This window comes from Anoplopoma fimbria, chromosome 17 (genome assembly GCF_027596085.1).
Source record: "Anoplopoma fimbria isolate UVic2021 breed Golden Eagle Sablefish chromosome 17, Afim_UVic_2022, whole genome shotgun sequence".
NCBI lineage: Eukaryota > Metazoa > Chordata > Actinopteri > Perciformes > Anoplopomatidae > Anoplopoma > Anoplopoma fimbria.
This window is the reverse complement of record NC_072465.1, coordinates 19,020,697-19,151,234: the sequence shown is the minus strand read 5'-3', so window position 1 is coordinate 19,151,234 and position 130,538 is coordinate 19,020,697. Positions and strand designations below refer to the sequence as shown.

The following is a 130,538-nucleotide window of genomic DNA, read 5'->3' as shown; positions in this document are numbered from 1 at the left end:
AGTGACAGCCTGTTTTTTCTTTTTTTGAAAGAATTGAGACTTGCTCAAATGAGGCCACTTGACAGTAGAAGGATGCGCTATAAGTAGTTTTTGTATTTATCGTTTTTTGATAAATCAGTCACAAACAAGCAGCCCATCTGTTACTGCATCACTGTTGCGACTTAACAAGAACCCAATGTGAAATGTAAGGCTCCTGTGGCTAAAAATACTACAATGTGATGCTTCCATTTCCCCTAACTAGAGGCATTTTTGAGAAACTCATGGTTGCTTTTTACTTTCTTATTACATGTGACCTGAGGATACTTCATGTCGACTGATAGACTCATAATCATATACGCTGCTCCGTCTAGTTTTAGGCTTAAGGGAAGAAAAGCTACCGTCTCATATGTTCTGGCTACAGCTGACCCGGTAACTAGTCGGCCATGGAAAGAGGAATTAATCATCCATAGGGTCATTCTGCAAGCTCCATTTTTGTTGAGATGCCTTAGTCCTAGTTTTCAATTCTAGCACCCAATTCTAGCGAGGGATTCACTGTAGACTTTATTTCAATTGAGTCACTTATATATTTAATACTGTCAACAAATGTTTTGACTGTAGACAAGAATACAGAGGCGTGGTAGTTCCTTGGGAGGCTTTCAAAAGGACGGTTAATAATGTCACTAGATGTCATGTTGTCATGAATATAACGTTATTCTTTAATAGCGTGGGGGACCTTGAGGTTTGACTGTTGAGAATCAAACATAGCGTTGGGTGGACTTGAATTTCCAGAGGATCTTATAGTTTATAGGGTGCTGACGTCCACAAGCATGGTGGTTATCTGTGTCTCCCACTGGTCTGCAGCCAGTATAGTGAGAAGTTGTGTGTGTGTGCAGTGTGTGTGTGCAGTGTGTGTGTGTGTGTTAATGAAGGGGTCAGGAAGGAGAGCTAAGGTACTTCTCAATTGGAGGGCTAGTGCGGTACCTTTTTTCTCCATACCTTTACTCCATACTTCTAATTTACTTCTAATTTGCATTCAAATTAAATGAATAAATACACAATTAATCTTATAATATACAAATAATATTCATAAACAATTGCTCGCTGCACCATTAGCATCAGCACAGTATGTTAAACTGTTCTCAACTTAAAAAAAAACAATAAACCATGAATGCATCAGATAAGTCACAGCTCATCTGTGGCTGTTTTATCAATGCATCCACAGTGATATTTTACCCAAAATACCAAAAGCAGATAACACACAGATTTGAAAGAAAAAGTGCTCAAGTCCTAGAGACTCCTTGACCTTAATCAATACAATACATAAAACACTCCAAGTAAAAGTTATGAGTTCAAAAATTGTTAAAAAGTATTGGCAGTAAAATGTACTCCAGAGGGGTTTTTCTAGCAGCTGGATGATTATAAAACCATCTCACAGTACACTATACGTGCTTTTATATCAAAGTTTTGTCAATTCATTGTTCAGAATAAATATTAAAGGAATACCTATTTTATCACGGTATAAACGAACAGGAAGCTCCTGTATTTGGGAAATTTGGGGGAATTATTACCTAAGTAAAGTCCTTTCACTGAAAAAATTGTGAATAAAAAGTGTAAAGTCTGTGAAGTGCCACTTCAAAATGTGGTTAATATAGAAAAGTACTTTACTTTCCACCTGTGAATTCCAGCATCTCTATAATCAGTGTCACATCACTGTGATGATTTTATTCCCCCCCCCTCTGGGCGGAGCAGCATGCTGCTTCACTGGTTAAATATTAAGCACACAGCTCTTGTCTCATCCTCCTCTCATCCGTCTCGCTCCCATCTGCTCCTGCTGTTCCATTTGTGCCTCTGCACACTTCAGCCCGGGTAAAAGAGCAGGTCAGTGACCCATCTGCTGAAAGACTTCACAGAAATACAGAATGCAGCATGGGTGAAGTGAACATGACCCCTGTCATCTCTCTCTAATAATGCACAACAAAACTAATTACTAGTGTGCTGCAGTGACAGTTGGCAAAGAACAAAAGTTTTGCCACAGTGCAGGATAAAGACAGGTGTGTTTTCAATGCAAACGCCACTAAGAACTGTTTCTAACCAAGCCTCCCTGGCAACACGTGTGTACTGCGTAATGGAAAAATCTAAATCTCTGCCAGTAAATCAATTTTCAGCGCCCTGCATGTTGCCCACTGCAGAATGACAGCAGCAAATACAACCTCAAACAAGCAAGCACAATAGGTAAGAGGGTGGGGGGAAAATAATAGGCGTGTTTGTTATTTTGGCTGTAGAAGATCTGTGATCTCAGAGGAAATAACAACCTGATACCCAATGTCAAGCAAGTATAGCCATTTGTGGCATCTTGAATTTATAAAACATTTATATTTCAATTCAAAGGAAGGATGTAGTGAAGGAAAAAACCCATAGCTAACGTTTCTCAATTCTTGATGTATAGCCATACAAACTACACTATACCCTATCCCCTTCGTCTTTTAAAGTTCAATATTGACATTTACAGTGCATTTTTCCTTTTAACAGCTTGTTTGGCCAGTATGTGAGCATTGCCCAGAATATCCGTATGAGCAGGAGCCCACATAATGTGACCTCTGTGCCACATATGTTACCATGGTTTCATGAATTGAAAAATGACTGGATGCAACAAAAAATGACAAAAATGACCAACATTGTAGCTTTTTTGCACTAGGCATTGGAGGCTGACTGATTATTTGGGCACGCCAATATTAGAAGAACAAATTGAAAAAGATACTGAATGTTTTAGGTCATTGAGACAAAGTGCTGCTGTTCCATGGTTTATCCGTAGGAAAGCAATGACAAGTTTACATTTCAACTGAAAGATGTACACATCGTGGTAACATTTTTGAAAAAAACAAAATAAAAGCATCCTTATAAAAAATATGCTTATGTTACAAAAAGAAGAGCAAAATGGCAATGCATCTAGCTATATAGATAAAATGTTCTTAACTACTGAGGTTATGAGTCATCCAATGCACAACATACAGTAAGAAGCTCTTGAATTTTTGGATATTCCATTATATATTTTTAGTTAAGTGTTTTATAATGTTTTCTGCATTTTTTCCCCAACATGAATATTCTAATTCTGCTTCAAAGCTCTCTTGAAATGCTTGTGGACAAATACAGGATAATTTAATTTTTTGTTTGCTTTACAATAAAAAAAATGTAATAAATTGAGATTAAAAATACTGAAATCCTCCTTTGAATTAAGAACATATTCTAACTATTTGTTACATTTTTTTGTAAAAGTGTATTTAATGTGAGTTACCCACCCTAGTTTGCTACATCCTCGAAAATTCCTGTAGGGCATGACATCCATCCTTTTCCAGCAGCTTTAGCCCGATTATGGCCTGAATTTCTTTTATAGCAACCACCTCAACAATCATGTTGGTTTCTTATCAGGGTCATTGATATTTATTTAAATTCTAAAGGGTTTATTTTGCATTGCCTTCTAAACAACCAGCAAGAAGATACATCTTTTCCTTTCTGATTGGTAGTTGGCGATATGTCTCTTCCATCTTTTTTTGTGTTAGAGAAACTGATTCGGAAATTGATTTTTTTTTTATTCTTCATTAAGCAGAAGACGGTATGTTTTAAATTCGACTGGAAATGACACACAACGAGGAATCTGGAATTTTTTCCAAAACTGCCTTAAGTGTAGTTTGGCTTGGAGTTTATTGTTGATAATAAACTCCAAGCCAAATAGTTTATTATCAACAATAATAAATTGTTGATAATAAAACAATAATTTGTTTTATTATCAAATAAAACAAATATTTGTTATATATATATAATATATAACACATATTTGTTATATATATATAAAGAAAGTTTCAAATGTTAAAACAAGGGCTTACATGAGACACAAACCGGGTCAAGCAGTAGTCAAGGGGGACTTTATTTGTTTATTACCATGACTGTCATTAAAAAGTATGTAAATGCTTAAAGCAAACAGTTGGAATTAAACAGACAATTTATGTCAATGCTTTGTTAGCAGGAATTCACTGTTTATATGTAAGTCAATGGTAAGTTAGTCAATATCAAAGTGGTGTTATGGTGATGTAATACAGCTCACTTTAGCTCAGATATTGTTTGACTCCATTTATAAACCACTTTATGGTTTTCCCTGCTTTTATTACACCACTGGTAAGAAGCTTTTGTAAAAAAAAAAAAAAAAAAAAAAAAAAAAAAGAGGATTCACTTGATATCATGTTGCGCAACAATTGTGCCCTTCACCTGCATGTAGGAGAAGCTGTGCGCCACCAGAGCGCAAAGTGTCCAAGACCTGCGTCGTGAACTGAACGTCCCCGGCACAGCGCGCTCCTGCTCTTCTAAATGCGGCATCTATCTTCATCCTCCTCCTCCTCCTCCTCCTCCTCATCTCTCTCCCTCCTGGAACAGCAGAAACAGGTAGGACACGCTTCCCATCTTGGGAGAATATCTCCCACGTATCCAGTTATGGGGGGGAATGGAGGTGGGAGACAGTCCTTTTTTTTTTTTCTTTTTTTTTAAGTTTGTCCATGTCATGGTTGTTAGGAGACCGCTGTCAGATGAGGAGGAGGAGGAGGATAATGGGAGATGCCCCTCTGCAGGAATGACACACTGTTGCTACCCATTCTGTCTGCGGTAGTTGCCACAGAGACGCGTATTCTGCCGCAGGTATGCAGTGGAAACAGAGGGGATGGGATGCAACCAATTACTTTCTTATTTTTCCACTTCTATTTTTGTGGATGCATGCTTCACATGCAACATGGGGCATCATCTTTCTGCATATGATACAGTTTGAAGACATAATGATTAGTTGATGACATAACAAGGCGACCTATTTTTTTAGTTTCCACTGAGAGCTGTAGGTTTCAGAGTAGCCCCAATTTATGCCTCTTGGGTTTATGAATGCATTTGAATCACAGAGCTAAGCATCAGATGCTCAATTTGTACAATATGAACCACGTAATTATATGTTATATTTTTATATATTAATGTTTCTTTCCAATGATTTATATTTTCATTAAAAACCATGTTCACATTCTGCTGTGAGCAAGGACATAATGACATTTCCAGCAAATTATGATAAACTGTACAGACATCTTCAGAAAATCTTTTTTTTTTTGTGCTGACTCCGTATTGTTAAAACAACCTTTTGGGTTTTTCAAAGATGCTTTTTTTTCTTCAGAAAATTGCATACACAGTTGTGTGACTCAAATGTAATAGTAATACATGAGCGGTACAACTGATAAAGTAATCAGGGATACAATGGATGTTTAGCTGATATTTACTTTATATACTGTAAATCATAAGTCATACATTATGTAGTGTAAACTGTAAATTTATAGTATTGTGACTGTTGTAGACCCTTTATGATAGCCAACATCACACTGCTTGGATTAAAAGAGCCTATGCCATTATTATTAATTGTATTATTTTACTGTATTTTTAATCATTGACACCAGTTGTGGCTCAGTGTTTTAGTTTTTTTGCTGTGTGCAAGGTAAATTGAGTTGTGAGCACTCCTAGTGTCCAAGGTGAACCAATGCAAATCAAGAATGCACTCCACATTAAAGACACCTACTGTAAAAGAGAAGATGAGGAAATATGTTCATCTTAAAATATACTTTAAAGCGTTTTACATTAGAAACAGACTTTTTTTTCTACTTGCACTAGATTTTACACTATGTTGAGTTAAAGGATGTTGTGGTGTTACACTTGAGGCCCCATTACAAATACACCTTTATGGTCTCTAGTATTTATTTTGCTCCCCATCTTTACAAGGAAATGGCCTTGATTTCTGCCAGTTATTCAAATCTAACAAAACTCTGCTGAGGATTTACAGGATGTAAATGTGCTTACAGAACAGTCATGAGTGCTGATCCCCTGTAACCAGGGTACTGTAGAAAAACGACTATGTCCTGTTTTCAGAATTTTGGCATGGTCTTGTTACCGAAGCATTGGTTCTTGTTACATCCCTATCATTAACAATGTAACTGTTTTAAACAAGCCACTTGTACAGTAATTAATCCACTTATTTGTAAGTGAGTAGAAAGGTGAACTAGGCTATGCATTGTTATGGATATTGTAGGACTGTAGTTACTGCACTTCCAAACATGTATTTTAGAATCTAGTCTGGATATATCGCCAAAAACACACCTCAGTCTCCTCCAGACAAGGTCCCCCAGACAGTTCCCCAAATACCGAATACAACAGGACCAGCAGTCCTTTCCCTGACATACTGGCTTTCACCGGAAGGTCTATAGCCGGGAAAATCCTTTCTTATGCTTCAGTGGAGCCTTGAGAGGGTAAATAACGATATAGGAAATAGTATTGCTGGTTTAGATGCCTGTTCCGTTTGGCTCAATTGTTAAGCTGTGGCTACCAGCGTTGCCATGTTCCCAAATTCCAGCAGGGAAACTAGTGAGTAAAATCCTGTAATACCCAGCAGGAGTTTTGGCCAAAACTATGAAAACAGGTCCCAGTGTGTGTAATATAAACAGCCTTCCTTTATGGGAGACACCCTAAGCAAAAACATTGTTTTTCATGCACCGGTCAGTTTTGAGATTGTGGGCTAGGTATTCTTTTAGACCAAATACACATTCAGGTATATACTTAGCTGCACTTTGTCTATTGGCGTCTGTAAATTTCTCCCACTCCCACAAAAAGTAAACCTTGTATAAAGCCTAATTTACATATTAAAACATAACATTTCTGAAAACTGAAAGACAAAGGGGATGTAGTGTCTTGCAAATTATATGGAATTTTACAATACACATCTTTGAAAGGCCGGTTTCTCAAAATGACTTCCGGTTTATTTATTTAAATCTTTTTTGAAAACAAGATGGTGAAAACAGACTTTTAAATGTGATAAAAAGAGATATCCAAAATTCCCTCAGTGAAAACCTTTCACCCCAATATGTCAACAAAATGAAACAAGATTTTTTAACCTGGTTTATCCGATGGTCAGGTTTCTGATCTGAAAAAGTATGCAAATCATCACATATTTGATAAGATAATGCCTCATTTGCATATTTAAACATTTATTTCCTAAACCTGTAATACAAAAGTAATGATCTTAATGTAAGTAATCAACTGGGGAAGTTTAATGGCGATATATTTTAGTTACATTTTTTTACCCTATTCGCCATGTGGTGCCCCCTAAGTAAAGTGGTCACTGTATCAAATCGTTTGAATCGAGACTGCCATCCTCGTTAATCTTTTTTACAAACAGTAGCTCAATTACTACTGCTCCTCTGACCCTGTCAATTAATAATGCATACATAATTACTTTGTTTGTTTGTGTTTGCAGCGTAATAAGAGGTGACATCTTATTGTGTGGCTACAATTAGAGTCTTGTGTAGTTCCTAAATGAAGGTTGGTTGAGCAATCGATCCAGCTGTAGAAATCTGGCCAGAAATAGACACTCCAGTCAATTCAGCATTTACGTAAATCCAAAATATTTTTTCTCATTTTTATTATGTTTACACAAGCATCCCCAAATTAAACACTTGATTAGCTAATAAAATCATGAATTCTAATGAGCCATTTAGGACGTTTAATTACTGCTGCAGATTTAGTGTTCCTTCTGTCTGTCATTTGCATATCATAACACTCTGTTAGAATCGATTTAACCATGACCAATTCTCATTGCAACAATTAAAAACATGATTGCAGGCATTATGGTCCTCGCAGAATCTCTGTGCAGACGGATGATTATGTTTCTTCTGTTTTTCTCTTCTCTGTTCTCTCTCTTTTCAGCCCCCCTTCTCTCCATCTTGCTCGGTAGCTTGAATGACTGGAAGTTTTCTGAGGTGTAACAATGATAAATGGCATCTTCGGCTGTCCAGATGTGCCAATTAATAACTTAAGATCACAGCTGTTTCATATCTGTTTCTAAACATTTGAAGTGTTCTGTTTTATACCCAACGGTTTGCAAGTTTATAACTTAATAAATTCAAAAAAATATTTTTCATAGCACTAGATATTCCACATTAACTTAAATTGAATTTATGTCAACAGTGTGGCTAGGATTTTCTCCCAGACAGTGAGGCACAGTGTTCACTGAATGAATGCAGTAATTCTCCTGTGAAGGAACACATTTTTTTGAACTAACAACACAAATAAACCAAGCAATTGTTATGTGTTTGTGTCACCATTTTGATGTTTGCAGCACTGCCTCTAGAATATTTGGATGTTTGACCTGAAAATTTACTTCTGTTATGCTGATATCCATCCAGAAAGACTCACAGCGCTGCTTGTCAACAGTGCCCTTCACTTATTATGATGCAGTTTGTTTAATTAATTGTAGTTATCCGATTGCATTACCTTTGATAAGTAACCACATTTTGAAATTAGTTTTTATTACCTAATTGAGCTTTGTGGGACTGTTTACCTAATTATAAGGAATGTCTAGTTATGCTTCTACTTGCAATGCTAGGTCAACCTGCCTGATATCTAAGTCTTGGCAAAAGTGGACTTTCAGCACTTGCAGTTAAATAACCTAGACTCACACATTAAAGAGCTTACAGTGGGCTGTTGGGTGAATTCAGGTCAAACCTTCTGCTCAACAAAGACTTCAGTGAGACCAAAGGAACTTGCAGACTTTCATTTTCCAAGAATTGCACATTACAAGAATGTAAGTGACAAACTTGTACATAACTGACTTGTAATAGAACAGATATCGCTCTATATATTACTTTCAAATGCTCTTAGTACGATATGTTTCTGGGTATGTTTTATACATGCATTGTTTTTAGGATTTTTCATACTCCTACCCACTAGGCTTAAAATTCCTGCCACGTATGAGGCACAGCAGGTACCTCTTGAGTGGTCACTTAAGTTCCTTCCTGCTGACTTGCTGTTCTTTGTTACACTCCCCCAGAATTGAATGTGCATGTCTGATTTTTATTTTACATGGTGGGAGCACACATTTTTTGTGTCAAAGTGACAGCTAATTGCTCATTGGCAGGTACAAATTAAATCACTTAAAATAGAACATGTGTACCAGAATGTGGGCTGGGCACTCTTTGATGTCTGGCTCTGAGATATACTGTAAGTATTGAATCATCCATGACTTATACGTTTCTGATGAAGGAGTTAAAAGTTGGAGATACGTTGTGCCTCGCAAATTTGAGCTAAATTCAACAAATTAGCTAGGGTTGATCATCTTGAGAAACTAACAGGAGCGCGCTAGATTAAAAGCAAATATCTAACCGAAAAACCAGCCAAGTGCTGCCAACTCTTTTCCAGGGAAATTAGCTAGCAGCACTAGCTCCAAAAGTCGCTTAGTCTAGCAAGAAGTCACAAAGTTGGCAACACTGACAGACTGTGTCAATAAATAAAAAGTTTAGGATTGATTCAAAATGAATTAACTTTCTCGTACTAACGTGTTTTGGAGAACGTCTTCAACAACCTGAGTAGACCTTAGTCGTGTATGGCACGCTGAAAAACAAAAGCCTCTGGTGTTGGACGTCGCCCCAGCTGTGAAAAGTAAATATACAGGAAGTTATTGGTCGCTGAACACATATTATATCTGGAGTTTTGAATTGGGATGGGCGTAAGAGATTTTATATGGCATTGACAATATCACGTTGGTAGTAAAGCTGTATATGAAATGGTTTTGGGTCAGTGTTGTCCTGCAGGTCATGGGGTTGACATATTAAAGACTGGTTAGTGGGATTGGAGGTGTGAAGAACCTTGATCTCTATCAAAAACATCAGCAGGATGAAATAACATTGTTTGTACTCTGGGGGTGTGCATGATGTTCGGAGTAATATATTGTACAACCGTAAGGTCATACAGGAGTCGCCATCATTTTTCATCGTGTGGAATTGTTGTGGCATTGAAGTTGTCCTTGAGTTGTACATGTTGTCACTATTCTTCCAGGACAAGCTGTTCTTACACACATATTGTAGCCATCATGGCAGTACCACTTCAAAGTTGTTTTGCATTGCCATTGTGTTGTTGCTTTTTTAATGAGATGTACTGTAGTAGCACAATAAATCACATTAAGTGGTGATGCTAATTTAGATTTTTATTTTCTAAATTAGCATCACCACTTCTGATTGATAGCCGACCCTTGTTAACCAGATTTTTAGAAAATATATTGAAAGGTTAGTCCCTTGCATGCAGAGGGCTGTGGTTAGCGTGCCGAACAAACAGCCCAGCTACAAAGATAACCTGATCCACATGTAAAATCCGTCATTTATCACCAACTGCAGTGTTTGCGCAAAACAGGCAACTGTCCCTGGTTCAACCGTCACACTGCAAACAGCTAGCATCAACTTCTGGTGCACATACTGTGATATAGTTATATTTGTGATTAAGTTTGTGAGCCACATGCTCAGAATTGAATTAGTTTAAAACTTACTTTGTAGCTTATTTTTTATTTTGTGCTCTTCTTCCAGTATATTGGATTTCAAATGAAACAATTGTCTCATTTACATTCCTTTTTATTGTCTTATATTCCGATAAAATACAGAAGCTGTTTAATGCACTTTTGTGTACACATAGCCATTTCCCTGTCCCATCTACAACTGGTCAAAACTCAGCAGCAAGGCTCCTGTCAGGTAAGGGGAAGAGGGGCCATATTTACCCTGGTCTGGCCTCTCTGCTTGCTGCCAGTTGGGTTCAAAATAGTTTTTTAAGGTTCTCCTGTTTCTCTGGAAAGCCCTAAATGGGCTGGGCACTCCTGTATCACATGACTCCTAACCCATTAATAGGGCTGCACATTAAAACAAACTAGAAAACTTTCAATATAAAGTCTTCCATTATATGAATGATAAGTTTCGGAGATTTATTTTTGATCAAGTTATTTAAAAGCCTAAGTTGTAGCCTCCTCCATAGCCTACTCCGTCGCTACTGTTGTGGCTGTAAAACGCTGGATAAATAGTTTTGGGCATCACTATAAGCTATGTCAGGTGCTCTCTGAATATAACTTTTTTTGCAGACAACACACAAAAATATAGCCAAATACTCAATTCAGACAGTAATTATTTTCATTCAACACAAAAACTGTGTTCATGGAGCAAAACCTAACAGGCAATTGTACAAAGTATATCAATGTGCTGTCATGGTTCTATAAAGGTGGTTCACTAGTGGTTGATCATCATTGTATCCAACAGATGCAGAATCAGTTGTTAGATTCTTTTTGGCTTTGCAAGTTTCTTCCCCACTAGTACACACTACTAAAGTTCCCTTGATAAGTAATTGGCTGCAGTGGCTGCTGCGGGCCTACCAGTAGATAGATGCATGATGATGGGTACCACCGGAAGCAGTTCACTGTAACAGCCATTCCCCAACTTCGAACAGACAAATGATTTTCTTCACTGCCTCTTCTCCCAAGGCAAAATGTTACTTTACTTCTGCTTCAGATTCTCTGACGTTCTGTCCTAATAAACTAATTAACAAAACATTTTTGGAGAGCTTTTTGTCAGCAGGGATCTGGTCATATGTCAAGACATCTCAGTGTCCGTGTGAGTTAGTGTGCTTGCATGTGTATACATCTCCCCACTGTACCTAGTCTACGACCAGCAACAACAACACTCCACTGAAAGAGCAATAACTCCCAGACAACATTCTTTTACTGCTCCTTACTGTAGGTTGGCTACCACAGTGTTTAAGGACAGTAAATTTACTGTGCAATCTTTGAAGTGGCTGGATCCTGAAAAATAGCTCAATAAAACACGGCTTCTGTTCTGTGGCATTGCTATTAGACCCATCCTGACATTTCATAAACTAAAACCGTGATCTGTTTATTCATTCAACCGTTACGGATGTTCCTTGAGCTTGCCAGAAGGCTAGAAGCAGCTCTGCATGGTGTGAGATCCTCTGTACTACTGTACTTTATCAAACCTAAGCAAGCCAGTGTTTTACTGTTTAAGTAAAGTTATGTAAGTTTAATTGTTTCACATACATTTCAAATGCAATCTTTCTGTAGTGGGAAGGAGGATTTTGCTTTGTCTCTGTTTGAAGAGTCATGCTGATGTGCCCCTTCTCACTGTGGGGAGAGGCAGTTTGAGTATATGGTGGCAGGCCAGAATGGGGCGTCTAAGTATAGTTCTGTGTGTGTGCACACATGTGTTTTGTGAAAGTGTGTGTGTGTGTGTGTGTGTGTGTGTGTGTGTGTGTGAAGTTTTTGGGGTTCTGTCTATTTACAGCTCAGCCTGTGGAAGATTTTCAACAGAAAGGGCAGGGGGGCATGGGAAGACCTCCACTCTGCCTCATGTGTCATCCCTTTCTGCTAGACTTTAAGCACTGTGTGTGTGTGTGTGTGTGTGTGTGTGTGTGTGTGTGTGTGTGTGTGTGTGTGTGTGTGTGTGTGTGTGTGTGTGTGTGTGTGTGTGTGTGTGTGTGTGTGTGTGTGGATCGTGTACATTGTGTGTTGTGTCAAGGTTGCTGAAAATAGTCTCAGTGCATAAGTAAAAGAATACGACACTCCTGCTCGTGCACACACACAATTGTTCAGGGGGTTATTGTCTAACAAGATTATCGTTGTGTCTCCCCCACAACTGGTTGTTTATGAGGCCAAATACTAACTTTTCCACTCATATTGATTCATTATTTTTAGTGAGGGAGAGAGAGAGAGAGAGAGCTGGAGAAACAAACTTTTATTTAACTTTGATGTGGTCACTTTTCACGGCAACAAAAACAAAACAGATTCATTATTTATTTCCGTATTTGCCTCTTACAAACAAAGTCATACGGTGGCTGGTGGCGTTCACAGACGTGCTCCAAGGCTTCCAGTCCGTCAACATTACAAACAGCCCTCTTCCTAAAATTAAAAAAAAAGAAAATCAGTCAATGAGGGCAAATATTTGGTTAACGTGACCTCTCTGCTCTCCATTGCTTTCACCCCCAGTTTCCTCTGATCCCCTAGACCCTTTGGCCCAACCCCTGAAAATATCCTGTGCAAAGGACGAGCCTACAGGAGGGGGTCTTAGATCACTGTGAGCTTTTGACGACACCCAACTGAACATGACAGCATTGCAGGAAATGCAGACTAAATCCATCTTAGGTGTATGAAATGGAACTGAATTTGTGATTTCTTTCCGAGGTGTCCAGGCTTTTCTGAAGTTTCTATCCTTCTTTCTGGTTCTGTCTGATCTTTTCCATTGCAGACTTATCATACGGCGTTGGCCTGAAAATAGTCTGAATGTGGTCTGAAATGAATGAATCACCAGGGCCACATGTTGGTTGTGGGCAGTGTTAGGCTAATGGTTACTGCTAATGCTGAACTAAGATATTATTAATAATAATGATGATGATAATAATGATAATAATAAGTTTTTGAAAAAAATATGATGTGATGGTTGGATACAGTGATTGCTGAATCCTTTCATGCATGAATTGTTAGAAATGGACTGAGGTGTATTGCTTCATGTTTTTAGAAAAATTTGAAGACATATAGTGGAGTATTTTCTTCCATCTCATTCTGAAGGAGATATGCATTAACAGAGTCAATGCATTAAAAAACGGGATTTGGGAAAAAGTTTCATAAATGATGCATTACTAAATTGTAATATAAGATAAGATAAGATAATCATTTATTAGTCCCACAGCGGGAAAATGTGCAGGATTTGCAGGATTATATATGCCTGTAGTGGATAGGGGTGTATGTTTAATTAATGACCTGTTCCAATAACCTGGTCAGTCTTATTCTCTGGCAAATCTCTTGCATTTGGTGACACAACTTGCAGACAATGATGTGTGCCTTTTTTTTAGGCATGATGCACGCGTTACTAACTGTAACTGTTTTTTGTTACGGTTATTTTTTCTGCTACTTGTGTTATTAGATTCTCCTGCTTCTTCTTTAGATTCAGGTAAAGTAGCTGCTTTGTGTGGGGAAAAAAAGTTCCAGGAGACACAAGTTCCGCTGGGAGTAATTATTTTTATAACATTGAACATTTTAAATTACATGATAGAAAACACTGATAGCAAACAATGCAAAGGTCGGCCCCCTGATTTTTTATTTGGGGCGAGTTTGAGGATGATTGGTTGAATAGGATAGAAGGAGATGTGGGGGGAGATGTGGGGACATAAACACAAAACGTTCTCCAACCATAGTAGTGTGATAATCCCTCTCCAAATGATACCCTGCCCACATATTCCTTTTCTTTGGGCCTTTAAATGCCTGAAGTTTCACATGAGGACCTGCTTGAGGCTCTTTGAGTGTCTGAGCATCTTCAGCTGATCAGCAAAACAATGCTCTTCTACTGCTGGCCACTAGGCTTCCTCATGAGAGCAGCAGGTTTACCTGCTATGTACAAGGGAGCTTAAACAGCTGTAGTGATACATGTGTGAGTGTAGAGTAGCTCACTTTCATATCCCTTGTAGTTAGCTGTGGTCTATAGTATCTGAATAGATCAAGGTGCATCAGATATATCAGAGGACCTGCCATCTTAAAGCTACAGTTGATAACGTTGATAAAAAATACTTTTTGTCCTGACAGTAAAACATGAGAGGGATAGGCTGTGACAAAACAGGTCAAAGAGAAACAAAATGTTGCATCTAGTTTCTTTCATTTAAGCTGATTTACATGTTGTTACCAGAATTACTGTTTGGTTTCTGACGTTCATTCCCAAACATAAAGAGAAGGCTTGCTGGCTGGCAGTAGTTGTGTGGGCATATCTCCAGTCAGCACTAGCGGCTAGCTGAGAGCTCCCTACGAGCGTCCAGCCCGTCAGTAGATGGTTCTTGTTATAGTTTTCTGGTTATTGGTGGTTGGTTCCAACGAAAACAACAGAGCTTAAGGTGATAAGAGTTCAGTTATCAGAGCAAACTCTCCCAGGGGCTCTGGTGTCTTGTCTCTATCTCTTAGAGCCAAAATCCACCCTGGTTGTTGCTACCCAGAAGCCTTATCACACTTGAGACATTGGGTTAATTGACAAGCCCCGCCCACTACACTCCAAACTACTAATATGATTACTAGAGATCATTGTGCTCAACTTTTATTTTGTATCCTTATCCTAAAACCACTGAAACTACAGAGATTGCAAACCATGCATATATACTCACCTTCTGGCTATGAGTGTGTCAGTTTGTGCTCTCATTACAAGAGGTCTAGCAAGGAGGTCCTTTATTTACACCACACCAGCTCTGTCCCTCCCTGCCTTCCTCTCTCTTCCTCCCTCCCTCTTACTCCCTCCCTCCCTCCCTCCCTCCAATTATTTGTTCTAGGGATAGAGCCCTATTAGTGTGAAGCTTCTTGTTGGTCTACTTTCACGGGCCATACAGCTTTCCAGCCGTTTAGAATGAGTTGGCTTATTGCAAATACATTGTCTGTGCGCCGTGGAAAAGAACAATTCAGCCTGCTGTCTGCTCCTGCTACAAGCTCTCTAGGTTATATTTAGTCTTGGACAGGCCATCCTGCTGCTCCCGCTATCATCAGCACCAAAAGGGATATCCGGGGAAACTGTACCTAGCAGCGTCACCACATTTTGCTCTCTCTGCTGTTTCACTGTAAGTAAATCCTTATCCTTATAACAATGGCATTTTTTGTTGAATTTGAGAGTCCGGATTTGCCACTATGGAGAAGGCACAACAGGATTAGTTGGAAGCAGTTACACTACACTTGACATGTAGTGAAGTAAATAAGTTTTCGCAATCCTTTAATGTGGTTCCATTTGATATTCCCTGTAACTACTTTGGTAACTCACTGTATGCCTCAATGTAACAGACTGCCTTGGAAATAACCAGGCTTGCTCTTCTGTTTGGAAAAAAAAACGTGAGGTTCAATAAGATAAGATAAGATAAGATAAGATAAGATAAGATAAGATAAGATAAGATAATCCTAAAATAAGATAATCCTTTAGCGGGGAAATGTGCAGGCTTACAGCAGCATAGAGTAAAGTGCACACAAGAGACATAGTAAAAGAAAGACAAGATAAAAATAAAAAATGAAAATAAAAAAAACAAGTATTATAAATAAGCAATAAGAAACAGTAGAAAAACAACAATAACTGAAATATTATATTTACAGACAGAAAAACTATTATAACTATTATTGCACAGTGTATTGTATTGCACAGGTTTTTATTGTCATGTTTTTATTGTCATGTGTCATGTGGTCTGCTGGGAGCAGAGTTCTTATTTGTTATTCTGCTTATTAACAGTTTTTAAGTGGCTTTGTGGAATACAGAGCAATACTATTCAGACTATTATGATATGTATGGAAGTAAATAAATCAAGTTTACCCTTGGTAGCCTTTTCTTAAAACATGACTTATTACCAACGAGCTTTATTAAGACTGTGATGAGAGACCGTTTCTCTTACTCATCACTTGCACATACATCGGGGGTGGGGGGATGCTTGCATTTGACAAAGGAGGCAGATAGCAAGACATGGAAAATGTAAAAGTTAATTTCTCATCCCTGAAAATGGAAGAGAAGTCAGAGAGAAGGCAGACATGAAAAAGAAGAGGCAGGATGGTGGGAACATCTGGAGAAACAAGACCAGTGCCAAACCCTGTGACAACATGACGGGACTGGAAAGTCTCCTGAGAGAGGCTTGATGACCACACACTCTTACAAAGTCACACACATGAGCACGCCAGAATTAGATGATGGCGATGAGCTGAGTCAATGGCAAATGGACTTCATTTTTTGCCAGTTTTAAATTACCAAAAGACGGGCCTTTTTAATTTATGTCTCATCAGTATTCAAGATGTTAAATGTGGCACAAAATTTGTGCACAAGTCTCATATTGCACCCATATTTGCAGTTGCAATGTGAATGTTAATATGCGGCTGCATTCATTGCCTGCACCTGCCCAATGTTCTACACAGCTCACCTGCTGTGCTCTTCTGTGGCCTTTAAGGAGGCCTCATGTGGCTATATGTTCTGTTTAAAGGCTTTGCAATCCAAAGGCATACTGCAGTTTATACTGTAATCCAGTGCTATACTGCAGATGAGATCCTGAACGGCAACAGGGAGTTACCTTTAATCAAAATGTAATTAATTGCATCTGTTATAAACATGTTTTTTTTTCTGAGAGTATTAAGCATTGACTTGCAGTTTTCAAGTTTTGTCAAGGATGGCATTTTACATACTTTTAATTCTCTACCAGTAGACAGGCAGGTTTCTTTTTCAGTAATCTCAATCTTTCTTATTGATTGCCATGAAGAGTCATTGGTTAAGGACAGTATAAAGATTGAGGATGCTCAAAAAGTGCAGGACCGGATGCACCCTAGGGATGGGGTTGGAGGGCAGGAGGATGATGGGGTGAGGTGTGCGGTTGAGGTGTAAGAAAGCACTACTACCTTCTGGTGGACTGACTGCTAGCTTTCATGACACCTATTACTTGCCGTGGATAGTGTGTGTTTGTGTGTGTGAATGTGTGTAGAATTACCCCAAGCTAGTCGTCCTTAATTGCAGGGGAAAAGCTGCTTGATGGAGCACTCCCACTTGGATTTTCCCTCATCATCCATCTCTCCCTGTTTCTCTATTCTCACTTACCCTAACTCCCAAAATTATCCTCAGCTTCAAGTTTCTTTTTTTAATTGTTCTTCTCTCTCTGCATAGGGGATTCAGTAATCCCACAAAATGAATGTTGATGTTTTGTAGATACCTCTCTCTCATGGTCCAGTTCAAAATAGAGTCTGCTGACCTTATTTATCTACATTTCACCCAAACAAGAAACTGGAGATTTATTTTGACTGATTGGACAACACCCACTCTCTGGACATTTTCCAGAGCTTTTAACTTTATCTCATGGCCTTAATTATAAAAAAATGTTTTTATTCATAAATGCTCTAAAAAGTGTCTGAAAGCTCTTGAAAATGTACAGTTAGTGGACCTTCCTTTTCTGTGATATGATAAAGGTCTCAAGGAGAATTTACAGTACAAATCAAATAGCAAATACCAATCTGCTTGAATGTGTATGCACCACTGCTCACTGCAGTTTTTGGATTAAACTCGCAGATATATGCAATCCACAGAAAATTGGTTCATAATTCAGGCATTTGGGAGAAACTTGACTTATGGTTATCTTAACTGAATTCATTCTTGGGAATATATACTGTAAGTCAGAAACAATACAAACATATTTTGTGTGTGTGTAGGTTACCAAGTAGAGGGTTAACTGATAGCTACTTTTTCAGTATAAACACACCCAGGCACAGTCACTTCTTGCTCCCTGTATCACCAGGCAGCGTATAGGAAATGATGGAAAAACACAGCTTGCCGTTTTCTTACACAAGTTTGAAGGAGTGAACGGAAAAATCCTGTTCGGTCAGTGGAAATAGCCCCTGAGAGGAAATAACTTGACCATGCTAATGCTGGGTCCAGAGACGAGTGTACCACGGCCATTAAAGTGCCAAGAGAGAGATACAATCAATGAACCCACGCACTCAGTGCAGCAAAGAACAGTGCAGGACGGAGCAGAGTGAGGAGCTACCTGCATGCCGGCGCTCACACAGAGTTCCTGCTTCACAGAAATACAGGGACACAGATATTACTCTCTGCCGGCTGTCTTTGTTTCTGCTAGGGTTGGGGGCATTGTGTCCATTCTATGCATTGTATCTCTATGCTGCCTTAACAGCAAACTTTTCCTAAAATAGCCTGCTGCCCCAGTCTGCTCATGGGGTTACTCAGTTCACCATTGGTCTTACTTAATTAGCTTCTTATAATGGTTGCAGCTAGAGGGAGAAAAGGGAGATATGTAGAAAGAATGGAAGAATTGTATGATGGTTAGGAAAGAGATGACGTTATGGAGGTGCAGGCGAGGAGGAGGGAGAAAAGCTTTGGAAATGCTTCTGTGCACAAACAGGGAATTTCATAACATTTCCTGCCATAAACATGCTTTGACTCTCCCTTGACTAAAGTAAACGACTGTCTTTCTCTTTTTGATTATTTACATAGATGTAATTAAACTGACATGGCCCTTTAATAATGGTTATGGAGTAAGTGGTTTTGTACTTATACGGACCAGTTGTAGCCACTATTCAAGTCCCTGCATTGTATGTGTGTATTTGTTGTGCAGTTGCTCTCAGCAGTGGTTGTGTGTGTGAAACTGACTTTTAAAGCTTTAAAAACAACGTGTCAAAGCAGGTAAGGGAAAGTGGCTTGGTGCACCTGCCATATGTGATTAACGAAAAATGGAGAAGGCGCTCGCTCCCTCACTCACTACCTCGCTAGCTGTAGCCTACATGAAACTTACACAACATATATATATATTCCTTTATTGATCCCCCTGGGGGAAATTCGAGTGTTGCAGCAGCTCAACTACACAGACACAGATAATAAATACACATACTATACAACAAAATAAACATGAGTGAGTGTTGGCGCTGAAAAGTTGAAAATATTTTAACTTTTGTTTGCGTCTTAAACGTGAATAAAAGAGGAGCGCAAGCCAAGTGAGCCGTCCCATAGGAAAACAAGGGTTTTGCTGGCGATGTCTCCTGGTGTGATCGGGGCCTATGAGCCCTGTTTGTGTCTACTTTTGAAGTCTAAACTCTTCATATCCTCTCGGGACTCCCTGTTCTCAAAGAAACCACACTTATCAGTTCATCACAATGCCCATTGGCTCTAACCTTTTAACATTGAGATTGTTAACTCCGATGTGAGAGTCAGTTTCTCCAGAGTAATATGTGGCTGTCTCTCTAGAGATCAGATATATTTTGAGCATTCAAGTCGTGTTGCCAAGTTTTTTATATATTTTTTGATTTGACACAAATGTAATTTTCATCATGTATTTATTCTTAAAGAGAAATTGTTTTTTGATGATCAGATTCTTTGAGAGTTCCTTCAAGAAGCATATATGTCTGCCAGTCGTTATTATATAACCACTTGCTTAATGGTTTGAGTCCAGTATCTGCTGTAATACCAAACCTTCTGAGAATTAACAGACAACTTTGCAGATTTGCCCAACTTGTAGCCTGTTTTAGCCAGTTGTTTTGGCTTTCTGTCCTTTACATATACATAGTCCAGTCAGATAAGCATTAATAACAGCGAAATGTCTGAATGAAATTAGGCAATTTTAATGGAAATCTGCTATCAGTGGATTTGCTTGCAGAGGTGAAGTAAATTTTTAAGCAATTTTCACTCTGTGTTGAAAACTTGAACATGCAAAGTTACACTGTTTAACAGTTTTTATGTGTCTTGACAGATTTGGCCTTCCAGAACCATTTCTTTTGCCAAGAAGTGCAAATTAATTTGGCTGTGCCACTTTATCATGTGACTAGACACTAAGACCGGACCACCAATTTAAGCTAGTAGAGTGTGCGCTATGTGCCAAGTACAAAGCAACACTTATCTCTTCATGAAGTGACTATTAATTAACTTAGTTAAAAAGCAAAAGTTTTAGTGTAGCAGTAAAGAAGACACCCTAACGTTCGTGGTAGAAGCCAAGTGGTGAAGTCATTTTGGAGGTGGGGAGTCTTTCATAGATACTGCAGGTCCATATTCCCAAATGCACCCTGCAATTAATTGGGACCTAACATAATTTGAATATTGAGTGAGTATGAATTGGGCCATGCCCCTGAGGAAAATTCTGCTTCACAAAAATAAATTCTAATGTGAAAAATAAAAAAAGTCTATACATGAAATTAATTGGTTTACATGTTTCTAGATACATTGGCTTTATTCATTTTATTCACTTATTAATGCAATTATATCTAAATATAATTCGTTTTTGTTGACGTGATCAAGACCAACTCCGGTCCAACCACAGACAGTAGTCACTTAAATGATAACGCCATGTGATTCTTAACAGTGGCTACAATTTTTTTAAAAGTGGAATACGACACACAATGGAGACCTCGCACATTTATTTCATATTTATATTTATTTTGATTTAACATAGATCATGTGGATAATTAGGGTTAGTTGTGGCACAGTGTCAGGATGCATGCCTATGTATATAGTCTCGTGACATCATGGCCGTGTCACAGGAACTCCCTGGTGTTCCCGTGGGGCTCGTCCAATGAGGCACCAAAGCTGTGGTTTAAACCAAATCTTACACTTAAGTGATATTTTCACGCTCGGTGGGGCTTGGAACGGTTTATACCGGTTCAGTTTTCTTTTCAGGTGTAGGCCTCTCTCTTTGTTTCCCCCACACACTGAAGTCCCAACAGATCTATCCATACCTCCCATCAATCATGCATCTTATCCTATCTATCCTTTCAAACATATCTGTTCCTACATTCTTTGAATTCTTTACTCCTGTGACCTCTCATTCATCCGTCCATCCTCTCGACCAACTTTTTCTCTCTTTTCTGTCACGCTACGTATCCTAACTTGTTGTTTCCTTTCCTCACTTGTGTATATGTAGGTAATAGGATATAATGTCGTACACATAGCCTCTACCCACCTGCCCCTTTATTTTCCTTCCTCCAGTTCTGTTTTGCCAGCCTTCGTTCTGTGGTCCTATCTAGGACCTGTTCTCACTCATTTCTCCGTCCCTCCTTTTTAGCATATTTCTTTACGTCTCTCCCTCTCCGCCTTACACCATTAGCTCCCTCCGTGTTTATTACTCTATTCCTTTTTGTCTTTGAACCTTTTCTCTCTTATGAATCACATGGCGCATGTCACATGTCTGTATGATATGGTGTTGACGATCAAACATAAGACATACACACAAAGATGAAATGCATTTTATTGAAATCAGACAAAAGGTGCTGCCAGTTCTAATGTGATATTACATTTGCAATATCATATATCGCAGTGCCTCCGTTCCAAATGATATAAAGTGTTAACTAAATGCTTGTTTTTTATGCAGCTAGGTGCCAAGGGAATCGATAAAAATCCTCTTAAAGGGGAAATTTAACTATCTTGTACTTTCTTGAAATATGCTTATTTGCCTTGTTACTCACAATCAAATAAGACATTTGATACCAATTGAATCTTTATTTGTACAGAGATGGTGCCGGATGTATGTGCTTTAGCTCAGGTTAACAACTAGAACATTATCAGCCTATTATCTCTGCCAGGAGGATACTGTGATCTCATCTGTCTGTAAATGAGTGTGCACATCGTTGTCTGTCCATGGGAAAACTCACATTAAGCTGCAGCAAACTGCATAATATTTTGGGTAGCAAGTTATGGCTGCATGCTCAATGACCTCTTATAGTTGAGGTGACTCACACTTTCTCAAAACACTTTTTAGTGCCTTTATTAAAGTGCTACAACAACATACATCAGGCTATAAAATACACATATTTACATATCCGGCCCCCATCCAGTAGTAGCCGCTAGTGTTAACACAGCTGAGTGTGCTCACTTTTATTGTTTTGGACGGTGTGGTTGGCGATCAGCTAACAGCTAATGGAATGCTGAGTACCTCTCACTGCTGCTCTTGCCCAGTAACACAGTGGGGAAAAACTGTTTGCACACTTGTTTTGGATGATTTGTTTGGCCAGCTATCAGCTAACGGTCCTATCAGTACACATACTGCTGTATCCTTTCACCACTCAGCTGCTGCTACTTTAGTCTTATATCATTATTAACTGAATAATTGTTGATCTGTGATCAGTAAGGATCCCCCCTTATCACAGTGTGAAATAACATTTTACCGCCAATATTCAGTAAAATATGCGATCAGGACATCAGAATTCATGCTTTTCTAGTTGCTGATCTCTGATAATGTAACATTGTAAACAACCACCCGTGTTTAAATTGACAGGAGGAGAGCTAACGAGCGAAAGGTTCCGTTTGGTTACATTATGATGCGTTCAGGCACTTTTCAGTGAAAATTTGTATCTGGCGAAGGTAAATTATTATGATGTGTTCAAATATAATCTCGTAAAGAGTAGTGTTGTTGTTAAGAAACTTCAATAAATAAAGTTGTTTGAAGTTTTCACAGCAACATAAATATATATTAGCGATGAATTATGAACTGTTTAACTTCCTAACACTAGCTCTAAGCAGCGTATAATACATCATTAAAACTACTAATGACAAGATTTGTTTTAATCAATAAAAAAAATAAATGTATTATGTGAAGAAAATAAACACTATAAACTATTAAAACTAAGTAAAAGGTTAACATTTAGAATATTTGATGGTTCACACTGACTTAACGGCGGTTGAATTGATTTTTGGGATTGTGGCAAAAAAAGATATGGTCTGGAGCCTTGTAAACCAGCTTCTATAATCAAACAATAAAGGGGTCTGTATCTGCCAATATGGATCATTGATCGGCAAGTAGTATAGGCAGCAAAAAACATGATCAGAGATCTCTAAAAGTTTGCTCCTTTTTTCTTTTGCGCTGATCCGATCAGTGACTCAAAACGGACTCTGATCTGAGATACGATCCGAACCGTGAGTTTTGTGATTGGTTGCGCCACTATTACTGAATGTCTTGAGGTTTTGGACTTAACAAAACTAAACATTTGAAGACCACACTTTCAGCTCTGGAAACGTGTGAGGGGTAATTTTCTCACAGTCTTTTTTTTTTTGCAATTAAATACACTTTTTTTTGTTTACACATTCCATTTGTCTTTCACCTAAACTCACCCGGTGTAAGAGTAACATATAAAGAAAACCTTCTAGCTAAAGGCTTCTAAGATGTAAGATTTCTTGTTTTATGTGAAACGTCCAAAGTACAAAGACTTTAACGTCTAATGTCATACTCACACAAAAAGCTGTGAATGAAGAGCCTTTCTTGCCTTGGGCCAGACATGCGTCATATCCGCCGCATATCTACTACACTGTACTTACTTGTACTGCTAAAGATAAATATAGCCATGATGTCAAATTCATACTGGTGTTATGAGGGAGCTGCTCGTTCGGGTGTGAGATGATGTTTTAGTAATTTTGTTTTAACTTTTGATAGTGGAATCTTCATTATGCTGTACTTTAACACTTTTGAGCTTTGGCGAGCACCTTTTGAAACCAAGCAATAGAGCATTTGCACTTGCAGAAACAAATTTAAATCTTAAAAAAATCCTTTGAAAACTGTGTTTCGCAACCTTGAAAACTCAATCTTTACAGATGTTTTTGTAGGAAACCATCTGAACTATCTTGCCCTTATATAATAGACAGTTTACCTCTGATATTTGTGGTGACTTCATTCTTTCAGTTTCTATCTATAGTGTGTGTTTTGGTCTCTGTGTGTTGTAGTTTAGCTGTGTCTAAAGAGGTGCTTTGCTCGTGGCAATGGCTATGTTTCATTTTCTCCCTGTTCTGCATTTTCTCTCTTTGATGAAATTGCTCTGTCATTTTTTTTCTCTCTCTTTTTGTCAGTCTTTGGGGAACAACCACATGTGAGAGGATTTGTTGCTCTGCAGGTTCAGTTGTAGTTCAACCTTAACATCAAAGATGCCTTTATATAGGTAGCTCTGTGTCAAGTTGTTTTGGAAGATTGTTTGAGCAATTTTGTGTAATTGGACAGCGAGCCCTCGTGATGCGAGATGGAACATAGTCTACTAGCTGCACTTGTGCTGAGTACATGGCATGTGGCTTGGATCCATTTGATTCATACTTCATGCATTTATTATGAAGAAGAGCACAATTTCCAGTATGTGTGTGTGTTTGGGGTTTTCATTAATTATGGAAATGATTAAACTGATAGATATGTGAATGTGATAATATTGGAGCCTTTGCAAACAGTCAAAGTACAGCTAGAAGATGCATGCAATTGATGGTGTTTATTCAAGCATCATCTTGCTGCATCAGCTCCATTAAAGTTAAGCCTAGATCGCAACATCGTCCTCTTTCTTTCTTTCTGTTCCCTTCTTTTTCTAATGCATATCTCCACATCGTCTGTCTTTCTATCTTTTCCTCCCCCTCTTCTTCCTCTTTTCTTTTTCAAGCCCCTCTTCCTCTGATCCGTCTGTCCTCTACCGCGTCCTATTCCTTCTTCTTCTACTTCTTCTTCCCTGAGTTTGCTGCAGTGCATCACTAGCGGGCACATTAACATCTCATCTCCATTACCTGGCGGCATCCTGCCCTCTCTCTCTGATTTTTACCACCTTCCGTTATCTCCTCTTCTTCCTTCCATCACCTGCAACATTTCCACCGCTCCTTTATTGTCCCTAATATTTTCAATCTACATTGTTTGTGTATTTCCTTTTACACAGGTGGGTAAACAATCGGCACCATCATTTCATCCCTCTGTCTTCTTTTAGTACTTTGTCTTTTCCTTATGCATGTGTTCATCGTCATTAAAGGGACAACCTCCTCTCCTCTCCTCTCCTCTCCTCTCCTCTCCTCTCCTCTCTCTCTCCTCTCCTCTCTCCTCTCCTCTCCTCTCCTCTCCCTCTCTCCTCGTCTATCCTGTCCTCTCCTTTCCCTCTTTTCTTCTCTTCTCCTCTCTTCTACTCTCCTCTCCTTTCCTTTCCTTTCCTTTCCTTTCCTTTCCTTTCCTTTCCTTTCCTTTCCTTTCCTTTCCTGTCCTGTCTTCTCTTCTCTTCTCTCCTCTCGTCTCCCTCCTCTCCTGTGTCGAGCTGTGCGGTTCTGTTTCAAGGGAGTGGATGCCCTTGGTGTGACCGTGAGAAGGATGGGCTAAAGCTCTGCAGTGGCAAGCCAGTGAGTGAGCAAGTTGCTCTCACTTTGTGTGTGTATGTTTGTGTGTGTTTGTGTGTGTGTGTGTACATTCGGATAATAAGAGATGGAGTGTGAAAGAAGCACAGCCTGTGTGTGTGTGTGTGTGTGTGTGTGTGTGTGTGTGTGTGTGTGTGTGTGTGTGTGTGTGTGTGTGTGTGTGTGTGTGTGTGTGTGTGTGTGTGTGTGTGTGTGTGTGTGTGTGTGTCCCTGGCAGCACCAGTCGGTGTTTTTTGCGTAATGCATCCCAACCAGGCATGTGTGGTTAACATGCAGCCCAGTCTGTCTCTCCTCTGAAGCTCATCCTTCCTTAAACCAGCCTAGTCTCTCCTCTTTCTTCCATCACTCTTCATCACGTGCTTCCTGGTCACCTAATCTGACACTCTTCTTCACCCTTGAGGGGAGTTAGAAGCTAATCTTGGTTGTTTTTTTTACACATTTACTTTTTTTCTGTTGCTCCAAGCACAGCTTCGCCTGATACATTTCCACTGTTATGGATTTAAGGCCAGTTTTGACTCATAAAGTAATGCAGTATCAAGATGGCAGAATGCAGATAGCAAAGGATATTTCAAGGACCTTTTAAAACTGGCAGCTGGCACTGAAAGGGGAAAGTATCAAGACGAAGGGACGAGGTCCTAGGGCAGAATGATGAGGCGTGTCTAACTGTGGACTTCCATTTGAATAGAAATGGCTAATGAGAGAATAATACATTTAATTACTTAAAAGGATTAGGTCTTTTGTCTGATTACTTCCTTGAAGTTGGAAGTGACCACGAGGAGCCATGAGTTTATGTAGATGGATTAGCAGTTGCAAACTTGTTATGGTCTGATTCTCATGTTATGAAATATACCTGTATTTTGGTGGAGTTTGAACACTCTAATTTATTAATTAGAGTGTTCATTTTTTAATTTTTGTACATGATTACAAATTGTAATTGTGACATGAAATATTTCCACTTTTTAGGCTTTAGGCAAGAAATGTGTGTTTTATTATTTGTAACAATACAGATATTATAGTCCTCCATCAGAGATCAAAGTATACTTACAACAAAGTAGCAGATTTATTTGGGAAAATTAGTCATCTGTATTTCTTTCAGAAATATAGTTTTGTTAAATAAAAGCACGCTGACACTCTCAGGGGTGATAATAAGGTTTGTTTTTATCCACCATAAAAGCACTTTTCTCTGTTTCTCAAATGCCTAAATGTGCCAATATAAAATGTCTTATTATTATTGTATTATCTTTTACAACAACGACAGGAAAGTCAGAGAAATTATATAATGTGACAGTTTGTATCTATGTAATAGATTTAGTTCTGGCCTGTTTAATGTTAAAGCGTTTAGCAGGAGACAAAAATCTCTTTGATGCAAAAGGCTTATTTAGTAAAAAACAAAGCAGATTAAAGATGTTTTGTTCTGACTAGCTTAATAGCCCAATCTTTTTTAACAAGCACAGGATGTACGCTAAGAGCTGCTTGGTTTGTGTATGTGTGTGAATGTGTGTTTGAAGGGTTGTACTCTGTGTAGCCTATGTGAGCTAGCATTATTCTCAGTGCCAGGCAGATCAGTTGCATAGCAACAAGAACTTTTTGAGGGCAGGAATTCTTTCACCAGTGGAATGTGTCAGAACAGTAAAAATGGAAAGAGGGAGAGATACTCACTGTAGCCTACGAACCCACAACTTCTAATATTAAAGCCTAAAAAATGACACAAACAGATTGTAGTAGAAGAAATCATAAACTAACTATAACTTTGAAAATCAGAACATACCAAGACAACCATTGTTTAAAGGTCGACTTCATTTGCGTTCTTTTCAGGGGTTTTCTAACGTCAACCAAATCATTTTTTTCTTGAGATCAGTGCAACTCCTTGCAATGGCAGCGCAGCATATTTTCTTTATGCTAAAAACAGAACGTGACGAGGTGCTGAACGGCTATTTTTAACGCGGCACACATTTTCTGTTCTCTTCTGGCCGACGACAATGAAAAATGTTCAACTACAGGGAAAACGCCATGCTCCTCATGATCCCTTTTTTACCCAGCCGTCCAATTGACCCAATTAAAATGCATAAAACAGTGTGGTAACAGCATGATTCTAGACTGGTAAGTAGTGATGTGCAGGTCAAAAATATGTGTTAACCCACTTAAAGGAACAGTGTGTAAGTTTTAATGGCATCTCGTGGTTTGTGGCAGGTGGCAACAAACTAAATACCCCTCAGCTCAGCCCTCTCTTTCCAAGTGTGTTGGAGAGCTACGGTGGCCTACAGGTATGGATAAGTATCTTTATGATTTAAGTACAACTAGGAGCTTAGAGACACCATCCACTGTCTATTCAGTCCCTGCCTCCAAAGTCTCAAAAGTCAACCTGAGGAGTGAGCGATGAACATTCGTGCGTATAGAAAAAGTTGAGCTCCCGATCGTCACATCCCTGTGGTCACAAGATTTAATTTGGATCCTGTTCTGTGTGCTTGAAGTGGACCCGCCTGATTTTTATTTATGTAGGCTTTTTTAATTACACATCATTCCACGTGCGTATGTTTAGTTATTATAGTGTTCCAGACATGAAGCTGACTACTTCAAGGCTGGTGAGGAGAATGAGACAACAAGAGGTGATGACTTGGCTAGTCTGAGAAAAGTTAGTAGCACCGAGGCTATAAGTGGAAAAGTTAGTCCAGAGCCCTGGCAAATATTCTACCATTGTCCAAATAATTGATATAATATCGTATCATGATGAAATTTGTGGTTTACACCCATAGTGTTAATTTCTGTGTGTGATCAAACGCAAGGGATGTTTTGTCCTGCAAAGCTGTAGAAGTTGCTGCAATAAGGATTGGCCTTAAATACTTTGTAGAGTGTGCATGTGTGCATACAGGATATGCCTGAGGTCAAATCAGAATCCAGTTAAACAAGCTTGTTTCTTGCTGGAGTTTCCCTCCTGCCTCCATACTGTCTACCCTTTTCCATTTCTGTAAGGTGTTGTTAGTAAGTGTTGCTTGTTCTTGTTAATGTTAATATTATCTGGCGGTTTTGTATTTATGTTTCGGTTCACGGGCAAATTCTAAGCACATTTTTCAACTAATTTAAGACTGAATTATTCATTAGCTGATTGTTTTCTTATCACTGAATTTTCCAAACATGTTTGCTTGTTAGGGTCCAATAATTATGTAAAAATATCTGAAACTCAAGACTTTAAAGTAAATACTTTTTATTTGAATATCTTTTCCACCTTTCAAACCAGTATTCTCACTCTCTCTTAGTCCGTGTTATGTACGTCTACTTTACTGTGGTGTTTAATCTAAATTCAAATGTCCCAAACAATTCAGAGTGCTTGGTGAGGGATGTTGCAACATTGTCAGCAAATCTCTTATGTCAGCGGCTGGATGCAGCAGAGCATCCAAAATAGATTTGTCTCCTCTTTTGCTCTGCTACTTCTGCACCAGAGCTGTTGTTAAAGCTATGAGTCATAACATTTATATTTCAAATAAAACTCTGTTTATGGATATATATTATGAGTAATGATCTCATCTTGGGGGAATATTGGCTTTTTCTTGGTTGGAGGAAAAAAGAGACAGGATGCATTACTATACTTTGATAACAGACACTGAAAAAAAGTATTTTCCTTACTTCTTGATCTTTCCTCATTTACACAATTTTTCCATTTTCTTTTGAAAAGAAAATATCATTGAACTGAAACTGCTGTAGTCATTGTCATTGAAGCATGTAGCTGAAGATACCCAGTGCAATAACTGTGTGCATTGATGGCATTAGAGTTTCAAACTGTAGGTAATGTAGCGTGGTTGTAATCTTCACTGGTATAGCTTAACACATCAGTTGTATAAGAGTTGCTGTTTGCTGTTGGTCTTTTGCATCTGTGAATTTTACGAGTCATAAGTTTCAAATCTCTTTGATATTTGTTTACAGTTTTACTGAAAGTTTTCAACCATTTCCCCACCATAACACATGAGTGATCTAGCAGTAGAACTTAGTTGACCCCACTTAAAAATTGGGGGAGGGACTATAGATCGATTTGTCTGCCCATCAATCTGTCGCACACAAAGGTGACTAGCCAGTAATCAAATTTTAAGACTCCTCTAGGAACTAATGCATGTCATTCATCATTTCTGGCATTCTCTAAATAACACTGATTGGCCTCAGGGTGCACTGCAATGTTTCTTTAATTGTCTATATGCTGTGCTCAATATATTGGATGCTGCAGATCCATAGGCAATGTTTGAAATGGGGGAAAGCGTACCATAGCATTGTCTCTCTTTCGTGTTGCATATCTCACTGGATATTTGATCACATATCAATTAGATTTTGACAAAATATAGTGAAATTGTTTGGACATTTCAGAATCACACTCGGAATAATTACCACGGTTTATGTATTATTGTCAGTACAGTTAATCCCATAAACGTTGGACACCAGTAAATGGGAACTCCTCATTGCCGCACTATACCCAAGTTAGCATATTTTGTATTTGCTGTCTCTTTAAACCTCTGCATTATATGTATGTTAAAATGTTAACCAATCTTTACATTTGTCATGTGCTTGACTATTTGGAAGGAGTAAATTGACGAACATGCAGACGTTCTCTGACTGTATGGTTATACTGGTTCAGGCACTAAGATGGACAGCAAGCAATAGACGTTACTGTAAGCAGCATAGACAGACATTGGTGTAGGTGTTGGACTTGTATTCTTTATGCACTCAGATAATCTGTCTCCAGTTTTTTTTCCACTCAAGGTCAGAAAGGATCAGTAAAGGAGAGCATTGCCTCTCTGTCAGCACTCTTCTTTTCTCTCCTCTTATTTCCCTCTTCATCTCTGTCTCTGCTGTCCTGTCCTGTCCTACGGTGGAGAGAGCTGGCAATATTTCAGTTCAACTACTTGGCTCTGATTAATTGGCTGTTTAAAACATGGTCCTTGAAAAGTTCCCCCTCACTTCAAAACAACTAATTTTAGATGGAGTTTGAAGTGTGAAAGTGCATTAGTGTTTATTCGTATTCATGGTTAGAGTACACACTAAGTTCTGCTGTTGATTGTATTGGACAGGTTGTATTGGTGAGGTTGAGACATTTCCAAAGTGTTGTGCTCTGTCTGTACAGAACAAACTCTTTTAAACCTCCTCAGTGTCAGCTGTGAGTAGCATTAGGAAACTCAAGAGATGAGTTAGAAAATGCTCCTCTCTATTTAAACAAACCCAAACCACTCTGGTGTCAGTTAAATACGGGCAACTGACTAAAATGCATTCAGGACCAAGTCCCATCACCTCATAAATAAGGCATGTGTTTACCCAAAGCAAAGGTCTAACATTGGCTGGTTCACAACACAGTGAGGACAAGGTTGTCTTTTTTTACAGATGACATAATTAATCCAAAGTATATCTCAGTAGTTGAAACTAAATAATAAGTACACCCATTACTGTTCACGTTTCTGTATTCCAATGGCAGTATTCCCAACTCGAGAAGTTATTGTTAGCTGGTGAAAGCTCATAGTTAAAGGTCCAAAGTGAAATTCCATCCACGATTTGCCGAGTCATTACAATCAATTAATCATATAATAGAACCTTGAAGGTTTTTGCAAGCAATGCAGTCAGTTATGGTGTGAATATTTAATTTCAAATATCTAAACATAAAAAGTCTGTTTAAAAGCAATGTGTCCTCTATTTAAACAACGGTTCTCCTTTAAAAGTCTGTACGTGTGCTTGGTGTGACCATATCACAGCATCGTGTTCTGTTTAACATCAGGGTATTATCCTATCTTTAATCTCACAATCCAAATATGCATTGCTAGGGCTGTACTGAATAGTGAGAAGCTTAATTCATAACATTAACATTTTAGTTAATATTATTAAAAACGTAGACCACCTTCTCTTCCCCTCTCTCTGTCACTCTCTCTCTCTCTCTCAAACACACACTGACAGAGCGAAGCGGTGCTCCTCATCTTTGTAATAGTCTGTCCTCAGTCCAAAAGTCAAAAAATATTGAAAAAAATATAGCAGTAATCATGGCAAAACTTAAAACATGTTTTTAGGCTATCATAAATATTCTGCTTTAATCCATTTTTGTTGGCATTTAGCCTGTACATTTTTTTTTTTTAGCTGCAGTTGAAGAACTATCTCCTGCTTGTAGCAGCGAGGCACACACATGTTTTAACAGTGCGGTCTGGCAGCAATCTAACAGCACTAACTACTAACTAACTTTTAAGTGAATTTGGTTCTTTTATGTTTTTCCTCCAGAAAAACAGCTTGATAGTTTTTCCAAGAACCCTGAAGTCATAATCATCCTTACTTAGCAGATAGAGATGTGAGATTCTCAAAACCCTTGTCTGACAATGTGTTTTAATGTTAATTTAACAAGGACATTATGCCATTTTTCCTTATAAGGAAATTAATGTACAAGAGCACTGCAACAAAAGAGGAAATTAATGTACAAAAGCATTGCAACAAAAGCGTATTCAAAACATAATACAAGTTGTCCTTTCCTGCTGGGAAGACTATTGTATTCAACTGAGAATGAACCATATTCAATCACATTGGCTGTATCTATTCATAAGCGTGTTCCAGTCTTTTTATAAACTATGTGGAATTGTCCAGCTTACAGACATGCAAGACTGATTAATCCTCTGCCACAGCTTAATCCTCACACCTCACCTCAGCCAGGCATTAATTTCCCCTGGAAATGGGGGAATAAGAGCTGAATCTATGGCTATTTAGGAGGGAGTGTATGTGTCGAGAGGGAGAGGAGATAAATGAAAAAGAGAAAAACGAGGAAGCCAGTGTAGATTAATGGGTTTGGACACCTAGCTTTTCTCGTCTGTACTTCACTGAATACCCTACCAGCGGAACAGATTTCAGAAGTAGGCAGCTTTGTTATACTATCAGTACACCATTGTATGTGTGTTTTTTTTTTTTTTTAAATTAGCTCTGCTCCCAGGGGTCAGCCAATCAGGAACAAAGACCACCTTCAGAAAGGTGATGGTTTTCCCCTGCAGGAATTGGGGTACTGAAATAAGACTTCATTTTAACCTACTGTACATGTAGTGATGTTTTGGAAAAATGTGATTAAAACCTTGTGGATATCCACATTACTACATTATTAAGAGCTCTATGTTGTTAATTAATTATGTTGTATTATTGTTAATTGATTGTTTTAACATGTAAACAATCAAAGCACTTTGTTTTTATCTATATTTGTGTTAGTGATGGAAAATAGAAGAGAAAGCAAAGGAATAAGCATTTTAATTTGAATGCTAGGTGTAAGTAGAGGGCTAGTTAATTCAATCAGACCGTCCATGTGCAACCTTAAATGTGTTCTTTGTAGAAAGTCAATTACCGACATGTGGAGGAGGAAAAGTAAAAGGCTCTGTTTGACCTGGATGACTCGACAGTGAGTCTTAGTTCTCCACCCCCACATACAATTACCTCTCACCAGACTCTTTACAACCCTCCAAAACCCCTGTGTTTGCACTTGTTGTTAGGTGTTAAGAATGGACCATGTGGTCATTCATTAATATTTCAGCACCACCATTGGCCTCTCTGCACAGTTTCTTCACTGCCATTCAGCCTGTGAACATTTTGTTCAGATTTATCGTGTAACCTAATTTGAAAGGCCAGTTGATTCCTGTTAATTTGCCATGGTAGTCTCCAGTTATCGTCCTTTAATACCCCTAAGTGAATAAAGCATATTTTCTTAATCATATCATCAATGCACGTACATGCCATCTTCAAGGTTTCATCAACATGTCTGTCTGTTTGTAAAGACACAAATTGTTTGAATACTTAATGTAAAACTCCTTAACCCGTGTATATATTTCGTAGCAACTTGCTGCATTAATTTGCATATTAATGTCGAAAGGAATCCCAAAGCTACTGGGACTACCTATGCTTTTTTAATACTGAGTTTCTGTCCACACTAATTCTGTTATTAATACAACTGTTGATATAAATATCTCTACTAAATATTGCATTTTTTGGACAACAAGGTGGAGCTGTAGAGGAATAAGCATTGCTACCTCTCTATCCTGATTTACAGACTGACTGACTTTTCAATCATAAGGTAACCATGCCCTAAAGCATACCCTTATTTTTATAATCTATTTAACTCCAAATCGGATCATCATTTACAAAATGAACATCGTAATGTATTGAAGACTTGGAACTAGTGATAGACCATAATCTCATTAGGATAATGTTTACTGAGGTAAAAGGTAACGTCAGAAGTGTCAATTTATAATAGACTTCTAAACAATAAGACTTTGTAACCAGATGGCTATTAGAAAATAATGCAGGTTTAAGGCACTTCTTGACTTCACTTTTCAGACCCTGAACCTACATTTACCTTTTTTACACAGTACAGTCTATGACTCGTACCAGGGATGTTGAGCTATGTGCAGACAAATTCTAACTGTATCTCTCGGACAAAACTCTATATTTGATACCGAGGGGTATAGCCTCTATAATTTGGTTTAAAACCAAAGAATTTTGCATACTAATGAGAGTGGACACCTTTTCCTGCTGGAGTCAGGGCTACACAGGTAATAACTTGGACTGTACCGAATAGTTCAAAGAGTCATTCATATCAATGGCATTAAAGTTATTATTATTAACTGTATAAAACCGAGAGGGTTGAAGACTTAGCAAAACACAGTGTGAAACAATGCACTAATCACGAAAGAATATAGTGATGTTGCACATCGAATTAAATAGCAGAACCTGGGCTACAAGAATATATAAGCCATTTTTACATGCTCCAAACACAACTCAAACACCAACTAAATGAATTACCAAATATCAAAATCCATATAGCGCCACTTAGTCAACCCACTTGCCACATTTCTGCCTCTACCGCTATGGCACTTTATGCAGTACACACAAACAATATCTCAAAAGAAAGCAGACAGTCCACAGATTCCGGACATATACATCAAATCCCTCTACATCAAAGCATCAGCGAGATGTGAGCCAAAGAACACCAACAACAGAAATCGCTTCAACAAACGATAGTTGTAAATTTTCTCTTATCTTAGCTGTTTTGCCGTGAAAGGTTTATTTTACCGGTAAATATGCAATTTTCGAGCAGAGGACTAAAAAATAGGTGTGTTTTTAAAAGGTTAATAACAGAAACATTTTTTGCAATAGACCATCAGCTTCCACCTTCTCTACCCCACTCTCTATCAAACACCCTCACAACTGCTGACGTAGGGAGCAGGGGATAGACCCAAACGAAGACCGGAAAGGCAGAAGCAAAGAAAATACAATATTAATGAAATTTGCTTACAAGCCTGGAATTTAAAAAAAGCAGACAATTGAATGTTAAGTGCCCTGGTGGTTGGAAAGGGGCGGAGCAAGAGATCTCAGGCTGGCGGCCTGATTTCTAAAATGTACTGAACCCAGGATAAGATGCATACAGCAGTATCCTGGTTTCTATTTGAGTATGCAAGGTAGCATAAACACGATTCTAGGTTTCTGAAATAAGGATACTCCATAAACTGGATTATAACCAGGATATTAGTGCGCATTAAAATATACAAATTTGAAACTCTCTTAAACAGTTTTTGTCAGGGGGTGCTTTTGCAAATTGCAGATACATTTATTTGTTCTGCAGGACTCTTCCCAATGTGAATGTGACTACTAATTTGTCTTGAGTTGTGAAACAAGTCAAAATTTTACATGAATCAAAATGATCTGATGTTCCAAATTGCAGCTTACATGTTGCACGTCAGATTAAACGGGCCCCAGACTCTTAGCACACAGTTGAAGAATTGTCAGTGGGCTTTCACTATTCATAACTGTCAGAGATTATTGCTTCAAGGAAGTACAGACATGCAACTCGTGAGTAATATATTAGATAAGAAGGAGTGTGCGTGTTGGTGACCTCTCACAGAGAAGGGTTAGAGACCTTTGGGAGTCATCGCATGCTTGGGGTGTTTTATTACAGCACTCAGGAGATGGTCTAAGGCTTCCACAATTAATAAGGCTAATGGTTATTGGCTGGTGGCTTGTGACTAAGATATAAAATGCCTGATTGGCCCAAGGTAAACATGACATTTTATGGGTTAACAGATCCCTCGGAGGAAATGGAGCTTTTATGGGAAGAAGTCATTCATAGAGTGAGGGACAAAGAGGATGAGGAGCCTTACACCAATGTGTCTAAAAGGCTTCTTCAATGACATTCAAGTCATTTAAATAAGATGAATGGAATACATTTAGCTTAAGCAAAATGTGTATATAGTGCGTAGGTGTGCCTGCAGCATCTACTTAGAATAGCCTGACCTGCAGGATTTTGGGTGGGTAGAAGCCGACTTTCATAGTACTGAGACAAGTGCTGAAGTTTATTCCCACTAGAAATGAAGTGTGGCATTGTACTTATTTAGAAAGAAGGCTGTACAACAGTGTCTCTCAAAACCTCTTAGTTCACAAAATGTCTTTTTTATTTAAACCTAGAATTACAAATGACAAGGACAATTTTACAAGTGACGTCAAAAAGGAAGTCCCAATAAGGGCAATGTGGTGATGTGTTATGATTCATGACATGTCAGTAGAGCAAGATGGTGATTTTTCTTTTATGGGTGGTCTTGGCTGTGAAGGACAGGTACCCCCGTCTCTGGCTGCCTGTGATGTTACTGTCCTCTCATGCTCTTTCTCCAAGGTTTTGGTGCACTGCAGCCCTGAATTCTCTCAGACGCGCTGCATTGATATTCAGGGCCTGTTTCTGATCCCCATCACTGCTCTCTCTCTCTCTCTCTCTCTCTCTCTCTCTCTCTCTCTCTCTCTCTCTCTCTCTCTCTCTCTCTCTCTCTCTCTCTGTATGGCTCCCTGAAAATCTCTCTGTTTTCATTCACCATTAAAGATCAATGAACCTAAAAGATATTCTATAAAAGTTGTATTTTCCACTCCCCACCACATGCTTCCTCACAAAACAACATTAATATATATGAACTTGGTACAAAGTCATCCTGTCAACACAATTGTATGAAGGGCTATATAGGCATGACAACTACTTCTATTCCATTTTATTCTATTCCACCTGTCTTCACCTGCATTGCTGCAGCCACTGTGGCAACTCAAAGGTGTTGCTATGATGAATCATTTTCTTTTTGTCCATCTTCCCTAAATTGACCGTGAGTCAAATGAGTATCTCAGTTTAGAAGAAAAATGTGTGCAGTGTCCTTTATAAGACAAAATCACCTGCACTTTTTATTTACAGTATTTTTCTGCACACATACAAAAGCGCAAAATCAACAGCGGGTAAGCTAGTGAGCTGATTCAAATTTGAGCTTCTTTAAAGTTATCCTTTGCAGTAAAGTCCAGTGCACAACATGTTGTCTCAGATAAATCCTTGCCACAATGGGATGTTTACAGTAGTTGAGACTTGTAAAGCAAGCAAGTAAGTCTCAGCTTGACATTAACCCCGACATAATCTAATCTTTCTTTGAAAAGCCACACAAGTTCCCCCTTTTTTCTCCTTTTTCTTCAAACTTTGTGCTGAACACTTCAATTTTGTAACTCAAAACAGATAACCGAGGATGTTCTCCTTCTCAAGTGGAACAATTGTGCAGCAGTAAATCTACTGTACAGCATGCAAAAACATAGATCTCTACAATACTGTAGGTATGTCAGCACATGCTGGATGTGCACAGCTCAGCTCTCTTTAACCTGTATTCATTCTAGTGGGAATAACCTAAAGTGTGTGCAAGTGATGCTGCAAGTGATGCTGATGCTGTCTGATATTTACATAATACACCTGTGACACAACAGGGGGTAGAGCGAGTGTTACACACAGAGAGAGAGAGAGAGAGAGACAGAAAAATAGACCCTGACAGAGACAGAAAAAAACGGAAGACAAATAAGGGGGGGGGGTTTGCAGCGAGGCTCTGGCTTCCCGCCTCCTCCCCTTCTCCAAGCTGTGACAGGATGAGATGTGGGGTAGTGAAATGACGGCAACATGACACAAAGCTGTTATCCTCTCCTGTCAAGGCTGGCTTGCGGGTTAGCCAGATGACTGGCTGGGGGAGAACAGGTGTGTTTGTGTGTGTGTGTGTGTGTGTGTGTGTGTGTGTGTGTGTGTGTGTGTGTGTGTGTGTGTGTGTGTGTGTGTGTGTGTGTGTGTGTGTGTGTGTGTGTGTGTGTGTGTGTGTGTGTGTGTGTGTGTGTGTGGATGAGCCAGACGCATACACATGCACAGGCACACAAAAGCATTATGTCCAGCAGCAATCATGTCCACTTGGATGATCTGCATGCAAGTTTGCATGTGTGGTACGGGTATCCCGAATCTGCAGAAGACAAGAACGAGCCTGACAACGATCCATGTCCTTGAAAGTTCCCCTCCCCTCCTCCTCGTCCCTCTTCTATATAGCTCATTTTTTTTGCAATCTTGTTTCCACCTTTAATGCCTCCCCAGTTTTCTCCCTTCACTCTTTTTTGACATTTTGGACCTCTCTTTCTGTGCCTCCTTTCTCGTGCTGCTTTCACCTTTCTTGCTATAGTGCGTATTCTTCTACATCCTTCATCTATTCTTTCTATTTCCCCTCTGTCCTTTGTTTCTTTTTTTTCTCCATCTCTCTTCTTTCTCCAGTCATTTCTAAAATGAGGTTGTGTGCATGTCTACAGTGGACCTCCTGCTCTGCTCTGAGGGCAAAATGTCACAGAGAGGCAGGAAGAGAGAAACACAGAAAAAGAGAGATGTCTAGAATATCCGTCGTATCTGCTCCCTTCTTTCTTTTCCTTCTCCATGCTTTCATCTCTCTCTATCTACATTACCCCATCCATTAATTTGTCTCTCCATCTATCTATGTCGATCCCTCTATCCAGTCAGGGGAAAGCTTTGTCAAGTGAAGAGCAGCCTCTCTGCTATGCAGCACTGTTCACACACACACACACACACACACACACACACACACACACACACACACACACACACACACACACACACACACACACACACACACACACACACACAGGCCCACCCCTGCCGCCTGCCGACATGGTACAGGCTGTGCATTGAGACAGCCCCAGCTGAGGCAGTAGCAGTGAGTGTGCAGCTTAGCAAGTGTCCGCACACACACGCACACCTACACTCACTCACACACACATACACACACACACACATACTGCACACCGCTGTAGTGGTTAGTCCACCGCTGCATGTGCCATTGCAATATCGTTTTAAGGTGGGAGGATTTTCACGTCACGGTGATGGTGCTGATAACCTTGCTGCCTTGTAAGTATGCACTGTGCTTGTGTGAATAAATTAACTGCTTATCTGTTTGCCGGGTTTGGTTAGTGGCTTCTGATTCAGTTGGTGTAAATTATCTGCATGGCGAGAGGCTGTGATGTGTGATTATTAATCTGTACACGTTGTTCCATGCATGTCTGCGGTTTGTGGGTGTGCAGAAAATGGATAATATTTGAGCCCTGAATCAGTCAGCAAGGCAGTTAAGGTGCAGGTGATCTGTTGGAGAGAAAAGATGAGGATGATCTGCTGTAGAAATATTTCTCCTGCAGAATGGATTCATTTTTGGAGATCTCTTTGATATTTATATATCTGTTTATTTATATACACATATATATATATCATGCATGTTGTCCATTCTCTATGTCAAACTCAATTTTTTGTAGAGAAATCAAATCCCCTTGTCCTTGTAGTGTCTCTAAATGGATACGTTTCATCACACACCTCCTCATTCAGTCAGGCCATCTGTTGGCTGCATGCACTCTGCAGTCTCTTCTCTGTCACACTTACTGACTGGTTGTGTCATAGCAGCAGGCTTCGCTGCCGTAACTGATAATGTGTGTTTGCTGGCTAGCTGTCTTCACTGCATTAGCTAACTGACTGTTTGGCATGGTGAATTGATAGGGAACATTATCACCTCTCCTACTTGATCTATTGGCTGTCTGGTGTTCTGGATGGCTGACTCTGTGGCTGATTACAGTCAGTGGCCAATGAATTGGTAATTTCACTGGCTTGTTAGTTGAATATTTTCTTGCCTGTCTGATCAACTGACTGATCATCACACCAACTGACAGACAGGGTCACTTGCTTTCGGTCTGATTGGCTGACTTGTCAGTCAATTCAGTAGACAGTTAGTTAGTCAGTGTGCACCAACACTGTAAAATACAAGGAAAACCATTCAGAGAACGGCAGTACAGCTAGGCAGTCAGTCAAACAACCAGTCAGCCATTTGCCTAGCCATCAAGTGGTGCAGTCATTCATTCATTTATTCAGTCATTTAGTCAGTCAGCCACACTGTCAGAATGGGACTGGGATGACTGTGTGACCTCGACCATCAGCTCCGCTTGCACCAAAACAGCCAGATAGCTCAGAAGCAGAGTGTCAGTCCTCTTTCTGTCCCCTTCTCCCTTATTTTCACTCCGTCTCTATTTGTCCCGTTGGACAAACATACATGTGATGAGACATTAATGAATAAAAGTAGGCACAAAGACGCACAAAGACTGAAAATGGAGGGAAGAGATGAATGCACCGGCTGTCTCATTGTCCTCTGAAACTTCATGCCCTTAACCCCAATTTTAGATATTTGAAGTACATATTTGATGACGATGTAGGATAGACGTAGCACAGCAAACTACTCTTTTTAACTTAGATAATACAGGCTTACAAATATATAAAGTAAAGTCAGCATTTGAACTTAGATCAGTCCTTTACCTGCAGTTTGGAAAAAACGAGGTTACGTCTTCCATGCAAATGCAAACACCAAAAAAATCTACGTCGTATATAGTATTTGTTTTTATGATTTAACTGTTGTTCAAAAGAACAACAGATGTGTACAAGAAAAAAAAAAAACAGCCTGCAGAGAAAATCCATACCTTGCTCCACTCTGTCATATCTCATAGAGTCAAGCGAGAATCTGTTAGCGTCGCAGTGCATTCAATTTTGCTGTGTCATCATCACCTCTGTGTAGCATAGCGACAAACTTGACATTTATCTTTTCCACAATTTTTTTTTTACATTTTAATAGGACACTTGACGCAAGTACAGGTACAGTAGGTATTTATTTATTCTTGTACTGTTGGTAATAAGGATTATCAGAAAATTATGATAAAGAGACATTAAAAATAGCTCATTTTGATTTCTGAGCTTGTCTACCAGTGGAAGAATTCTTAGGAAAAAGCGAGGAGATGAAAGAAAAAGAAAGGTGAGGAGGGTGAGAGGGGGGAATATAGGACACAACTGACAGGGAGAAGGCTGTCATGCTGTTTGAAGGACCATTTAAATTCAGGTCCTATTCCTAACAACAATGCAATGAGGTGGATCTCAATTCTTCAGGAAAGAACTTATGGTGCAAGGATATAGTGGTCACATTCTGTACAGTTTATAAAGCTCTTTTAGTTTCACTTAGAATGTCTACCTTCATAGATTTTATTTTTATTTTCTTGCTTGCTTTCCAAAGTTTTGTCAAAAATCTCCCAAAATGTGGTTAATTTTGGATTTGAGACTATCTTGGGAAGTGTACCTTGAATAAACATGAGATGGGTTTGAAAGGCAGCGTTGAAGCTACTGCAGGCAGTCATTTGACACTGACACCCACTTGCTTTGAGTGTAATGACAAATTGCCCGGTCCAGCAACAATCATCTGTGTTTTTCCAATTCATCTTATCCAGATAAAAGGACTTTGAGTTTCAGTCACCCATTATGTGAGAATCTGATAGAATTTAGTGTATTTGTTCACATGAGGGTGTATGTGTATCGGTAAGTTTATATGACCTGTCAGTCATTATATTCTTGGTCTGCTGCCTGCTGATTGGTTCAGTAGATTTTGTGGATTTGTTTAACACACTGCTCGGTTTCATATGTTTGAGTCGCTGCTTGCTACATTGAAGCTATATAACTAAATGGTAAATTGACTTGTACAGCGCTTTTCTAGTCCTACGACTACTCAAAGCCCTTCATCACTACACCATTCACCCATTCATACACTGATGGCAGGGACTACCATGCAAGGTGCCTCCTGCCCATAAGGACTTTAACTAACCAGTACCATACAACATTCACACACCTAGAGGTTACAGCCGATCCTCTGATTGAAGGACGACCTGCTTTAACACTAATATACACACACATAAACTTTCGGGCCGTCCTCTCCCAAAGTTATTCTTAATAGCTGACTAATAAATTAGTTGATATAATTGACAGGTCTGTAAAACTGAGTTTTCCCATGAAGAATCAAACAAATGCACCACTTTAAATATTGTTTTTACCAGAGACATGCTCATAGGTTTCTTGGAAATAAGTCATTCAGTATGAAAAACATAAAACCAAACCAAAACAACTGATTAGTCCACTAAGAGATGACACCCTAATATATATATATATATATATATAAGATAAACATGAATACATATGCCCTGTATGACCATAAAAGAGGTAGTTGAAGTTGATGAAAATTCATTTTTTTTCGCATTCATTTTTTAAACAATTAATGGAGGGCTTACTGTTTGTCCATATGCATTTATGTATATGATATCTACCCATGATAAAATTGTATTTACTGCATCTGACACCCTCTTTGAGAGACCATCCATGTAAATAAAAAACCCCCAGAATAAATCATATGAAGGAATAATCATTTTGGAGCTTTAAATACACTCACTTGCACTGTTTATTTTGATACGTGCTTAGACCACATCTCATTTCAAATTTATCTTCTAAAAGCGTTTTTTTTTAGTGGTGATGCCCACATATGTATCACTTTGATGTGCATTTTCCATGTGTTAACACTTTTATGGATATGAAATTGTTAATGAGATTAAAGGGGGTTGGGGTTGTGGATTTAGCCTGCATTGCTGTCAGCCACACTGTCTTTTTTGATTCTACCACTGGGGGCACCAAAGTCAGGAATTTTCAAATCTGAGTTGTTGATTTGTTTTTACACAATACAGGTTGCAGTGTAATTGTTTGCATTTGGCTCTGCTCTCTACTTTCTTCACTTTTCAATTGATCAAATAAAGGAGCAGGGAGCAATAGCTAAGCAGTAAATCCAATAAAAGTGATGACGACATTTCATAGCCACATTCCTTCTGCCATAGTAACGCAGGTGTGGTATACTGTGCACATCTCAGGACTCAAAATAAAATGTCATTCTGTAAATTGTCAGTTCAAAAACACACATTTCTGTTTCAAGTTTGCACTCGTTAGGTATTTGTTAGAATTTAGTGGTAGAGATTTTTGCACTTGGGATGAAATTGGCAAACGCAAGTCTATTTTTTAGGCGCACCAAGGCTAGATTAAAAGAACTATTGTTACTCATTCACTCTTCTTAATTTGTTTCTCTCCTCTCCTCCTCATTCTGTCTTTGGTACCCTTCTAGCACACTTAGCCTGCATGTGCTGAATTTAATTAGACCAATAACTCCCTCATGATTTCTACCGGCTCATCTGGAGCAATCAGAGGGCCACCGCAGTATTTCTTTCTTTCTGTCTTCCAGTGACCTTGCAGCAGGAAGTTAATATGTGTGTTTGTGTGTGTGTGTGTGTGTGTGTGTGTGTGTGTGTGTGTGTGTGTGTGAGCATACATAGGATGCAAATGTGTATTAGAAAGCAAGAGGTCTGTGATCCTGCTTATACATAGCCTTTATCTGTATCTATACATCCTCTTAAAAGACAAGTACGCTTTGCCGTCTTTCAGTCTTCAGAGTGCCTTACTTATGATTTTTATGATACTTAATTAACACATACAAATTGTATGTCACATTGCTTATTCAGTTCTGTGTTGGTGAGTACAGCTGGTGCTAATTCAGGTTAAAATGGGACAAATCAGTTCTGGTGGACTAAAACGGCCACCGTGAAATCTTTTGTAAACCCTGTTTTGTTTTATTAACAGTTAGAGAGGCATGCTCTACTGCGCACATACTGCGGCCAATATTACACCATTTATGTTCCTTCTTATCTCCCGGTAGACAGCTGAATTCAAAGCGAGAAGAACGTTGTTAACATTATTAACAAAACTCTTTCTATTTCTAGTCTATCTTTCTGGGCCGTATGCCTTTTGGCCTATTTTTAAGTTAAACCTGGAACACCAGTGTCAGTTTCTTTCTTCATTTGCTTAAACCAAAGGTGTAACAATGGCACAGATGCATCATCAGTGACAGATTTTTCTGCTAGCTATTGTTGTAGAGGTTAGTCCTGCATGCTCAGTGGTATAATCAGACAGATAATACCAATTATTAACATGCACATGTAAACTCCCAGCCAGTTTAAGATCCTAACAACCTGCATATGTCCCCCTGTAGGCTGGTAATGAGGCAGACAAAACAAAGCAGAAAGATGTTTCACCTCCATGTTTGTTTGTGTTTATACGTTGTAGCTGCACCACAGGAAGGAATTCTCTAAGAAGCTGTATCAGGCCTTTATGAGTTCTGGACACAGATTAAGCAGCTTGTCATGCTGGAGGCAACAGAGTGTGTCCATGAAAAGGCTTACAAATCTGTGAACAGATGAGTAATTAGAGGTCAGGATCCTGGCCCACTGGGAAACCAATGGAAGTAGACAGAGGTCAAACTCATTAAGTTTTAAACAACTGGGTTTTATTTTAGTTGACACGGACAATTGTCCTTACCATCATGAGCAATCTTGCCATACCTATTTTTCTAACTAATGCCTCCTAAGCAACACATTTTATTACAATTACAATAAATAATCCTCAGCCTCTTGACATTACTCATTTCTGAATGTGTCCTGAAAACACGCATTTTATTTTGTATGCAAAATGTGTGGACTCTCATGAATGACTGCAGATTTCTTTACAGAGGTGAGAGCATTGCTGAAGTCCTCCCCTCTTCTTTCCTTGAAATGTACTTTAGATAATTTATTTACCAGCTGCACAACACACCGTATGCAGCATGAACTTTGCTTGGCATAAACTACTTTCCATGTAAACCCCTCAGTACGTGCTATAGGGCTAGTCCAAGCCTTGGTGGCATTACTGATAAAGAAATGCAGAATTTAACACTTTATCTGTCTTTGCACATGCTCATATGAGTTTTCAGTGCCTTTATATATCATTACCATTATGATATGGGTTTAACCCAACACCAGAATTTACAAAGTTAAATTCACAGTCTCTGCCTCACTACACACAAGCATTCAGCCTCTAATGCGATGATGACTCAGTATGTTTTTCGGGACCTTTTGAGGTTAAAAACCTTCTTAAGCGAGTGTCACACTGAGTGCCATGTGGACTGCACCATGTGTCATACTGAGTGTGTGAATTAGTAAAATCCCCACAAGCACAGGTGTCATCCTCTTGTTTGATGCACTATTCTGTGAAGGTAGTGACTCTGGTGGTGAAACAGATTAAAACAGACTTATTCTGGGTTTGGCTGTGTTCAGATGGGTGAGGTTATGATACAGAAGCTGGTTGGGAGAAAGGAGCATGGAAGGTGTGAAGGTTGTAATCTCTCCAAAGGGGACAAGTTAAAAGGGAGACCTTCCGCAATTTCCCTATGTTCAGTGTAAACAGTGTTTCAGTCTACCAGGCACTGTGTTAATATTTTCTGGGAATGTTTACAAAGGCTGTTTGATATTAAAATATATACCACAGGCATATAACCTGTACTGTAACTAGGACTGGGAAATAACTCAATATGATTATTTATCATTTTTCATTGGAATTATATTTTAATGAAAACATTTAGATATTGAGACATTGTGATACACAATTACATTGTCTAAATTGATTATAACAAGTACATACTTTTTTCCTCAAAAAATACATGTAACATTTTAGGCTTTTTTACACTTTTGATTATACATCACACATTACATTAACACTAAGCTCAATGCGATTTACAAACTGGAATCCAACTGGCAACCTTCCAGTTACAGTTAATACAACTACTTCAATATATATGGGACTAAATCAGACATTATTGTGATGTTCTGGACCTTTGCATGAGGAAATTCTTTAAAACTGGACCTCGTTGAATTTATTTAAATACCCCTACAATAGTACATACAGCTCAGAACATGGTTCTGTCTGCATCAAAATAGTGGAGAATAATGTGTAAAGGTCTACTTGAAACACAAATGTTGGTTTGAAGAAATTGTGAGTGAATAGTGATTTCTTTATTGATTCATTGTCAGCATAACATGCTTATTAGCATGTAATATTTATGTTCAACATCTTAGTTTAGTATGTTAGCATGCTCACTAAATATTTGTCAATACGAGACAATACCACACATGAAATATCTGACCAGGGTTTTAATGGCCATCTATCAAAAAAAATACAGTAGCTGCAGATTCACCAGATTCACCGGATTGTCATATTTTCATGTTTCATCACACTGTTTTCTGTTACAGCAGACAGGATCGAGTCTTATTTCCCTCTACCTGTCATAAGCGTGTAGCCTTGGCTCTAGTTACAGGAGTTCCATTAAAATCATCTTTTCACTGTTTTTTATTCATGACATTTTATTACAACATACACTAGTATCTCTTAATAAGAAAAAAAAAGTTTCTTATAAAACTAGAAAATAGCAAAGCTGTAGAGGAAAACACTGAAAAAAGGAAAACATGTTTCACTTCATTCCACTCCCCCATATTTTATCAATTACCACAGTTCACCTCCCCTGAGTTCCTGTACAAGGTGATTGACAACTAGAGGCTATGCTCCAGGGGTTGTTGGGCTCAGATTGGTTTGATTGGATAATTCATCAGCTGATAGCAAAACTCCTCATTTACTGTATAGGATGATCTCCCACAGAGGCGAAACCTCAGCCCGTAAAAGCACCAGAGCATCCACTATTAAGCACGGAATCACTACTTATTATTAGATCATTATATTCAAACAGCATTTGGTTTATCTAGTTTTTCAATAATAATGACTTTCATGCTACATTTGTTTGTTACATTTCAATATGCTTGGCAATAAAATGCCAGTATTTATTTGGTTACAGTTGTTAATGTGCATCCACAGAGCTGCTCCAGGCAGGATTACACTCTACTCTATCCATATCTCCCTCCACAGCCCGAGCATGTTGCTTACGTTGTATAATGCCATTTACTCAGTAGGAACACCCATGGCAAGATATTCAGGTGACTGTGAATACAGCAGAACTCCTCACAACAGCAACAAGGACAGGACAAAAAACACAGTTGTTGAAAGAATGAAGCAATGTTGATGAAAAATTGCACCAAGGCCAGAGGAAAGGTGACATCTGGACACCGCAGAAACAGAGAGGCAAGGAGGCAGGTGGAGCTGGAAAGGAGAGTGAGGGAATGATGGAGCCACCCACTGTGGCACACCTTGACATATTTCTGTGGCACAGAGGATATTTCGTAGATGTGAAAGATGGGGTCCATTAGGGCTTCTCAGTTTGGACAAAAGACTTATAACGCTCATCCTCTCACAGCTTTAGCATATCCTCACCTGTTCTCACTTTCTTGCCTCTCAATATCGGTCAGCAGTGACACACAGCAACCCCGAGGCTGTCTGAGTTGCCTGGCCAACTGCTTTTCCTCAAAACCCCCTCACTTTCTAGAAGCCGACATAGACTCAGCTCACACACACATGGACGAATGTATTCGTACATGCCGTGCTCTCTTTCCTCTTCTCTCTGACTCATCCCTCTCTCTAATTTTTCTGCTCCCAGCTTTGTCTTCTCCTCAGCCTGATATGTATTGGAGCTGCAGTCCTTTTTGGATCTCCTGCATTGGTTTCCAAAATAACCTTATTTCTTCGTCAGGCTCTGTCTGCTGTGCTTAGTTAGCACGGCAGCTGCTTTCAACCCAATTAGAGAGCACTGATAGTGGCTGAAAGAAGGCTCTCCGTGCGGTTGTTATGTAACACTTCACCTCAGAGACAATGTCAGTAAACGTGGCTTTCTCTCTTTCTAGGTGAGTGCGCTTTGATATTGCGGTACGGTATTGCAGTGCAGCTGCTGTCCAATGTGTGTGTGCGTGTGTTTGGGGATTCCCAGGCATTGTGTAACTGCCTCTGCTGTGTAGCTGATATCCTTTTTTTCCTAACATTTTTTATTTTTTTATTAGGTTTTATAAATGGTCATTGCAGTGTAATGCAGGTTACATGCAATGTATGTAAAGCTCTTAAAAACAGTAAATGTTTTTTTGGGTTCACTGGGTTTATTTGACTTCTCAAGCAGCACTGAAACATATATAGCATGTGCTTGAACACACTGTTATCAAGTCAAAGTAAGCCTTGATTTGTCTGATCTCTGCCTTCTGCATTGTGACACCAGCAGCGTAACTAACATACTGAATTCAGCATGTCCCTTCCTTTGTATATGTTGTCTCATACAAGGAGTGGGCACACATTTATTAGAGCACTCCCGACCTAATATATCCCCATCCAAGGGTATCGCTCTAATTGCTACCATTGTGAAGCTTTAAATTGTTTATTGTCGGTGAGCTGTTGATTGTCATTTCTGCAGAGGTACTTTGTAGTGGTGTATCAATTGCATCACATTGTAAGGTGTTAATTTTAATTGTTCCCTCTCACAAAAAAAAACACCTTAATAAAATAATCTGATGCTTTTGACAATGTTTGGAAATGAATCTATTCATGTCATGATACAAACACATGCGCATTTGTAAGCCTGTCATCTTATAATGTGATATTTACGGGGGTGCAGGTGTGCAGACCAGAGCAGCTCTATTATCAGTGAAGTCTCCTGCAGTCATTTTTGTCACAGGCAGGGGGAGCTGTATGCCAGTGTTGCTGCTGCTGGTGGTGCAGTGAGGCACAGCTTCTACCTCAGCTCTGCCTCACTGTGCTCAAGGACATTTTGAGACAGACACATGGAGAATGCGCATGGCTTCTCTGTGGAGGACGGCAAACTACCCACTGCTTGTCAGACCAGAAACTTCTCATCAAAGAGAAAGCAGCAATTATTGTAGAGCACCGTTTCATCATTAACATTTGTTCTTTATAATCAAGGAGCAGAACAGAGAGACCCAGCAGACGTCTCACTAGGCACAAAGAGACAATATAATAAAAGGTCAAATCCATGCTAAGATAGGATGCACAGTATTACATTGCACATTATGTGTTAATTTCAACAGGCCTCTCCTGGAGCTGAATAGAGACCAAGTTACAAAAAAATAAACATGTTAGTAGCCCTATATTGTATCTCAGCTGCTGTAGATTCCTCTTTGTATTGTCAGTAGAATCGTCATACGGCAAATACTGTACAGTATGGTGGTCAGATGGTCTTGGCATCTGGCTGTGGAGCTTCCTGTTTTAATGTGGTTTCCATATGGTGTTCGAGTTCATAAAGTCCAATTAAGTGTTCTCGCACTTTAGGTAAAAATCTACACTTTCTCCTTCAGTCTTTGATCATATGTTACTCATTACTCACTGTCAACCCATGGGGAGCATGCCAACAATTATACAGACCGACTGGCACGTAGGCAGGGAGGTAGACGGAAGAATAGCACAGCAGGGAAGTGTTTTAGTCAGCTACAGATAGACGGGTTAGCAGGATGAAAGAATAGATATTGTTGGGACAGACACACAGGTCCAAAGACGACAATGGAAATATTGGAGATAGGAGGATTTTGAAAGACGATAAGAAAATCATGAAGTGCTCCATATCCCCAGCACTTAAGCATCAGGAAGTTGCTCACCCTTTGATGTTCAAACTATTTAATGTTGATGAGGATCCATTTTGACACATTGCCTTTATCATGGTTTTATCTGTGATTGCATGCGAACAATAGTTCTACTCACAGCTGCCCTGCTTTTCCTAGAAAAGAGAAAATCAATTCTGTGTGTACATTTATGCATGTTAGTCTATTTGTGTGTGCATGCATGTTTACATTATATAATAAAGAAAGAAATGAGATTACTCAGCTCAGGCTTCAGCAGGGCATTTCACCTCTATCTTACCTTTCCGCTTGCTCTTTCTATTCTTACCACTCTTTATTCCATCTTTCTGTTTTCTTTTAAAACCTTCATTTGGTCTCCAGCTTCCTCCACAAGCTGCAACTGCTGTCTTTTGCCATCTACATTCTTCCTCCTCCCCCTTCCAATGTCTTCTCCTCCTTTCCTTCCCTACCAAATCTCTATCTTTCCACTCCTGGCCATGTCATTGTAATTTAAAGGCAGCAGCAGGACAGCAGAATATAACACAACCACCACCTTCACCACCACCAGTCACCAGTCAACATGATCATTTGAAACAGGAAACACACCGCTTTACATGGTCGGAAAATGGACGGATGTTGTGAAGGGAGATGCTCCGATATTCTGCGTTAAATTATACATGAAATCGTTGTGTCACTTAATGTAACCCCCAGTTCTTTGATACAGAATAAGGGGTTTCACTATGGGGAATCACCTTGGCATGACCAACTATGGAAGCTCAAATGACACCATGTCTGTCAGTCAAACTGTGCTAGGGCCATGCCCCCTCATATTGCCATAGTCAACCACCCGCTTACAATTCCTTGAGACCGATTTCTTTCTGTGTCAATGAAAGGAGGGATGTGACCTCACTCTGTTATCAAAGTAAGTAGCCCAAAGTTCTTCTCAAACGTCTTCTGGTGTTTCACTATGGGAAATATAAACCACTCCGGGATTGCATGAAATCTCCCAAAGCCAAATATTGTTTAGCTGTGTAGCGTTTATCACAGGAACTCTGGTGCGTTTGCCTCTAGCACAGCATGTGCCAATGATGGCCATAAGACATCGAGCCTTCAAAACCTTACAAAAGTGTGAAGCGTAGCCCAGATCATTGCAGCACAAATATCCTGCACTGAAATACCCTTGAAAAGGGCCCATGGTGTGGCCATACTCCTTGAGGAATGAGCCCTCAAACCCCTGGGGGGCTGCAGGCTGCAAATCGCTACAGCTGTAGACCAGAGATTTGGCTTCCACAATCCAGTCAGCCTCTGGCGGGACAATTGTCTGCCTTTGTGGGGAGCGGCCCAGGACAAAAACAGTTGATCTCCTTTACCGAAACCTGCCGATCTCCTCACATACACATGCAGTGCTGGCACGGGGCAAAATGTGTCAATGGAGGTGGTGAAAAGCTGCATGCTCCACTGTGGGACATCTGTAGGCTGCAGACAGACCTTGGTGAGCCCTGGAGCAAACTGCAAGCAGGAAGGACGAATGGTAAAAGGGTGCAAGTCACTCAAATGCTTTGCTATGGTTAAAGGTAAGAGTAACACTGTTTTAAGTGAAATAAACTTCATCCCCACCGGCTCTATAGGGTGAAATGGGTGATAAGAGAGAGCCTCCAACACAACCAACAGATCCCACAGAGGAACCCGGGGCCTGGAAATGTGGAGTTTACGGCATGCACATTTCATGAATCGACATACTAAAGGATGCTGCCCTACAGGCTTCTCCCTAAAGCCTAAATGACAGGTTGAGATAGCAGCTAAATATACTTTAATTGTAGAAAGGCCTTGCCACGCACGCCAGTGATATTATCACTCTGCGACTGAGGTGACGGCGTGGGCAGGGGCACAATGCCACGGACCAGCGCTGAAAATCCCTCATCAGGTGCCCCAAATGGACAAACAGATATCACTGAAGCCATTAGGGCGAGAAGGCGAAGACATAGTCTGAACAACAGGGCTTTCCCCAGCCCGAAGAGGGAGGGACACTCTGTGAGATGCGCTACTCTCGCTTCCAACAGCGTGACCTTATAAGAGAGGTACACCCAAGTATTCTGTACATTGCGCAGGTTCTACTCAACTCTTTGTCCAGTTTATATTGAACCCGAGATCTGTGAGAGGATTTATCACCTTAGTGAAATCCCTGACTGCCTGCTCCCATGAGTGGGAGCAAATCAGAGAGATGGATCGTTACAAACAAATCTCCCGGACGAATAAAACAACACAGCATTTTGTGTGTTAGCATCCTGAACGTGTATTTGTGTAGGTGTCTGTTTAACACACGGATATCTCAAAAGGGGCAGAGGGATGAACTCCCCTTCTTCAAGATGAGGTAGTAACAGGAGTAAAAGCCTCGCTGAGCCTCCTCGCTCTGGGGGAACAGCGTTGGATCCACTAGGGTGTCTGGACTGTTGAACAGGAAAGTCTGAGTCATCCTCCTCATCCTCCATTTTGTCCATGTCGAGGAGGTCAGAGTTGGCATCACCCTCTGTGTTCTCACAACCAGGCTCCACTTCAAGGAACTCCTTCGAAAAGTCCATCATGTCCGTCCAGCTCCGTGAGGCTCGGGCGGATGGGTCGGGTGGCTCCTGACAGGCAAGGGTCCTGACTATTCTCAGCCTCCTTTCCATGGTCTTTTCTGGCATTGAAGCACATTGCAAACATGACTGGGGGGGGTCAGCCAGCAATGCCTGAGCGTGTTTAGCGCCCATGCAAGCTATGCACATTGGATAAAGGTCTCTGCCCAAGAAAGACGCACAGCATGACGCAGGGCACAGCCAGAATGCAGCCTCTTTGGCCTTCGGTTCAATCCCTTTGGCAGGGGTGGTGGCCGAAGGCATGGCGACCGGAAAGGAAGGGAAATATATCAACAATTAGACGCACCAGGGGCGACGTAATGCGTTAACCTGTTGGTAAATTGCTCTAGCAAACGGGGATTAGGCCGGCCTAACAGCGTACCTTAAGAGTTCACTCGCCGTGAAATGTTAGCTGTACTCCGCTTGTCTAACAAACTTATGCTAACCGAAACCTTGTTGGAATCAAGCAGCGTAGCTTGCTGATGTCTGGTAGATTTGTTTTGAAAGGTTGGAGAAAAACAGAGTGGAAGATGCAATGTCCTTTTTTGTTTAATAACTGGAGAAACTATCCAAAACCTAACTAAGCCAGAATATGTAATGTCTTTAATTTAGACTTGTGACTTGTTTGGGAAAAAAAACATTTTCCTTTGTTGGAAATGTTTTGCAGAAATGTATAGCAGGTTTATTAGGTCCCACTAGTCCAGGTGACATTGCCAGTGCTGTCTAACTTTGTCACTTCAGCAAGGGCTGAAGCTCATTAACAGACAGGACTGGTTCCTGTGGAGTTACAGATGTGTATTCACGTGTTGGCAGGCTCTCTTACTACCCTGCTGTGACAAGGTTGTTGCCCAGGCGGTTCCAGACGCACTATTGTTTCTGGAACTTGTCCCCTCCGTATCGCTGTGCTTGATAATTGCGACTGGACACCTAGCTGATTGTTTCAGTCTGGTCTAATTAAGCAGTGCATGCCAGCAGTACCAAGAATCTGAGCATGCTTACTACTTTAGTGTAAAGTTTTATCTGATGCTAAGTGACTTGTCTGGGGATTTCCATTGGTACTTCTAAACAGACAACAGATGGCTAGACAAACTCTGTATCTTGCATCATGCTACCTTGTATTATTAACTTATACACCATTGGCCAACATGTTCTCTAGGTTCGGGTAATGGTTTTACAAGGAAACGTCTCTTAGCAGTGACATAAATAATGTATTCATGTTCATGTTACCTCGGCGTTCTATGGCATTTTTACTGCATACCAACAAGGTTAGACAACTTCAAAAACTCCATTGTCTTTTGTGTAGTTTGAATGTGTAGAAAGTAACAGATTGCACTACCAGTCTCCAGGAACATGTTTTTACTTAACAAAAGGAATTCACAACAATGGAGCTGCCTGTTCTTGGCTGCTTTAACTTCCTCATACTATACATGTAAAGATTGTATTCTGTAGATTTTATTTCTTGGTAAAGCAGGATTCAATTGTTAACATGGGCCTTTTACTTTTAGGATTTTGGTGTGTGATATAAAGCACTGTAAACTTAAACCCTTATGACCTTCAAAGAATGAATGACCAAAAAACTCATTGTTATTGAATTATTATGTCGTTTTTTTAATGATTCGACCAGCCAGCCATGCTGCTGCTGTAGTCTTGGCCTATTTTAATTGAATATATCAAGGGTTTAGTGCATTGTATTGCTTGTGCTGATAATTCTTCAGTGCCGTAGACCTCTATTGTTGTCTAAGCACTAGAGGTGTCTATTAAAAATACAATGAGCTACACACTTGCACTGGGTGACTTGTTACTTTATTACAATGAACCTGGGCACTATGAGTGCTGGTGCTAAAAATACTCACTAAGCATCACTGCTTCCCTAAAAAAGGACACTAATGGTGTCCAGCGTTTGCAGGAAATAATCTAAGGTTTCATAAAATTAGACTGTATATATAACCTTTTTTTCTTTTGAACATTTACATCTTCATGCTTGTGGGTACCACAGACAGAGTAGGGAAGAGGGGAGGTAATAAAAAGTAGACTAGTCAACTGTTGATATTGGTCTTTTCATGGGATTTGTCAAGAATAAAATAATTACACCAACCACATCTTTTGACACCTAAAAATGTGTTGACTTGCAGTTAATATCAACCGGTCACAGACTCTGAATTATCTTAATCCAGTAAATTGCAATGTAACACCTTCCCACTGTAGAAATCTTCCCCCCTGAGCTGATTATAGCCCTAAGGCGAGAGGTTGGGAGACATAGAGGGAAGTCATTAATGCAGGGCATCACAGGGACACAGGCAGAGAGGAAGGGATGGCTGAGATAGAGTGACTGCATAGGAGAGGTCAGTTACTGTAGAAAGAGAGAGAACTAGAGGTGAGATGTCAGCAGCAGCTCTCCAGCTCGGCCCATCCTCCCTGTGACAGCGCAGCGTTACGTGCTTCCTCTCCGCTTTGTCGTCAGAGCAGCCCCAGCCTCCCGCCCGCACACAACTCCTCTCCGCTCTGCACCAGAAAGGAGCATCCTCCTCTCTCCGCCCTCCCTCTCTTTTGCATCCCCTTTCTCTCTCCCCCCTCTCTCTCTCTCTCTCTCTCTCTCTTTCTCCCTGGCAGTCGGTGTGTCCTCACGATGAGGTTAGCAGCACCAGTAGCAACAGCAGCAGCAGCAGTAGATAGAGACAGCATAGCCATAGTTACTGCAGCAGCCAGGAGAGGCTGTCCTTCAGCCGTGCACCATCTACCGCTGCATTCACCCCTGTCTTGAGAACGCAACGCTCACTCCTTGTGCTCTCTTTCTGTGTCTCTCTCCCTCCTCCTCCCTCACCTTCTGTCCTCTTTGAATTCATCTCTCGGATTTCTCTCTCTCTCTCTCTCTCTCTCTCTCTCTCTCTCTCTCTCTCTCTCTCTCTCTGTCTCTCTCTCTCTGTAGCAGTGATGGGGAGGACCACCATGTAGAGACAGAGAGGCAGCGGAGGCAACATCAGAATAGCAGCAATGGGAAGCCACACATGGAGCGGGTCTGGACTGCAGCCGTGGTGAGCCTGAGACCTACAGGACTTGGATCCACCATCATCGCCCTTCTCAGGACCTGACCACTGGGGCTGTCCAACGCTCACCTGGATGCTCCCCACTAGTGTTTCGTCATCCCCTCCTCTCCTTGTTCTCTGCCACTCTTTCTCTTCTTCTTCTGTTTCTTCTCTCTAACGTTTTTTGATCTGCCGATATCTGACTGTCACTCCTGAAACCAAGCTCATCGATTGGTCCACTCGGATTCCCCCCCCCTTTTTTAATCTCTCTATCTGCCTGCTTTACCTGCAAGTGGCACTCTTTTTTTTTTGTCTTTTTGGTTGTCTTTGCCTGCGTGATACCTATTTTGGATTTTTTTTGGATGAGACTGAGCTCATCTCCCTGTTGTGCAAGCTTTTTGATTGATCTATAAGCAATAACAAACACTTATCTAACTGACTTGACTAGCTGACATCATGGGGGACATGTCGAACAGCGATTTTTATGCCAAGAACCAAAGAGACGAGGAGAACCATGCGGCCGGCTTCGGCTGCTCCGTCATGGAGCTCCGCTCGTTGATGGAGCTGCGTGGCCCGGAGGCGGTGGTCAAACTCCAGGAGGACTACACGGGCGTAGAGGGACTCTGCAAACGACTGAAAACCTCACCCACAGAAGGTGAGTTCCAGTCCTTGTCTGTGTATGCGCTTAGGTGTGTGTGAATATGTGTGCGCTACTCTGTATTGTATGAGGGATCTCATCAGATTGATAGTTTTCTCATTGTATGTACTGTTGGTTTTAATATGCATCATTATTTGCTCTGCCCACCTGCTTTATTCATGTAAAAATCATTTGTAAAAGCACGTTACCCTGTCAAGCCCCTGGAGAAATGCCTAAGCACGCCATAAGAGCAGCAGACACGGGAGGGAGTCCTGTTCAAAGGGACTAATGAAAATTCTTCTCAACCAGCTAGTGTTAGACCTGTTTAGTATGCATAGAAATCTCTCTGGACAGTTTAGGCCCCCCTCACTCACCCTCCTCCATACAAGCCCCCTCATCCACACCCTTCCTTCTCCCAGCCCGTCAGCCAATCAGCGGTACCACGTGGGATCTGCTGTGGCGTCCGCAAGTATGGACTGGGCAGAATGAAAAAGAGTGAATGAGAAAGCAAAAAGCACAATAATAATAATTCATATTTATTCATTTTCTTTGAAACATTTCATAAATATACTGACTATTATATATCCGCGATTCAAATGCCAGATATATAATTTTAAATATTTATACAGATATCTACTGTTAAATGGCCCATCCTAGACTTTTTCTACATATTGCATTAAGGTAGGTTTATTTGTAACTTCGCCTACAGCTGCAGTACAGAGAGCATACAAAAAAACGACCTATCAAATAGCTTTGTCTGTGTATTGAATATTTATAACAGTATTAAAATCCTCCACCTCCCCTGATGTAGGGATCATTGATAAGTATTCATGCAGTGTCACCTGTGTGACATCAGAGGTAACCTGTAACCTTATAGGCTGATAGCCACAGAAGATTGTGTTCCCTGGTCGAGTCATCCAATAGCACCACTTTTAGGCCAGCTGGTGGTAATACCTGGCAGAGTTAAGTAGGTAAATTCACGGAATCTTCCGAGTCACAAGAACAAAACAACGAGTGCATAAAGAGCAAATCAAAATGGGATTGAATAGATAAAACATTGATAGACGCCGCTTCAGTTAAGGGATGCGGTGCCTATTGCTCAGCACCATATTTACAACACAAGTGTGAAAGAATGCCTGCAGTGTTACAGCGATACAGAAAATGAAACTGAATTTGAACTAGCAATAAAAATTATCATAACAATCATAAAATTATAATTTTATTTTTCCATTCTCATGAGCATCCTGATTAGATCCACACACATTACATTTTTTTAAGTGTATTAAACACTTCCAGGATTGCAGCCTTCAGACTTGCATTCGATTTAAAATTAGTGTAATTAAACTCATGATGAAACAGGAATATTGTTATAATTAACATTCTTTCTGATCCGGGTAATCTGATTTCAAACACTTTCACTAGTTCCACTGTTTTGCAACACTACCTCTTAAATTGAGGGGCTAGCTCATTTAAAACATTCAAAATGTTCATATTAAATGTTTGCAGTGCATTTCATATTCCAATTAGAGACTTCCACACTGACATTATTCAGGATCACAATGCAAATAGTTGTTCTTTCTTCTTTTTATTTTGAATGGCTAAAATAATAACGATAAAAAGATAAGAGACATGAAAAAAAATATGTGGCTCTAAGGAGCATTTCAAAATGTATGTGAATGCAAATTCACTGCCAGGCCGGATTATTCAAAACACTACACTCTCACCGCAATCTCATTGTGTCTGTGGCATTAATTCTTTTTGAATTTATTGGATTTAAGAATTGTTAGAATATAAGAATGCATTGTGTATCTTGTTTGCATAAATAAGGTGCTTCCATATTATTGTTTGTCACCATTTTCAATGGGTAAAACCATTTAAGTTTGCCACATTTTGCTTGGGATCTTGCCCACCTGCTAACAAGCAGGATGCTCCTCTCATCATATGATTATTAATTGTTATGATTAAGTGCATTATCTCTCACTGGAACGTTCACTAATTGGAAACAGAGTGATGTAGTATCTAGTGCTATTTGTATTAGCGATCCCAAGTATTTCTATGTTTATGTTGTGCGGGTCCCCTTGTGTGTTGCATGGTTGCTCCACAGAGCATATGTTACCTCCGAAATATGATCACGGTAATTATCATTGAAGGTATTCTGCATTGCTTGCTGTCATCATGTGTGCTGTGTGTAATGTGTATGTGTCCCAGGGGACTGTGTTTGATGGTAAGAGGCCTTGAGCACGCTTGACCTATTAGCCCTGTATACTGTAGCCTGTGCCAGCCCTTTTACATGACAGGAACGGTTCATGAATGGCTCGCCCATTATTCATCTTACATTCATTGTGGCTCTCTAAGTATAGAAATGCAACCCGTCAAAGGTTTGCATTCTCAACCACATGCGTTTAGATGAATCGGGCACCAGGTTCCTGCTGCATTGTTGCCACAGTACATGAAACTGTACAATATAGAAAGCAGCAGACATTTAAGAGGCTGTTTCAAAATGCATTTAATTAGAAATATAAGTTAAGTATGACTTACGGTTAGAGTATATTTTTTCAATGTTTCCAAGCAGAGTAGTTGGAGAATATGTGAAAGATTGAGGACTGCATCAATAGCTTCCACACAATGCACATTATGCACATGATGGCTATAAAGAAAAGAGAATAGCGCCACAGATTTGAGGGAAATATATCTTGTTTGTTGAAATTCTAAATGTTTCAGGGAGCTTGACATTTCTTCAGGCATTATTATGTTCATACTTTTTTTATTATGTTTCTTGACCCCATTGGATGGACAATTTCCAAACCCACAGTGATTAACTGCACTCAGGATGCAGCTACCTGTGCGTTGCCTTGTAGGTGACTGTGGGGTGAAGGAGCTAGCGTTTCCCTCAGGCAGCCAGCAGGGTGAATGGTATGAGTCATTCAGGGGGCAGATGGGATGTCACGCTACAGCTTAGTTTCCGAAAACAGACCTGCTTCTCTTGAGACAGGGGAAAAGGACGGTTGGTAGGTGCTCACAGTGTAACTATTCTGTACTATATCTGTACTGCAGACTGTCGAGAGCTGCGGCACATCGGTGGCTCCTCCTGGGTAGGGAGTAAGGAATTGTAGGAGAGTGCTCAGGGCAGAGCCACTCCTTGAGAGTTGAGAGGATGAAGAGGTGCTTAGGATATCAATGTTCTTTGATGTTGTGAGAGTGGGAAAGCAGGAGGGTAGTTGGAGAGACCGTGCGGAAAAGGATGAGTAAATATAGATACAAGTACATGTAGAAACCACATTATATACTAGGACTCTGTCCACTTAACAAACGTATCATGGTAAGCTTTTTAAGCAGATATGACTGCTAATTTTAAAATAACCAAAAACTGGAAAAGAACGGTGAATGTTTTAAAACATGCATCACTACAAGCTTCCTCTAAATTTATACTAATCAATTATTAATTTTTTGAACAGTATACAGTACATCTAATAGTACCATATTATTGTCCAAAGCAGAACACCCACAAGGAAAAAGATCAGCCTTCTTTCTTTTTATTTCAGGTCACTGTCTGCAGTGTTGCCCATCATGACTTATCACACCAAGGTGATGGAATGAAGTGCTCCAATATGCATGCTGAAGAGTGATAGAACTAAATACTAATTAATATAGCAGGGACTTAAAATAGAAAATAGAAATTCAATTCCAAGATAACACAATATCATATATTCACGCTCACGTTTTTTTGCCTCTATGATATCCCCACTTCCCATTTCAGTCTTCTTACTACCTCCATCTTCTCTTCATCCCCCCCTTGGACGCCAGTTCTACTGATTTGACTCCCACTGCACACACACACACACACACACACACACACACACACACACACACACACACACACACACACACACACACACACACACACACACACACACACACACACACACACACACACACACACACACACTTTACATCCACCACCTACAAATCTCCCTTGACATCCCCTTCCCCCAACCTCCAGACAGTTTTACACCAGCAGCTTTTGATTAAGTCCATATCTCAATCTCACCAAAACTATATTTCAAATGTAGTGGTCTCCAACCTAATATGAGAAAATGTATTCCTTAAATGTATACATCTAATCTGTATCCTTTGATAAAATGGCAATGGTTATCCAGTCCAGGTTAATGATATTGACACCAACACCTCCTGTCTCCCACCAGCCTTTTTTTCTCCTCTTCTTATTACAGGCTTGCAAAGCTGTGAAAGTGAAAGTGTCATAAATTTTCTATGTAGACAATTGCAGGCTTTGTTCAGGCTTCGATGGGCAGAAAACTGTCACAGTTAAATAATCGGTACAAAAGATGAACAACTGTGTTAGAAAATAGCTGGATCTTTGTAAACATAAAATGTATGGACATAAGATAACTAAGACTCTTATGGTGCATTTTTGGTACAAAACACACTGCCATAAGTCTCATGCTGCTAATAGCAAATGAGATGGACATTTTGCATAAATCTGTTCACTTTCAGATTCTGGGTCAGTTTGATGTTTTGCTCCTGATAGAAACACCAAAGCATTCTGAATTTGCTACATGTGCTATTCATGACAGACTGACTTCTTCTCCATAGCAACAGCAGTTGAGGCTAATGGTAGTTACAGTATTTGGACAGTAGAAAATAATGATTTCTTAGAAAAGTTCATAATGGCCATAACCTCATGGTTAAATTATTACACTTATTCTGTTTCTTTGTGAAAGTATGATGATTAAGATATCTTATCTTAAACCTATCTAAGAAATACATGAACCCCAATTAAAATGGCAAATTATCCTTTTCACACTTTGGTTTTTGTCTGGATTTAGAGATGTTAGAAGGAAGATTTTGTTACTGGCGGCTGGCTCCAGCTTCTGTACATATTTACAGTACAGTCTTCAAAGTGGCATTGATCGGCTAATCGAAGTCGTTAAAAAAAGTGTATTTGATTTGCAAACCATTCCTTTTTAAAGAAAAACTTCAAAACGGAAAATAGAAAATATATGTTCCCACTTTCCCCTAAATCATCTTACTTTCTCCCTCCCTCTCATTCTTGTCCCCTTCAGACCTCCTCCTCACCAACCCCTCCACCTGCCCTTCCTCTCTCCTTTTCTGTCTACCCCCCATTCCTCTTTATCACCACACCTTACTTCTCCTCCATTCTCTCTCTCTTCTGCTCCCATTTCTATTTTTGTGTGTTGGTCGGTCGCTGGTATCCCAGTGGGCCAGTGTACAGCGTAGCCTTATTAGACCTGCTCTACATCTATAACCTTCATCATCTGTCTCTTCTACACTCACTTAAGTTACTAACAATGTAACAGTGCTAGAAAAGTAGCACACCATTTCTAAACTTCCTTTTGACCCATAAATTATTAAAACATATAGTACCAGAATGGAGATTTTTTTGTTGTATTATGTTTTTCCTTGTTGAAACAATTATTTTGGCATAAAATGATTCCCCCCTGGGAAAATAGAGCTCAGTACACTTTGACAAGTAGGTACAAATATCTTCGGGAAATGCAGGTGACCATCAGTTGATTGAAGACAGTTGTGTTTATAGCAGATTTTTGTGGGGAATGCCCATGCATTGCTGTTTGTGGCAGTAATGAGAAATGACAGAATCGGATGGTGGCCAGATGATACGTCAGACCAATGCTGGTATTTCTTATGGAAGGAGGTTGTTGATGGTTCTTGTGTTAACCGTCTTTTTGTCGAGGGTGAACACATGACTAGTCTATCCGAATGTAACTAGATACCACAAGCAAATACACACCAACACCACACCCTAAATGTCTACACACACACACACACACACACACACACACACACACACACACACACACACACACACACACACACACACACACACACACACACACACACACACACACACACACACACACACACACACACACACACACACACACACACACACACACACACACATCATAGTATCTCACATACTGTACTTTATAAATCTATTGATCTTTAACCAGTGATTTATGTGACATTGCGTTGATGTCAAGGACACAGATGAGAGGGATGTGTACAGTATGTGTATGGTGTGCAGAAAATGTAAGACGGAGAAAAGAAAGAAAATAATAGAGGTGTAGCAGGTGAATGCAAGAAGATGGGATAATGGTTAGATGTATAAAAAATTGTTTTATTTTTCCCTTTATGTTTTGTATCCTTCCCCTTGCAGATACCATTGTCCATCTAGTATCATGCATATCATTGTATAGCATTGTCATAGCATAAAACCCGGTAAATGAGCCGGCATATTTGCACTTCCGACTCAATTGGCTCAAGGTCATTGTGTTTTTTTTAAATGGGGTTTTGGTTAGATGCCTGAAATAAAGTCTGTGGTTAACACAGGCTTAGGAGATTTCAGTTTTGAACCTTTAACGTGTCTCATAAAAGGCGGTTGCTAACAAGTGGCTAAAGGAGACGACAAAACGGCATCATGCTGAACACTAGTCTCAATTAACTTGGTGGTGGTGACGTAAAGTCATTCAACCGTGTTGTAGTCAATTTGCTTTTAGCTGTTTTGCTCCTGGCGTTTGCATTACATAAATCACAAAACGTGTCAGTATCGTAAACGCTTGTTTGCTACAGAGCCTATTTTCGATAATTGTTATCTAATAATCCAAAATCCAATGGAAAAATCCCATTGGCCTAGAAAAATACGTCATCCTTGCAGCACTCTATTCCTCCCACATCTCACGCGCTTTGGTTTGTGCTGCTCCCATGATGAGGCCTTTAATGATTCTAAACATAACTTGAGAAAACTGTTTGCCCCACTCATCTGTCATCCACCTTTTCTCACCTTCTCTCCATCCCCTTCTCTCCATCTCTCTCTATCATCTCTGCAGAGTTTGGTTGAAACACCTCTCCCATTTCATCTCCTTTCTGTGTCATGTTCCTTCATTCACACCCACCTCCTCCCTGTTTTCCTTCTAATCTTTTTTTATCCCTTCCATGCAATAAAGTCCACATTTCAGTCTGTGTGCCGCTACATTTCTGCACATTCTCCTCTTCTAATCTTAACCCTGTTGTCTCTTTCCTCTTCTTCATTCTTCACGTCTGTTTGTTTCTCATCCCAGCTCTCCTCCTTGCTCCCTTTCTTCTCCTCCCTCCCTCCTTCCCAGTCACAGCACCACGAGCGTGTTCCCCTCTGACGCAGTCTATTTAATCTCTGTCCCACAAGGGATCTCTCACATGGAGCAGACGTCTCTTTAATAAGGACAATTTCTCCTGCTCTGCAGCTCCTTCTGCTCCTCCTCTCCTTCTCTCCTCTCCTTCTCTCCTCTCCTCCTCTCCTTCTCTCCTCTCTGCCCTCACCACTCCTCCCCTCCCCTAGTGACTCTGTAAAAGAGATAGAAGGAAATAGGAGTCAGTGAAGAGAAAGCGCTAGCTCTCAGAGGACAGATTATAAATGATATACAGCCATTTTGCTCTGTGAGGGAGCAAAAGCACATCATGGGCAGATGCAAACACACACACACACACACACACACACACACACACACACACACACACACACACACACACACACACACACACACACACACACACACACACACACAAATACACACCACTACTCACACAGGTGTTCTGCTGCAGTGTAGTAGCAGTGACCTTGAGGCAGTGCTTAAGACTTCTGCACATTCCCTTCCCAAGTAAATCTTCTTAAAATTGAATTTAAAGTGCTATTATAGAGTGATGGACCACCGTGCCACAATACTGCTTAAGGAGCGGTTCAGCTGATAAATGTCTTTGGTATATCTTTCTTTTTAAATCCTGATTTTATTAATGGTAATAAATGTTTTATTGTTGCTTTAAGATCAACAATAAGCTCTAATCAGACACAAATAACTTACAATTTGCGTTGCCATGATGCACACATAAATTTAAAGAATGGATCTCTAGTGAAAGTATTTCTTCTGCCACAAATATCTATATCTTTAAATAAGCAATATATAGCAAGATAACTAAGTATCTAGCATTGTGTATGTGTAGTTGACAAAAGCGACCCAACAACATTTTATCTAAATGGTTGTCTTTTCTTTCATTACAGTCGAACACAGAGATGGTGAATAACTTTACAGTATTTTGGTTAAAAATGCAGATTTTGTCTTTAATTAGTCATAAAGGACCAATCCCTCAGGCTGTGACGAATAACCCTATACTGTAGGAGTGATTTACTGTACTAACATTTGAATCTGAGAGCTTGATAGCTTACTGTAAACTCAAAAGCCCTCCTCCACCCTCCATCAAGGACTTAGTAACTTATAAAACTGCAGATCTGATGTTTTGATAGAAATAAGAAAGCCTAAGCCATGAAAGCTTGTCCACCCTAGCACACCAAAAAATATGTTTCCCGCTCATCTATTAAGCATAAAAAAAAATCTATTAACCATGGATAAAGTTGTTAGTGACAACTGATAAATTGAATGTACAATATATCTTGAAACTGTATCTCTTTTCATCAATAGTGGAGCATATCTGCTGAAGCCAGTATAACATATTGATTTCCCTTATGACAAATATACCAGTTACAGAAGTTATAGGAGAATCAGATGAGCTAGAATAGGAGACCCAGAGTCGCACAATCCCAGCAGTACATGCACACACACACACACACACACACACACACACACACACACACACACACACACACACACACACACACACACACACACACACACACACACACACACACACACACACACACACACACACACACACACACTAGTGTGCGGATGCTGGACATGGCTGGCAGTGAAGTCAGCTGTCCCAAGAGATGCCTGACTGAATTAAGAGGACAGATGCCAAAAACCAGACTCTATTGGCCTGCTCCCATGGAGCCTGGAGCTGACTCACAACAGTATACAGTATGTCTTGGTGTGAGTTTAGTATAATACAAGTGTAAAGATTGGCACTCAGTATGTATGACTGAAAATGTAAAAAAAATAGATGTGGTTTGCTTGGTAGATTCCAGATCTGAAACGGACTGTAAAGCAATTCAGTGCTGAATAAACAGCATATGTGCTCAGTCAACTTTGAAAGTATACATTTACATGTATTGCAATGTACAGTGCGTGTACAGGTGGGAGAGCTGTGTCTTGTTCCAAGCCCCGACCCCCCTCCATTCTACAATCAGACCAAAAGGCCACCTCATTAGTTCCCACCTGTCTGGAATATCTGTCCTCAGTTGAGCGAATCACTCAAAAATACAGTGCCAGAAATTGACATCTCCAAATGGTTCTCTGTCCCAGGTCACTGTCTTATTATTCAGCTCTTGTCCTCTGAAATGTCCTGAATCTGAACTGGCTGCTTGAAGCCCGGAGTATGGATAGCGAGTTGACAGGCGTTGCGATGCTTTTAGCTGAATATGCAGAGTCCCGGGCTATAACCGGCTTCTTTCTCTCCATGTCAGCTCTTTTCCTGACTTGACCTCTCTGCCCTCTCTTCTCCCGCTGTGGGGCAGAACAAGGGTGGTACCACGGCTGCCAACACAGACAGACAGCATTTCTCTCTCAAGGGCACATAAACAGATACTGTCTTGGACAAGATCCAGCCCTGCCTTGCTTGAGGGCACAGAGCAGCTTTCTTTCAACTTTGAGTTTACACATGCTGTAGAGAGAATGATCCATAACATCCCAGTAGCAGCAGAAAAGAGAAACAGCAACACAGATGCTGTCTTGTTCTGACTTAGAATTGTACCTTTAAAATACCATTCCTTGCCCATGGGCATAGAGGAAGCAGCAACTTACCAGTCTTGTATACTGCCACAGAGATAGTCACACTTACCCAAGGGATCAGGATCAAAGCACCAAAATCTGACACTGCCTTATGTGCAAACATATTATTTCAGCTTCTACAGTCTCTTGTGACAGTGTTAGTCAGTTATTGCAATTTTATCCAGAGAATACATAAAGTACAGCAATTTCAAATTTCTTCATTGGGGAATTGTTTACATAACCGTTGATCAAACCCTCAGTGGTGAAAGACATATTCAGATCTGCTTTAGTTTAGTAAAAGTACTCATACAGAAATGTAGCAATACTTATTAGTAAAAGTCATACACTCAAAATCGTAATGGCTACCACTAGTAGTAGTATTTTTGTATTTTACAGTACAGAAATATGACCCTGTCAGTTCTTACATTAGTGGCATGTGGAAAAATCGATTGTGTTGAATACCGTGTAAGTACATCTGTTTCATGTCAGGAATATTAAAGGAGATGCATCCATTTGTGCAGCATGAGGTTTCATGGACTCAGTCACATTGCAGTGCAATCAAAGTGCTACTGCATAGCACAGGCACAGATCAATACTCTTTCAACTCTCCACTGTAATTTCCCTACAGCGTTAGAGTTTGTAAACTCCTATTGCAAGGGCTTGTTGTATGATTAAATCCATTAATAATATCTTTCATAGTGAAGTACAAATATGTTTCGAAGAATATTTTGAATAATGCTAAATTATTACAGTTATTAGTATAGTAGTAGTTTCTGTTTATTTATTTGGCATTATCCCCACACAACCATTGGCACCTCTCTTGCTGTGCCCCTTGACATCGTATTTTACCTGCAGTTCCAAGCAGACAGACAATAAAGGGGCGCACAAGTGTGTGTAGATTTCCCTTACCTGTCATGACTATTTCATGACTCTCTCTGGTAGTTTGAATTTTAATAGCTGTCCCTATTGTGTCCGGAGCTTATCTGAGCCCTGGGCGAAACCAGAGACTGACACCCAGATGGGAGACAGCAGATAGACCACTGTCACTCTCCCTTTCAGCCTCTTGGCCTGGGCGCTCTCCCTTTTCAGTCCAGAGGGAGGGAGAGGGGGGAGAGGGGGGGTTGCTGATTCATGTGAATGTGCTTCCACTGCATTTGTGTGCGGTCTGTGTAAGTGTGTGGGCATGAGGGGAAAATACAACAACTCCTAATCATCATGGTTGGCTAAAGCCACTGAGCCAAAATTACTGTGTAAGGGGTTATTTAGAAACATTATTTAATCTTTTTTTTTTCCAATGCAATACAAAACAAAACCATAACCGTCTACATAGTTCACTGGGGAATTGTTTAAAATGTACCACTGACTTGTGTTTCAGATTCAGTGAATGGGAATGTATTATCAAAATCTATAGTAGTATTGAAGCACCTGTAATGATGCATACAACAGTCCCTATATGAATATACTAACACAGTCACACATGAGAGGCGTAGGGCACAGGTGGCTTACTCCTATTTATACATGTGTGTATAAAAGAGAAAGTGAGAGACAGTAGATAAAATAAAATAAGGGTCAGTTGTTACAGCTACTGGATGGCAAATGCTCTCTCTATTAAGCATCGCTGTTACTATAAGGTAAATAACAATTCAATACCAATGGCATTTCATCAACGGATAAGAAAAGCCATACGTATACCCAGAGAGGAAATTCAGGGGTTGCAGTTGCACATGGACAGAAATCAGTACAGCTACACAGAGAAAAAAAGCAAAATACATAATAAGTATATAAAATATATATAACATAAAAAGGAAAAGTGGGGCTGTTAAAACAAAAATAAAAACAGGAATTGACAATTATCTGAACATAGATGGATGGATGAATAAAAGACAGTGATGGGGAACAGGTGGACAGAAGAATGGAGGGGTGTTTGGGTAGATTGATTGATTGAATGAATGGTTGAACAGTCTGGAATTACTGGATGAAGTTACTGACCCCATTACACTTTGCCCTAATAACTAAGTAATGTTTAAACAAGCTTGCACACTCTTACTATCTCTTTCACTTCCACACTAACACACACACACACACACACACACACACACACACACACACACACACACACACACACACACACACACACACACACACACACACACACACACACACACACACACACACACAGAGGCTGTAAACAGATGTCTCATTAATGTTGTGACCACATCTAGGGCAGTCGAGCCAGCTAACATTACAGTGTTTGAGACGGATACATCAAATGACTACGGAATTCAGAAAGAGACTCATATTTGTTCCACTGTTTTTCACTTTGATCTCCTGCAGCAGGTTGAATAAGCACATCTGTACTGTCGGTGCTTTTAGCTCCCATCATTGTCTGTGACTTCGGTCCCACACAGCAGTCTGAACAACCTTTTTTTTTTACGGTACAAGCACAGCGTTAACTCAAATCTGACACAGTTTTGTTCTTCCTTAGAAAGCTATTTATTTAACCACATTTTACTTTTATATCTCTCATGTTAGATTTATGTATATTAATGTCCTGCTCCACACAGATTGTCACGTTGAGAAGGAGCGTTTGGTTTGATGCGATGGATCATACCATCAATGCAAACATGGCACAATCGTCATCTGACAGTACTATGATTAGTTGTGCTGCCCTAATGCACATACACATGATTTTGCACACATGCACCTGTGCTCCATAATCTGAACTAGATCTGACCCATGCACGCTATTTTTACACAATAATAAACATTTCATGAATTTTTATTAGGACCGCATGCGCTGATGAAGCCTTCATCTTACATTAGTCACTGTCAGCTTGTTTCTGTTTTTTTACCCCTCTGTGCTGCTCTTGATACACTACTTGCCAGGCTTCCAAAAATTATTTCTAAGAGGTGTAAATTAAACCTTTGGGTATTCAAATTCTGTGATATGAGCAGCATACACCAACCACATCTATGAGTTTTCACAGCTTGTTTGCCTTGCATAAGATTACATAATCAGCCTTTTTTCACATCATTTTAAGATATAAAAGTGCAAGAATTATCGTCATAGAAACAAAAGAGCATGTGTTCTGTGGGTCAGAACATTATTGCTTATGAAATGAATGTGGGATGTATTATTCAGTCTTTTAGACTTGAACATTTATACATAATTATCCAGCTGTCTCTGTATAAGATCCCTGCAACATTTATGCCCATATACACTACGAAGTACGAATAGCAAGTAATAATCAGTTATCACTGTGGTGTGAGTGCTGTGTGTGTGTTTGTATGTGTGTGTGAGAAAGAGAGCTGTGAGCTGTGTTCTCTCACTCCACTCCACCATCTCTTGCATGAGTCAGACTCATAGAGCACAGTGCGTGACAGCAGAACTCACCCACTTGTACAGCTGCCCCCACACACACACACACACACACACACACACACACACACACACACACACACACACACACACACACACACACACACACACACACACACACACACACACACACACACACACACACACACTAGCACCCACAAGTGCATATTTTATTTTCAGCATTGCAACATACATTTAATTTGGATTGTTGGGAGAGCGTTGAAAACTGTGCTGGTATTTGAGCCTTTTTATAGAAGGCACAAATTATGTGGCGTCAGAGAACATGTTCAGACGCAGTGGCTTCTTTGTCTCAATAATGTAAGACCTATAATAACTACCAAGACCAAAACGTGTTTAAGTGGTCCGCTTGTAGCATTGTCAAAATTGAGCAATAATCTTTGGAGATGTGAACCACACGGTGAAAAAGCATTTAGCCCAAAATGTTGATCATTCCTTTAAGTAATCATGATGTAAAAGCAGCAGCTGTGGGCAGAGCTCCTCTGAGCTCTGTAGCCTGATGAACATGAAAATCTGTCACTGATCCTGTCCCTGGAGATTTCTTTTCTCTTAGGTGTAGCACAGTACAGCTGCAATATGAGACTGAACATACCATAATAGGTTGCAGTATGGTGTCACACGCATATGAACGTGCACACACTGTACACTTGTGTTGGGAAAGACATTGTGTCAGAAATTGCTCAGTGTCCCTTTCCAGTCCATTACCTTGCAGATGGGGTTGTCTGTAGGGAAATGAACGATAGATTTGTGTGTATTAGTGTGACCCTGTGAGAATGTGTTTGTTTACATACAGTACAGCAAATCTGCCTGCCTGTTTTCCATCAAGTCCCACAGAGAGCTGGCCTCCTGCCGTGGCCTCTTGTACTGATCAAGTGTGGAGATTACAGAGAATAAGAGCATGCAAACTGTGACCTGAGCAAAGAGACCAATGTTTAAACCAAAGACTACACCGAACAGTTTCTCACTGTGATTCTGATTCTGAAACTTTTTCAAACTAGAAAAAACCTTCCTGAGCACTAAACACCCCTTTACTGATGTTATAAATGCTGCACTAACATCAATTATCTGATGTCCCCCCCCCTAAACATCCAGCAAAACCATGTTAAGGGGGGAATAAAAGGACTTCCTGTCTTTAATTACGTCTTGATTTAATAGTGGATGGACGACAATGCTTCTGGGTGTGGCCTCCCTCACAGGAATTATTGGTTTGCAGTTTATAAGATTTGTCATGAATCTTTTTTTTGTCTCAGGTGTGATGAATCCACTCACATTCTTTTTGCTCTCTAGTTAGTTAGGATGTATCTCTTTTTCTAAGAAGCCTTCAAAGTATGTATTCTGTGGAAAAGGGAAATCTTGGAAACAGAATTTTAAGTAAATATTTATTAAACATTGTCAGTCAGCCATGAACCATTTTACAGAACTGTACACATATTTATTTTTAAGCATGTGAGGCTTTAACTCTGGTTTTCTGAATCTCTTGATGTACTTGCGTTGAGAGCCGAGAACTAATGTACAGGAAGTTGCACTTAGTCATAAAACTAAAACAAGGACAACAGGACGGCTTATGAGAAAGCATCCTGTTCTTTCCTCCCCTTAACTAGCACCATCATGATAATGCTGCTGTTTTGTCTTACATCTTGTTCTACATGACAGAAACAAGCACACCGCCTTCGTAGCAAGACCCAAAAAGCACAAAAAGTGTTTTTGCAGTTGATTTCCTTTTTCTTGTAACTGTCAGAATATTTTTGTACTCCTCTCCTTTCAACTCCCTCCTCCTACCTATATCATTAACGTAACACATACCATTCAGCATTATTTGTTTAATATCCTCATTAAGAAGCTATTTGTACTATGTTCTGCCTCTGTATGCATGGTAACATACCTCTCTAAATGGCATAAAATGGTATCATTATTATGGAGGTCATTTTCAAGGACGCTGTGACACATTTCTCCATCACTCCATCTTCTAATAGGAGCATGATAATTATCCACCTTTTAGCAGCTGATGGGTTATTATTCATAGTTACTCTACATCCAGCCTACTCTTATTCTCTCTCTCCTTCTCTCTTTCTCACTCTCTTGTCCTCTCTGAGTCACACTTCAACCACTCTCTGTCTTTCCTCTTCATCCCCCTCTCTCTTTTTAAAATGGTGAAAGCTGAGAATACATGTTGAAGCCGCCTATTCGCTGCAGAAAAATAGCACCATATATTTGCGTCATTATGATGCTAGTCATCATAAATAAATTTAAATTTTGTGCTGCTCCGCTGTGACACGCATAAGTTACAAGGACATTTGGAGGTCATCACTTCATTTCATTCTTTACAGTCTTTTTTTTGTAGAACCATTCAGCATGCACCTGTGCACACACATACACATGCATCCCTGCTCTTGAACACACACATTCACACACACAAACACACACACACTTACATATTCACAATTTCTCCAAGGTTCAGAGTCGCGGGTATTTCCACTCATCGAGTGGGATGCATAGTGTTTCCATGGAGATCTATTTTTAGCCACCGACAAAAAAAGGGCCAACTGTTAAAATATGCCATCATGTTCACTCTGACTGAAAAGAAATATCCCATTTTGTCCTCTGCAGATATGATGGTATAAAGAAATTTTTGTTCTTTTTTTTAATGTCCCTGTCTTGTGTATTTGGTAAGAGGATGTTAGGAAGGTGTCATTTGTCAAAGCAGATTTGAATCTCAGATCCTGCTGTGTTTGATAGATCAGCGCATTACCAGCCATAAATTATAGAGTTTGAACAGTGAAGAAGAGGAGAGAAGTTCAAGGTTACACCCTCATGATTTAAAGACAGTAACATTTTGGTTTTTAATAACATTCATTCTGTAATCTAATCAAACAATTTGTCAGTTGACAAAGTTAATTGACAGCAGTTATGATAATCAGTTAAGTTAAGTAGTAAGAAAAAAACAAATTATTAGCTGGCCCGTAAAACAACCTTTCTTTTTTTACCTTTTATAGACTAAACAATACATGATCGAAAGAAAAGTAATGAAGATAATATTTTGATTGAGAAAACAGTCCTAAGTTGAAGCTTGGGTCTAATTGTAGTATTCTAAATGTCATAGAATCTTATTATCATTACATTAGTATTGTCCCTATGCCAAACTTCCTGGTCAGGTTTCTAAAATGATCTATGAGTAGAGAGGCTCATTGGTCATTCAAGAGTCACAGACTTTTCTTGGCAATGAACCCAGACCTCCAAAGAAGCCCATACTGGTTATTTATGGAACAGTCCTTTTCACGATTAATAACATACGCATAAGTTTTCTTATTGGCATTGACTTTTTTAACTGTAGCCATCTAACGACCACAGGCAAGTATAGCCAAATATGGTTTATTATTAAGCATGCCTGCTTAATTAGCTGGTCTTTAATGCAAAGGGACTAATACTGAGTGATTTGATGACACAAAACCAAATTCATCAATAAGATTATACTGCAGTTTGCATTTCTGGTACAGTAAATGGCTTTTACTTAATCCGCTGAGTCACCAACATGCCCACAGTTTGTTTTAAGTCATAAGCTGCCGAGCTAAAATGGAAGTCGATCTAACGTTAATAGTGCATCATCTCCCATCCCATTTTCTGAAGGTGGACTCAAATTTCCTTGCCACAAGGCTTTCACTGTTGGAATCTCGATTAGAACAATTACAAGGAGCTTTGATAAATAAGTTACCCAGCCATTATACAGCACCAGGAATCCCTTATCCCTTACTCAATTCTCTACATTTGGTAGATGGCCTGTTCTGGCTTCACTACTTGGCGATGGACTTCTCGCACAAAGACTCCTTTGCAATCACCCTTAATCCTCTGTGAGATGGTTGTGACTCATCTGTGTATCTCCAGTTTTTCTGCCCTCTCACTGCCTCCTCAAAATCCACTGCCAGAGTAGTTAGGTGGGCTGACAGTATTTAGCCTACAATATTTCATAATCTGGCAAATGAATCTTAAGCAGCATTGCAATCAGCTATCCAGGAAGGAATCATAATATATCAGAGGGTTTTCCAGGAAGCAAAGGGTTTTTAATGATTGAAGAGATTGATTACAGCATAGCTCACATCTCAAGGGCGTTTAAGGAGTTGAAACATTTAACAAGGTTAGATGTCATGCTTTACCGATGAACCATCTCATACATACAGAGCTACCCATCACATGGCAGACACAGCTAAGAATATGCAGTTTGTTGTATTTTACTCTTAAATGATTGCTGCCCTTATGCAGAAAGCTGCATTTGCATGCTATGACTAACTTCTCATGCCTCTGGACGGATTCTAGAAATGTAGTGGAGGCTAAGCTTATGTATTTGTTGTTTGTAAAAAGTCTTCAATTGCAGTATTGGTTAGAAATATGAGTGAATGTCATGTTTGATGTGCACCTGACCTATAAAGATGGGGGGGTTCTACACAATGTGGATATTATAGATATGTGCGCATCTCTGCTTGGGCGTGCATATTGGTGTGTCTGTGTATCTAACCAACTGGAACTGGCTAAAGCCTGATTATATATGAGCTCTAGTTTTACTGTGTGATGGTGCCGGCATGCTAAGCCAGCCTTCTTACACACACCCAAAGCACGTGCAGGCAGTCACGACTCACAGACACACACACACACACACACACACACACACACACACACACACACACACACACACACACACACACACACACACACACACACACACACACACACACACACACACACACACACACAACATGCATGGACACACAGACATGTTTGTGTGTGATTTGAGGCATGGTGCTGTGGAGATCAATGGGAGAGCATGCTAGGTCCTCTCACAGATACAATTAAAAGAGAATGGATAATGAGGCTATTTATAGACTGATCTATTTGTAACCAGGGCATTCTCCTATGTAGGATCTGGGAATTGTTCTCTTTCAGCCTACCCTCCTTATGTCCTCTCTGTCTCCTTCTTTGTTACTCCATCTCGATTTATTCAAGGAGCAAAATGGATATAGTTTCTTTATTTTCTCTCATTTTTTTGCAGTATCTAATCATTAGGTTTTTACACGACAACTCTGTCGTTCTGTTTTTCTTTGTTCCTCTTTCTCTGACATCCGATTCAAATGGATCATCAGTTATTCACCGCAGATGTTAATAAGTCATCCCAGAGTAATTTGCATTCACATGTGAAACAGTGTCATGCAGCAGAGATGTTATCAGGTGCAATCCAGGGCCACTCCTGGGAGACCCAGTGACACACCATGCATGACATAATGCTGTGGTAATGTCTTTGGTTGTGAGGGCGAGAGACACAGAGACAGAGAGACGGTGAACACGCACTGGGTGTGAGCTCAGCAACCAGATAATGATACTACACTGAAAAGCAGCCAGATAGAAACTTATAATGTAGCTTGATATAAATATTTTATGAATCATTTTAACTGAAGATACAGAGCATACATATGCATTGCCACAGCTTTGTGAAGGTTGGATTTAGATATCGATTAAAGTTCACAGTAGTTTCTTTGACACCAATAATGCAGATATAAAAAACATTTATTAACATAAAGTACAATAGTTTGGGCAAGTTAAAATATAAAGACATATATGTAGAAGATCATATATATATATATATATATATATATATATATATGATTTTATATATGAAAATGACTTAAAATGAAGAACAATTGTTTAGGCAAGGCTGATAAAAGATACAGGATCAATCCTGGTTTGTCAGACTTCCAGACTGAAACCTAAATTATGTCCATATGTAACATAATATTGAATATTATGCAGCAAATGCACAAAATATATTGTTATATGACTCTAAATAATCTACATTGAAAACTTTATAAAACTAAAATGCAAACTTAAAATACAATTTGTAAAAGAGCAATTGGACAAAAACGCTACTCATTTTTGTTAATGCTATTTGGATTTCGAAGTTCAACCATTGCTCTTTCCAAAGCACTACATCTGATGTATTAAACTCACGCCACATTGTTTTAGCTACTGCATGAGAATTGTTTTCTGGACAGTATTCTAAAAGTAAATAGTCCCTCGAGCCAGTATAAAGTTCCTCAGATAAAGGAGCCAAAGATATTAATATACAGTAGTTCATGGTGTGTGAGGAGGTGGATGAGGGCAAAGCACAAGGCCCTCGTCTCTTAGCAGAATTATATAAGGAACACAGAACCGTGGCACACCGTGACTCCAACTGATAATTAGAACGATTGTTTTTGTGCAGTGTTAGAGTGGAAAAGAGAGAAGACAAAGAGCAAAAAGATAAAGAAAGCAAAGAAAAAAACGATCCATTAAAAAGCTGGCTGGAGATCACAATAATAAACAATAAAAAAATGTGTTTAAATCTGAAAAAGACGGCAATTGCATCCACAGTTTCTAGCTGTGCATTTAAATACTTTTTGTGTGTGTGGATAAAAATTATGACTTTTTTGGATCACATTTAGAAATAAAGCAGATATGTGTTTGTTGCTGTAATTTTAACCTTATATACAATATACAATTTACTGCAATACTCCACGAAGATTATCCTTCACAGATTGATAATAAATCTACAGTGATGTATTGTATTATCTAACTGTTTTTCTCTTTCTCTCTGTCTCTCTTTCTCGTTCTGTCTTACACTCTCAGGTCTCGCAGGTGCCCTAACTGACCTGGACAAGAGAAAAGAAATATTTGGTAAAAACCTGATACCTCCAAAGAAGCCAAAAACCTTCCTGCAGCTGGTATGGGAGGCCCTGCAGGACGTCACCCTCATCATTCTGGAGCTCGCTGCCCTGATCTCCCTGGGACTCTCCTTCTACCACCCTCCCGGAGAGAGCAACGGAGAGTGTAAGCGAAGCAGCTCTTGTGACATCACTTCCTTTAAAAATCTCTCTTGTCGTTCGTTTTGAAGTCTTGAGACATACACACAAGCACAAACACTCACACACAAAACACACACACACACACACTACAATAGTTATCTCACAAGTATCTTCACTATTGCAGAGGACAGCAAATGGCTATAATTGCATTGGCCCACTGATATCACTTCCTCTGACATTACTGGCACTGGCTGACACACTTACAGCTACCGTACTGTATTGCAAACACTTTTTAATTGGTGAGGCAGGTCACACTTTGTTTGTGACCTGCCTCAAGAGATCAAGCGACTCATCGAGCACAGGGGTAATTTGTGTGTGTGTGTGTGAGCGCGTGTGTGCTTACACGTTATGAAAGTGTTAAAAGTGCGCATGAAAGGTACCGGTAAGGTTAATGAAGTGTTGAGCAGAGAAATAACCTTAAGCTCCCAGTGCCCATACATCAGCCCTGTGAGCTGTGAAACAGGAAATGAAGACAGAGACCATAACGAGGTGCTGAGTCAGCAACATCAGTCATTACTCCCAGCACTCACAGTAATGGAATTCAGTTACTGCGCTAAAGGGACTGGTCATCAATTCTAAGGTGTTTAAAAAGTCTCATGAAAGTAGAAATACCAGAGAAAAAAGAAAAGGTTACCACCTGTAATTTCTTCACTTAATGCCTTTTTTTAGTTGGTTGGTGAAGATTAAAAGAGACTTAATGAGTGAGTAAATTCATGATTTAGTTAGTCAGCCAAATACTTAGGTTGTAAAATGATTGGTTAATTGTAAATGTATCTTACTTCATACTTTTTTTCTTCTACTGCATTGCTTTATGATTAAACTTGTCAAATTAAGCAGAGAATGGCCAGAGGAATCATTATGCTAATAACTGTGTCCATCTGCAGATACATAAGCAAGCTTCTCTTTAACTTGCGGCAAAAACGGTGCCAACATGCAAGTCTCTTCTCAGATTTGAATGATATGAATATATATGAATCTAAATCAGCACGTAAACTCATGAGGATATGAAAAGATGTGAATAGCAGAGCGATTCAGAAAGAAATGAATGCATACCACTTTGAATCACCCAATTTATAAAAACACCAAATGAGTACAGTCGGACATAAGGCCATAGGGATGTATGGATGTTTTGACATGCAGAGTTTTTATACCTGCACTTTAACAAGATTACAACTAACTCTTTTTTCACACAAATATTTTATATAGCCTAATCAAGCATTTCTGGAAATGTCCCTCAAATTTAGCTATTAAGAGTTGTGACATAGGTGTGTAGTATGGCAAGATATTTAACAGCTGGCTTTACTGTCCAGGGGCCTTCGAAAGTAAACCTAAAATTTTATAATTTAGGGTAATGACTTTAAATATAACCAACAATAATAGGGAAAACATATTTAAACTTAATTAAGGAGAGAAATATAAATCACAAATCCATCAAATTTGAGCCCATAAAACAGTTATGTACTGACATTTCTATACTCATATATGTGAAAAGCAAATATCACACCCTTATGTATTCACAAGTATACATCTCGTACTGCTGGTTTACTGTTTTGTTTATTAATAGGTCAAAAAAAGCTCAACGGTCCTGAAATAGAAGGTGGTGGGATGACTTAAATGCTCATCTACATATGAAACAGCCTGGCTGCAGTTGAATAAGGATGCTCTTAATTGCGGCTGTATCAAACACATAACGTGAAACAATACAAATATCTGAAAAATAGTAAGAAACAACTGTAAGTAGACATACAAACCAACATGGTTTTGTAAAGTGCATTTGAAGCTGATTGACATTTTTTATTTACATCTCAGCCACAAGCCGTAAAAGTTTCTCAATCAGCTCCATTAGTCATTTTATTTTATGCTTTGGGATGAGGTAATGCCCGGTTTTGGTACTTAACCAGCACCATGGACAGCTACAGATGTGCTACATGATTGTGTATCTTTTTATGTAAGAGACAAGAGCACATTTTACGTGTCTTAATTCAAAGAGCTGTGCAATCAGGACCATGGACAGCTACTACATTCACTGTATTTCTGTCAATGCACTCCAGTCACCAAGCCGGACAATCTGAACTCATCCAATTACATTGTTAAAAAAATATACTGCACTAATTTACTAGTATTTGGTTCTTTCATTTGTTCTACATGGATCTTTTGCTTCTTAGAAAGAGGCATTATGACCTATTGTTTTTTGGGGATAATGAAATGGCCTCATTTGTCACACCCATGCCAGTGTTGCATAAACCTTTAGGAGATGGATCAGTTCCAGATCTATAAATACTGCGCCAATGCTTGTCAAAGTCAGGAACTCATTTTCTGTGATAAAACCTCCAAACTGAATAAAAAAACAAACAAACAACAGTTAAATACTTACAAGGAGCCATATTTAGAACATTATATTAGACGTTAAGAATTTTTAGATAAAAATAGAATTCTTTAATGTCTTCAATATGTCTCTGTTTTTGCTAAAACCCAAATGAATGTATGAGCACATACCGTATGTGATCATTGGTAATGATAGGTATACACATAAAGAAGGGTATGTTCTGGGAGTGTATGAAATATATCCACTAAATGAACATCCTATTGATTGTAACCCCTCTGTAGTGCAACAATACGTCCAAAATGCTTCTTGGAGTCTAGTTCTTGTTTGAGTCCGACCCTGCATTTATAATGTCTATAATTTGGGGTCTGCTCTAGTTCCCTTGGAGCTGAACATTTTTATAGACCAAATCAAATCACTCCACTGGGTGCTTTTGAAGTAATTTAGCCAGAAGTTTAGGGCACAATGGCTCCCAGAGTATAATGTGAAGCAGCATGAGGAGGACTGGGAATAGGCCTCGTTTCATTTCCAAATATACCCCAGTCTGTCAGTTCACAGCCAGTAGACATCAGGGAATTAGATAAAGAGAGATAGAGATAGATGGGAAAGAGAGGTTTTAATTTGAACATGTCACAAATAATAAGAATATATAGCAAATTCAAAATAAACCAAATTAATATATATTACATGTCTGAAAAGGAGTAGGCTGAAGTATACAATTATATGGTTCTTCCCCTTTGATTTTATTTTGTTTTAGAGTGTTGTTTGTATTATATACATTGTACATAGGCAGATAAATTGCACACACTCCTCCCAGTGTAAGTTTTTAACATTCCATGGTGTATCTTTTATTATAAAGTGTTTATACTCTTTCCATATAAAAGCATATAAACCTGTGTATACAAATTGTCACTTGCTATCCTTTGTGTTAGTGTGTGTCGTCAGAACACTTAAAGTCTATATAAAAACACATTGTGCTTGCAAATGTATGATAGCTCTATAACTTTCCTCTTCCCTTCTTGTCACCGTTACCAAACTCTAGCTTGTGGCGCGGCCGGAGGTGGGGTGGAGGACGAGGGAGAGGCGGATGCCGGCTGGATCGAGGGCGCAGCTATCCTGTTGTCTGTGGTGTGTGTGGTGCTGGTGACGGCCTTCAACGACTGGTCGAAGGAGAAGCAGTTCCGCGGGCTGCAGAGCCGCATCGAGCAGGAGCAGAAATTCCAGGTGGTCCGCGGTAGCACGGTCATACAGCTGCCAGTGTCGGACATAGTGGTGGGGGATATCGCACAGATCAAATACGGTAGGTTTGGAGGAGATTGTCTAACTGTGTGTGTGTGTGTGTGTGTGTGTGTGTGTGTAGAGTTTACTCAGTTAATGACATACAGGAAGTGGAAATTCATGGTTCACAAAGCTTTGAAAACCGAATTGATGAATTGTTGGAAGTTGAAGTATATCAAACTTGAGCTGCAAGAGGCTTCTGTTATTCTGTGCTGTTAACACACACCGACACCCCAAAGAAACACAGGCAATCATTAAGTCATCAATGAAGGAGTAGATCTTCTGGCTTTATCCAGTTAGTTCCATGACACCACTGATGTTTTTTTACATCTTTGCTACATTTTTCTAGAGACATAGAGGTGGAACTGGCACCTTTAGTTTTCTGTGTGCCATCTGTCTTGCACTTTATAGATTGCTCATTATTTTTGTAGCAGTGTGCAAGGTATTAAGTGATGCTAAATCTCTGTTATAACTATTTATACTGTTGATTGTTATTTGACATATTTTACATTTATCCAGTCTGCCCTTAGTTACTACTATAAACCTTTTTTTTATTCAACCATGACTTTAATTGAAACATTGTTGAGTTAACTAAAATTGACTGAACTTTCTAGAACATTTATATAACTTTAGCGTTGCTGGATGTGCCCGCTGACTTCCTTAATTGACTCGTCCATTGTTCTGTTTAAAAGTAATTTTCATGGTTCAGTGGCTGAAAATAGTCTTCCACCTCGTTTCCAGAGGGGGATTAAAATTATGAAGTCCACTTTGAGCCATTAAATATCTTTAAGCAACAGTATCGTAATGTGGAGAAATGAATTAGCCACAGACAGACCTGTACACAGAGAGATATGCACACATCCTCTCTACTACAGTGGCCACAATCTATCCTGCCTTCAATCAGCTCAAACCCAACTCTAATGAATCTTTGGAGTGATCTGATGTTTTTAATTGTGTAAGGCACTATCAATCAGTTCCAGAAAATGTAAATAAATCCTCTGCAGATAGCAACTCTACCATCGTATTGTTGCAGGTGATCTGCTTCCCGCTGATGGAGTGTTGATCCAGGGCAATGATTTGAAGATTGATGAGTCATCACTGACCGGCGAGTCCGACCACGTCAAGAAGTGTGTGGAAAAGGACCCCATGCTGTTGTCTGGTATGTTACCAGTCAATGGATGGTTGGAACTGCATGTCACTGTCATGTCTTCTGCATGCAATGTTGTTGTGAAAGGGACTTTGATACTAAGGACTATAATTCACATTACATGGTCTTCTCCTATATTGCCTTACTGCTAAGTTTTCGAAGTTAGTTCCAACTTGGAATGAACACTCTGCATTTTTTTATTACATGTAAATGTAAAATTATTTATGAATTAGAGAGCATTTTGTAATTAATGAATCTCTCAAACAAGCCCAGGGTTAAATTTTTAGCATTTCTTTTTACACAGTGGGCTTGTGCAAATTTCTCATCCTGCACCAGAACCTAACATGAGAAAATAAAGTGGGCTGCTTTGTTACACCTACTAGCCTAATGTCACAACCTTTTATTTCCATCCACTGCCTTCAAATAAATTACAGTAGCAGAAATAGTCAATGTTTATATAATAATCAGGACTTTTTACGATTACTTCAGAGGCAACCATGTAATGTTGATGGCCAACGATAAAAGCCTCAGACAAATGTTTAAAATGTTTTATGTATTGACGTTTGCCTGCCATTACTTATTGGGATTAGGTTTGGTCTACCTGGCTCCTTTTTGCAGAATCTATTATGAAAACAAAATGAATTTGCATTAGTAATCATAGTCATAGTCATTGTAATTGCGTGAACAGGAGATGAAGTTGGTTAATTATAATCTAAATATCAAAGCAGAATGATTCTTTTTAAAAATCTACTTTCACTCTTTATGGGTTTGCTGCAGCAGAGACGCTAAAATTTTCAGTTTGAAGAACAGAAACGTGGGTTAATCTGATCTCACATTTTAGTATTTTTTTCATGTGCATAATTAGCTGTGGGCCTTTTTGCTGTCTTCTTTAATTAGCCACATAGTCGCCCACATCTTCTTATTCTCCCAAAGGTGAATAATGTTCTGCGTGTGTATGATGTGCACATACACACGCACAAAAGTGTAGTGCAGTCGGAACACATTTGCACAGTAAGACATTTTTACTGCATTTGGCTTTCCACTGCAGCGCCTTGGATTTAAATAAAAGAGTGAATGAGAATAAAGCGCTAACTTACTGATGTAATGATATTTGAACACTCTGTATGCCAGTGAATACTTTACACAAAAACTAATCAAGGAAACATAGCCCAAATAGGGAATTAACCATCTCCTTTTGCTGTAATTTCACCATTGTACGTAGAGATAGAGATGAGTGTAGATCGTTTGGTTTAGAAACGGGAGATTTATTGATTAATCTCAATCTGTATTTTTTTTTAACTTTAGTGCGAAGAAATGCACAGGATCATGGCAGGAAAGCAAACACAAAATTTGTATCTAATCTAATGTGACACCTTTTAACACCCTGCTGCGCTCTTACCAGGCACCCATGTGATGGAGGGGTCAGGGCGCATGGTGGTGACTGCTGTTGGTGTCAACTCTCAGACTGGAATCATCTTCACCCTGCTGGGGGCCGGCACAGAGGAAGAGGAGAAGAAAGAAAAGAAAGGTAAGAAAGATCACTATATTGTGAAATAACCTCTATATTTTCTGCAGCTTCTTCAGGAGTACTGAGGTAATTTGTTTTCAGCGACGTACACTTGAAAAAACTTTTGTCATACCACTACCTTATGTCCTGTAAGTCTAACTGTGTGCTCTCATTGCATCATATCAGTGTTTTTAACTGTCCGTGTTATCAGAAGGGTTATAAACATTAAAGTCACAAATGAACAAATGTCCACCTGTTAAACTCATGCGAACTGTATGAACCTTTTGTAGGTATTCGTAGACAGTGAGCCTCTTTGCTGAATGTGTATAAATACTGTATTAAATGAGTATTGGTGGCACACAGTATCCAGGTTCTGTAGGTTCAAGTGCATTACTGTCCTTACTCTCTATCCATCCAAATTCTCTTCGAAGGAGGGGCAGTGGAAGACGGACACCAGAATACAGGTAGAGTATCACCTTTCTCTGACCCCTGGGAGTGGTGCTTGATCCTTTTGACCTTTAACCCCTAATGACCACCAATACACCACCGCTCCTCTACACCCCCTCTCCTGTAACCGAGCACCCTTCCCCCAGTTTAATTCCTCACTTAAAAAGAGAAGCCTCATCCTCACAACACTGCATCTTTTTAAGTGTTGACAGATGACACATTTCACAATGCATAATCCTCTTACCATATAACAGGCTCTGCACTCATCAAACTAACTAGCTAGCATTCAACATCAGTCCTGTTTCAAAGCCGTATTGAATGCCACGAGTAAACAAAGGCTGTTAGACTCGTCTCATTTCTGTATTACAGCACAATGACAGGAGAACAACAGTATTGCAGGTGCACAGCACATGTACCAGCAGTAGAGAGTAAAGTTGACAGCTGACAGCTTTTGTAAGATGTTGTTTTTTCATCTTACATATTTAAATATACATATTTTATCATCAGCTGTGCTACTAGTGCCTCTTCGGTCAGCTCTGTAGTTTCACTGAGCAGGTACTTTAGTATCGTGCATGGATAGCATACTATATGTTTTGAAGCATTTCTCTTAGGTGCTTACATTGTGCTTGAATTCTTACATTAAACAAGGTGACAGTAAAACATTTCTTCCCCTGTGGATAAAAATGTCTAACAAATACTATACATGTTCATCTTTTTAACTGTATTTATAGTGCATCAACAACACATCCATTATTTTCCCAAATTGAATCAATCTGATCAGATTGATCAAACAAGGAGAAATACCTAATACCGAAAAATACCCCATTCACTGACTTATACTGTCATTCAATGTAAGGTCCTCTATTATAATACTTCCTTGATCTTCATCGATCTTTGGTTTAAAATTGCAGATTTTATTAAATAAATATTTTCACAGTTTCACTGCTAGAGAGTTCCTTTAAATTGTACCATACATTTTGCACTTAATACTTCAATTATGACTGGACTAATTTCTAAAACTTGAAAAACTTGATTTAAAATTTTATTAAGACTACATTATTATATCTTGATTAACCTTGGCAACTGAGACTCTTTTTAATATAATTTTAACCCCCCCAAAAAATGGGATGCTGTGTCATTAAAAAAATCCAAGCCGGCGTAAGTCATTTTGTTGTCGTTAACAATGAACTCTAGGCACAGAAACCAAAAGGACACAGGGAAACAATTATTGACCTTCAATTGAATTTCCTTTTTCCAGTAATCATAGTTTATGAGACTGCTGTCAAATGACATTAACAAATCTTTACAAGATCTATTCCAGATTTTAAAACTCTAACTACGGGGATTGCTAAGGCAAATATTCGGCACCTTCTCATATTTACACTAATACATTTCATCAGCCCCATCACCTAACTGGTTGGCACATGTGTATTTCCCTGGCTGATAAATTAACCCATTTAATTTGCACTTTCAGATTGGCTATGCAACACTTTTTTAGCTTATTTGTTTCAGATTTTCTGCTCAAATTTTGATTTTGTGATGCTAAAAGATATTACATGAATAACATGGTTTAAATGAACTTAACAGTGCAACAAATAGACAAAAACAAAAAGGATGAATTCAGAATAACACTAGTGTTTACTTTACATATTATTACACAAAGTACATTCAGTATATTGATACAAATATTTATGAAATCAACTTACAATAGGTTTTTCTTTTTTGTAGCTTTGGTTTCACATTTTATGACATTGTTTTTTTTCATATATGTTCAGATTTCATCATGTATGTCTAATGTTACAATCGTTTGTTTATTTGGCATTACATTTATTAAATTACAAAACATACATATGATTATGTAAATAATAGGTACATTAATAATGTTTTAACCACACTAATCACAACAATAGACTTTAGTATTCACATGCAGTCTACATATGCTGAAACTCTTAAATGTGCTATAACCATGTTATTTCTGTTCATTGTCTTGTGTGTGCACATGCGTGTGTTTGCGTGTGGGCGTGTGTGTGTGTTTATGTTCATTTGTGTTCGGCCTTCATTGTTACTGGCTAGACTGCTCCCATCCCCCTATCCACCCCATCGCAACTATAGCCACGGATGGGGCTGCAGGCATTAATGCCCCTGGCAGTGCCAGCCTAATTAATGGTAGGTTGAAAAAAAAATCTCTGACCTCTGTCTGTCGTGACTTTTGACTCCTCCTACCTTCTCCATACTCAACATGCCTCCTATCATGGGTGTTCACCTTCTGCTCTGCTCTATCTACTCTTTCAGTTGTGTTGAACCGTTTGAATCCATGCTCTCAATGCAAGTTCCATTGTAGTTGTAAAAATATGTCTAGTTGTCTCTTTCTCTTTGTCTTGTAATGCTGTACATTTTTATATTACCTAGTTTTGGAAAAACCTGAGTTTTTTGTCCATCTTTAACTGAAATCTAAAACAAATAAAACTCATTAGGTCTCTGTGATGCTTAGACGAAGTGAAAACGTTGTTATCGTAGGACAGAACTGAGCTAACTCGTTCCCTTTAATCTTTAATCAAGACCAACCGACTGCTGGTGGTTATTTTATCTGTCTTCTAGAGATTGATCGTTATATCAATTCATATTTCTGACAGTTGACAAAGACGCTAGCTTAGGACTGGCGGCGAAATCCTACTGTAGGGCCATCTCATGTAGTTGGGTGTCCTCTGAGATCACTTAGTGCAAATCCTCCACTTCTGTGTTAGCTGGACAAGATGCAAAATATTAACTTCAGTCTTTGTTGCACCGGGTTCCCTTTTATCTTTGTCTCCATGGAGAGCAGCCTGAAAATGTTTGTACTCAAGGCAGGGGGACATTATTTGCACTGCAATGATGACCTTGTGTTATCCTGGGCTGGAACAGAGCGATTTGTCATCTTCAGCTTTATTGTCACACTAGGGAACTGGCTAATGTGGAAGTGGAGGTGAAGTGAACCATTTATTCTCCAAAATCTGTTCCTCTCGCTCTACCTGAGCAATGTTCTGGGTGAAATTTGAGGACAAAAGCACTGAAAGACGGATTTTGTGCAATTTGTAGCCTGCATACCACTTAGAGAAACAGTACATATCTCCATAGCTATAGCCTGGGTAGATAATGGGATCAACACTGCTTCATATAATAAATGCTTTCTTAATTATTATGTCTTATTTTGTAAACATTGTGTATACGTTTAGTGAGAAAGCACAAGACTCTAACTCGTAGTTTTATGCTTCATCAGCATGCAACTGGATTCAGTGTGTTTACTCTTAGCAGCTCTGTTAGACAACCAGCAAGTTGATTTAAAACAATATCAATGTGTCTTTGAAACACACATTTAAATTGAGTTCACTTTAAGTTCGCTCCTTGTGTAAGCAGAATCCAACAGCATAATACATTCACTGTCCCTGAACTTAGTTTTCGATTTTCTTTCAGTTGTTCTTATGTAACTTTGCCATGTGGGAGGCTTTTCCTTCTCTCTCTCTCTCTCTCTCTCTCTCTCTCTCTCTCTCTCTCTCTCTCTCTCTCTCTCTCTCTCTCTCTCTCTCTCTCTCTCTCCATGTGTATTGCTCACATCTCCAGTCTGCTTCCCTCTTATCGTGTGATCTTGCATGTGCCTCTGAATTTTCCTCTTATGCATGCTATTCCTTGTTTGCGTGTGCAATACGTGTATGTGCTGTGTGTGTGTGTGTGTTGTGGTGTACTCTTCCCCACTTACTTTTTACATGTACTGTTGATAATGTGTGTAAAGTTACCTGTGCTCAAACTGTGAGTATGTTACAATATTTGAAAATTCAGCAGAAATTGTGCATTTTTTTAAATGTTCAGCACAATATTTTGTTATACGCTATATATTTTGATGTCAAAATATTTTTGTTTCAGAAAGGTCTTGTAAGCTTTTTTTGATTACCTGACTATTTCCTTATGCATTAATATATTCATCTATTAAAATCTAATTTCCACCCACTTAATACAAGAAAATCTGCGTTTGTCTGTAGCCTCTTGTCAGTAGCTGTAGCTTCCGCTTACATTACATCATTTACATATCACAAGCCTTTCTATGTGACTGTCACAGAGACGTTGTATTAAAAGTCATTTTCCTGTCTCCCTGTTTGTGGATTTTGGTTCTCACTGTGTGTGCTGTCTCTGTGCTGATACTTTGTTGACTTGTCTGCCTTGGTTATTTTTGTTGTTATTGTCTTGTATGTCTCCATCATAGGTAAAATGCAAGATGGCAATATGGAGAGCAACCAGATTAAAGGTAACCAAACCATATCTTTCACTCTCTCCTCCCCTGCTTTCTCTGTTCCTCCTTCTCCTTCTCCTCATTGTTTCCCTTCTATGGAGTGTGGTGTAAGCTCTGGGTCAAATGCAGGAGGGAAATACTACATTGCTTTTTTTGACTCAGCCTTCATTATATTCTACACTCTTAATACCTCGCTGTCTCAAGTTATTGTAGTGATAATTTAGATTCCAAGGGTTTTTAAGAAAGTTTACCACTGATTAAGTAAATCCTAGAGAATGTCGGTGTTTGACCCAGGTTTTACCTTCGTTCAAATTAGAGTAGAAAATCCCTCCTCTTCACTCTGTCTGTCACTGATGTGTTGTCCTTGTCTGTTGTTCTGTTGTTGTTCTGGTTGTGTTGTTGACTTGTCCTGATCTCTACGAGAGAACAGAAACCTGTCCCTCAACTGCTGTGTCTTCCTCACATAGTTTTTCCCTTTCCACCAAAAACCTCAAAACTTTCCTCTGAGAATTGAAGTTATACTTTTCAATGTTTTGTGAAATGTTCTTTACACAATATGACGTAAATTGTCTTTGATTAAAGGGATTCGGTCACGTTGATAATCACTTCAATGACTCTACTTTTTATTGTTGTTAATCTAGCAATATAGTCAGTGAAAAAGGATTTTAAATAAAATAATGAAAAATGCTCATCATAGGTTACCAAATTAGTGCCTTCAATTGTGTGTCTAATACAAAAAAAACAACCAAAAAAAAAAAAAAGATGAATTATTCAATGTATTAAAGATACATTTCATTTGATTGAAAACTGGGTGTCTGTTTTCCTGGAAAAAAAAAAATTCTATGAAACTATGCACAAAATTTCTAAAACTTGAAGCTCATCATGGTCAACAGAAAGACCCCAAACTGATATACTCTAAGCACAATTCCAACATTTTCACTCAAATAGAAATTCTAAACCAACCAGGACTGCAAAAGCATTGTGAGTTGGACTAAGAGGAACAAGCTGAACAAGTCAGTGTCCCCAAAGGAAAGGGGCCAAAGGGTAAATGAAGACTCTTGACATCTCCATATGATGATTACAGTGTACGATACATCAACATCAGAAGATGAATCTTTAGCTTGTATTTACATCAAGTGTTTGATCTTGCTCTTCTGCTGCATACAGTTGAATAGAGACACTTTATGTCTTATGTCATGGGGATGGAAAAAACGAAATACGCAACCGAAGAGACATATGACAAATGTTAAACATTACAAGGGATTTCTGTAAGTAGCAAACACAACACATGCCTCATTGTGATTGAAAAACTGGGCTGCAATGATTCTTGATAACGGACTACATTAACAGAGAAGCAATGTACTGTGTTTTGTTAGAAGCAGAGAGATGGAGACAGAGTGAAGTAATTGAGGATAGGTTTTACAGCCTGGACGGATCTTTCTTCTTTTTTTTTTCAATTTTATTTTGTGTGCCAGATAAGGACATTCATTTCAAAAACATGTCTACGCAGTCTGCAACATTTGTGTTTTGGTTGTTTTGGCCTCCTGTTTGGTTTCAGTGAAATGTATGATCACATTCACATACAAAGTTCTACTATTGGGGATTTCCAATCATTCTTATAGTTTCATGTCATTATAATTATAAGAGATTAGCTTTCAGTATTGTCTGTTTACAATTTCTCTTGCAGTTCTGTGATAATATTATTGCCAGTATAGCTTTCTTCCCCTAGAGCTCTGCGCTGTCTTCCAGTATGGTATAAGGTTGCTTTTAAAGAACTGCTACTATCTATATACCATGGTCTAAGCTGTACATCACTAAACAGATAAAGGCTAGAATATGTTTTTGTCTTGCTTTTAGAATTTGAGTCCTGTCATTTGAAAATCTTCTGTGAAGTGTTTCCAGAGTAAAAGGAAATCAGCTAAACAACAAAAAACTGATGTTTTGTTATTATGCTTATAATAATACTCAAACCTCCAGAAGGCTTGAGAGTATATTTTAGACAGAAAATGGATTTATTCTCTATTTCAGTTTATTTAAATGTCTGTTTAAAATTGTAATTGTTTTGAATCATGCTTTTTTAGACTTCATTCCTTTGTGAATTTTTAATATTTTCTTTTCTGGTTGTAATTAGCTTTTTTTTTTATGTGAAGCACAGTGAATTTTCCTTGTGTGTGAAATATGCTACACTGTTTATAAGATTTTTCCTATATAGGCATCAAAATAATCTGTCAACATGGCTTGGGCCTTGGATGTAGGACCACTGAATTATTCATGATTTACTGTAAATATGTGTTTCTGATGAAAAATATATATATATTATTGAATAATAAGAAACCCTTCAGCAAAAGAAGACCTACATTCTATTATCTACACAGAAACAAGGTTCACAGCATAGACTGTGATTTTAATACCAAGACAATTGAGGGACAAACATTAACAAATAATGTTATGGTATGTAAAAAGCTAAATACATACCCATGTCATATGATCTCTTCTTGGTTTTAACTTAAACTGAATTTCTGTGCTAGTGTAACACCTGGCTGTTGAAGCCTGCCTTCCTGTTCCTTTTCGCTCCGTTGGTCTAGTCTACATTTCTAATGCTACTGCTATCTTTGTTTTGTGGTGTTTACAGTAAAGAAGCAGGATGGAGCCGCTGCCATGGAGATGCAGCCTCTAAAGAGTGCTGAAGGTGGAGAGTCCGATGAGAAAGAGAAGAAGAAGGTGTCTTCTTCTAAGAAAGAGAAGTCTGTGCTCCAAGGGAAGCTGACCAAACTGGCAGTCCAGATTGGCAAAGCAGGTACAGAAAATTGCACACGAACAAGTCCATCACTCAGTAATGCAGTTAAATCAGGGACAACAAGGCACTGAGCATTAATCCTGTTCAACAAAGCAAGATGTTGCACTGATAAGACGCACTTCTTGGTAGCTTAAAGCAATCATAGCGGTCTAGAAGAATGCTGAAGTTACTGTTATGGAACTGCAGAAGAGCCTGTTTACTTTACTTTTATAAATGACCTTCCCTCTAGGGAATTGCTGAGTCATTGTAGTTGCAACAACTGAGAGTGCATTATGCTTGTCATTATCTCTTTCAATTTTACAATCTATACCAAAATCAATAGCTTATAATGCAGTTTAAAGCAATTTATGGCACCAAGGAGTTGATGTCTAAAACAAGTGCAGTAGGACTGCACCAGCAAGCATTTTTAGTAACAGATGCCCACATGCCATTTCATGCCCACTCTGTGGGTGTCCTCGCAACAGCAACATAGTAGGAATACCGTTGAACAAATGATTGCCACGAATTATACATACCTAAAATACGTAATGAAACAAAGGAAGGGGTTTGTGGACCAGTATGGGAGAATTGGAATTCTTCTACATATTCTTTAATAGGTTTTTGCCAATGCTTTCTTTGAAGAGCTGTTTTCACATGTTCTAAGAATCCCGTAAAGAAGTCCTTGTTTTTTCAGTGGGCTTTGACATCACACTCTTGTTGTGAGTGATGGAATAAGGAGGTGGTGTCAGAACAATTTAATACCGTGGACCTGTTTTTTTGTAACTGCAGCTTCTCTGCTCTCTACAGTATACACTCCTTGTCTGTATTTACCTGACACCAGGTGTGTAAATTCGCTTTCAGAGAAGAAATAAAGAGCCCAGATCTACTTAAATCATGTAATTTGTATAGCTTACTTGACTGCATTGTATTTACACTATGCAAGTTGATGCATCAGCCTCTACCAAGGCAGAAAGTTTCACATGGTCTAGTATATGTATGGGTGCACAAACAGAGCCTCTGTAGAATCAGTCCTCACCATCTGACTATTTTTCCAACCCATGATGGCAGCCTATTATTAGGAATGACATAGAAACAGTGATAAGTGGTTATGGTTAGGGTCTGCCCAATCTTGTCCCTTGTAGAAATGACCAAAACCACTAATGGAGTTTACACCAACTTGCCAAATTATTTGTTCCACCTAGCTAACACTAATCCGGTATAGTACCACTGCCTGCACTACCTTTTGACTTGACAAACTTCTTACTATTGTTCTTTGATAAAACTTACTCCTGAATTAATATGTTTTTATTATTTTTGTTATTGGAGAATTTAGACATGGCATCCTACCATAAACACTAGTGTAACTAATATCGTGTCAGTATGCTTTTCAAGTGAAACAGTGTTCACAAAACGCTGATTCTGGCACACAAACATATAAAGCAGCCATAATAAACGTTATTAATGCTTGACAAGTCAAATCTTAAGATCAATTAAGGCAACATGGTGGCTCAGTGGTTAGCACTGTTGCCTCACAGCAACAAGGCTCTGAGTTTTAATCTCTCTAGGGCCATCTGGAAACCGTTAAAGGTTCTCCCCATGTTTTTCATAGGTTTCCTTTTATTTGTTCTGTTTTTTGTCCCATACCAAAACACATGTACGTTACAGGAGGAATAAGGAATCTCCTTTCAGACAAATGTCCACACTTGGATCACATACAGTGTTACTCCACTCACACTCTTACCTTTTGACATCATGTTGCTTTGCCAATAACATTTAGTATCTTTTTTCAGGTTTGCTCATGTCAGCCGTCACAGTCATCATCCTTGTCCTGTACTTTGCCATTGACAACTTTGTGATGCAAAAGAACCCTTGGATGCCAGAGTGCACTCCCATCTACATCCAGTACTTTGTCAAGTTCTTCATCATCGGTGTGACTGTGTTGGTGGTGGCTGTGCCAGAAGGGCTGCCGCTGGCAGTCACCATCTCCCTGGCCTATTCTGTCAAGGTGAGGAAGAATAGTGAAAGACACACAGTGAATACTGTACAAACTGCACATTATCACTTCCAACTCGTCAAATACAGACACTTGTCAGTGGCCCTTAGGCATCAAACTATGACGCTCTAGGTACCCCTCTAGCGTCCGTTGTGGACGTGTCAGGGACGGCTCGTCAGTTTCTACTCGTTACATGCATAGTGTATTTCTAAATAAACTTCCAACTCTACAGGATGTAAGGGTTCATGCAACAAACCCACTTAGTTAGGGCAAGAAAACGCTTGGCTGACGTTAATTGGACTAACGACTCACGTGACTAACAATACTAATGAGTCACGTGACCAATGTCTGCCGTGACAAAATAGGTCTGTTGACTTTTAGTTTGACACGGGATACGGACAGCAGTCTTCTAGGTAAAATTCCTTTCTATTTGTTTGAACCATGCACCACAACGGATAGAATTGTTGTTTCTTTGACTGTTGCTCTGAATTAAATAAGCATTTTAACATACAATATGGGCATAAGCGTGACGTTTAAGCAGTGCCTGATAAGCCAATTCAGTCATCCATATAATAATCTTATCTAATATTTTAAAGTATTTTTCAAATATGCATTGCAACACATCATGATCATCATGTTGTTTCCCACAAACAGAAAATGATGAAAGACAACAACCTGGTGCGTCACCTGGATGCATGTGAAACCATGGGCAATGCTACAGCCATCTGCTCTGACAAGACAGGCACGCTGACCACCAACCGCATGACAGCTGTGCAGTGTTACATTGGAGATGTGCACTACAAAGAAATCCCAGAACCTGGAGCTTTGCCACCAAAATCACTGGACTTACTGGTCAATTCCATCTCCATCAACAGCGCCTACACCACCAAGATACTGGTAAGCCACTTGTAGTGGTCGCCATTGTAGAAGACACTTAAGAGCCTTTCCTTTAGGGAGTTGAACATGAATGTTGCTGCATTTGAACACACACACCTGAACATGTGAATTTATTTATATTTTAGTAAATTTCATATGAAATTTGGAACACCATACATACATACCCCTTCCATTTTTACACTGCACATCATATGTGGCATTCTCTATGAACTCTTATCACAATATTTAAGATATTCTATTATACAAGCCTATCGAGTTAAGTCTTAAATATCGTGGGTTAGCTGAATAGATTTCAGCTCCTTCTGTGTGAGCAGTGAAACCCCATGATGAGAGCAGCCCTGGAACAGTGGGACAGTTCTGTGGTGCTTTCGTCTTGGCGAAGCAGGCAGTCTGTGTCCTTGGCAGCTGCTTTAGATTCATCAGGCATTCACTCAACTTGTCACCTTGAGAACGGTTGTGTAATTTTGTCTTATCTGATATTCAGAGCATAGCAGACTGTAATTGAATCCAATCTGTCTAAGTGCTGGAGATTGTCTCTTATTTACAGTGAATGCCGTGAAGAGAATATCTCTCTAAGCCAATAAGACCTGTATGCAATAAGACATAGACGGACAGATTGTTACATGTTGTAATCTCAGAATCTGAAACCTGTTATTAGATATTCCTTCAGGCCACAGGTCTGAAAAAGTATTTTCATAATAAAGCATTTGGCATAAATATCCTAAAAGCAAAGTTTGCCAAGATCAGGAAGTCTTCAGACTGTTAGAGCTTCACGCCTCAGTAATAATTTGGCATGGCAATGATTTCTCACCTGCACACAAACGCACACACAAGCACACACACACACACACACACACACACACACACACACACACACACACACACACACACACACAACACACATTTGGGCCTGTCTGTGTCACTATCCTTGTAAACCCCTTGAGTCTATGGCCAACCAACTGGAAAATACCCTTATGGAACTTGCATGGGGAATGAGCTGAAGGATCCCACAGATTTCACTTCCTACCCCTCGAGGCGCAATCACAGTCTTGGTGAAGTGTGTTGGTCACTGGGTTTGAACATGGAGAGCTACACATTTGTGTGGTTTCTTTAAAGCACAGTAGAAAAGCAATGCAGTTACTGCAGGTTTACAAGAACCATAATGTCTCCCAGGCTTTATGCCAGCTTGCAGAGTGATTTTTAAAATAGTTTTATTATTTTTTATCTTTTTTATCTTTTATTATTTATTATCTAAATATATGAAACAGAGACAAATGGTATTTCATTGTTCAACAATGTATATGGAGTATTTTTCCAATTGAGCTCTACTTTGCCCTGATTTGAAAAAGCAGGACTTTTAACATGGACATTTCATTTATTGTCAAAAACTGTTCAAATTTGGCATCACACCACAGATGCTGCAGTTCTAAAGACTAAAGAGTCCTTTGATTTGTTCAGTGTATCTTACAGTTCCATCTTTCCTCCACTTGCCAAAAACCAAAAGGGACTCTGTATTCGACCTGGACCTAGAGCCTGGGTTGTAGTCAGGACCCCTTAAGTTCAGACAAAAGTCTCGAGTTGAAGTTAGGTTGATGTCCAGAATGGGGTTGAGTTCAAGTCGAGGCTTTGAATAAATGGGCTTTAGACTGAGGTCTAATAAACCAAATAATTCCCATTCAATATCAGTGATGTGACTTAATTTTACTCAGTACAGTCCTTTTGAAGTTAGAAAAGTTAGAAATATGATAGAAAAAAGTGGTGCAGTCATTTTTGCATCATATACTGTACTAGTCTGGACTATTGGACTTTAAAACTGTTGCTATGGTTTATTTCTTGTCTTGGCTACCACTCCCAGTCGTCTTGTTGGATTAAATGGAACATTAAGTCTGTTCTATAATCTTTTCATTCATAAAATAGGTTACCTTATGCACTAAAGTAGGAGTTAAACTTAGGGTGAACTTAAAATGATATCAGCTTACATACTTGCACTGCTTGCTACCTTCCATCAGTAGTAATTACTGTACAGCTTAGCTACCCATATACATACATCCAAACCTGTTAATACATGTTTATATCCACAGAATATGCTAATATAGTGAACACAAAATCTAACACATTAATAGGGTAATGTAGAGAATACAGCACATGTCGGAATGAATGCATTTTTTTTATAGCTCTTATTAGAATAAAGGAAAGTTACAAAGGGAAAGCAAGACAGAGAAAGACGGTCATAATGAAGTAAACTCAGAAAGCATGATGCAAAAGGGACATTTCTGAGGAATATTTAGTACGTCCCCTTCTCCCTCCCCCAGCCGCCCCCACTCCCTCAGCGCCACTCCAGCCTTGCAGTATGCTGGCTGGTGTGTTCTTATATAAGAGGCCAATCCTGCGGGATGCCATGATGGCTATGGAAGTCTTTGATGGCCACCACACAAAGGCACAAAGGCAAAGAGGCAGTCTTTGATGCCCATATCAGTACCCTTTCTGCCTCTCTGGCTTCATAATACAGCCAGTGTTATGCCTCTGCTGCATGAAGAAGAAGAAGTGAAGAAGCCTCATCCTTGGGGCAGAAATTCACACACGTTTACACAATAATCCGTACACACATACAGTATAAGCACACCCATACTGTACATGTTCATGCTCGTGGATACTGTATCCACGTGCACATGTACACTCATTCATATATTCTGAAAGGGATGCGTGCATACAAATAAGCACACCAGTTTGCCTTGCACGTTTCTTGCAAACAAGTCACGCATACTACAGAGTCATTTGTGAACGGCATTCAGTTATGTTGAAATACTGACATAATCATTTTAAAGGAACTGTCAGTGGCTACTGTATCGTAGTAAATCGGTTGCCCAATAGACTTAACGTTACTTTTAAACTTTCTTTTTCTCTCAACTTTTACTTCCAGTCTTAGTTTTTTCATTATATATGAGATGTGTTACATGCTTCAATTAGAAGAATTTGTTTAAGTAAAGCTAGTAAATTGCAGATGCACACACATCTGTCATATCCGGGATATTTACACTGTAGGAGGTATTCAGATCACAGGTGTATGTTCTGGCAACACAGTGGCATGTGTTTAGCATGGCTGTGTGAGTGTCCTACGAGCTTATACTCCTGTTGCTTCAACCACCTGCTCAGGTCATTATTCTGGTCAGAAGAGGAAGATAACAGACATACACAAACACACCCCTATACTCACAAATATGGCTTCAATTGTGAGGGATAGGCATTTGGGGAAAATAACAGAAGCTCAGTATGCTGTTCAGAAAATCAACTTGACAGAATGTTTGTGATATTGAAACGTAGATGATAGTAAAACAAGATTCAGTTAAGGTAAAAAAAAAATCCATCTGTCGCTCTACAATGAGCATCTTATTATTTATTATTACAACAAACTGCTTTGTTGTTGTTCTGCAGTGAGTAGTGAGGTCCTGCTATAATTGGCTTTGGCTCACAGTGCTTTTGTCATCTGGACGTTGCATGCTTGCGTGCCCAACATTGAGGAGAGATGAGAGTGTCTTGGATGTCTTTGGCTTGAAGCTCCCAGTTTCCCCATGGAGTAGTTTTGGACACTGAGAAGGAGAAAGAGAACCAGTCGAGGAAGCAGAGAAAGAGACATCTTCAGAAGAATGATGTCCTTTGTGTGTTCAGCACTTGCTCACAGATTTGACAGTGTTGCTGAGATTGCAGTGAAAGAGAAGTCGTCATCACATTAGAATCACAATGCTTTGATCTTTCAGAGGCACAAAGCTTAATGGACTCCCTGCATTTCCCTCGCTTTCAGATACTGTGTTTCTAGTTTTTGTCTAGTCAGTGTAAAAAAAAATGCATAAATGTTTTATTGAGAGTGTTAGGTCAGTGGTAATTAATCTGATAAATCACTAAGTCTTTATTTAAATCAAATTTATAGAATATTATATAAATGTAAATACATGTTTCTGTTGCCTTTGAGGGAACCCCATGGTCTGTTTCACAACAACCAGTTAAACCTACAGTATAGTGATCAGACCTCAGAAAATTACCATAACGTCATAAGTTCTTCATTCAAAAGATAATTCAAACTAATATTTGTTAAATGATTAATTGAGGCAGAATGAAAGCTAAAGACACCTTAATCTAAATTTGTGTTATTTCTATATCAATAGATAGGTACACAAGTGATGTAACTTTTCTCACTGAAGCCAAGATGTCAGGATGGCGTGCGAGTATATATTAGATATAAAAACAAATAAAGAAGCTGAGAGACCAGACAACGCCGAGGTATCGTACTGTCAATCACAAGTTAGCCACGCCCTAAAGCATACCCCTGTTTATCATCTGTTTCACTCTAAATGGGACCATGATTTAGTTAATGAACGTCATCCAGGATTTAAAATGACTTGAAACAAGGACAGGTTAGATCCCTGTCATAATTACTGTATTTGGTAAAGATTTTTATAAATTGAATAATGTATTGGTATTAATGTGTAGGTAAAATAATGGAAATCACGTAAGGCTATATCAGTTTGCACTGTTAAACGATATTATGGAAAAGGCATTCACACAGATTTGATGGTACACATTTTGTACTCTCCTATTTGATCGATCAAATCTCTGAAGCAGAAGAGCAAATAAAAGTAATAACAATACATTAGTTGTAAATAAAGTAAACCAATGAACTCAAAAAGAAGGGGAGGGGTAAATACGTTGTGAAGGGGTAAAGGGAAGCAAGGATAAGTGCGAAAACTGGAAGAAGGTTGATTGGAAAATTTGACAAGAGGACGAGCGAGAAACCACACTGGCGTGACAAGTGTCCTCATCATGGACTGGAAGACTGTATTACTGCCCTGCAGCATTCCTGCAGGCCTTGGCCCAGTTGGCTGGTACAGTCATGTGGAGTGCAAGAATATCGTCCACTCCTACATGAATACAGGGAGCGAAATCGAAGGTTGGAGGCAGTTGGAGTGGGCCACATTAACTGATAGTGAGAAAAAGGAGGGAGTCATCCAGAGGGGAGAGAGGATGATAGGGATAGAAGGGAATGAGAGAGGGAATGACAGCAAGTATGAAAAACAGGGACAGAAATAGAAAGACAGAGGAATAGAAGGGTGGGGTGAGTGTGAAGAGAAGAGGAAGAAAAATGGAAGACAAAGGGAAGGAACAGGAGGGATGGATTAAGGAGAGCCCCGGGTGGAAGAGGAAGTAAAGTTGCCAGCTCTCCCTCTGGCATATGTCCTTGCCTGCGGGAGCACCTAAGGACCAGGGTGAGGGCAGCTGGTCCTTAGCCACGTCCAGGTCAGGACGTGCCAACCATAGCATCGTCATGCCAACGTTGGGCATCCCATGCCAGCAACTGTCCTTGTGCGTAGAAACTCACGTCAAACAGAACATCTTCGGAATCTCTGAGAATGAAAGGCGGCGGTATTGCTGTTTGTGTTTTATTTATTTTCTCCCTCTCTAAATGGATTTCATCTGTTCCATTTCCTCCCATTACTACTGCTTTTATCCTTTACAACAACTGAGGAAAGAGTTGGCAGAGAAAAATAGATTCAAAATGTTGAATATGTCTTTAATGTGAGATGGAATTTCCAGGAAACAAATGTTGTCTTAGAGTATATTAAAATAAAGTTTGAATTACATATGACAGCAGATTGAGATGGTTTTGGAATTCATGACCAAGAAATCTTTCTTGCAGGGAATAAGTGTAATAAGTGAAAAAGTTATATATATTTTTTTAATGTTTATTCTATGTCTATCCTCCTTAAATGTTAAGCACTTTGTGCTGCATTTCTTGCATGGAAGATGATTTAATAATTAAGTTTCATATAATCATTAATAGGCAAATATAAAATCAAAAAGCAGTTTTCCAAAATTTGGGTATGAATCAGAAAAATGCATTCCCAACGCAAAATTCAAATGTAGAACAGAAAAAAATTTGTACAAACACCATGAAGCGAATGGAACCGCATAGTAAACAAGTGGAATAACTGATACACCTTGGCCAGATAATACTCATCTTTTAGGAAAAAAATATGGCTTAAAGAGTGTTTTGCACCTAGGTGAGATTGATATCTGAAATTACATTTGTCAATCAATAGATTGTGGAACTGCTGATTTACTGCTTTAGAAATAGCTGGTAGGATAACTCTAGCATAGCAAAAATAATGCCTAGCAAATATGAATGTGTTTTCATAAAGCAAACGACTTTAATTTACTAAAGCGTTATGTATGAATGATTGTTTAAAACTATAATACATCCTGTATGGTTTTCAGCCGGTCATTTATTTGTTTGTTTCCTGTTGCTGGGAGCTTATTCCCCTAAACATTCAGCAGACAGTGCAGATGACACCATTTGTTTCATCCTCTCATTAGCCAATGACAGGCAGTGTCTTCCTGATGTAATCATTGGTCATTAGGGAAAAGGCATTAATTATGTTATTTACCACAAACTCATAATAAAGTATTTATACTCCTGTCTGAGTCTGTGAGACACACAGCTGAACATTAACCAGATATGTCCAATTACGAGGTGAACATGGGCCAGTGCTCTGATTGGGTTTAAATGGTTAATGAGATTTTAGAAGAATTTCTCTCCAACCCTCTCCGCTGGAACCGCCACCTCGTGGCAGCTGCAGCAAAACGGACATATAAAATGCGTCCAAGCCTGAAGGAATCAATAATCCATAATAATCAAAAAAATGTGGTTTTAAAATATTGAGCTGCTTAAGCAAACATTGAAAGCAGATATAAATCTCTTACTAGACAGATGAATTAAGCTTTGCAATATTAAGCCAAATTAAACACAGATTGCTTAGAATCCTTCTTTCATATTTGTTTTATTTGACGTTGATCTCAACCAAGTTAGGTCTTTTTTAGATATAAAACCCCAAATCACAAATTCCAATTTTCCCTCAAAGGGTTTTACAGCAAACAAGTACGACACCTTTCTTAGACCCTCGGTTCAGATAATAGATGGCATTTCAGTATTTTCTTCTTATTTACTGCATGGAAATATATTAAAGGCTTTGTCAGGCACATTAACACATTATTAGCATTCTCTATCAAATCCTCGTTAGCAGGTGGACAAGAGTGGCCATTAGATGGAGAGGGCGAGTGCACCAATTCCAACAAGCCATTAAAGTGATTAACTACACTGTCGATACAGAATCTTTTCTCAACACATTTCGCCAAGTGCTGATCGAAGAAAACAACAAATAGAAAGTAAAATTCAAAGCGTCGAAAATGTCAAGCTATCCTTTTAAATCTAATCTTGGTTGGAGGCTTGTTGAGAAACAGAACAGAAAGCCTGCAGTAAATCTATTTTGGGGCAAAGAGCACAGACTGAAGGTGTCTGCTTAACAGCAAGTCAAATGCATTATGTTCAGTGTGCTTTTGACATGCTGTGCTGTTGTGTGTGCACGCGTAGGTGTGTGTGTGTGTGTGTGTGTGTGTTAGTGTATGTGTGTTATAGAAAGAGAGTGTACCTGACATGCTGTTCCATAGATGTAAGTGTAGTTGTCAAGCATACTGAAGGTACTATATAGCAAGACCCCAGGGAGACTAGGTTTCAGCTCAGTGCCAGCTAATAGGACTCCGAATGAACAAAAAGGACAGATTTCGACAGTACTGATTATCAACACTTTCTTGCTTTTGTTCATTTTAACAACAAATTCGATAAATGTTGTCCAAGTTGTGCTTATTTCCTTAAGAGCTTAAACAATAACTTCATAAAATGCTTAGTCAAACAAATGAAAATTAAATATATTAACTATTATGATAAAAAGATTAATCGTTTCAGTGTTTTTGAAGCAGAAGTGCAAAATATCTCAGCTCCCTAAATTTAGGGATTTGCTGCTTATCTTTTTTTTATTTATATATATATATATATATGTGAAGAGGCATGTTATGAATAATGACAGTAAGGATTGCACACTCTTATTTGTGTCCCGACTGTCACTTCAGTGGTTAGTGTGTGTGTGTGTGTGTGTGTGTGTGTGTGTGTGTGTGTGTGTGTGTGTGTGTGTGTGTGTGTGTGTGTGTGTGTGTGTGTGTGTGTGTGTGTGTGTGTGTGTGTGTGTGTGTAGGATAAAGACGATAATGAGATTTGTTCTATCACAGTGGCTGAAATAAAACATTTAGGAATACATATGGAGAGTACCACATGCTATACGCTTTATTGGTCGTATTTCGAGTGAGTCAGTAAATGGAGTGAGGGGGAAATACTAATAAATAAGGACTGGGTAAAGATGAAAAGGGAGACACAGAAAGATTCGAGCACATGTGTGAAGTGAGATGAGTGAAAATCCTGTCAGGGAATCTGAGCCAAAGAGTAACAATCCCCAAGTGGTGGAGAGAGAGAGCACCCACTCCTCTCCCAAGTCTCTCCTTCCAAGTATGCTTTGCCCAGTGTTACCGTGGCAACGCTTATTCTTCCACAAGCTGACCGCACTCACACACGTGCACATACAGTGGGTGTGTATGCAAATTGCACAAATATACTGAAGCACTGGGACAGCCACGTGCACAGAATTGAACAGATATCATACACATAATCTGAACGGCTCTACGGCTTGCTGATAATAAACACACTCCAGCTTTGAGAGGAAGAGAAATTGTACCACTTGCATAACATACGGTATATAATTTGCCTTTTACTCTTAAGTCAACACACTGATCGATCATCAGCAATAATTATAAAAATGTAGTGATTCTTTTTTTTTTTTTATGAGAAATTTGGAATATGTGTAACTTAAACAAAACAAGCAGTTTGAGGATGTTTCTTTTGGGCTCTGGGATATTGTTATTGCCATTTATTTTCCAAATAGTTAATGTACTAAACGATTGATCATTTAAACAAAAAAACATCATATCAAAACAATATTTTAAATGATTTATGTAAAAATAAAGACACAAAAAACATGTCACCCAGTGCCAGATTTTTACTGAACCTGAGAAAAACAAGGTTTTTAATTAACAAGTACAGTTTGTAATAGATTGAGCTGTATGCCTCAAATAAGAACAGCCAAATTTGATTCCATCTAACTCATCTCCCACCCTCCCACACAGAGGAACCCTTTCACCTGCTAGCTGGTTAATTATCACTAGCAGCTATTTCGAGCGCTGAAGAAAAGAATATCTCAGTGATTGAATAGATCACAGAAGAATCAGTATAGAGTGTTGGTTCCTAAAGTCTTTTAATCTAAAGACTTGAGTCTCCATACTAGCATTTTTTTTATTTGCCATTCCAGAAAACACAACAATAAATGGAATAAAAACATAAATGCATGAAAGTATCTAAAATGAAGGTTAAAAAAATACACTTAAAGATGACCAAATCCTATATTAAAAAGTAAAGTGAAAAACACCCACAGATAGAAAGTACAACTATATAGCAGCAAATATTTGACTGAAAAAAGAACTAAACATCTGAAAATCTATTCCCTTCTCCAGGTCTCAGATAAGGAAGGCGGTCTGCCGAAGCAGGTTGGCAACAAGACAGAGTGCGGCCTTCTGGGATTGGTCCTGGACCTGAAGCGGGATTATCAGCCAATAAGAAACCAGATCCCAGAGGACAAGCTTTACAAAGTCTACACCTTCAACTCTTCCAGGAAGTCCATGAGCACAGTCATCAAATTGTCCGATGGGAGCTTTCGCATGTACAGCAAGGGAGCCTCTGAGATCGTCCTCAAAAAGTGAGTCTGATTTTGTGATTAAAATGAGAGTATGACCTCGTTGTACGGTAATATGATATAATCAAGAGCTGAACTTTTCCTTTTTATAAACACGTGTATACCTCATCTATTTTGAGTGTATAATGTACTTGAGGGTATAACCTATTGTACTTCCCCCAGGCAGTGAGAGAGGGCTGAATTTCCACTAAAAGGTCACACACGACAGAACATTACAATAACAGTACAGTAACAAATGAGTAACTCTGAGAGAAAAAATGAGACACAGTTAAAAAGCTTCCAGTACTCACTAAAGGAAAGAGCAGAAATTCTCTTTTGACAATAAATGTTATTAAAATGAAACATGAAGTTGTAATAAATGGCTGTTACACTGGGGATTTAATTCATTCAACATAAACAATTTACAAATATAGCTACTAAAAGCTTAATTTCAAGGTATATTTAGTACAATTGTTTCACCTTTTGGCTTACAGCAGGTAAATCTGAGCTCTGTGTTTTGCACTTCACGCCAGTACACCTGTTTATTTTCAATTTTTTATATTCAATTATTTAGCTCATGATAAATCGATTTATTGTGGATTCTAATGTATTCTGGCTACGTTTGTATTTTAGGCAGTGCTCTAGTGACCCAGACGTTGTCAAGTACTCTTGAGCTATTTGATGTTAATTTTATAGCAATAGTTCAACACTTTCGGAAATACGCTTCTTTGCCAAGAGTTACATGAGAAGATCATCACCACTCTCATATCTGTTTAGTCAATATAGATATACCATGTAAGATACAGCCAGCGGTCAGCTTATTTTTGGAACAGATTAAACAAGATAGATATAATGTTTTAATTGGTGATCTTTAGAGGTGCTGGTAGGTGGATTTTTTTAACCTTTGGAAAGAGCCAGGATAACTGTTTCCTCCTGTTTCCAGTCGTTATGCTAAGCTAAGCTAACCAGGTGCTGCCTGAAGATTCATATTGTATGCATTAATAAGAAAATTGCAAAGATATTCTCGTCTTATTCACGGCATGAAAGAAAAAAATGTGTATTTCCGTGCTATTCCTTTAAGTGTTCATACTTGTCTACACTGATGAAGCACAAATGGTGATTATTATGTTTTCTGTTCATTTAAAGTCTCTACACTGTCTGAAGTAGGTCCATAGGCTGGGATACTCCTAAGTATATTTGGTTTTCGATGTTGGGTAATTTTGACAATATCAAAATTACAGTTCACAATTTAATTCCCACCGCTCCCCGCTTAATAACAGATGCAGCCATATCCTGAACGAGGTGGGCGAGCAAAGGGTTTTCCGTCCACGGGACAAGGACGAGATGGTCAAGAAGGTGATCGAGCCCATGGCATGCGAAGGCCTGAGGACCATCTGTGTGGCGTACCGTGACTTCTCCGGTGATCCCGAGCCCTCCTGGGATGATGAGTCAAACATCCTCAATGACCTCACAGCCATCTGTGTCGTCGGGATAGAGGACCCCGTCAGGCCAGAGGTAGGAGAGTGGGAGATATTTTAGCAACATACTGAGAGGAGTGGATGTTGGGTAAATGGGCTTTACTGCTACAGTATCAGCGTAAATATACATATTTTAGGAAATCTGTTTTGCCTTTTCAACACCTTTCATTGTTCACTAGTATCTCTAGTGAACAATGAGTGCTACTTGTATATGCTGCTCCAGATCGTAATAAGTAGCATATTACCACTTTCCACTGTCAACCTACTGTATTAACCATCTATACTATGCTTACAATTTTCATACCTACATTTAAAAGGTGTTTTCTACGTACAGTTCTGTAATATGAGTATCTAGTTTTTAAAAAATATATAACTTGCTGTAACAAGAGCGGATATACTGTACCACTGTTTGAAATGATATATATACATTGTGTGGCATAAAAAGGATTACACATAGATTGATATTGATATTTCAAAAATAGTGTGTTATAAGTGATGATTGAGAGGGACTACTTTTTATGAGTCTATACATTGTTTTTCAGGAAATTCCTGGAGCTGAAAAAAGGTTGATGCATTTTAGTCATTGAGATGGCATCTCCCCTCACCCCGCCCCCCCAACTGGCTGTACTGGCTGACATTTATTAATGTATTCTCAATCTTGAGTCGTGGGTGATAATGTCACATCTAAACAAGTTAAATTGTGGGGACAAAGATTTAACAAGCAGCAACACTCTTGTGATAGTAGCAGCCTGCACAGTGAGCTATTAGAGAAGGATCATGTGTCATTTGAAAGACTTGACATTAGGCTGTGTGTGTGTGTGTGTGTTAGTGTGTGTGTGTGTGTGTGTGTGTGTGTGTGTGTGTGTGTGTGTGTGTGTGTGTGTGTGTGTGTGTGTGTGTGTGTGTGTGTGTGTGTTTGTTTGTTTGTTTGTGTGACAAATCAATTGCTTCACTAATTGATTGCTTCACTAAATGATCATTGATTCATCAAATGCACACTTCAGACTGACCGATCAGCTTGATTTATTACCAAATGTGCGCAGCTCAGTTTTCGTACTTTGCTATTATTTTTATATGTGTTGCGGTTACAATGTTAAGTATTGTGAATATACACTTTATTATATCGATGATATGTTAATTAATTGACATTACATTGGGTCTTCAAATGTTTAATTTCTGGTTGGGACACGGCTCTAGGACATTACTGTTGCATAGTGAGTTACTTTACTAGATATTAACGTGTGGATGATTCTTGATAAAAAGCCTTGTGACTCAGCACAGTAACTACACTAAAGTACAGATGAGTTTTATACTTTAACTTTACTTTATTGTTTAATAAGACCTCATTTTAAATAGTGTTTACTTTTAAGTTTCTGCAGATGAAAATTTTATATTAAAGATAAAATAAGATCACAAAATATTCCTGTATTTGGGTAAAAAAACCTCCAAAATGTCATGTTTAAGGAAATATGAAAGAGGAGTACATCATGTAAAAACCACCTGGAGACATCAAGGTTTTGCAACCAACAGTGACAATGTATGCATTGCTGGAGTTTACATACCCAAACTGCAATTAAATTGGCCATTGACAACATTAAAAAGTCACAATAATTTACACTTGATACCTACATTTCTTACTTCTAATACTTGTAATACTTATTCTCTTACTTATTGATTTTTATTTAAAATAATGTACTGCAATTTGAGTGAAGGACTTTTACTTGTAATTCAGTAGTTTTCCCTTTGTCTGAATGCTTTTTTTACTTTGAGTACTTCTTTCAGCTCTGTTGAAGGTAAACTAAACAAACAATTGATAGAAATAAGTGATGCATCAATAAATTATTTCATGATGAGTTTCACTTAAAGAAAATGAGGAGTATAATTGGGACAAAGAAGGTCTGGTGGAAAGAGGTATCTATGTGTACAGCAGGAAACTGACCTCTTGACAGCTCCTGTGCAGGTACTGTGCAGGAAGCTAACTGACTACTGCATTATTCAACTTCCTCCTTTCATCTTTTTTTTCCATACCCCTCCTCACTCTCTCATAAGGGCTCTCATTCAACCTCTCCCTAACCGTGTTTCCCCGTTTTCCGCCTCTCTCCGTATCCTAGGGTTTGACTTTCACCTTTCTCTGGTTGCTCTCTTTTTCTTTTGACTTTCTCTGCACATACATTTCTCCCTCTCTACGCCTTTCTCTCTCTTTCTGTCTGAAGCAGATTATGTAAGCATCTAAACAGACCCAGATAAAATAAATAGGTACAGAGAGAAGAGAATAGGGACAAAAGAGAAACCGTCGTGCTCAAATTTAATTAGTTAACTAGATAAGCTAACATGAAACCCTTTTTGTATCACAGTGTTATTTAAAGTTGTATATTTGAGCAAACCATAGAGTCGTCCTGAAAAGAAAAATAATAAAAAATGAAAACTTACAGAAATTACAAGAAATATGCAGGACAAATAGCTGAATATTGCACAGTGAACATGCAATAATGTAGATTTCTGCGACATATGTAGTCTATTAAATATATAACCCCTTGCATTACCCTAAGCATGACAATTTGCAGCATTTCTCTTTTCTCCCAAGACAGAGGTCACTTAACATTTAATATTTTCATTAACTGATATGGAAAAGCGCTACACTGCTGCATCCACTAACATCTTTCCAAGTCTCTGAGTAAGCATGGCTAATATAGGGAATCAGATGACTTTCCCCTCTGCTAAAAAGGTCACACAAAGTGGTAAACATGTTTTTGGTTTGTTGATTAGTCTCAAGTTTCTTCCCTCAGAATCTTTTAATGACTAGCTGCTCTTTGGTGTTGCTTCCAGAAAGAGGAGAGGAAAAGGAGAAGAGGAGAGAGAAAAATAAACAGATTCTAAATCAAATTCATGTCAGAGGAACGTCTGACAGCAGAAGAAGGAGGATGGGTAAGGGGAGAAACCGAGGAAAACGAGCGTAACCAGATCGGTATTAGAGACACGAGAGGCTTGTTTTTCAGTTTCACCTACTAGCCTCTTACCCTCGTCCTCAGTCAGCCCAGATTGTATTTTAAATAAGTATCCACTCTTCTTCTCTCCTCCTCTCTCCACTTCCTCTTTTGGATGACCAGTCAACCAGAGCAGTGCTTTTTGTATTTTAACAGATTAATAATTCAGCAAATGTAAATATTGATGTTAATGAACTTGATATTGCATATTTATTACATTTTTATAATGTAGTCACTTTCGGGTAAATTGCTTGACTTTTTTAACCACAATTCATGATTTTTATTAATTATTTAAATTTTTGTAAGTGATGAGGTGAAAAGCTAATTTGGCTTCATTGTTTTTTTTCAACACTTCCAAAAGGAAATTTAAAGAATATCTGGTTGTTTTTTCTTAATTTGATACTTCCAAGCAATACATTTAGCGTACTTTTTAAAGCATTGCAATTCTAATCTTTAAAGTATTACTATGTTTCTTTTGAAAGGAGAAATAACCCATTATGTCCCTTACAAATGAATTGAACTCAGAAGCCTCAAAACACATTGTTGCTCACCTCAATACACTCAAGAGTTTTGCAGCCACAGCCTTATTTATTCTGGTATAACCAGTAACCTATCGTGGCTAATGTTATCAAACATGAGGGAAATATTGCAGTGTAAAGGACATTACTGAGTCAGCTTACTGACTCTACATTTTTCTTTAAGTATGTCACATGTCATGTACAAATTGCATTGTTTTGCTTTAAAGCTTTCTATAACGAGCTATACATTATAATTGTGAGCTGCCCTCCTCTGCATAGATTTACTTTGCAATCCGCTCCCTGTAAATAAGTTAAATCTTTTGTCTTTTACAAGCATGAGCAGCTTGATTTGGCAGTATGATATATTTACACACTGCGGTGGTGGATCCATTTGGTTTTCCATCATATTTTGAACTTTGCATGTGTGAGTAAAAGCATGCTCACATGTGTTTGTGCCAAATGCCCAAGTGTTCGGTGTGAAGTGGAGAGTATGCATAAGAGACGCAGTCCAGTGTGTATGTGCAGAAGAAGGAGTTGCTGCTACTGTATGTGCACATGTTTGTTTGTGTGTGGGTTTGGAGTGTAGTTCTCGCCCACACTGACCTTTGTCAGGAAGAAGATGTGTTTCTGAATTAATACTCAGCTTTTGCTAGCTGGTTCAACCACAGATCAATCTCCATGCAGTAACTTCTCCCAGTTATTCTACTTATGTCTCCCAGAGACATGAGAGATAAAGATACAATGCCTCATTATATATCTTGTTAAAACAAAAAGGCACAGAGGCAGCATACTGTTCAGAAAAAATAAAGGTATGATTAAGTTGGATTAGTTTTGTGCGTGTGTTTTGTCTGTCAAAGATAACTGTATTGATTCTACTGATATATGTTCTTTAATGGGCTATAATACATATATTTATAGTGACAATGGATTACATGACTTCTTGTTTGTGAAAAGAGTTGATTAAAGTGCGCAAAAGAATTAGCTTTACTGTTCAGCCTCACAGCTCTCATCCTGTACGATCTTTTTGGCTGCAGCAGGCAGTTGTTTTCAGCAATTAAGCTCTAAAGAAACGTACTGTATGTTACCTACACAGCAGCAAATGGACTGTCAAAGTTAATAACTAGCTGTTGAACATAGAGGAGCATTTAGCAGCAGAGAGCAAGACATTTGTCTCGGGAGTTAGTGGTGACCAAAAAAGAACTAAAAGGAGAGTGAATATCAGACTTGTATTCATAAGGTGGCCAGAAACATGAGTACAGATTAATGCTAATAAATGTGTTTTATGTATCACTCTTTAGGTGCCCGATGCAATTCTGAAGTGCCAGCGTGCCGGCATCACAGTGCGCATGGTGACAGGAGACAACATTAACACAGCCAGGGCCATAGCCATCAAGTGTGGAATCATCCACCCCGGAGAGGACTTCATCTGTATCGATGGAAAAGAGTTCAACAGGAGGATCCGCAATGAGAAAGGAGAGGTACAGCAACTCTGTCAGAGTGAGAGAGGCCGAGCTCAGAAGAAAGAAAGATACCTCTCTAAAACTTAATCATAAACTGACTTATTTTTTGTCTGTGTGTGCATTCCCAGGTGGAGCAGGAGCGTATGGACAAGGTTTGGCCTAAACTCCGAGTTCTGGCCAGGTCTTCCCCAACCGACAAACACACACTCGTCAAAGGTAAACTTTCATATTCATTGCGCCTGATCGACATTAAATTTACATTGTTCTAACATTATTCGTCTGCTTTACTGTTTATATTATTTGTCAGAGTTTCGCAAAGGCCGTAAATAGCTGAAGTTATTTGTTCAAGATTATTGTCTTTCAGATGCTGTGTTCAATGTATTTGCACTCGGTGTTTTTCAGGCATTATTGACAGTACTACTGCAGAACAGAGGCAGGTGGTGGCTGTGACAGGAGATGGGACCAATGATGGACCTGCATTAAAGAAAGCTGATGTCGGTTTTGCCATGGTGAGCAAACCCTATTTAAATTTTTTTGAACTGTTATCATTTTCTGCCTTGCTTGCTTACTCAACATCTGCAGATATCTTCTTCACCTCTGCAGTATATTGGGTTTCTTCTCAGGCTCTCTGCCTCTGGCTGTGTAGATAAGGAGCTCCCCCTAGTGGATGTCTGAACTCCCATGGTTCCTCTGCAGTACATATTGCTTTTTAGACTAATGAAAACAAAAATACAATTTTTGTTATTCAGTTGTTTCTTCTACTTCTGCTCTCCTCACAAATTACATCATTTGGCTTATCCACAGCACCATTTTCCTGCTTTGTTCAATACCGTAAGGTTCCCAACCTCATTTCATGGAGGCTGTCCTGCACACACACTGACTCTTTATTAGTCTACATCATCATTAGGGATGTCCCGGTTATCGAGGCATTTTTAACTGATCGATAACGGCAATATGTTGAGCCCGACTCGATTCTTGTTTTACATCAGATATCACACAGGTGCTGTTATTCGCAAAGCAAAACATTTTGTTTTCTTTTACAAATAAAACCATCAAGTAACAGCTTGGATGCAAGTGTTTTTTTTCTTAATGCAATGCAGAGCTATTCAATTGTCAAACTTATAAGTTTAATGTACTTTAAGTGTGCACTGTGCAGCTTTGTTATCTATGAAATTAGAAGTAGGCCTATCAGATAGGGACTCGGTATCGGCATATACTCGATATCAAAAGACTCAGATCAAAAAATGTAATTGGGACATCCCGAATGATCATTAGCCATCATAATAGCTGACTCGTGCCCAGAGTCAAAATTTTTTTTCCAGTGGCTGAGGAGGTGATTTTGACAAATGAAGTTGAGGAATAGTGCAATGTGATGCAATAGTGTGTAATAATGTGACTGCACCTTTTCTGCTCTCCTCCAGGGTATTGCTGGTACAGATGTGGCCAAGGAGGCGTCAGATATCATTCTGACTGATGATAACTTCAGCAGCATCGTTAAAGCAGTTATGTGGGGCAGGAACGTCTACGACAGCATCTCCAAATTTCTTCAGTTCCAGCTGACTGTCAACGTTGTGGCCGTCATAGTGGCTTTTACCGGCGCCTGCATCACACAGGTCAGAGCGTGTGTTTGTGTAAATATGGGCATGCGATTGGGTTGTATAAGCATAACTGTATTCTGTTCTGTAATCCAAAAGACATTCAGTAAAATAATTCAAGCATTTTTTTTTAGTTTCAGTAGAAGTAATTGCTATTATCATCTTTTCACCCATCCTCGTACTGACGTTAATGTTTTTTTGTGATTTCCCTTACATTTCTGCAGGATTCTCCCCTTAAGGCCGTGCAGATGTTGTGGGTGAACCTGATCATGGATACGTTTGCATCTCTGGCGCTGGCCACAGAGCCCCCAACAGAGTCTCTGCTTAGGAGGAAGCCATACGGTCGCAACAAGCCTCTAATCTCCAGCACCATGACCAAGAACATCCTGGGACACGGAATCTATCAGCTCATCATCATCTTCACACTGCTCTTTGTTGGTATGGACTTGGTTTACACCACGGGATCTGCCCCTTAATGATGTGTCATGAAATGGGTTCACAGTTAATGACATCATACTAATTGTTTATTATTTCCCCCCTCCTGTAGGTGAGAAGATCTTTGACATTGACAGCGGCCGTAACGCTCCTCTCCACTCCCCTCCATCTGAGCACTACACCATCATCTTCAACACCTTCGTCATGATGCAGCTCTTTAACGAGATAAATGCCCGCAAAATCCACGGAGAGAGGAACGTCTTCGATGGTATCTTCAGGAACCCCATCTTCTGCTCTATTGTTTTTGGCACCTTTGCTATGCAGGTAAGCAGATTTATTTTGGTCGGTTATTATCATACTTTAGATATGATATATTTTCATGACTTGTTTATGCTTCTTGTAGATTGTGATTGTGCAGTTAGGAGGTAAGCCATTCAGCTGTCAACCTCTGGACCTGGAAAAGTGGATGTGGTGCGTTTTCCTCGGGCTGGGAGAGCTTGTCTGGGGACAGGTAATATGCAAACTTATCTGTCTCTGTCTCTATTATAGTTTACCATGTTTGACTCTTCCTCTTTGTATCTCTGCTGTACTGGGTGCTTGTCACATTTCCTTTTGACACGGTGCTCTGTCTTCTTCATGGGTTAGGTGATAGCCAGCATACCTAATAGCAGGTTGCGTTTCCTGCGGAGGGCGGGCCAGTTAACTCAGAAAGATGAGTCACCAGAGGAGGACTTGAATGAAGATAATGAGGAGATTGACCATGCAGAGAGGGAGCTGAGGAGAGGACAGATCCTCTGGTTTAGAGGACTGAACCGCATTCAGACTCAGGTGAGAACACAAGTCTAATTCTCAAGTTGCGATTTGTTGTTTCATTTTACAGAGAGATTTTGCTGGATTGATTCTGCCTGAATGAAAGATACATTTTAAATAAACAGGGTCACTCTTATCACTTGTATCTTTAGTTGATAATGTGTTTGTGTAGTTGCTTAAGCAGCAATAAATGCCAACCAGATGAAATTTCACCAGGGTGTTTTCTGACATGGCTTTTTGTTTCACTTTTTGTCTGTCCTTGTCATTTAATCCATTTTAATAAGAAGTAGCACAACCTCAGCTAAAACCTGAGAAGCTTACCTCTTAGAATACGTGCTAATTATATGTTGTTCATGTGAGTCAGTAACAGCCTTAAAGTACTTTTATCTCAAGATGGTATTTAGGTACATGAAGATGCAGCTTTCTCTCGCTGGCCTGAGGGATCCCGTGTGTGGACCTGTGGAGGCTCGACAATCAATCCTCGGGGTTAAAATACATCTGGACATGGTCACTAAATTGTTCTTACTGTGATCAACTCTGCACACCGTTATCACTGTGATATTCAAGAAAGATTTGCTTCTGTGTTAGACTTGATTTCATTTCACTAATGGTCCAGGGTGAAGCTATCCCGAGACATGTTACCATCGTCGTACCGAGGCAGCCAAACATGGTTAAGTTATAGAAGAAATATGGGTTTTCAGTATTAAAGGAGAACTAAGGTTTATTTCAACTGAAAAAGCAGATGACAACAATAAATATTGGTCCAACAAGGCAACAGGCAAGAGTGGTCAGATGATCAGAAAGGTTTTACACAAACCCTCAGATTCTTAAGATTTATTTGGAAGAGAAAAAAGAAAACAAACTATAAAATGACAACACAAATGATTTGTTTTACACATTAATCTCAAATTACAGACCAACTTCCTGGATCAGCTTTGACCAGCTATACTTGCTGTAGTTCTGCACACTTAAAGGTTACCTTTTTAATGGTGGATCATAATCAACAATATACAATAGGTTCACTCAGTTTCATACTTACAGAATAAGGTGGATAAACAAATCTGGCAACCTGTTTTATCGTCTGACCATTTGTTGCCCTGTTGCCACCTTCCAGAATTTCAGTAATTATTTAGTGAGAACAATTTTATCCTAATCAATAGAACCAATCGCCAAAGCTGCAAAACTAAGACGTACAAAAGCTGCAATAAACCAGTGTTTCACTTATTCCTGAAGAAGAATTAGTGTAGATGCCACAAAATACCTTGAATAATGTAAATGGCTGCATCTGTATGCTTTACATCTGCTTGCCGGTCTTTGAGAAGGTCGGATCAGGCAAAGTAGCAAACTAATTCTCTGCCTTCCTTCCTATAGAAGAGGGCCCCTAAATACAAAAGGAGGAGAAGGGCATTTAGTTCTGTGGTGCTGACATTGAAAAATGACTCTTGAAATATTCAGAAGTAACACTTCTTTCCAGGAATAATGGCACCATTACTCTGGATAATCCACCCAGTATACTGTCAGTAGTCTTCTACTTCTTAGTAAAAGTAGGCCCAGTAAAAACTGTTCTCAGTGAGATCTATGGATTATTTGTAGAACAGAGTGGGGCATTGTTTCTGGAAAGACAAGTTGCCCTTGAATTTTTTAAAGTGCTGTGCGCACCACAATTAACACTCATTCACCTCCGTTGTTTTGTTTTGGTTGGGGGCCAGAAATCTTGCAGCGAGGTCAGAGAGATGTTTTTTGTAATTTGGGTGAATTTACCCTTTGAGTCAAGTTGAACTTTTTTTTTAAGGGGATACTTCACCCTGACCTTTAGCTGTCTCCCCCCTCCCCCATTGTGTCATGATTGAGACACTTTGTCAAAGTCACCCAACAAGTCAACCTGTGTTGCCATTTGGTCTCTGTCACTCTGAGCAGCCATTTGTCCTCTCCTGTTCCGCTCTCCTCCCACAGATTGACGTAGTCAACACCTTCAAGAGTGGCACCTCCTTTCAGGGGGCGGGGGCTCTGAGACGCCAATCATCCACCACCAGCCAGACCCAGGATGTAACCAATGTTTCTAGTCCTAGTCACGTGTCCTTGTCCAATGCCCTTTCCTCTCCTACAAGCACTACTGCTGCTACTGCTCCTCCCACTACTGGCCGTGAGTCAGAACTCTGTCAGTCTGCTTCTCTGCTCTCTTTGCTTCAGAGGTGCCATCATGTCATGAAGTTTTTTTTCTTCTGCAAATTGTCTGGCTTGTAATTCTAAAAACAAATTACCGTGACAGTCTCCATTTTGGGCTTGGCATCTCTGAAGATTCGTCTTTCTTTGTTTTTTTCTTTCTTGCTATCTGCTTTTTTTCATTTCCTCTCTTTCTCTTCTGTATTTGTTGTTCATACTGGATTTCAAATTCATCTTGATATCTCCTCCCATGCTTGGGTGTCGTCTCATTGGTGAATGTGTGTTTGTTTCCTCAGAGTGCTAGGAGCGCAGGACTAAGGGTGATACCCACGGCGTGACATTTCAGGTTGTGAGTTTGTCTCCCTCTGCTCATCCCCCATCCAGCATCCCATTCTCCAATTTGTCCATTTTTATGTCTTGACGGACATCAATGTGAACTAATTCCAATCAACTCACCAAGGGACTGGGTAAACATTCAAGTATACGTTGCAATGCATCTGTGAGTTTGCTACTGATGAGGCAAATCACACTGAATTGAGCGGAAGTAAATTTTCACCTGCTATTCTCCAGCTGACACATCATCTGCAATGACAAGGAATCATAAATGACGCTACAGTTTGTCTGCCAGACTTCATAAAAAAACCCACTGAAATAGCTACTTTCAAAATGTACTTTCAAATGGGAATCCCAAATGGTGCACAACAATCTAGCCAGAAAGGGTCACTGTCAATATAAGGGATTATCTCCGCTAAATTATTTTGTCCACTTCCCTCTTGTCTTTCTTCCTCACTCTTTTGCAAACACACAGTTTGTCTCTAATCTTTATCTACGGATGACAATCAGATGCAAAGGTTGTGTGGACAGGAATGGAGAATCACCATAAAGCAGCAATACACCAATAATTCATCCCGTCTTGTCGCTTCATACTGTCAGTGTAGTTGACTGTCATGTTGCCATAGTTACGGACATAGATCCTCTGCAGCAACACCCCCACTCACCCACCCACCCTTTTCTAACACCCCATCAGTGTTACTTGTCAGACATCCTGTCACATGCACTCATCCCGACAGGCTCCTCTTATCATTTGTTTTATCTGTTTTGTCTCCTTATACCCTACTCTACCACGGTTATTTGACTAGCAGTACTACAATATTTACAGTATACACAGTATTCCCATCTATTAGAAAACCCAATATCTATTTTGCTTTTAATGCACATGTCTTTTTACGCATCTTCCCATGGACAAGTTAAAAACGATTGTGCATCGTAACATAATTGTACCAATATACAAATCAATATTTTGCGTGTAAATATATATATATATATATATATATATATATATATATTCCTGTATTTTTCACCGACATTTCAATATATGTTAGAGGATGGATTTCAGTAGCAGCGGGATTCAATATTCCTGTAACAAACACTATATTTATTGCTTTAAAAAAGTCCTTTAAATCCTTTAAAAAGGGTTAAGGTTAGATGATATTTACACATTATAATTCTGCAAAAGTAATTTTAGGTGTCATTAGGAACATTATTGATGCAAACATGAGGCGTTATACCCCTTTTGTAACTTTTGGTAACACCCCAATGTTCTTACATGAGTCTTGTGTAAAAAACATCCAATAATGTCCTTGTAGCTATCAGATTGTGTGTAAATCCGTTGATAATGATATTGTACATACAGATAGGGTTGTTATTAAAACGCTTTCCTAAAATCCATAAATAAGATTCACACAGTTGTTTGGGGCCTATACTTGAGTGTTTACTTAGATGTGCATGGAGTTGAAAGCTGTCAGACCTCTGACAGTGAACTTATTATTTTTATTATTCACTTCCATTTGTTTTGTGTCAGCAGTCTGTGTGCCGGTGTTCACTTCCTCACAGTCCTGTTGTCGTTTTGCATGTATTTTGTGTTTATCTCCTATTTACCACCTGTGTTCATAATATCTTAACCTGCTGTGTTTGTTCTAAATGCCACTGATTTTCTTTTTTTTGGGGGGGGTTTGTTGTTTTGTTGTGAGTTTTACACTGTAATGCTTGTGTTGACCATCCTCATGCAGAGTTTGACTCTCTCCATTGCTCTGTTTGGGACCATGCTTCACCACCACCCTGTGCTATATTTGTTTGTCCCATTCAGAGTCTGTGTGGATATTGTCCCAGACGGTGTTCTGGTACCTCCAGAAGTTTTTAAACCACCTGATTTGGATCTCTCAGATCTAACCTCCTTCCTTCTTACTGACCTCGTCCACCAGATTTCTTCAAACTTGCATGTGATATTCTCCTTTCATTTTTTCTGTGAGCATTCCATTTATTAACGTGGCTTGTTTCTAGGTATACAGCACATTGGACTAAAGCGTATACTTACAACGAGCGTTTGTGTTGCTTTAGTATTTGTTTTTTCTTGAAATGTATGATTTTGTTTTGTTTTTACGATTGTGTTCCTTCACGGCTTTACTTAGTGCACGCCAAAATCGAGTGACTTGTAAACTGTAGTCATCTTGTGAAAGCAGAACACAGACTGCAGTTGCCTTTCCTCCTTTACCTTCTCCTCCCCCACCTCTTTATCCTCAATTGAGAGGTTTCTCTCCTTCCCCCCTGTCCTTTCTCTCCTCCTCTTCCCTCTTTTATCTCATCCCGAGGGTCCTTCCCACCCTTCCATTTTGTCTGTGGCATCACCTCTCATCGTTTTTCTTCTCTTTCCTCCCTTTTTTTTTGCAACAGATCCGCGTTGTGAATGCATTCCGTAGCTCTCTCTATGAAGGCCTGGAAAAACCAGACTCCAGATCATCCATCCATAACTTCATGACACACCCCGAGTTTAGGATAGAAGACTCCACACCCAACATCCCGCTCATCGACGACACAGACGATGATTCTGCTCGGAGGAGGAAGTACTCCAGCCAGCCCTCATCCCCCAACAAGAATAACAACGCCATCGACAGTGGCATCAATCTCACCATCGACACCAGTAAATCAGCCGCCTCCTCCAGCCCCGCCAGCCCTCTTCACAGCTTGGAGACCAGCCTCTAACCCTAATCTTAACCTCAGCTCTAACCTCTAATGTCGTTTCCTTGCAGTCTGGGGGCACCCTATCCAATTCCTCCAGATATTTAACTGCAACCTGACACCTTGTCTCCCCCAAAATCCCACCAAATCCAGCTATATTCTCAATTTCCAGCCCTGCCTACCCGCAATTCCCCGCAAAATCCTCATCTTTCCTCCTTTAAACCTTGAGCTCTTAGAGCTCTCTGTTCCTCTCGAAATAGAGAAAATCTAAAGTAATATGGCAAGGTGAAAAGAAAAACAAACTTATCATACAATCAAAAAAGCGCAACAAAGCCACAAAAACCTACACAGCCATCCTGCTTTTGTGGTTGTATGTGTACGGTGACGGCGGTGGATGTGTGTATGACGATATGCGTGTTAGCATGTACTGTATAAGCGTGCCGCTGACTGCACATATGTATGACTGTGTCTTTAGTGGCACCGGGAGGAGGACGATGGAGGAGGGAGACACTGCTGAGGAGTAAAATCACAAAACAGGACCGACTCGAAAACTCCCCTTACACTCCCTCTCCTCAACAATAACATTGTCAATACTGATAATAGTTTAAATTAAATTGAAGAACATTGTTATTATTATGATTCTGATTCTGATTATTATTGTTATTATTATTGTTGCTCCTGCATGAATGTACATTGCCCAAGTTTTATTTTAAATGGGTTTTAATTTTATGGGAGTTCTTTCGTTCAGATGGGCTAGGCCTTGCGGCGGACTACTATTTTAATGACGGCTTCTCTGCGATCCCGGCCTGCAAAGTTCCCTATTCTGTGTGGCATGAACATGTACCCGACTGTAAAAATTTATTTCATCCATAAACAGAAATGTGTAACGAGGTGGTGGGGCTCAACTTGCACACTAGTTTTGCACCTGTCGGAAAAGAGGAACGCAAAATAATAATGAAGATGATAGCATTTATGGTATATAATCTATAAATATAAATACATATAAATATATTTAGAGAGAGTTTATCTTTGTTTGTCGGCATGTTGCCTTGATCCTGCTTCAATGGCTCAAAATACTTTGACTTATTTATGTCTTAAAGAGAATGTAATTTGTTTACAACCTCGTAGAGATAAACTTCCTGGTTTCTAGAAGGAAAGAGACAAAACTGAAGCTCAGAAGGACCAGAGCTGCGTTGGTGTGTTATTACTGAAAAAACGTGCTGGAATTTGCCTGCTATCTTTTCAAATATTGTAGATATTTTTAGAGGATTAACAAACAAAAAGAAACCAAAATATAATGGGATACATAGTAAATGTGGAATCTTAGTATTACTCTTTATGATTGTTGGGATCAAGTTGGAGTGGCTTGCCTTTTCTAAACGGAGGCCTCCTTTTTGTGACAGAGGGGGAATATTTAAATCTTTTTTTTCACTTCTCTTTTTTTGTAGTTTTTTTTTCTGTGCTTCAGCACTGACCTGGGGTCAGGGCTCGAGTCAAAGGCTGATATCAGGACCTTTACAGTGTACCTACTTCTAGATAAACCTGCTTGTTCAGAGGACTTGATGTTTTAAAATATGTGTGACCACCAAAAAGGCTGCAATCAAGTCATATTAGAAATCTACAGTAATATTTGGCTTATCTGTGCAGCATGGAAATCAGACCTTTTTTTGGTTTTGTTTATGTTCAAAATTTGAAATATTGTGTTTATTTTTTTTATTTCATTTGATTTATTATTTCTTTAAAGGATTTCAGTTTCTTTTATCAGAGTGACATACGCAGCCCCACAAAACTGTTGGCATTTTTAACATCAAAAAAACTAAAACTGAAAAAAAAAAAAGACAAATTACAACAAACATGGAATGTTGCTTTGACTCTTTTTCTATATCTGGTTATGAATGAAAACTTCTGTGGTGTAATTCTCGATGTGCTTTTGTGTGTTTTAACCAAGCTTGTCTTCCTGCCGTCACAGAATATACAGTACTCTAGCATCTCAACTGTACTCACTAGTCGTAAACTATTTATTGTGCTTTGACCAATCAGACATTACCAGAGATAAGTTACTTACAGAAGGCACATTTACCCAGTCTTATTGCACTCAGAAGGACAAGGCCACTTAACTAGTCTTTACTATTGTTATTTCTATTACTAACCGAAGTCATTGGCAAGCATGACGTGAGAGGCTCATTATGCAACTTGAAAAAATTAACGATTTTTCTACTTAAAGAATCCTATACACTACTTCAGTATAATCAACATTTATCCAAGCTGTTGTTTTCTTTTTTCTTTTTTCTATCCTCCTCTGTCCATTCCCAGTCGATCTGTCCATCTGGAAGGGTGCACAAGCTTTACCAGTCAGCTCAGGCGTGTTGAAAAAGTAATATGGACCATTTGAATAATATCTGTCTTATTTAAGTTGGAAAAAAAAAACAGTCTGGATTCTGATATTCTGCTTAGAAGCTGTTGATTTATTTTGTTTTCTTTCCAATGTTTTAACTTGACAATTTATTTGTTTATTTGTCTGTAAAAAATTAAAAACAATAAACAAAAACAACAGCAACAACAGCATTTTCAATAAAAAAATAAAAAAAAGACTTAAACCAACATTTTCCAACCACTTTTACATCCAGGAGGACATTCAGCTTTAAGAGGATGCAAACACAAGTTTAAAAATAATCTTTGTAAATACAGCAATGAGTCCACTGAGGACAGAAACTCCATGCGGACTGGTGTGAAAACAGGAACTCTTCCTGACTACGTCTACCATCATGCACCACGAGTCATACTGCCGACACAGCTGTTCCGCTGTACTTAATAAATCACTGCTCCTGTCAGAAACACTCCAAAACATCATGATTACATCCAAATGATAACTCGTGTTGTAACAACCAATAATTATGTTGATGATGACACCGACGATGATGATGATGATGATGATATCAATGATACTTCTTGCAATATACTCTCACCTGCCTCGATGTACTGTATTTAGCAGCATGCAGTTTGTGGAACAAAGAAAAAGAGAAATGCCAACAGATAACTTTTTGGCATACTTAGCCATTTATGGGTAAGTGATTTAAGTGTTCATCTTGTTTTTATGATATTTTTTTTATCTATACAATAATTGTAAATAAAGAACTCAATGTCTTTGTTCATTTAATACTATGCAAAAAGTCATGCTTTTCTGATTGTTACCCACCCTTAATCCTAGAGTGTGTTGCTGGAATGTTTGTGGTCTCAAAAGTCAGTAAAAAAAACTATGTGATGTAAATTATTTTTTAGCTTGAGGAAAGTAAAATGAGAGTGATGAGATTATTATTATGATACCATGAGGAGAATGATAATAACGGTGGTGACAGTGATGATGATGATGATGATAATGATGATGATGATGATGATGAACTGTGACTCTTGCTGCTGGACTGTCCCATCTACCACACTCCTGACAGGAGCGCAAGTGAAAAACATAATAAAAGCTAAACAAAAAAAAAAAAAATTGAAAAATCACTAAATAAATCTCCCAGAGCAGCATGACCCAGCATGGTGTGTCCTGGCCCCGTGTGACATGTCCTGTTCTGATTCAATGTGCTTCACCTTTCTGTGTCAACTTTGATTGTTTTTCCATGTTCATTGGTTTGTTTCAAAAAGGTTCTGCTTTTGGAACTTGTGTGGGGGTTTCAGTGTGATGGTCAGAAGAAGCTCTTGTTGTTATGCACCGTAAACCAGTGGGTCCCAACCTTTACATGACCCCTTCAAAAGAGGAAATATTAGGGAATCCTGAAGTCCAAGGGGTTTAAAACAATGACCATGTGCTGTCAAATTTGCAACATCACTGGTTCAAGATCACATGAGGCCTTTAGTCGCATATCATTCCCACCTTTTAACCCTTTCCTTTTTGTACTGTCTCTCCAATACAGGCATAAAACGTTTTTGAAAAAGTGATCCAGCAAAGTGTGAATCCGAGATTGTTAGAGTAGAGGCCTGATGATGTAACACTATCCATTATTTCATAAGAACTCAACAGTGAGCCTTTACTTAGGCACTGTGGTGCTTTGAGCTAAATGCAATGACAATGCAAACCTGCTGATGTTTAGTTGGTACTATGCTTACCATGTTCTTCTTAGTACAGTATATTAGCATGCTCACATTTACTAATCAGCACTAAACACGGTACAGCTGAGGCTTATGGGAATTTGAACTGGTTTGAAGTTATTATGACATAAACCAAAGTGTTGAGCAAATTGAAATTTCGTCAGTAGATTGACGGTCAGGGGATCATCATTGTCTTTAGGATTTATCCTCAGGGGACCCAGCCCGTCCTCAAACCCAGGGTGTCAAATACAGACGCACAAGGCACTCTTTATGTCTGTATGAGACGCAATGGGCTTTCAAGTGACAACAATGTAAACTCATGCACATCATTAATATACACTGAGAATGCTGAAGGAATGTAATGACAGAATGACTGAAAAAGAGAGAAGAAAAAGCATGCAGAGTATCTTTAAGTTCTGTTAGTGATGTTTGTGAAGTGTTTTCTGCCCTTATGTCACATTGTTTACATTTTACCTGGTTCACATACCTATTTAAAGCCCAACCATGATGTTTTTCCTCAACTTAACTAAGTTTTGTTGCTAAGTATTCGTCATTCATAGCCTAAACATAAGCAAGTGTTTTTTTTATTCACAGTGATAACTATGTGTTTACTGCAACTATAGTGGAGTGTCATAGTTTGACAAAGGGGTCCTGACCAAGTCTCATATGTGACGAGTTGGGAATGAGAACAAGTTTGGGGACCATGAAGGTCAACATTTTATGGTAATCCATCTGATGGTTGTAGTTAAACCAAAGTGGCGGACTGACTGATATTCAGAGCCATTATATTGACACATGACAAAAAAATTGCTAATTAGAAGGAAAAAATCTGACGATTGACTTAAACAACTCGTTTGTTTAATTTGTTATGCTGCACATCTCACTAAGGTGGTTTTATTTCAAGTGTTGTGGTCATTGACTTTAAATTCATCGACGTAACAAATTTCTTCCCATGACTTAGAATTTCTGATGCCTGCAGCGTGTAAAAGTAGGTTTGCACAAGATTGATCCCATTCACTTTTAATGTTGAGGAGATGATGGTGTGTGAAGAACATTACAGCACGACTTTATCTTCTTTCAATTAAGTCTAAAATGATACTATATCTGCTAGTATCAGTTTGATTTTAGACTCAGACACTCCTAAAGACCAAATTGATTGCCTATGAGAGAGAGATAGATGGATGGCAACCATGACTACCCAACAGTCCTCTTGCATTAACGAATGGATTGTTCTCTGAAGACATGACTAATATCTAGGTGAAATATGGGGCTTGTTGGATAAAAGAAAGGTCATAGAAGGTGTTTATCTAAATCTCTACATCCACTGGAGGGCAGTATTTCACTAGAGATAACTGAAGATGCCATTAGATCCCTGATCATCCATGAGATGATCTCTGTAAAGTCTCTCTTAAGCATTGAGTAAGTGATGCTAAGTAAACAGGGATAAGAAATCCTTTGCATCATTTCAGTCTCCAGATCTTGATCAAGTTGAACATCACTGTTGTTCAAGACAATAAAAGGGAAGACTTTGAAAAAAAGTGTCATAGTGCTCATGCTTTTCCCTTTAGTGTTTGTCTGAGGGACTTCTGACAAGTTTGAAACTAAAATTGAAGAACTTAAAGGGAATTGTGTCTTGAATTTTTGTGTCACTTTAGTCTGAAAAACAACTGAATGTAGTAATAGTGAAATTCAAAGCCTTACATACCATTTGAAATGATAAAACCTGCATTAATTGGGTTTTTTTTATAACTTGGGGCAAAAGCTATAAACTCAACCTAAACATATGATCATTTTCTAAAGATGACATGGTGAATGTGTTAACAAGCAGCTGTTATTTATAAGCAGTTAATTGAAATGAATAGATAAATGTAACGTCCTCTTTACCTACTCCTCAGCAGCTTGTTGTTGGAAAGGTCATGTACAGTGAGTTTATCTGAACTTTTTAGCTTGAAAACAGACGCCTGCTGCAGCTGAAAACATCATAGCTGAGAGTGAGTAAACCAAACTTCAAAGTTGAAAACCAATACAGGGGGAAATTAAAATGCTCCTTTGAGTTTAGGGAAACTAGCGGTTGGTAAATCATCTTGTTTATATGAGGCTAAAAAATGACACATAGTAATTTAATAATAATTAAAAAAAAAAATGTAAAACAGGTTTAAATAAGAATTCAGATGTAAAAATTCAGTTTTCAGTGTCTAACTAATCCCCCCCATTAAGAATTATCTGTCATAAGTAATAGTATTCAACAAGGAGGCAATGAGGAATCCACAAAAGAGCATAGCTCAAATCCACAAAACTGTGAAGCTCAAATCAATCCTTTCTGTTTAGACTTGAGTCTGTATGCATCAGACAGTGATATATAAAAAGGTTATCACAAAGAATCATAGTATCTACCTGGACATAGTCTTCCAATGCAAAATAAGATGTGGATTATTAACCGCCACATGCTGAGCAGAAATAGATCCAGGCTCACAACATAATGAATGAGGTGGAGGAAAGAGGGTCAGTCTGGACGTAATGAATCGTGTTTGTATGCAGGTCGATAAATGACAATTACTATCACTCTTCACTTGATTGAGCCTCATCAACAAAATGAAGTATAAATTGGACCTGTGTGTGTGTGTGTGTGTGTGTGTGTGTGTGTGTGTGTATGTGTGTGTTTGTATGTGTTAGTTTCCTGTGGTAAAAGCATCTTAAAATGATTGTGATGGCCCAAGTTTTTGTTTGCAGACAAATGATGATGTGCATCGCTGTTAGCAAAGAGTGATAGTTTGCAAAAAATAAATGGATTAAACGATGCATTTGTCTGCTCTTACTTCACTCTTGTGTGTCCGTGCATGCATCTGTGAGTGACTGTACAGCTCTGTGTCTGTCCACAGCTAATCTTGCATTTTGCTGCAACAAACTGCAGCTTGGTGAATTTTATTTTGTTTTGGGCAAGATGATAAGTGAAGTGCGTTTTAGAAAACACCTTACAGCCAAGTGGGCTGTAAGGCTAGATGGCTGGGTTAGCCAATTGTGATTCGTATTCATTCAATCACACAAAACTGAACTTTCCAGAACCCTTGTCCCTCTATTAGACCTAAACACTTTCACTACAACCATCTTCTACTTGAACATTCTTTACAAAACATCTTATTTCAAAATATAGGCAATTGAATATGAGACTAATCATCTTGCTTGATACCACTTCACAAAAGTAGGAAAATATTTGAGTGTGCTTCATTTTAAAGGTCCGTTGTTTATATATTATTTCTTAGGAACCTTCTTGGAAAAATAAAATAAAGTGTTAACATGTTTTTGTAATTTGGATGACCTGCCGTTTAAACCACTTATATAAGAGAAGTTGAAGCAGAAATATCTACAGATATCATTAAGTGAAATTCTTCTTACCAGAGGTGCTTTATGTGTATGATGTATACTGTCTCAAACATTTGATGTGAGAAGAACGAGAGAGAACCATTAAAAAAACAGAGATTTCAGTGCATTTGCATTAACCCTGTGTTAGCTTTAGCATTAGCGTGGTAGTGTGTAATAGCATCAGCATGCACTGTTGTGCCTGCTGGGGTGGCACAGCCTGTGAATATAGAGTGGGCTCCCACAGCTCGGAAGATTAGCACCCGAGTGCATTCAAGTCCATGTGCGAGGGCTGATTTCCAGGAAGAATAGCCCTTTATTGGGCCCCAAGTTGAATCCTGCTGCTTCCCTTTTGCCCAATAGAAAGCTGCAGTAACTGACAGTCCTTTACAATCAGCCAACACTGGTGGAGGTTTTGGGGCTCTCATTCTTTTTTTTTTTGTGCTGTTTTCTCCTAAAGGATTGATTTTTAAATTACTCTTTCTCTGCCCAGTGTGTGATTGGGTTGGTATATTTGTGTGCATTCGTCCGTATATGTGGGTTTGTGTGTGTGTTTGTGCGCATACACACATACACAAACATAGAGACTTGCATACAGAGAGAGACAAGCACAGAGAGAGAGAGAGAGACACGCACACATGCACATGTTTGAATGCCAGTCTTGGCAATTGTCTTAATAGGATAAGGGGAGACTATGGTTCCTGTTGGGGGGATGGGACTGTGGGAAATGACATGGGAAAACACACGTTGCATTCATGGCACTAACAGCTACGTTGTTGGTTGATTCAAAGCAAAAGAGATATGTGGTGACTTGTTATCTCACAGATTCACCTCAAGGCTTTACATACTCTGCACATTAGCCAAAACAGATATGACTCACCTTTGGGTAGGAATGAAACTTTTTTTGCAAAACAAAACACAACCACAATACAAAAAGATAATGACTCATGTGCTCAAAGTGCATTCATAGTTTTGAAATTTTAAATCTTTTTGTTCATGTTGGTTATTTCACATAATGCAAGACTATGGGTCACTTAAGGAGAATGAATGAAGTGACATTGTAGATTACTGAAGAAGGGGTTTTGGGGGGTGTTGCAATGAAGAGTTCTGACCAGTAGGGGTCATTTGTGGCATAAGATTCATTAAGGCCTTCATGCTAATGAGTATCTCAGTTTTTTCCCAACCTTTTTGGCTCCGGACCAATTTAAATGAATCAGTATGTACTTGTTACCTCTTGTCACAAGTGATAGCCTTACTGTGCTTATAGATTATCGGCAATTCTAATTCTTCTTTTTTTTCAGACTGATTTTCTTGAAGGTCTTTAAGGGGCCAGAAGAGAGGAAAGTATTTCGTTTTTACACAAAAGAAATAAAAAAAAACATGAGTTTACGCTAGTGAATATATATATATATATTTTTTTTTTCCTTCTCATTTACCTTTAATTATATTGTGACCCCCCTCAGATCTGTCTTGGTACCACTTGGGGTCTCGAACCCCAGGTTGGGAATCCCTATCCCATTAACTCAAATCATCCTGAAATCCTGAGGAGACATTAATGACGGAATTACCATTGAAAGACATGTCAGACTTTCATTGCAGGGGTTTAATCTGCTGTCTTTTAAGGCTTCCCGCTGATTTACAAATCATAATCTTGTCATATCAGATGAGGACAACAGTATTTAAACTGTCAATCATTAAAACTTCATTTTTTGATTGCCTTGCCTTTAATTCATGTCATGCCCCCCCCAAAAAAAATAATGGTGATGCCGTTAAATATAAATATATATTATTGACCATGGAAATAGCTACTAAAAAAGTTGACGGTTTAGTTGTAATATGACATGACCTCAGCGTGACATTAAGTTAGCCAGAGACCATCATTGATTAGAGACAGAGGTTACAGTCTCCCTTCATATAAGGCAAACATACGTCCATACAACTGAGCAACTCCATCTGCTGATGAAGGCCATGAAAAAGTTTCTTAAAGCCTCCACTAAACCTTATAATGCATGAATATACAGAAATGAAGTTGGTTTTGAGACTCCCTTTAAAAGTGAGAGTGAAACAGATTTAGATTTCTGTTGGAAATCTTTTTTTTATTATGGAATCATCCATTATGGATTAATTTGTTTACTTTATAAATGTTCTATATATAATCTATGTTAGAAAACTATGAAAACTGACCATAAACTCAATTCACTTACTATGAAATTAAACACATATGTCATAAGGAACCAGCATAATAATTGTACATTTTGCTTGATAAATTAATTATTTGCAATTATTTTCTATCTATAGGCTCAGTAATATATCGACTGATCATTTGAGTCCTCTCAAGTAAAAAAAACAGCATCAGTCATTTCAACAAATTCACACTTCTGACCAGACTGGGAGGAATTAATAAGAGAAAGACCACTGAACTCATGGATTGCTATGAAAACCTCCGGGGCTTGGATGACACTTGATTTAAACAGCGGTGGTGTAAAAGATTTATTCAGAGTGATAAGATGAAATGAGATGCCTAGCCTGGGAACACACACATACACAAAGTAAAACACCACATACTCATGCCTTCAAGCCCAAAGACGCAATCACCCTCAATCCTCTGGTGACAGCAGACGGACAGGTATGTGATTACCGTCCAGCCTCTAAACCTCACAGGTATAATAGCTGCCATTCCTCTGCTCATTGTGTCGATACCCAGATGTCAGCCAGCGATAAGTGAAATGACAAATTCAGAGGAAGACGTGGGGGGTGTCATATATCCCAGACATTTCGACGAGGAGGAGGTGGATGAATGATAGTGAGATAGAGAGAAAAAGAGACCAACAGCAGCCATTATTTGTGTATCTCCAGTTTGTCTTCATCACCCATGATCCATTACACTCCAGGATGCACTAATAGCTCGTGCATCAAAAGGCTGTCTGGCAGGTGAGCAGAGAGACGGATAGAGCTAAGAATAGCTATATGTATAATTGCGCATCAGGTTTAATATTATCAGTCTCCCATGAGACGTCTGTAAGATGAAGGGCTTGATGAAATTATTACCTTGGTGCTCACCAAGCCAGTGACTGTGTGAGTGAAAATGACAGTAATCAGTACTGACACTTTTCTCTGCATTTGGGATTCCTGGGAGGGAAATCACAAAATCTTTTCACCAAAGCAGTGAGATATTAACTTTTTGTCACTGAATGTCAATTTGCAGGGGACACCTAAGAGCTCCATCCATTCTTCTCCCTTCAACCTACATCACGAGTCCATGTATTTTAACTTTGTTATTTTTCCATTCCCTCAATGCTCTGTGTCTGTTTGTTATTCGCCTTTGTTGAGGTTAAAGTAACTTAACGTTGTTTGTCATCGTCTCTCAAAAACAACCCATATTAGCATTTCTGACCTGGTGTACCTTTATGGGAGAATCTTTTGTCTGTTCCTTCCAAAATGCATATAAACCTTGACAAAATGGTTCATATGACTGTTTTTCATCTCTCCCCACTATGGTTAAGATATGGTTTATTGGTGCTTGTTCAGAACTGCTCTCTATTCCTTTATTAGATATAGGGGTGATGATTGGGAATGATGGAAAGAAAGACACAAGCAGCAGGATTCTGACCAAGAATCTTACAGTCAGGGTTCATTGTTTAAACAGCCACAGGTATGGATAGTTTGACATTTCAAAAATACATTGTCAACTGTGGGACGAAGTTGGATGACCCAGAGAAAACCCACGATGTCACGGGGGCGAACATGCAAAATGCGTTTACAACTCAATCATAAAGTTTATGTCAGTTCTTTTCATTCACACATTTGCAATGCTTCACACGAATAAATATAAATGCCTTCATAATTAAAAATATAACTGCTTTATGATAATCACAAAAATGGGAAATAAGAAAGACCCTTAATGATGTTTTAAATATACTAATATAAAACTAAATCCTCATTATATGAAAATATGTCCATGCATAAAACCTTTGCGGAAGATCCATTTGATTTTTTCTATGGTAAAAATATATTTGTCTAATATAATGTTGTGTAGAGCAGAAATTCAACTCATATGGTGCTGTGCCTGTCTATGTTGCTGCTTTGCATGGTGGTACAATAGCACTAGTCTCTAATAGTATTAATATTCAGCATACCAATATCAGCCTCTCAGCTCTATTGGTATGTTTGCGTGGGTGTTGCTGGCAGGTCTCACTCACTACTGGGTGGCCTGGTTGGTAGCTACTCAACACTCCCCTCTCTTGCCAAGCAGAGAAAGCTGTTGGACTCAGTAAGGTGTGTGTACCGGTGTGTGTGTGTCTGTGTATATGCATGCCCATGTGTATATTTGTGATTCAAGCTTAACGATCACGCCCTCATACCATGATCTGATACAGTCACACTATTGTTGTGAATGTAAATACTACCTTTTGTTGGACACCAGACTAATTGTCGCATTGGGATAAAAGAAACGTTGAATTAAAGTGGTATGAATGGATGCAGTAGGTTGGCTGCAGCTAGTGTGTTGAACCTGGGTTTGGGATCTGTTGTGCTGGGCTCTTTGTTTTGCATTTCCCCTAGCTTCTTTTTTCTCCACTTTCCCTCACAGTTTCTTTTTGTTGTTGGTTAAAATTGTGCATCAATGCAGTCTAAGGCTCTCTCAGCGAAATGACCCGTGTTTAAATGTTCTGAGGGCGTTTTGTTGAATTGCTCAAGCAAATTGCTGTTGATATGAAGATGTGGGGTGGTGTCTCCATTGAGCTGCAGGTTCATACACTCTGGAAAGCATTAGCATAGCAAGACATTGAATGGCAGAGCTGGCTGAAGTTATGACTTTGCCTTTTGTCAATCAGTTGAGGTTCTTCCCTTGAATGGGCTCAGTTCCAAACATGTCAAACATATCAAAAGAAGATGAGAGGAATTCATTCCATTCAAAAATCCTCCTATAGAATGAAGCTTAGAGAAAGTTCATTCAAGAATATATCTATTATAAAATCCTGGCTCTGTGTCCAGATTGTGGCTTGTGTTCATTAAATCACACCATATAGCATACTGAGTTTACCTTTAGAGTGTTAAGTCTGTTTCCTGTTTTATTTTGTAGTTTCACTCCTCACATGTAATGTTTTACTTCCTGCCTTTGTGATTGTCTGCTCTGCCCTGATTTGTTTCACCTGTGTCTAATCACCCTGCTCTCCTTGTGTATGTGGTTTGTGTGTTTCTCCTTGTTTATTGTCAGTTTGTTGTCTCTTCTTGTTAGAAGAAGTCCTGCCTGTTACTAGTGTTAGTTGACCAGTGTTTGTGTTTGTGTTCCCAGTTTGTTTGTTTTTTGGATTTGTCTCTTTTGCCTGCCTGCTCTTGGACTGTATCCTGTAAGTTTATTTTGTCATCATTAAATCTTTTAACATCGCTTGCTGCCTCCTCATCATTGTTTTCTGCGTTTGGGTCCAAACCTGATATTACATGTCACACAACTCTAATTTTATATAATATATTCTTTTACTTTTTTGTTTCCAAATCAAGCAGCAAACTTAAAAAAACTTTTTTTCCAAGTTCTCCTTAACCAATCATCTTGTTGCTGTCAAGTTTTAAATCTGTTCCTTTCTTCCCATCAGCTTTCAATTCAGTGTTAGAGTGAGACAACCCACAATTCCCCAACTCGAAGATCAGATTTCATCATAAGGCATGCACTGTAACCTCTCTTACCAAGATGCTCCTGTTTCTTAATAGCTATATTAAGCCTCTTCCTTTAGTTGTATAGTTCTTAAGTGTGTATATATATATATATATATATATATATATATATATATATATATATATATATATATATATATATGTATATATATATAAACCAAAACCTTGTGCTGTAATAAAAGAGAACATAACTGCAACACTGGCAAGCTTTGGATAAAACACACAGTACAGTGAAGAAAGGAGTGTCATTCTACTACTTCCACTTTTTCAGCATACTGTAAACCATTACCTTTATATGATTTTCTTATGACTTTATACTATGGCTTTTTTCGGCATACTATATTAATTTTTTTTACGACTTTTTTCAACATACTATACTATAATTTTTTTCACCATACTAAAATGTATTTTTCAAAATACTGTACAATTATTTTTTTACAACATACTAATATATGACTTTTTATTACTTTTCTCGACAATCTATACTAGGACCTTTTCTGTCATACAAATGACATACTTTACCTTAACTTTTGATGACTTTTTTACACATAGCCTACTATACACAACTTTTTTCGACAAACTAAGCTATGACTTTTTTCATGACTTATATATGACTTTTTATGAATTTCTTCGACATACTATGACTATTTGCCACCTACAAAACTTAAATTATTTTAAAGACTTTTTATGAATTTTTCGCCATACTATGATATGACTTTTTTTTTACGTTCTATACAAGACTTTTTTCAAAATACTAAACTTGGACTTTTTTGACATATTATACCATAATTTTTTTGTCACATACAATACTACTGCCTTTTTATGACTTTTTAAAAAATACTATACTATAACTTTTTCAACATGCTAATATATATGATTTTTAATGAATTTTTTGAAATACTATGGTATAAAAAATGTTGACATACTAAACCGACTTTTTAAAATTTCTTTATGACATTTTGTGCACAATATTCTAAGCCTTTCAACATACTATACTTTGACTTTTTTAACCACGTGTTTTGACATACTAATAAATTACTTTTTAATTCCTTTTTTAGACGTACTTTTTCATCTATGACTTTTTCATGACCTTTTCTATTTTTTTTTTACATACTATGCTCCGACATTTTTTACCACAATAAACCCTAACTTTTTAATGTTTTTTATACATACTGTACTATGACTTTAATCAACAAACTAATATATTACTTTTTTTTTTACTTTTTAAGAAATACTATACCATGACTTTTTCGACATACTATACTATAACCTTTCTTGTCATACTTTTAATTGACTTTTTAACTTTTTAATTAACAAACTATTCTA

At 39.0% G+C, this 130,538-nt stretch overlaps 1 protein-coding gene across 9 annotated transcripts; it reads left to right on the top strand.

Annotated features, from left to right (window-relative positions):
• The first annotated feature begins 55,128 nt into the window (after positions 1-55,128).
• Positions 55,129-116,120, top strand: atp2b2 (ATPase plasma membrane Ca2+ transporting 2). Of its 9 annotated transcripts, XM_054616168.1 has the most exons (22): positions 55,129-55,327; positions 75,112-75,312; positions 78,713-78,970; positions 79,982-80,107; positions 81,498-81,623; positions 82,034-82,066; positions 84,123-84,215; positions 86,284-86,325; positions 88,943-89,107; positions 90,877-91,091; positions 91,734-91,976; positions 101,421-101,662; positions 102,919-103,153; positions 107,917-108,096; positions 108,207-108,294; positions 108,481-108,587; positions 109,500-109,691; positions 109,898-110,111; positions 110,221-110,432; positions 110,512-110,619; positions 110,754-110,936; positions 115,812-116,120. In XM_054616168.1, the coding sequence occupies exons 1-22, from the start codon at positions 55,129-55,131 to the stop codon at positions 116,118-116,120; spliced, it is 3,771 nt and encodes a 1,256-aa protein (XP_054472143.1). The 9 variants fall into 9 exon arrangements, with proteins under 9 accessions (XP_054472143.1, XP_054472145.1, XP_054472144.1 ...); XM_054616170.1 differs by lacking the exons at positions 82,034-82,066; positions 84,123-84,215 and adding an exon at positions 112,872-112,964; XM_054616169.1 differs by lacking the exon at positions 82,034-82,066.
• Positions 116,121-130,538: the final 14,418 nt, after the last annotated feature.

Bases quoted from the DNA above. Each gene is read 5' to 3' on its own strand.
- atp2b2 (XM_054616168.1), top strand. From the start codon at position 55,129: ATGGGGGACATGTCGAACAGCGATTTTTATGCCAAGAACCAAAGAGAC. The intron at 91,092-91,733 runs GTGAGGAAGAAT...TCCCACAAACAG, and splicing joins CCCTGGCCTATTCTGTCAAG to AAAATGATGAAAGACAACAA. The intron at 110,620-110,753 runs GTAATATGCAAA...TTCATGGGTTAG, and splicing joins GAGAGCTTGTCTGGGGACAG to GTGATAGCCAGCATACCTAA.